Below are 144,179 nucleotides of genomic sequence, written 5' to 3'. Positions count from 1 at the left end.
GGAGACCCACCCTATTCAGGTGCTAGTGAAACCCCTTCCACTTCTTAAATGCAGACCAGGTCTATTCATTTTAGCTAAACCTCCCCCTCGCTTGTGACTGTCTAGATTCTATGCACATCCCCAGCTCCTGTCACTCCGAAACCAGACAGTGAATGCACAAACAGGCAGAGTACCACAGGATAGTTAAACATAAAAATGCCCACTTTCTAAAAGTGTCATTTTTAATCACACAATTTAAAAAACACCTTTTCCAAAAGATGTGTTATTAAATTCTGTGTCTAGAGATCCTAAACTCCAAATCTCTAGTTGTTCCCAATCGAAAGTTACACATGTAAAATGTTACAGTGCTGCTCCAAAGATAGCCTATGGGACAGCCAGCCTTTAAATAGTGAAAAAAGAAATACACATACCAGTAAATGTCCTCTCTTTTACAGACACTGCACCCTGCCTACTGGGCTACCATAAACCTATCATAAGGGCGACTAACATGTGAGAAAAGGGAAGGTTAAGGCCTGGCAAGCAGGTGCACTTGCAAGGTCAACATGGCAGTTAACAACTGAGCATGCAGACACTTCAGTGGTAGGTCTGAGACACATTTACAGGGCTACTCATGTGGGTGGCACAACCAGTGCTGCAAGCCCACTAGTAGTAATTGATTTACAGGCCCTGGCATACTCAGTGCGCTTCACTAGGGACTCACCAGTAAATCAAATATTCAAATCATGGAGAACCAATCATAATCACAATTTACACAGAGACTATATGAACTTTAAGCATTGATGAGCAGTGGTAAAATGCCCAGAGTCCTATAGTCAACAAAAACAGGTCAGGATAAATAGGAGGAAGAAGCAAAAAGTTTAGGAATAACCCTGCGAAAAGGGGCAATTTCAAATACCCAGTGACTCTGCACCGCTCACATGATGACAATGCTGAATATACAACCAAGTTGAGTGACAGCCTGTATTGTACACAACTAGGCCTTGGGATTGTCAAATACACATGTTACAGCCTGCCAAATTGGAAAATCCATTTTTGGCATGTGCCATATTTCATTTTATAACAATGTGAAGTGATGTCATTCCAGAATATATTCCATGATTTCTCATAACAGATTTATTTTCCACCTGTTCAGATTTCGAATTGTTGATCAGTGTAGTGGCCCCTCCATTCTATATCAAAAAAGCTCTACCCTACATGTCTAATCACTCTACTCTACCCCCTGCAGTAGAGTAAATCAAGTTTCCTTCCCTTGCTTACAACCCAGCAAATTCATTTGTTAGAAATATGTGGGAGTGGGCGAGGCCACAGAGTGAAGTGGGAGTAAGTGCATGATTTGATGTCAGGTTTGGTGTTTAGGATACACAATGACGAATGTGCCAAATACAATCTATGTAGCCCATTCCTTTTCCTGTAGTGCAGCCCATCCCCCACATCTACTTACGGGAGACGTAATAATATTAATACCAGCATTTCATACGTGAGATGTGTGATGTAGTATCTTATTTATTTTTTATTTGCCTCTTTGAGTCAGGGTAGAAAGAGAAATGCACTTGGAGAAGAGCAGGGCCATTGGAATTAAAATAGATAATTGGCAACTACAGCTGCTGACAGTTGCAAACTACCTGACGCGCTGGGTAACAATGAGCATGGCTTTATTATTTTAGCAGAGCACACAACTTGTACTCAATAGTGCATAATGCCATTCTCAGATGACAGGTAATTTATTTTTAAACTCAAAGTGTCTGTTTATAGTTACTTGAAAAGCCTTTAGAAAAAAAAAAAGAATCAAATCACAGCTTTTTAAATCCCGTGTTATTCTCCCTTTTAATACTGTTCTGCCACACAGTCAGTGCTTTTTATGCAAGGCATGTGTGGGTAAAACATAAAATTGGACTTGTGACAATCCAAATCATAATCACATTAAATTCAAATGATCCTAGGGACCAGCAGTACAATGCTATTGTGGCACCCAGTAATTCCAATCAATTGTTTGCACAGAACATTATTTACAACTTGTCTTTTTTGTTTTTCTCAATATAGCTGCTCCTGATGGTCCAGCCGGACCACCCAACAGGCAAGAGACTGCAGCCTTTTACAATGGCAGAGGCTAGAGTGTATCGAGCAAGACTACTGGTGGCCGGTGGTCCTGAAAGAGGAGAAGGAGGAAATAAACACCTCTAAGCCTGGTCCCAGTACAACCGGTCTCCTTCAGCCTCTAGCCTCTTGGCCATACCATCTCGAGCGCCGCTGCCAGCTTCCATCAACTACTGCCACCCCCTCCAACACTGGCAACAACATCAGGAAATTGCTGTGCATCATCCTGCAGCGGATGACTCCATCAAGATCCAACTCACCTCAATGAAGCAGAGTCTGGATCAGCTCCAGGCCGACATCCACAATGCCCAAATCTAGCACTTTTTAATTTTTTTTGTTTTGGTGGGAGGGACTTGATTGTTTGGTCTAGGTGAAGAGGGTGTGAAGGGAGTTGGGAGTGACCTCTTTGTACATTTGTCTTTTGGGCCAGTTTTTTTTCGGGAGAGAAGGGTGGATTTGTTGTGTGGGGGAGAGGGTGGGTTTTCTTTGTAAAAAAATAAAGGGAAAAACAATTTTATTTTATCTAAATATATGCCCGAAGTTGTTTGTTTTACTTTGCACTGCAGCTTTTACACATCCTGTTTATATGCTTGTAAGAGAGAGTGTAGCACTTAGTTATGGAGTTATACTTCTCTAACTATCTTGACCATTAGGGGGAATGCTGCCATGACAACCTATATTGTTCCAACAACCTAGATAAATAATAGTAGCAGTTAGTTACTTACTTAGTAAGTTAGCTCGTTCAGTTTAGTCCATACTAGTTGTCTTACCTGACTATAGCTGAAGCAATAACAGGGAAGGCATCACAGCTTCACAAGCGAGGTCCCACCTCCAGTTCCACCCAGGTGAGCTCCAATTGTAGGATTAATCTGAATGATTGATTATCCCTTGTCGTCAACTAAATGGAAATAAAAAGACTGAGTTGGTTATATTTTATCAAAGCTTCACAAAGAATTGACACCTGAGTACTAAATGATGACACAACAAGAATGTCTGATAGTGTTAAAATACAAAAACTAGCAGTGCTAGTAAGTTTTGGCTAATAGGGAGCTAGTAGTATTATTTGCAAAATCCTTGATTTATAAAAAATTGACTTAGAGTATGGAGTGGACAAGCTTAGGTTAGGTGTTTACGGTTACTCAACCCAAGGCCTGAATGATGATGCCAATGACTGATGTTCTTCATTCTACATCTAAAATATGGATTACTGTTCATGCGTGGGTGGGTAAGTGGGACCACTGTGGGCTATTGCTTAGAACTTAGAAGATCCTGCAGTAAGTTGGTGTTGCTTTCACCACATCCGCCCCACCAAGTGTGTGATCCACTAATGGTGTAAATGAAGCCATGCCTCATTAAATCACACAGCCTGGGAAAAAAACGGTTTGAGGTTTGATGAGTGGATGTGAAGGGGGATTTGGGGAAAGGTTTGACAAAGACAAACACTGCACAAGGCCACCATTCATCTGGGCAATGAGCAGCACATCATTAGTCATCAATCTGTTGTGGAAGGAAAGAAAGGAATTATTATGACAGAGTACAGATAAATGCATTGCAAATAGTTCTTCTGCCCCGGAGACCTAAGTTATTAGTTATTTAAATGTTCAGTCCTCTAGGTTGGGGAGTTAGAGTCAAGGAGAAGGGCGAAAGGAAGGTAAACTTCATGCAGAGTGTATCAAGGAGACTGAGAGGCAGAGCAAAAAAAACAAGAGGGAGACTCAGAGTTTCACTTTTGCCGCACGTCCAACACACTCTCATACACACACACACCCACACACACACCCGTACACACACACACACACACACACACAGCAGCATTTCACAAACGCACCTCTCTCTATTCCGCATAGCTTAGTACTATGACTCAGACTCTTGTTTACAATGAACTGAAGTCGATAATGTATTGCTTATAATTGTTGTTGATGATGGTAGCCCTGCAACTCCCTCCCTGAGTTCTTCCATCCTCCTCCTGAGTCCTGACTCTGAGTAACTCCATCTGAAATCAGTCATTATCATTACCCGAGCAAGATAGGCGTGTAGTACACTGCTATTGGAAAACAAGTAGAGAAACAGAATTGGCGTTTTTTGCATAGGTTTCTGTTTGTTAACTGAAGTGTCTGCTTCGGTCTCTGAGGAACTGGGGAAAGGAGAGGACTCTGACATTTAATCTGGTTAAGTGTGAAAGGGCTCCAGGAAATCAATAATCATCTCAAGAAACTTCCCATATTATAGTTCAACACACCCTCCCTAACTATCATCCTCCTCATCAATCATCACTCACAGTCAGACGATAATCTGATCACCTTTTGGTGCAATGGTTACCTCTTCCAATCCAAGCATAGTAGTAGGTACATGATCTTCCCTTTAATGTAAGCAACAGATTGAAATTGCTGTGAAACGGATGTGTGTTCATTAAAGAGAGTTAAGGAGCATCTGATTTTTCAAGCCCCGTGAAAATTGACAAATAAAAAATCACACAGACACAGGATGTCTTTGTATTAACCTGTTACCATGATTAAGTCCCTTTTTTATGACTTTGGAGCTTGAGGGTCCTTATATCTATCTTCTCACCGCCAGCAATGGTGACCTAAGGACGCCCCCCACTTGATCTGATGAAGACCCCACTGTAAGGACCCTATTTGCCTACATACAATCCCTGGGTCAAAACGTTGACAGCTTTATTTTGTGTTTACTTTCTTGGACAATAGTGATAGATTCACTGTGTCCCCTCCCTGTTATGGTTTTGCAAATAGGTTAGCCGTGGATAAGGCTGGATTGGCTTCTGACAATTTGGATGTATAGATTGTTCACCGCCCTCCCATTCTCACTTACCTTTACACTCACACATTATGGCACTTTTCCCTCCCTCCCCTCTGTGGCACCGCTTTATCATTGCATCTAACAAATGTGATGTTTTTGAACATGAGAATCCAATGTTCAAATATGAATAAATATTTTTAAAATGAACACTATTGTTTATAATTGATTTAACAGGTGTTGTTGTTGTTTATATGTCATTTCCAAGTTGGTGTCCACTAGGGCCATTTTTTCTTGTACCACAGATTGAAATTTGGCAGTCTTGTAAATCAAACAATTGTCTTGGGCAGCCATCATAGATGATGAAAGAAAGAGAAAGGATCATAGGAGTTGACCATGCAGGTTAATTAATTTTTGCTAAGTAAGTTTCTAAAGGCCAATCACCTCCAGGGAAAAAATTATCGTACACCACTCTGGCCCCAAAAATTGCAAATCAATCATCTCAGCCAATTTCCCACATTACAGTTCAACACACTTCCTCATTGTCTGTCACCAAATGCATCACCAATCATCATCATCACTTATACAATCTCTCACTCACTGTTGCAAGAATTGTAGTTACCTCTTCCAATCCAAGCAAGGTTGTGTAGGTATTAGGTATTCATCTTTGATGCAGGCAACACATTGGAATTTGGTATTGGCAACCAGTTTTGTAAATAACGATAGTCCGGGGCTTACCTTTTAGTGATTTAAAAAAGGGATAGGCATTCAAGGGGGGCAGGCTTTGTCCCCAATGTCATGAAGTAATTGTGGAGGTTTTTTCAATGCACACTGGTCCAACTGCGATCAAGTAATATATGTGACTAAAGAAATGGTAGGGCAGCATAAATCTACCAAAAAAAGAATGATGTTTAACTAGTTATTTTTTTGTGAAGATAGCAGTTCAAAGAGAAATAATTAAATAGTTCTATGGGCCACTGGCTGGATTATTCCAGAAAGTATAGTTTGTACTCAAACCCAGGTGGTTCACCCAGACGTTGATCAGCTAACACATTTGATTCAATTTCGGACCAATCACCCTCCTCCTCCTCCTGTGCTGCTGTTTCAGGAATGATCTAATTGTGTGGTGTAAATTGTTGTTTCCTTCTGATCATAGTCAATCTCTCCATGTTTTGAGGTGAGAGACTGGTCCTTCTCACTGTAACAACTGTACCAGCTGCACTAAACACACATTCAGCAAAACACTTATGAAAGAACAAGCCAGATGCTTTATTGCCAGCCTGCTGAGCTCTGCTTATTGGTGCATCTTCCCATGCAATACATCAATGGATTTTGATCCACATAGAACTCTTTTGGATTGTCCAGATTCTCCTGGAACATCTTGTGGATGGTCATTGGTGCTGCCACTTGCTCAAGCTGTTTGCCATCACATCTGCACTGGACTTGAGCCCTGCAATACAATGCAGATTTTGGGTCGTATGCTTCTGTTGCTGCCAGTGTTCTGGTTGATGGTGTGGTTGGCTGCTGTGAGATAAGACTGCCCCCTATGGAAGTTAAAGGTAGCACCCCAGAACTGCAAGGTGGAACTTGGAGTTTCAGCTGTTCTTCTTCAAAGTCTCATGCTTGCTTTACAATCCACCTATTGCATTTTAAAACATTGTCTTCAGGAAAAGGAATGCAAGTGGGCAGAACTGTTGTGTACTGTGTACCAAGTAGTGTAGCACAGATGTACTCTTTGGAAGCGATGATGTCATGTTGCAGCCTTGTATTACAAGCCAAGCGAAGGATTAAGGTCTCAATCAAAGCATGCTTCTCTATGTTTTCATTCACACCTGCAGAGTGAGCCTTTTACCTTGTCCTGTAGGAGATGCAACAACGGGATAGAATGGCCCTTCATACTTTTCTCCTTGCTAACTTTCCGTGTGAAAACCTCAAAAGGGAATGTCATCTGTGTCAGGCATTTGACTAGGCCCCATTTGTCCTCATCTGTGGTCATAGATTTCCCAACTGCATCCCCTCCTCTTAGATCGGCATAGCCATTGATCTGTTCGTACTGCTCAAACAGAAGTTGCAACATGTAAAAGGTTGAGTTCCAACTTGATGGCACCTCCTGTATCAGAGCTTTAAGTGGTGCTCAATTATTATGCTATATAATGTGCAGCTGCTTCTGGACTTTAAAGGAATAGTTCAAATCAGTGTAGATTATTCTCCAGGTGGTCAGGTTGTTGCTGACTATGTCTTCTTTTTTGAGGAAGTCTTGCACCACTAGGTTGATCCAATGGCCAAACACAGTAACCTGAAATAGCCTCCGTTTGACATTGCTTTGTCTATGTTACTTCCATTGTACATGGCAAGAAATCTAATTCTGAGACCTCTGGGTCACAGCCATTGATTCACCTTGCTGTTAAATTCCTCCAAGATGTTTACATCTGTATGTGATTTCTCCATGGCGAACCTGGCAACTGTTGCATGCCGCCGAACGCTTTTAAAACTTTCTTCAGTGCCAAAATCTGCACATGTCTTTTGGTTTACCCCAGCAAAAGAGATCCAGTGTGCAGTGATGCACATGTAATCAGTCACCTGGCAATTGATTCACATGTCTGTCGTAAGTTGGATGGAGTGAACAACACTTTGCCGCAAAGCTTGTCCAACCAACTGCAGCACATCGTGATCAAGTGCTGGAACAGCAACTCTGGAAAAATAGGTCTGACTTGGTACCTTCTATTTCGGGTAGATGGCTGCCACAAATCCTAAGAATCCCACTCCTTCCACAAAAGAAGGGAGGAGGTCCAAAGCTAACATATTTGCCAGCATCCCATTGTACAAATATGCAATTGGGTGGTTCTGCTCGTAGGGCCCCTCCTGCCTAAACATGCCCAAAATAGTAGCCTGAATTTTCTTCTTTTCTGGGGCCACTGACACAGGCATCTTTTGAGAAATACCATGATTGCCTCGTCGTCATCATCCTCCTCAGTCATTGTGATTTTTCAAATGCTAAGAAAAATGTATTACAAAAATTACTAAAAATTTCACTGCACTGTTTTATTTTCTTAAATAAATAAATTGTCATTTTCAATACTGATGCGTTTTCTTTGCTGTTTGATTTCGGTTTTGTTGCTGAGATTTCTGTTGGTGCAAAAAAGTAATTTTAATAATTTTGTTTAACTGTGTATGAAGTGGGGGGAACTTGGGCTAAAGTTAGACTTTGGTTGGGTATTTTAGCTAATTGGTTTAGATTAATTTAGTTTGATACTTACTTTATTTCCAAGTCGATTTTTCACAGTTTTCTGTAGGTGTTTGAATGTTTTCAGAATTATCTGTAGAGGAGACATGAATTAAATTTTTTTTAAAAATTATTTTGTCACTATAAATAGTGGTTTTAGAAGATTAGCAGTAGCAACAGATTATAAATGTTATTTTACTTACTTTCTGGAGTAGGTAATAATGTTTTCTTTACTGTAATTCTGTGTTGTGGCAGCAATCTGGCAGAGTTTTGCCTTCTTTATTTTTGGCTCGAGTGGTAAAATAATTCTTGATTTTCGTTTGTTTATATAGTGTTTAATTATTAGTTTTTTTAAATTACATTGGTTTATTTTAATAGTGTGTGCATTTCATTGGTTGTCATTTATTGCTTTAATTGTTTTGGTGGTTGCTTTCCATATATGGAAAACGTATAATTAAGATTCAGTTATTGCATATTTTTTTTTCTAGTGATTTAGTCTATTATATGTGAATTATATCATTTTAGATGTTAAATAATATGTGCATTTTATTTATGTATAATATTTATAGAGTGATTAATGGTGTGTTTTAATATATGTTCTGATAATATATTTAAATCTTTTTAAAACAGGTTGTAGTTGATTTTTTTGTATGTTGTGTATGTTTATTGATAAATATATATTATTTGGGTTAAGTTGCGTACATTTATGAATGTTTTTAACATGTCAGTATATTTTTTTGAAGATAGTATTGGTGTCTATATTGTTGTAATTGATATTATTGACATCTTGTATCTTTTTAAAAGATAGTCGATATTTTTTATAACGATATTTTTATGTTTGATAATACTGATATCGATGTAAGTGTATGGCGATATTTTAGTGTCGACATTAGTGTATTTTTTAAAATAGGAATAGGCTGTCGATATTAGTGTAATCAATATTTTTAACTCGATATTAACGTAGGTCGATATTGTGTCTTTCGATATTATGTCAGTGATTCGCCTATTTATTTTACTTATTTATTTATTTAAGAGTTTTGTATAGCGCTGGCCAGACCTAAAGGTATCGGAGTGCTTCACAACATTAGTGGCGAAGAAGTTACATGATAAAGCAATAATACAAGCATTGATTTGTGAAAAATCGAAAGTATCTGAGCGCTTTACAGAGTTAATAGCAAAAAATCAAACAATATAACAGTAGTTTATACAATGACTCGTGACGAGGTCTGTTCTCAGAGAGATCAACAGTATAACAGTAATATATACATTGAGTCGAGACGAAGTCCTTTCGGGGAAGGGGAGACCAAGGAACGAGTCAGGGGTGGGCGGGGTGGAAGACTTATTTATAAAGTGGCGGTGGGCTGCAGTGAGCAATATTCAGCGATGGGGAGGCAGCTATCCATTTGGGAGAGAACGGTTGAGGTAGAGGTCTTTGAGCTGCCTTTTGAATTTAAAAAGGAGGGGTTAGTTCTGATATGGACTGGGATGGAGCTCCAGATTCTGGGTGCATTTCCTGAGAAGGACCGAGATAGGGTTTTTTGTTTGTGTGTTTTTGGGGGAATGAGGAGTAGAGTGTTAGTATCCTAAGATTTCTTGACAGCCTGGCCTTCTTGAGTTTGGAGGCCAGGTATGCAGATTTCCCTGGTGCAGGGCTTTGTGAGTGAGGCAGGCAGTTCTGAAATTGGCATGCATTTCGATTGGGTGCCATTTCAGTTCTCTGTACACAGGTGAGATGTATTCAAATTTCTTCACTCCGGTGATCATTCTGGCTGCTGCATTAAGAGTTGATCTGAGGGGAGCTAGATGAGATTTTGCTGTTCCTGTGAGTGTTGCGTTGCCGTAGTCCAGTCGGGACAGCACTAGGGATTGGGTAGCTAGTTTGAGATCATTGGGTGCGATGTAGGGTTTTATTTTATTGAGTAGTTTTAGGTTTAGGAAGGTGCTCTTTGCGGTGTTCTTGATGTGTTGTCCATGTAAAATTTTGGGTCCAGAGTGATTACCAGTGATTTTACGGAGTAGCCAGGGTGAGATTGCAGTTAAGATCATGAACAGCTTTTAGCCATTCTGTGATTAGGGGGTTCTGTTCTTTGTTGGAAATGAGGAGGATTTCTGTTTTATCTTGGTTGAGTTTCAGTTGATTGAGGGATAACCAGTGTTGTACTTCTCTTAGAGTGTCATTTAGTCTCTGGATGTCATCAATGGTGGAGGTCTCTAGATATGTCTGTGTATCATCTGCATAGAGGTGGAAGGGGATGTTGGCTTTTTTGAGTAAGGTGTTGAGAGGTTACATGTAGATGTTGAAGAGTTGTGGGGAGAGAACTGATTCTTGGGGGACCCCTCTGCTGACGTGGAGTAGGTCAGACGTGAGGTTTTTTATTTTTATTCATTGGGTGCGGCTCTGCAGGAAGGACATGAACCACTGTAAGACCACCTCTTCTGCTCCGAATCGTTCTTGGAGAACCTTAGTGAGTAGTTGGTGGGCAACCGTGTCGAAGGCTGCTGATAGATCCAGGAGTATGAGTACACAGCACCGGTCCGTATTGAGTGATCTGTGGACATTATCTATTACATTCAGTATCGCTATCTCTGTGCTGCATCCTTTTCTGAAACCCGATTGGTGGGGGTCTAGGAGGTTGGTGTTTTCCAAATGTTGGGTGAGCTGCAGTAGAACACATCTTTCCAGGATTTTAGCTAGGAATGGGAGGTTGGAGATGGGTCTGAAGTTATTTAGTTTGTTTGTGTCAGAACCCGTTTGTTTAGTAGTGGCGTGACTTGTCTGATTTTGAGACAAACAGGCATGACTCCGGTTCTCAGGGAGCTATTAATGATCTTGGTCCAGAGCAGGGCTAGGGTAAGTTTGAGCTTTTTGGCCAGTTGGGCATGGATGGGGTCCGAGAAGTGTGCTGATGGTTTGGAGCTGGAGAGCATTTTGATGATCTATGTTTCAGAGATGGGGTTGAAGGATTTCCAGCTGTTCAGTGGGTGCTTGGATGTGGTATCTTCTGTCCTTGGGAACGAGCTTCTGTTGGGGGGACTTCTGTGATCATCCAGGGAGAGCTCAATGTTGGCGATTTTTTCATTAAAGAAATTGGCAAAGTTATTACAAAGGTCTTTGGAGGGCTGCATTGAGGATGCAGGGGGCTTGAAAGTTTGTTGTCTGATGAGATTGAAGAGTTCTTTGGGTCTATTTTTGGCATTGTCAAGGGCATCACAGAAGAAGGAGGTTTTAACTTTTTTGAGGTGTTTTTTATAATTCCTGCGTTCTGACCTGAGTCGATCAAGGAGGATTGTGGATGGGTTATTTTGCCAGTGTCTTCCTGCAGCTCTTAGCTGTCTTCTTTCAAAGTTTAAGTCAGTGTTGAACCAGGGTCTAGATGGAATGTTCCTGGCTCTTTTTTGTTTCTGGGGAGATATTTGGTCTAGAATGGAGGTCATTGTTGTGTTGTAGTGTTCGGTGAGTTCTTTTGAGGACAGGTCATCTGTGGAGGTGGGAAAGAGTGAACTTAACCTTTCCTCCAGGTCAGCAAGCGGAATCTGTATTAGATTCCTTGCCCAGTGGGGGTCGGGGGGTTCCTGAGTATCAGGCAGGTGAAGGGTTGTTTGGTTGATGTGGAATAGAATAATATGATGGCATGTCCAGTCAACAGGTAGAGTGTGGTCGATGGTGACTGCATCTACTTGAGCAATGATGGCATCTAGGATTGAGCCTCTGTTATGAGTTTGCTCTGTGCAGTGTTGGATGAGGTTGTTGTGTAGAAGTTCAGTCAGGGTTTGGATCAACGGGTTGTTTTCCTCTTTTCCAGTGTAGATTGAGGTCACCTAGTATAATGTTGTTGGAGTCTCGGAGTGAGCAGTGAGTTATCAAGTCGGTAAGGTGTTCTCCAAATGAGGTGGTGTAGCCAGGTGGGCGGTAGAGGAGATGGCAGTATAGTGATTTGTTATCCTTCGTCTTAATGGTGGCTGTTATGTATTCAAACATGTTGTATTTGAGGGAGTTAGTTTCCGTTATGGAGATGTTGTTCTTGGGTATGATAGCGATGCCCCCTCTTCACTGTGTTTTTCTGTCTTTAATGATGATTGAGAAGCCTGGGGTAACGAGCATGTCGAAGGTTGGGGAAGAGAACTCATTCAGTCATGTTTCAGTGATGAACGCGATGTCTATGTCATGTGTAAGGATGGTTTCTGCCAGTTCTGTTGCATGTTTGATGGCTGAGCTGCAATTTATAAGCATACAATTGATCATCCCCATGTTATTGAGTTTCTTTTCTATCAGGGCCATGGGGATATTGGTGAGGATGTCTGGGGGTCTTGATGTTCTAGGAGGGGAGCGGTCTCTTCCAAATCCAGTGATAACCTGGATCTTGGAGCTTGGGGTGACAATAGAGACTATGTGTTAAAAGAGATGTTAAGATCGATCGCCTCTTCCATGGACATTGCAGCTCTTGTTCTTTTGGGTCTCTGTCGCTGGTTCAGGAGGGGTGTTGTGTTCCAGCTGAGCCATTGAGCCTTAGGGGGAATGGAGTGTTTAGTGTAGGTGAATGTGGGTGTAGAGTGTGGGCGTTGCATAGAAGTTGGGGGAGCGGAGAGATTCTTTAGGATTTTGTTAAGGCCCAGAATTACCATTTCTAGCTGGCTTTCAAGCATCGCAAGTCTCTGAGTCGTCTTCGAGGAGGAGAGGGTGGGGGAGTCTGGGTTAGAGCTGTCCTGAGCAAGGTAGTTCCAAGGAGGGGAGAGCTTGTCATTGGGGGATTGACTTTTGGTGTTAGTTTAGTCTCTGTTGTCCCTGTGGGTAGCCATGGACAAGAGGTGTGAGTAAGCATGTAGTGATTCATGCGGCCGTCTAATGCACGCTGGTAAAGGGAAGGTGTTCTAAGTCCTTGACCGAGGGTCAGTTTCCCTAGTTGTCTGTTAAGAATAGTAATTTGGGGAGGTGTGGGGGAGGAGTGAGTCAGCGGGCGTTGGAGAGCCTCTTCTGAGATGTATCTTTGCTTAGTTATGAGGGGGAGGTGGGTATTATGCGCAAAAAGGGAGGGGTGGGGAGAGGAAAGGTCAGTGTTCGGGGGCAGATGTTGGTTTTTTTGGCATACGTCTTAGGATTATGATGTGAGATTTCCAGGGGGGTCCATCTAACCTATTAGTGTCAAAGCTTCCATGTCAAGAACAGTAGATGTAGTACCCAGGATAATATGCAGCATGGCTAAATACTTATAAGGTCCCAAAGGCAAGACAGGTTGCATTGCAAATGCTTGTTAGATAAATTGTCCTATCCACACGACAATGACAGCTTTGAATGCTGACCTTTTACTTAGCAGAGTACCACACCAAAGGTTTCTCAGTCTCTTTGAGACCAGGCTCATCCATTATGCATGAGGCTTCTTAGTTTTCCATCATAATCCTCTGTGCATGACATACATGAACAGGCCTTCAAACACTGCATAATTATTCTGTATAAGGGTCACCACATACAGTTCTGTTTCATCATCCTTGGACAACAGGCCCACTGTGCACAATTGCATTGTTTTGAAAACACTCATGGTTGTTTGCAAAACACATCCATTCTAAAAGAACCCCTGGAGTTTCCACTCTAGTATATAACACCCCTATTTCCCTTATACTTTAGAGGAGAATTCCTTCCACGCTGACACAGGGTCCTGCATGCTGAATCTTTGACATGCAGCAGTCTGACATCCCTTGCGGGGTGTCGTCCTCGAAGCAGAGATGGGGTCCTTTGTTTTCTCCCATCGGGTGAGGGGGTTGGCTACATAATAAGACATAACATCCATGCTTCACCTGCATATATAGGCTAGGTACATATAGGCAAATTAGGCAGGCTGTACATTGTAGGAATACGCAAATGCTTCTGTTTTATGTGAACTACATATGTTCATCCTTTTAGCTCAATGATAGAAATGTATCTACTGTTCACAATGTTTGTGCTTGCTATCCCTTTTGTTTACTTCTGTCTCCTGATTGGTGCAGCACATATGTTTTACACTAGACTGACGCTTGGTCAATAAAAACGTCCCCATCGTTCATTCTATGCATTTTCTGAGAAGAAGAAAGCAAGAGTGACTGAGCGAAAAGTACTGTACTGTTTTCCATGATCCCTGAGGGGTCAGGGTTGTCATGTTTAGTGGCTGCCAGAAACTACACCATTGTAGGATACAGGGGAGTGATCGTGTCACTGTAAAGCTAGCTGGTCTAATGGCTGACATATCCTGTGGGGGCTGTCTGGAATCAGTCTGTACACCAAGCCCTCGGTTTAGGTCATCCAAAACGCACAGGTCCTGGGGATTCCTTGGAAATACACGACACCAGTCCCAGTCCTTCTCACCCAGGCAAAGAGGGAAGCTGTCAGCAGGCAGGTCGGCACAGCAGAAAAGCAGTACTTCTAGAGAAGCAGTCCAGTAGGGTGGAAGAGCATCAGCAGAACATCAGCACTTCTTTCTGACAGAGTTTCCACAAGCCCAAAAGTCTACTGAGTTGGTGGATTAGAAGACAAATTCTCATATCCAGTTATGCGTTTGAAGTGGGTGTTAGAAATTGCTCTGGAGGTTTTGGATGTTGTTAGCAATTGGGTTTCTAGTCGGTAGTGGTATACACGCTGTCCAAGCAGGAATCACAATCCTAGTCAGGGTAAGTCAGATATGCACCATAAATTAACCTGTGCTCACCCTCTGGTAGCTTGACACAGAGCTGGCAGGATTAGCACAGAGCAGGCAGGCTAAACATTTCATGCACAGTGAAACACAGTGAAAACACCAGAAAAAGACTTCTCACCAGTTTCGAGGATAGATTATGGTTTTGTTAATGCAACAAGACCAAAACACCAAAAATCTAATAAGTAGAAGTCGAGATATTAATTTTTAATGATTAAAAGTAAAAAATAGCCTGAGAAGCAATAAGCCTCTATGGAGTAATCTGGTCAGGCAGAACCAGGGTAAAGTCAACAGTCCAGGCTGACCGCGATGGAACATGTGCCGGATACAGGAGCCACGCAAAGCCTGCTGAAAAGTACCTTGATCCTGGCCACAACAGCAAGATACTGGGTAAAGCCAAGCAATGTGTCAGTGTCGATCCAGTAGTCGAGGTAATGCTTCGATTTTCTCCATGCAACATTGGCGAGGCACCAGTTCCGAAGTTGAAGCACTGGTTTTGAGATGCGTTGGTTCTGTAGTTGATGTGCCTGCTTCCATAACTTGGCCTGAAGGCCAGCATGTAGCAGACTACATCCTGGGGAGTTTTCCTGGGAGCATGCTTGCACCCCATATTTTACCACACTGAGAGGTCCCCTTACAGGATGACCATGCGGAAACTCAAAGGAACTACATCCAACCCCCTTCTATGGTACCTGTGTAAGCAAAATGAAGGCCCCCTTTGCCTCAGCACCTCAGGCAGGCCCATGGTCATGCCTTTTTGAGGGTCTTGTTGAACCTCTCAACAAGCCAAATGGTTTGTGGATGGTAGGGGGTGGTGAACTTGTAAGTAACCCAACACTCTTTCCACACTGACTGCATCTGAGCAGACATAAAGTGGGGGCCCCTGTTAGACATCATTTCCTTGGGGAAACCCGCTTTGGTTAAAATCCCCATTAGGTCCTTAGCAACTACAGCGGCAGTTGCAGTCTTCAGAGGTATGGCCTCTAGGTATCTTGTGGCATGGTCCACCTGGACCAGGATAAACCTGTTGCCAGAAGCTGGCTGGGGACCCATAGGCCCTACAATGTTGATGTCCACTCTTTCAGAGGGAGTGCTAATGACAGGTAGGGAATTAAGGTGTGCTTTCAGCCTCTGCTCTGTCTTCTCACTGGCCTAGCAGGAAGTATCTGAGGAAATCTTTATCCAAGGTCTTGTCCTAGGCCAGATGTCCTGACAGGGAAGCCCTGCTACAGTAGGAAGGCCCTGTAACATTGGTGACTACCAGGGCTCTTGTTGCCTCATGCATAGGTACCTTAGGCTCACTTTACAGGGGGTAGTCCTCTCAGTAAATGTGGTGATTGCCACAGAGACATAATCTGCTGCCTGGGCTTCTACCTGTTGCCTCATACCTTCTAGGATTGGGCACTCTCTCTGTCCCTTGCAGGACTCCTCCCCGGTGGGTTCCCCCTCTACTTGCCATCAAGTTCAGGCAGGTCACTAAGCAGGCAACATCCTTCTCAGTGGGCTCAGCTGGAAGAAATTCAGGGGCTTGTTGCCCACATCACTTGCTCTTCCCTCTTTTGGGCAGCTATTTTTCCATGCTCCATAGCTTTTTTACACGCCTTCAAGGGCAGCCATGGACCTGGTGGTCACACATATCCACTCAGGCAATCCTAATATCACCATGTGTGACTTGAGCTCCACTTCTGTCGAGAAAGTGTGCTCAAGATCGTTCCCAAACAAACAGTCCACAGGCATAGCAGGGCTCACAGCAACTTTCAGAAGACCTGAGACCCTCCCACTCAAATGGAACAAGGGCCACTGAACAGTGACGCTCAAGGTTGACAGTCACCACAACCTCGTAGAATGCATTGGATATAACTTTCTCTAGGACCACCAGCTGACTACTTACTATAGTCATGCCCTCAGAACCGTGACACCTTGTCCATTGATGGTAACCCTATGCACTATACTTGCCACCCTTGGTCTGGTGTCTTACCTCCAGTGGGAAACTGTGCTCTTTTTGGGCACTTGGGATCCCCTTTGTAATGCCCATACTCAAAGCACCCATAGCATTTGGGATTCTTTAGTTGACTCTTGCCAGGTAAGTTCTTTTTCTGGTGGTCAGATTGGGAATGACACCCTTGTGAACTACTTTGGGGCCTCGAGAAAACTCCTTCTTTTTCTCCCCCTTTCCTTCTTCGGGTAGGAACCCTGACCACCCGTTTGGGAGTCCCCCCAATGCCATCTTGGACACTCTGAAGCTGACCCAGATGTGCGCCTCCTCAGCAAGCTTCCTAGGGTCAGTCAGCTTGCTATCAACCAGGTGTTGGCACAGCTCTGGAAAATACATATCTAGTAGGTGCTCCTTTAAGATTAATTTGATGACCGAGAATAGTCATCAACCTTGCTGCCCCTCACCAAACCCTTAAGTGCCGTGCTAGCACAATCAAAGAAGTCCACCCATGTTTGTGTCTACCCCTGTATATCTGTATATACCTCTCAATAGGGTCAGCCCAGAATTTACTAAACAAATATGGCCTTCATCAGGGTGTACTGTGTGTGATCTTCTACCTCTAGTGTCAGGAGTGTTTCCCTCCCCACCGTGGGGATATATCTCCACAAGCTACCCCCCCAGAACTCAGGATCCTAGTGCATCCTTAGAGCCACATCAGAGATGGAGAACGATTTGTCAATGTAATCCACCACAACAAAACTGGGTACCAAATTCTTTGGGATGCAAACTCTCCCTTCCCCAGCAGACACTGTAAGTACACTACCGCCACTACTGCTGGACTCCACATGCATTGCTCTAATGTCCAGCTCATGGGCCATCATTCTTTACTCCATAACCAGCCTTTTCTCCTCAAGAGCATGCTCCTTCTCCAACATGGCAAGCTTCTGCTCTTTCATAATTTCTGCAAGTTCTAGCTTTAGTTTTCTCTCCTCCCTCCTGTCCTCCTGCTCCTCTGGTGACAGATTCCTGGATGACACACTACTCCCTGCACATGGTTGGACTGGCAGTCCTGGAAGGATGTTCTCTCACTTCCCAACAGGTAGCATGTCAAGAGCCACTGCTGATATTGTTCTAACTTCTCCTCAAATCATTCTTCCTCATTAACTGTGTGGTTCTGGTGGGCTTCTGCCCTTCTTCTCACAGCTGTTTGGAGCACTGCTTTTTTTAGCACTCCCCTTTGTATACAACCTTTTCTCTTGGCACAACAGCAAGATACTGGGTAAAGCCAAGCAATGTGTCAGTGTCGATCCAGTAGTCGAGGTAATGCTTCGATTTTCTCCATGCAACATTGGCGAGGCACCAGTTCCGAAGTTGAAGCACTGGTTTTGAGATGCGTTGGTTCTGTAGTTGATGTGCCTGCTTCCATAACTTGGCCTGAAGGCCAGCATGTAGCAGACTACATCCTGGGGAGTTTTCCTGGGAGCATGCTTGCACCCCATATTTTACCACACTGAGAGGTCCCCTTACAGGATGACCATGCGGAAACTCAAAGGAACTACATCCAACCCCCTTCTATGGTACCTGTGTAAGCAAAATGAAGGCCCCCTTTGCCTCAGCACCTCAGGCAGGCCCATGGTCATGCCTTTTTGAGGGTCTTGTTGAACCTCTCAACAAGCCAAATGGTTTGTGGATGGTAGGGGGTGGTGAACTTGTAAGTAACCCAACACTCTTTCCACACTGACTGCATCTGAGCAGACATAAAGTGGGGGCCCCTGTTAGACATCATTACCTTGGGGAAACCCGCTCTGGTTAAAATCCCCATTAGGGCCTTAGCAACTACAGCGGCAGTTGCAGTCTTCAGAGGTATGGCCTCTAGGTATCTTGTGGCATGGTCCACCTGGACCAGGATAAACCTGTTGCCAGAAGCTGGCTGGGGACCCATAGGCCCTACAATGTTGATGACAGGTAGGGAATTAAGGTGTGCTTTCAGCCTCTGCTCTGTCTTCTCACTGGCCTAGCAGGAAGTATCTGAGGAAATCTTTATCCAAGGTCTTGTCCTGGGCCAGATGTCCTGACAGGGAAGCCAGCTACAGTAGGAAGGCCCTGTAACATTGGTGACTACCAGGGCTCTTGTTGCCTCATGCATAGGTGCCTTAGGCTCACTTTACAGGGGGTAGTCCTCCAAGTAAATGTGGTGATTGCCACAGAGACATAACCTGCTGCCTGGGCTTCTACCTGTTGCCTCATACCTTCTAGGATTGGGCACTCTCTCTGTCCCTTGCAGGACTCCTCCCCGGTGGGTTCCCCTCTACTTGCCATCAAGTTCAGGCAGGTCACTAAGCAGGCAACATCCTCAAGAGTTGTCCGATCTTCTTACACAGTCATCTACTTCCAAATCTAGAAACCTCTTCCTCTGAGACTTTAATCTCCACTTTAACAAAAATGATGACCCCTCGGTTACTCTCATCAATGACTTACTTGACATCATTGACTATAAACAACTCTGTAATTCTCCAACACACTCAAAAGGAGCCACCCTTGATGCCATTATCACTAGCAAGGATCTGGCTTCTGTTTCCCACATTATCCCCATTGATTGGTCTGACCACCACCTCATCCTCTTCACGATCAATAGCTCTGTGCCCATCTGTGAGACCGGCCTCGTGGTGTGGGCCCTCCCGACCAGCAAGTTACCCTACAACCACGCCGCACCTCGTGGACACGGCCTTCCGGCTCCCGTGGGCCAACATCCCGAGGGCCGACCAGATCCCCAACACGCATGCCCGGCCGAGGGAGAGAGGAACCCCCCAAGCCAGACCGAGAGGCGCCGACCCGGTCACACCTCTGGTCTCTTCCCCGAGGGAGGTTTCGATCGACCACCAGGCCCCCGGTGAGCGGGCGCCTTGCCTGCTGGGCGTCTGGAGTCCCTCCCAGACCCACCTGAACAGATCAAGGGGCCGAGCGACAGGAAACCCCATCACACCGCCCCCCAGGCACCATACCCCTCTCCGCGAGGACTCCGGACTTCAAAGAGGAGGGGGAGTATAACAAGGGGTGCTGACGGGACGGGGGCAGAGAAGACCTGGACTGACGAGAGCCTGCTGACTTGGTCGCGGCTCAATCGCTCCCCGAACAGAAGAACGCTACCCGAACTCTGAACCACCTGAGCCCTGCGGACGCTGTCGCGGCTCCCCGAACTCTGAACCATCTGAGCCCTGCTGACGCTGTCGCGGCTCCCCGAACTCTGAACCATCTGAGCCCTGCTGACGCTGTCGCGGCTCCCCGAACTCTGAACCATCTGAGCCCTGCTGACGCCGTCGCGGCTCCTCGAACTCTGAACCATCTGAGCCCTGCTGACGCCGTCGCGGCTCCCCGAACTACGAACCTCCGGTGCCTGCTGAGTGACTCGCGGCCCGCTCCTCCAAGAGAATCGGCAGAGATTGCCGAGAGAAGCAACATCCCCTCAGCTCGAGGATTGAGAGCTGTGCGCCGGATACCTCGCAGAGACACTGATTCAAAGACTGTCCCGCTACCCCTTTTCCCCTCTTCACGAGATTGCTGCCGCTTGTGGCATTAATTCTGCACCTGCCTGCCGGATCATAAAGATCCCTGACAACCACCGATAAAAGCATATTATCTTACCACAAATTACTGTGTGGTGTCCCTCTATCCGAAGAAGAGTGTAAGTGCAGCGTGTGCGATCCTAGGTACGAGACCCTTCCAGGAAGGGCCTCCCTGCTCTTGCTCGGCCTATCTCTGGGTAAGGTGGGCCTCCGGGTGGTCGGGAACGCATTCCGCAGCCTTCCCGGGGAACGCCTTCCAACATTTGGTGGCAGCGATGGGATCCGAGCCAACACCTAGAGATCGTGCAGTAGACGGCTTACGCACTACCAAGAAGAATGGAAGGAGAAACTTCCCTAGGTGCCGCAGGCACCAACCCGAGCACGGCATTCCAAAAGGACCAGTTAGAATCTTATACGCACCGAGAACTGAAACAATTTTGCAAAGACTTTGGAATCGCTACCACCGGACTAAGCACGAAAGAGGACTTCCAGGGGGCATTAAAAACCTGGGTCGAGGCGGAAACTCCCCGGACACAAACAGAAGGAGAGCCTCCCAACGAACCACGAAGCACCCTGGGGAGGAACGGCGCCCCCGAGGGGGGCCTATCCCCAGAGGAACTAGCGGACCGAGAAAGAGGTCGCAACCACGAACTAGAACTAGCAAAATTAAAAATCGAAGGAGAGCTAAAACTAGCTGAAAAAAAACTGGCGGTGGAACAATTACGCCTACAAGGAGAACTAGAGGAAAAGAAACGACAGAGAGAACACGAAGAGAAAAAACTCCAACTAGAGCACGAACGTAGCCTAAAAGAAATCGAGCTCAAGGCTAAGAAGGCGGAGGCCCGACCCTCGGAAACCCAACCCCTCTCCTCCACCGTGGAACCAAAGGTCCACATCCCCAAGGATGTGGTGAAAGAATATTATAAGAACGACGATATTCAGCAATGGTTCAAGGCCTACGAAGTCGCCATGACCTCCCACCGAGTCCCGCAGAAAGACTGGGGGGCTGGGCTGTGGGGCCGGTTCCTGAGCGAGGGGAGAGATACACTGCTGGACCTGCCCTCCACGGTGATGAACTCCTACAGTCACATGAAAGAGGCCCTAGTAGCCAGATATGGGCTCACCCCTGAAATGTACCGGCAACGATTTAGAGACTGCAAAAAGATACCCGGTACCACCTGGGTGGAGTACGTGAACTTTTACAGCCGGGCCTTGGACGGTTGGATCAAGGGCAGCAAGGTCTCCACCTTTGAGGAGCTATTCGACCTGATCGCTTGGGAACACTTGGCAGCTAATTGCTTCGTAGAGCTGCGCCAGCACCTCCTGGACAGCAAACTCACAGACCCTCGAAAACTGGCCGTCGAGGCTGACCGGTGGGTGAACACCCGGACCTCCCGGGGCCCCGTGGGAGACTACGGTTGCCACAGTCAGGGACCCCCCCGCCAGAGGGGCGGAGGGAATCAAGGCCGGCAAAGGGAGCTCCCGGGGAGATCCCCGCTCAGCCCTCCCAGAGGACAATCTCCGCCCTTTCCAGCTCCACCTCCGGCCAGCACCGGGCCACCAGGGAGGCCGGGGCCCCGAGTGAGGATCACCTGTTTCCGCTGCCAACAGACCGGACAGTATGCCAGCGACCCTCAATGTCCCCTGTACCAGCGGACCGCCACAACAACCCCGCCGGCTCGACAGATGGCCTCCATAGCCCTGGGGGAAGAGATGGGAGACTCCGAAGAATGGGAACCAGCCGCCATGGCCTTGGTCTCCCTAGGGGACCGGGAGATGGTCCCCGGAACGTCCCTGCCCGCCAACACGAAGAAGTACCGACAGCAGGTAACGTTCAACGGTCACCGCATCGAGGGCCTCCGGGACACGGGGGCGAGTGTCACGGCGGTTCATTGTCACCTGGTCTCCGAAGATCAGATCCTGCCTGGCGCATTTTGCCCCGTCATATCATCAGACAATTCTGAGAGCCTCTGCCAGATGGCCCTAGTCCCCTTCGAATGGGGGGGAGTCACCGGCAAGTTAAAGGTGGCAGTCCGAACCTCCCAGCCCGTGGACTGCCTCCTGGGCAACGACCTTGAGAATTCCCCGTGGGGACAAGTGGAACGAAGAGCCCACCTCGAGATGATGGGCCTACCCGAGTGGGTATGCGCCACCACGCGCTCAATGACTCTCCGGGCGCCTTCCTCCGAGGGGGGAGAGGCCATGCCGCTAAACACCACCACCATCCCCGAGATGCAGAATACACCACCAGAGGCCAACGACCCCCTTCTGGACGAACCGACCGCTCCCGACGAAGGGTCAGTGCCTTCCGACCCCGAAACCCTGACCAAACTCGAGGACTTGCCAGAACTGGCCCGGTGGCCCTGCGAAGGGGGCCCCTCCCATGAAGAGTTCTGCCGAGAACAATCCACCTGCCCGTCCCTCATTGGACCCCGACAACAGGCCGAGGCACAAGCAGCAGGCGACCGGACTGGCACCCACTGGGTATACTGGGAGGACGGCCTCCTGTACAGCGAACAGAAGTCGGCCGAGTTGGGATCGGCCCGGGTACTAGTGGTACCCCTACGCTTCCGAAGTCTCCTCCTGGGCCTGGCCCATGATGTACCCCTGGCCGGACACTTAGGCCAAGATAAGACCTACCAACGGCTCGTCACCCACTTCTATTGGCCCAAGATGCGAGCAAATGTGGAGGCCCACTGCAAGTCCTGCCCCACGTGCCAGGCCAGCGGAAAGATTGGGGGCAAGCGCAAGGCTCCGCTACAGCCCTTCCCTGTCGTCAGTACCCCTTTTGAGCGGGTAGGAATCGACATTGTGGGACCGCTGGATCCCAAGACCGCCCAGGGCCACCGGTTCATCCTCGTCCTGGTGGATCATGCCACCCGTTACCCCGAAGCCATCCCTCTCCGCACCGTGACGGCCCCCGTGGTAGGCCGAGCCTTGATAGGGATCTTCTCCCGCATGGGGTTCCCCCGCGAAGTCGTGAGTGACCGGGGTACGAACTTTATCTCCCGATATATGAAGTCCCTCTGGCAGCAGTGCGGAGTATCGTACAAATTCACCACCCCGTACCACCCCCAAGGAAACGGCCTTGTCGAGCGCTTTAACAAAACACTGAAAGGAATGATCATGGGCCTCGAGGAACCCCTACGTCGGAGGTGGGACGTCCTCCTCCCATGTCTCCTGTTCGCCTACCGGGAGGTTCCCCAAAAATCCCTGGGATTCAGCCCATTCGAACTACTATATGGACATCCCGTCCGAGGACCCCTGAGCCTGGTCAAGGAGGGGTGGGAAACAACCCCCCGGGGGACCCAACCGGATGTGTTCCGATACATCTTGGCGCTCCGCAACCAGACCCGGAAATTCAGAGAACTCGCAGAAGCGAACCTCGAGGCTAGTCAAGAAGAAATGAAGCGCTGGTATGACCAGAATGCCACGCTGGTTGAGTTTCAGCCGGGCCAACAAGTCTGGGTCATGGCCCCGGTGACACCCTGCGCTCTCCAAGATAAATGGACTGGGCCCTTCAAGGTGGTCGAGCGGAAGAGCCAGGTCACCTATCTCGTCGATGTGCAGTCCCCGCGGAACCCCCTCCGGGTTCTCCACGTGAACCGCCTCAAACCTCACTTTGTACGGACCGAATTGAGTTTACTCCTGGCCACCGACGATGGGGCCGAAGAAGACACCGAGCCCCTTCCAGACCCCCTGGGGGCGAAAGAGACCGATGGGTCTGTGGAGGGAGTGAGACTGTCAACCGCCCTCACAGCCCAACAGTCCGACGACTGCCGCCAGCTACTAGGGCAGTTCGCGGACCTCTTCTCCCTGACCCCTGGGGTCACCAACTGGTGTGTCCACGACGTGAACACCGGCGACAGCCCGCCAGTGAGACATCGGGCCTACCGGGTCCCTGATCGGGTCCGATCCTGCATCCAGACCGAGGTGGCGAAGATGCTAGACCTCGGGGTGATTGAACCCTCCGACAGCCCCTGGGCCAGCCCGGTAGTCCTGGTTCCGAAAGCGACTACCCCGGGTGTTGCCCCCGAGCTGAGGTTTTGCGTGGACTACCGAGGACTCAATGCGGTCACCCGAGCGGACGCTCACCCTATCCCCTGTGCCGACGAGCTCATTGACCGCCTTGGGGCCGCTCGCTACCTCAGCACCTTCGACCTGACTAGTGGATACTGGCAGATTGCCCTCACCGAGGGAGCCAAGGAGCGCTCCGCCTTTTCCACCCCGGATGGGCACTACCGCTTTAGGGTGATGCCGTTTGGAATGAAGAATGCCCCGGCCACCTTCCAGCGGCTGGTGAACAGGGTCCTGTCCGGACTAGAGGGGTTCAGCGCAGCATACCTCAACGACATCGCAGTCTTCAGCTCCCGATGGACCGAGCACCTCCAGCACCTCCGTCAAGTCCTGCTGGCTCTGCGCCGGGCCGGCCTCACCATCAAAGCCAGTAAATGTCAAATTGGACACGGCTCTGTAACATATCTGGGGCACCAGGTGGGAAGTGGGCAGGTCGCCCCTCTCCAGCCGAAGATCGACGCCATCTTGTCCTGGGAACCCCCCGCAACCCAAACGGAAGTCCGGGCCTTCCTGGGCCTCACCGGCTACTACCGAAGGTTTATTAAGAACTATGGCAGCATCGCAGGCCCCCTCACCGAACTAACCTCCAAAAAACACCCCAAGAAAGTACACTGGACTCCCTCCTGCCAGAAGGCGTTCGACACCCTAAAGGCCGCCATGTGCGCGGCCCCAGTGCTCAAAGCACCCGACTACGCCCAGGAGTTTGTGGTCCAGACGGACGCCTCGGAACACGGCATCGGGGCAGTCCTCTCCCAGTTCGACGACAAAGGCATAGATCGGCCCATAGCCTTCATCAGCCGAAGGTTGCTGCCCCGGGAACAGCGGTGGAGCACAATTGAAAGAGAGACCTTCGCAGTGGTCTGGGCCCTCAAAAAGCTACGGCCCTACCTGTTCGGAACACACTTCCGAGTGCAAACAGATCATCGACCCCTGCGGTGGTTGATGCAGATGCGAGGGGAAAACCCCAAGCTGCTACGCTGGTCCATCTCCCTTCAAGGGATGGATTTCACTGTGGAACATCGCCCCGGGACGGACCACGCCAACGCGGACGGCCTGTCCCGATTCTTCCGCTTCAGCGAGGAGAACCCCCAAGTGGATGGGTAGTTCTCCCCGCCTTTCAGCTGGGGGGGGCACGTGTGAGACCGGCCTCGTGGCGTGGACCCTCCCGACCAGCAAGTTACCCTACAACCACGCCGCACCTCGTGGACACAGCCTTCCGGCTCCCGTGGGCCAACATCCCGAGGGCCGACCAGATCCCCAACACGCATGCCCGGCCGAGGGAGAGAGGAACCCCCCAAGCCAGACCGAGAGGCGCCGACCCGGTCACACCTCTGGTCTCTTCCCCGAGGGAGGTTTCGATCGACCACCAGGCCCCCGGTGAGCGGGCGCCTCGCCTGCTGGGCGTCTGGAGTCCCTCCCAGACCCACCTGAACAGATCAAGGGGCCGAGCGACAGGAAACCCCATCACACCGCCCCCCAGGCACCAGACCCCTCTCCGCGAGGACTCCGGACTTCAAAGAGGAGGGGGAGTATAACAAGGGGTGCTGACGGGACGGGGGCAGAGAAGACCTGGACTGACGAGAGCCTGCTGACTTGGTCGCGGCTCGATCGCTCCCCGAACAGAAGAACGCTACCCGAACTCTGAACCACCTGAGCCCTGCGGACGCTGTCGCGGCTCCCCGAACTCTGAACCATCTGAGCCCTGCTGACGCTGTCACGGCTCCCTGAACACTGAACCATCTGAGCCCTGCTGACGCTGTCGCGGCTCCCCGAACTCTGAACCATCTGAGCCCTGCTGACGCGTCGCGGCTCCCCGAACTCTGAACCATCTGAGCCCTGCTGACGCCGTCGCGGCTCCCCGAACTACGAACCTCCGGTGCCTGCTGAGTGACTCGCGGCCCGCTCCTCCAAGAGAATCGGCAGAGATTGCCGAGAGAAGCAACATCCCCTCAGCTCGAGGATTGAGAGCTGTGCCCCGGATACCTTGCAGAGACACTGATTCAAAGACTGTCCAGCTACCCCTTTTCCCCTCTTCACGAGATTGCTGCCGCTTGTGGCATTAATTCTGCACCTGCCTGCCGGATCATAAAGATCCCTGACAACCACCGATAAAAGCATATTATCTTACCACGAATTACTGTGTGGTGTCCCTCTATCCGAAGAAGAGTGTAAGTGCAGCGTGTGCGATCCTAGGTACGAGACCCTTCCAGGAAGGGCCTCCCTGCTCTTGCTCGGCCTATCTCTGGGTAAGTTGGGCCTCCGGGTGGTCGGGAACGCATTCCGCAGCCTCCCCGGGGAACGCCTTCCAACACCATCCCTCCCTCCAACTTAATCAAACAAAAGAAGTTAACTAGAAATCTTCACACTATTCCTCCTGGTGAGCTAGAGACTAAAATAAAAGATCGTCTATGGCTTTCTGCTCTTTCTCAAAGTACCACCGGTCTTATAGAACATTACAACAATTCCATCAGTGAAGTCCTTGACCAAATTGCCCCAGCTAAATTAAAACTACAAAAAAATAAACCCTCCAGATCCTGGTTCAATACCGACCTTAATAATGAGAGACTGAACGTACTTGGGGACAACAGCCTTCCCCCTCGAATCTTGTCCTCCTCAGAACTGCAAGAGCTAATTACAAAAAACATATCTTTATTGAGAAAGCCACCTTCCTCCGTTCACAACTTGACTGAGCAAGAAACTGACCCAGGGAACTATTTAACATTGTCAAAATCCAAACCTCCTCAACGCCCCCTAAACTACCGGCTATGGTCGAGAGATGTGAAAATAATTGCTAGCTTCTTCTCTGATAAAATCACTAAAATTGATCAAACCTTCGTCTTTACCCCCCCTCTAGATAACCAACCTCCCCTCCATAACCTCCTCTCTGTGTCTCCATCGTCTCCCACTACTCCCCCTGATTCTGCCCAACCCCCCCCCGCTGTCACCCCCTCAGAACCTTACCACACCGTCCCCCAACTAAAAAACAAGGCTTCCTGGAACAACTTTAGCTCAGTTTCAGAACGAGATGTCCTAAACATCATAACCAAGCTTAAACCATCCTCACATACCAAAAATCCCCTCTCAGCCTATCTTGTACAGGAACTAAAACACACCATTGCCCCTTACTGGACCACTATTATCAACTCCTCCCTTGCCAATGGTTGTGTCCCTGCATCCCTCCAACTAGGCCAAATTACCCCCACCATCAAAAATGTCATGGCCGACCCTAATGACTTAAACAACCTACACCCTATCTCCAACCTTCCTTTCTTATCAAAGGCCTTGGAAAAATGTGCCCTGCTTCAATTGGACAAACACATGACTCGTTCAATCTCTTGGACGCTTTACATTAAGGCTTTAGAAAGGGCTGGAGCACCGAAACTGCAATGCTCAACATTATCGATGACATCCATTGCTCCCTAGACAAGGGTGAATCTTCCCTTCTCATTCTTCTAAACCTCTCTGCTGCCTTTGATGCCGTTAACCACGTAACTTTACTCAATATTTTCAAAGACCGTTTTGGCTTGGATGGTGCTGTGCTCAAGTGGTTCACCTCCTATTTCCAACATAGAACCCAACAAATTAAAGTCTGTGATTGCCTATTCTCTCTCCTACTCTATTCAACCTCTTCATGGAACCCCTCACCCTTATACTTAAACAAGCGGGAATTAGTTACCACCTCTATGCAGATGACACACAACTTTACTACAGGATCAAATCCCATGACGACGTCTTACATCTTAATGACACGTTGACTAAGATTCAATTGTGGTTCCATTACAACCACCTCAAACTAAACCCTAAAAAAACTGAAATCACTCCTAAAAACAACCCGCTCCCTATTAAACACTGGATCTCCGACATTAAAGCTCTCAACTGCTCTCTCACCATCTCTAACTCGGTCAAGTCCCTCGGCATCAGCGTCGATCAGAGCCTTAGTCTTACTCCCCACATAAAAAACTCGGCCAAAGGTGCTCTCTTCACACTGCACCATCTTAATAAAATTAAACCCTTTATCCCTGCAGATGACTTTAAATCAGTTGAACAATCATTGGTCTTGTCTAGAATTGATTACGGTAATGTCAAACTTGCTGGAACTCCCAAAGTCCACCTAGCCCCTATCAAATCTGTTCTTAACCTTGCTGCCAGGCTTATTACTGACTGCAAATGCTTTGATCACATCTCCCCTGTTCTCAAAAACCTTAAATGGCTTCCGATTGAAGGCAGATCTGTCGTACTTTGGTATTCGGAACCGCGTAGGGGACAGGGCCCTACCTCTGTCTATTTTGGTATTAGCGAACCGCAAATGGTAAATGCGGCACGTACGAGTGCTTTATGTGCCGTTCCAGCTACGAATGCACTGTGTACACGTATTCTGCTCAACTACGCGGGTTCCATTTTGGAAGCAGTGGCCATCTTGTCATTGCCCTCACATAGGCTATGATGGAGTTAATACGGGCCTCACAGTACAAGGGCTTTCCCTCTGACTTCTCTGTGACCTGGGCAGCTGGCTCTGCTGCCCCGGGTCAAACCGGTCTCACGAGCTCCCCTTCCTCCTTCCACCTGTGATTCGTATCAGGGCTTGACCCGTCATAAAACCCTTTCATTCTACACAATCCCCCGGCTCATCTCTTCCACACCTGCTTGTTCTTGCTTTATGACTTGTTTCTCAAAACAGGAGATGCTCATATTTATTGGGGGGTCTATTTACTTCAAACATGGGATCTGAACCTTCCTGTGTAAATCATTGTGGGCTGGCCGAACTGGAATGTGGGATGGTCATCATGACTCTGCTTTTTCGTTCGTAATGTATACCTTTATATGACCATATCGTAAACCAAGGAATGTATGCCTGGAGCATGATATTTTGTACTTAAGGAGAAGTCCGTTCCTATGATTTTCAGCAGTCTCCTGAGAACATACACGCTGTTGTACTTCTAGGATATCTGTCATTGGTCTGCAGCCAATAAACGATTCTTTGACTTCACCCAGAAGACTCTGTGTTTCTGTAGGTCCGGAACAGGGTGAAACCCCGAAGTCATAGGGTGTGTGCCCCTGCACCGCTGTGTCTAAAATACCCAGTACTTCAGTTTGGCGCCCAACTCGGGCCGATTTCAGCGGTACCAGTCCAAGCCAGAGGTTCGTGAGGAGCTTCGTGTGGAAATTCCGGAGGAAGGCCGCCACTTCATCGACCCCTGCATGTCGACGTGGTCCGAAAGTCTTTTCTGCGAGGTTCTCCGCGTCCCGACGGCTACGAAGGACTGCTGCCCTGATTAATCGACCTGTTTTGGACCCTTGACGAGTTTGAGAGAGCGAAACAATCGAGAGAGTCTTCTGGTGACGTCATCGATCAGCAATATTCAGTTAAGTATAAGTGGAGCGTCTCCCATTTGTTTTGGTATCCCTCGGGATCGTTTGATTTGATTTGGTAATTGGTGATTTGGTGTTTGCAAACCCCAAAGCCAGAGGACTCGTGTATTCACGAGAATATCGTAATCGATAATCCTCTGACGTTTGGATCTAGACTAGTGAGCGAAGATGCCTGGTTCTGGACTATTTGGTAGATTATTCTGTTTGGGTTGTGGAAAAGATTTCCAGCTGGAAGAATCATGTCCGGTTCCTCCGGTTGGAACTCCAACTTATGAGCTCTATGTGAAACATGGCGTAGGCCCCATTGCATATAACGAAGTGTGGATCCACTACACCAGGAAAGACGGTGTTTTAAAATGGCCCCAAAATGGTAGTTTTGATACCGATATTTTAGATAATCTGGAAATTAAATTGTTTAAAAAGAAAGCCCGGCCGGCGATGTTTGACTCTTTCCGCTTATGGCGAAAGGAAGCCAAACAGAAGGAAATTAAGCTAGCGAAAAAGAATAAGAGAGAGAGAGGTATGTCAGTAATGCAAGCAGCTGTACAATTTAAAGATAATGAAGAGGAGCAAATGAATGAGCAATTGCACAGGCAGCGTAAGTTAGGGATTGACAAATGTTACCCAGCTTTGCCACATTCTAAGCAGGATGAGTCAGAAGAAAAGGAGAAAGATCCCTTAATGTCGCATTTGTTGAGTTCGCCACCCCCGTATGCTCAAACTGCCACGGCGCCTCCCCAGCTTGTAAATATGCCACCTCCAGTGCATATACTGCAAGCCTTGCCGCAACCGCCAGTTGCTTTGCAACCAGTTCCTATTCCTGTAGCGCAGTCTTCCCAAGCGCCTCCAGTAGTGCTTCCAACTACCCCCGCACTTCCTGCGATTTTGCTTAATCCAGTAACTGCCTCCCCTAACACTCTTCCTTCTACCACTCCAGTACCTGTCTCTACATCCTCTTTTCTTCCCTCTGTTTTTCCCCCTGTTCTCGCCTCAGCTTCTCCTTCAGCGCGACAGCGTTTAGCTAATGTGGTTACTACATTAATGTCGCCTCTCTTTGGGTCATCTGGTGCAACTCCTGGTGTACAGCGTAAGCAGTTGCGCAGCCAATTGCCTAACCCCGATGAGAAAAAGGTAATAGATCACATGGCGCGTAGATGGATCGTTTTTCCTTCACTGTATGATGTGGGATCGGTTGTTAACACTTTCCATCAATGGGATGCCCCGAAACAGAGATATGTATTCGAGAAAATGTGCGAAATTCTCTGTGAAGAATTGGAGGATAGTGGTAGAAATCCGAACCCGCAGGAATTGTGTAGAGTGAGGTTCGATTTTGGAACTGGTATAATTGTGGACCGCGAAGTAGATAAAGCAGTTGCGGTTGTATTGTCCTTAAGGAATGACGATTGCCAACAGTCATTGTTTGAACACGAGGTCCTTGTGGGGAAAAAGGCAAAAGCGCGACAATACCCTATGAGAGAAGTTCCCCCGGTATGGAAAGAAGCAGTTGCAGCTGTCGGCAATAACCCCGCTGTGCCAGCGCATTTCCAACGTGTTTGGGTGCATGTTCCATGGAAGCGCTCTGAGGTGTTAGCACTTAAGCAGACATTGCCTGATCCCCGTAAAAACCCAGCAGGTTATTATAAAGAGTTGTCACAGACGGCAGGGTCATGCATTATGAATCTGGCCGACATAGACATGTTGTTTGGTAATGTTGTTCCACAGCCTCTATGGGGATCAATTCGTAATGTAGATCACAATGCAGAACTAGGGGATACCTGGGCTAACATTGTTGCTGCTGATGCTAGACAAACGGGTGGTGCGAAACCAGAACCTTTAGTAGCTGAATTGCCTGGTAGAATCATCACGTATATGAAGACAATAATGCCTGCGATGCGCGTAAATTGGGACAAGTTATCTGCATGCAAGCAGAAGAAAGATGAGACAGTGTCAGACTTCTTTACTAGGTTTGAGGAAACGTTTATTGACCACAGTGGGCAAGATATGAGTACTGAGGGTGGCCAACGGTTGTTTGTGGATAAGTTTGTGCAGAATTTACTCCCTGACCTGTGTAAAAAGTTGAAAGATTCAGAGAGTTCTTGGGCCGTTTCTTCTTCAGCGCAAATACTGGCTACTGCACAGTACTATGAAAACAGAGATAAAGACGAGAAAGATAGAACGGAGAAGAAAACGAAGGAACTAAAGACAAAGGTCCTTTTACAGCAGGCCTATCCACCACGTGGCGGCGGTAATAATTATAGACAACCCCAAGGTGTCTATCACCAACCCCAACAATTTCAGACTAATCAGCAAATGAATGGGTATTATCAGCCACGTGTCCCTGTAGGTCCCAACCAATGTTCATACTGCAAAGAGGAAGGTCATTTTAAATATAGTTGTCCTAAATTAATGCAACGGAACGGTAATATGTATGGCGCAAGAGGTAGAGGTGGTCAGCAAGCTCCTAGAGGCAGAGGGCGTGGAAGTGTTCCACAAAACGCGCGTCCTCTTCCGCCCCAAAGCGCCATTAATAGCTTTGATCAGCAAGCTAATGCGACTAGTAATACGGCTCAGTATTACAATAATGATTATTATGCAGAAGATGGTGATGCAGAGAATAATGATTACTAGGATAGCCATAGACAAAGAGAGGGAGTTGTTTCAGTGCCAGTGGATCAGAGTGGACCGTATGTTGAGGTGACTACAGCAAATGTAACGGAGCCTTTTCTGCTAGACACTGGTGCTGCAAAGAGTTCAATCATGCATTCCAAACTCCCTGGCGCACCTTTGTCTGGCGATATAAATGTTTCAGTAGGTTTTTCTGGCGCCCCAGTTAGGAACCCGATTTCCAGTCCCATGTCACTTTCTGTTGGACCTTACGAGCTGAAAGCGCCCCTGATCCTGACAACAGGTTGTGGTGAGAATTTGCTGGGATTAGATTTGTTGAAAAGATTGCACGCTACACTGTATTGTTCTCCTTCAGGAGTACAACTTACATTAGGCAAGCAAGTGGTTTCTCCAATGTATTTGTCTAAAAACACGATGCCACCTGAATTGTCATCCCTTCCGGATGCCCTTTGGGCTACTGGTCCCAATGATGTGGGCCTCTTGGAAATACCACCATATGTGGTGACTCTGAAGGCTAATGTCAGACTGCCACGTATTCCCCAGTACAAGATCTCTAATGAAGGCCAGAAAGCATTGTTAGACATTGTCAGCGACTTGATTAATAAGGGTGTGATTGAAGAAACAAGAGGCAACGTTTGCAATAGTCCGATTTTACCTGTCTTAAAACGAACGGACCCTTCACAGCCACCTGTTTACAGATTTGTGATTGATCTTAGAGAGGTTAATAAGATTGTTGTGCCTCAGTTTCCGGTTGTCCCTGATATAACTGCCTTGTTAACGATGATTCCAGCCTCTGCTGCATGGTTTTCAGTGATCGATTTAAAGAATGCTTTCTTTAGTATCCCAATTGCAGAAGAGAGCAGAGACATTTTTGGTTTTAGTCTGGGAGGCCGAAGCTTCCGCTTCAAACGCGCTCCCCAAGGCTACTGCGAGAGTCCATCCATATACAGTCAAGCTTTGAAAGCGCAGCTTGATGCACTTGTTTTACCTAGTGGCGCTATCCTGATCCAGTACGTGGACGATTTACTGATCGCTGCGGATACTGAAAAGATCTGTAAAGAAGCCACATTGTCACTGTTGCGCCATTTATCCGCTTACCATCACAAAGTGTCTCTCTCTAAGCTGCAATATTGTCGACAAGAAGTGACCTACTTAGGTCATCTCTTATCGAAGGAGGGAAGGAGACTGACCCCAGAAAGAATTCAAGCCATTGCACAGTTGAGTGTGCCAAAGACACAGAGAGAAGTGCGTGCTTTCTTAGGAATCACCTCATACTGTAGGCATTGGATCCCTAGTTTTTCTTTGTTGGCAAAACCTTTATTAGCATTAACATGCAAAGACACACCGAATCCTATCCCATGGTCTGAAGAGTGCCAGAAAAGTTTTGTGGAATTGCGCAATGCGTTGTGTTCAGCACCTGTGTTGGGCACCCCTGACTATAGCAAGCCTTTTACATTGTATGTTCACGAGAAAGATGGATGTGCGTTGTCAGTGTTAACACAGCCTTTTGGCGACAGACCGCGCCCATGCGCGTATTTTTCATCCACCTTGGACCCTGTAGTGAGGGCATTGCCAAGCTGTCTGAGAGCGACAGCTGCTGCAGCGATGTCTATCCGACAATCTGCTGGTCTGGTAATGGACAACACATTGATTGTCATGGTTCCACACGCTGTAGACACATTATTAAATAGAACCAAGACACAACACTTGACTAGTGCGCGATTATCAGGGTATGAACTCACACTGTTAGCGAATCACATACACATAAAAAGATGCAATATGCTGAATCCAGCCACATTATTGCCGATTCCAGCAGACTCAGATGAGATTGAGCAACATGACTGTCTGTTCAGGACAGAAGAAGAGACGAAAGGGAGAGTAGATCTCAAAGATACTCCCCTGACTGAATGTGATGGCACTTTATGGGTAGATGGGTCATGTTTCAAGCTCCCTAATGGTGACACGACTGCTGCATATGCTATCACGACTTTACATACGGTCGTGGAAACTGCACGAGTGCCACATAATTCGGCCCAAGCAGCAGAATTGATCGCCCTCACGAGAACATGTGTGTTGTCTGAAGGAATGAGAGTGAACATATACACAGATAGCCAGTACGCCTTTGGCGTGGCTCATAATTTTGGGCGTTTGTGGAAAGAGCGTGGGTTCCTGACGTCGCATGGAGCTAAAATTCAGAATGGCAAGTTGGTGAATGATCTCCTTGAGTCACTGACCCTACCTTTGCAAGTTGCGATCATGAAATGCAGTGCGCATAGGAAAGTCACAGATGATGTTGGACGTGGGAATGCGTTTGCTGATGAGACCGCGAGAGAAACAGCACAGAATGTGAAGACTAGAATGTATGTTGCAGGCCCCGCAAGATGGGTTAATGATGTGGGAATGTGTGAGAACACAATAGAGAGTGTGAAGTCGCTTCAGGCTGAAGCTACAGAAGAAGAGTTAAGCAAGTGGAGAGAGAGTATGGGTAAGATGGATGAGAACGGTTGTTGGATTGACCTGACAGAACATAGGCGATGGTTGTTGCCTGATGCATACGTGCTTCCAGTGGTTACTATGGCACATGGAATGGCGCATATCAGTACGAAAGGTATTTGTAAGTTGTTGGCTCCAGTATGGCAGAATGTTGGGATTCCCAAGTGTGCAGAGAATGTGGTCAAGAATTGCATAGTATGCTTGAAGTACAACCCTGGTAGGGGAACCCCAACTCCGGCCGGTCACTTTGCACCCCCATCATGTCCATTCGAAGTTTTGCAGCTGGACTTTATTCACATGGAAAGATGCAACAACCTGAAATATGTACTAGTGGTTGTTTGTGCTTTCTCAAAATGGGTAGAGGCTTATCCTCTGAAAGATAACACTGCCCTATCCACAGCCAAAGCCCTTGTGAAGGAGTTTTTCCCCAGGTTTGGAATGCCGAGAATGGTGTGGTGTGATAATGGAAGTGAGTTTGTGGGTAAAGTGATGAAGAATGTATGTGAAGGTTTAGGCATAAGGCAGAAATTCCACGCTGCAAATCACCCCCAATCAGCTGGACTAGTTGAACGCTACAATGGAGCCTTAAAGCTCAAGTTGGCCAAAATCCAGGCGAGCACTGGTCTTAAATGGCCTGACGCTCTGCCTCTAGCACTCTTGTCCACCAGAATGACGATACACTCACGAGTGGGACTTAGTCCTTATGAAGTAGTCTTTGGCCGCCCGGCCAACGTATGGGGTGTGCCAAGGCCTACGAAGTTCAGTGAAATAGAGCATCCAGTACTGCTCGATTACCTGTATGATTTGACTGTTAAACTGCGTGTTTTGCACCAACAGGTACATGATACTCTTCCCCAAGCCTCTGAACCTCCTGGACACCCCATCAACCCTGGCTCGTGGGTCCTGGTCCGGAATTTCCAGCGTAAGGGCAACGACGAACCTCGCTGGATCGGCCCCCATCTTGTTCTTCTTTCGACAAGATCAGCAGTGCGAGTGAAAGGGAAGAAGCACTGGATTCATGGTACTCACTGCAAGGTAGTTCCCTTGCCTCTGCCATATGACCAGTGGGTCAACGAGGGTATCGCCGACTCAGAGACAGACATTGTACCTCGCTTTGTACCATTCAGTGACGCCCGCTTAAGAGACACAGCTTCAGTCCAAGAGAGTGACAATATTCTGCAGGAAGCTGTGCCGCCATCAAATCGACTGGACACCACTGAGCCTGAACTTTTGTTTCAAGACCAAACAGCACCTGGCCGTCTCCGCTATAACTTGAGACCTAGGCCCATGGACAAATAAAGATTTCCTCATTTTTTCCCTTTTGACATTTTTTGCTCTCCCATCTGAAGGACTTTCTTGATTTTTGTTTTTCGAACCACCATCCGGGTTCTGCCGCAGGGTCGCGGTGCCAAGACTTTGGGGTACAGGCCGAAGACGCAAGGTCAACGGTTCTGGTTAGTCTAGGGCGTTTCCCTGGACTGACAGGCGTACTCCTTAGCAGAAGAAACTCATCCACCGCGAGCGGCCCGAGTAGAGGATGGAGTTTTGTAGGATGGAGAGACCGATTGAGGAAATGAACTCTCAAACAAAGATGTGTAGAATTGTAAAAAGTAAATGTTTTGTCTTTTTGTGCTTTGTTACACTGTGTAGTATCATGATGTTTATTGTAGGATGTGTGTTTTCCTTTGCTCCAAAACCCATTGCACCCACTCAACAGCCTATATCTCTTTCTACTGCCTCCTCTCACTCTTTTCACCCTTTGCCTGAGCACGAACAGACCCGACGATCAGAGTTCGTAAATAACTCGTTTATCCAACTCTTGCACCAGCACCAACTGGTAATGAATACGACCAATTGCTGGGTCTGTGGGTTAATGCCCCATACCACTAACAAGGGTATTCCCTACCTGGTGCTACCGTACAGTTACAATGGATCGTCATGGGCATTCCAAACCATGTTTCTCTACGCCCTAGATACATACTCCCCTCGCCCACCGCGTTCCATCAGACCCATCACCAATAATAAGGCTTTGATGAAAGGAGTTGCCGATATGAGTAGGGATATTAATGCATACTCGTCCATTCCCAAAGAAGAGCTGAGACCTTATGTAGGATGGAACGCGACGGGGTATAGTATTAGTCTGGGTGAAAGACAGCGAAAAATCTCATCTCCAATCTGGGTCGTACCCCACCTGGGTCGGTTCTGCTTACAGGGTAATGGTCAGAACCCTAGGGCTCAACTGGGAAGAAGTGACTGTACTGAAACGTACACTTTCCCGTCACAGTTTTCCCCTGCGTTTTTGGCTGCTAAGGGCACATATTTCATCTGTCATGACCGAGCATATACATGGTTGCCCCCTGATTTCTCGGGCACATGTTATATTGCGAACTTGCTACCGCCGACATTTACTGCCGCCTCTGACTATCACAAGACCAGAGTTGTGAGAGGCGTGATTAGTAAGGAGGACACTGCCGGTCAGGAAGCAGGAGACTTTTTCCTGGGTTTCCTGCCGTTTTGGGGACCTATGGTCAATAGTAGGAACCTGAGACAGCTGACTCGTGTGGTTGAATCCACCGTCAATGTAACGGCTGGTGCCCTTAGTAATTTGACAGCTGAGCTCCAAGCGGATCGCCTTATGACTTTGCAGAACCGCATGGTCCTAGACGTTATTCTTGCAGACCGCGGTGGGGTATGCAAGGTCATCCAATCCAGTTGCTGCATTTTCATACCAGATAATGCTCCAACAGTGTATCAAGCCATCTCCAAACTCCATAAAATATCTGAAGCCATACACGTGGATAAGGGAGATTGGTCACTGATGGGATGGTTCTGGGAATTGATATCTGCCTGGGGTTGGAAAGTTCTGATGGTCATTGGAATGATCTTAGCCATTCTTTTCCTGTTCTGTCTATGCATACAGTGTGCTCCTGCGATATGTGGCCTCTGTGCTACCTTATGTGTAAGGAAACCTGTATCGAGGGACGAGCTAAGTAATAGGATGATGCTACAGCAACATCTCCATGACTTCGTGAACATTGACCTAGACTCGGATTAAGATGAGTATAGTGATTGCCTATGTAAGGGCAAAAGGAGGGTCTGTCGTACTTTGGTATTCGGAACCGCGTAGGGGACAGGGCCCTACCTCTGTCTATTTTGGTATTAGCGAACCGCAAATGGTAAATGCGGCACGTACGAGTGCTTTATGTGCCGTTCCAGCTACGAATGCACTGTGTACACGTATTCTGCTCAACTACGCGGGTTCCATTTTGGAAGCAGTGGCCATCTTGTCATTGCCCTCACATAGGCTATGATGGAGTTAATACGGGCCTCACAGTACACGGGCTTTCCCTCTGACTTCTCTGTGACCTGGGCAGCTGGCTCTGCTGCCCCGGGTCAAACCGGTCTCACGAGCTCCCCTTCCTCCTTCCACCTGTGATTCGTATCAGGGCTTGACCCGTCATAAAACCCTTTCATTCTACACAATCCCCCGGCTCATCTCTTCCACACCTGCTTGTTCTTGCTTTATGACTTGTTTCTCAAAACAGGAGATGCTCATATTTATTGGGGGGTCTATTTACTTCAAACATGGGATCTGAACCTTCCTGTGTAAATCATTGTGGGCTGGCCGAACTGGAATGTGGGATGGTCATCATGACTCTGCTTTTTCGTTTGTAATGTATACCTTTATATGACCATTTCGTAAACCAAGGAATGTATGCCTGGAGCATGATATTTTGTACTTAAGGAGAAGTCCGTTCCTATGATTTTCAGCAGTCTCCTGAGAACATACACGCTGTTGTACTTCTAGGATATCTGTCATTGGTCTGCAGCCAATAAACGATTCTTTGACTTCACCCAGAAGACTCTGTGTTTCTGTAGGTCCGGAACAGGGTGAAACCCCGAAGTCATAGGGTGTGTGCCCCTGCACCGCTGGGTCTAAAATACCCAGTACTTCAGATCTACCTACAAGAACGCATGCCTCACACACAAAGCCCTCCACCAAAATACCCCATCTTACCTCTCTGACAAACTCCACAAAGCGAGCTAAAACAATGAGGAGCACTAACGCACTTGTACTTGTTCCTCCTTTGTTAAAAAAGAAATCAACACAGTCTCGCTCTTTCTCTGGAAACGCGCTTACCGTCTGGAATGCCCTTCCCAAAGATCTACATTGCAACCCCTCCTACCCCTGCTTCAAAAGACCTCAAGATGCTCCTTCTCAATAAATATTGGGGTTCCTAATATATAGTTCACTAATTACTAATTTCTTCCTCCTTACATTGTCACTATTGGTTCCCTTTCCCACTCTATTCTCTCTTCCCGACCCCCCCTCTCCCCCTTTTGTCCCTCACTCTCTTGCCCATCCCCCATCTCCCTTACTTTACATTCTCTGCTGTTCTCCAATTCTTCCTGCTTCAATCTGTTACTATTCTTACTGCTTCCTAGCTTCCTTACCCTTTCCCAAATCAATCAAAGTGGCTTGCCTCATTACTTCAATGTCCTAAAATCAAATGTAACTCTGTTATTACCAAATTTTGTAAAGCGCTCTGATACTCTTGGGTCTAGCCAGCACTATATAAAACCTTTAAATAAATAAATACATTTGAGCTTGAAGAAAAAAACGAGGTACATTGCAACCTTTTCTATGCATATTGATCTGTTTCGCTACAAGTGATTGCGTTTTGGTGTAGCCTCTGCTGCAGAACTTACCAAGATGTCATTCAACGTACTGCACAGCATGTAGTAAATGCATTTAACTATGGAAATGACCTATTCGTTTTAGGAGCCACACAGAAAGAGCATGACAGAGCTCTTATGTATGTTGTGTGCTGAACGATGCAGGTTTAACTCTAAATGCTGAGCAATGTGAATTCCACAAGAAAAGCTTAAAATTCTTTGGTCAGTATTTTCTCGATGAGGTATGAAACCTGATCCAGCTTAAGTGTCTACTGCCAGTCCCCCACAAGAAATTTCTATGTTGTGATCATTTCTATTAATGGCCAGTTACTATTCTAGATACACACAAAACAGTCAGTGCATCGCCACGCGAACTGACGAAAAAGAATGTGTCTTTTCATGCTCACATGAATGTGAGAAGAGCTTCCAAAAAATCAAACAAGCTATTGAGAATGCCACTTTGATCCCAAACTTCATACAAAGGTTGCAGTTGACTCTAAGCCTGGTGATTTAGGCGCAATCATGGCTCAGCATAGTGGACAGCCAAATGCCTGGAGACATATTGTGGCATACACCAGTAAAAGCCTGTCACAAATAGAACAGGCTTACTCGCAACCTGAGAAAGAAAGGGCTTATGAATATTTCCAAGTGTTTTTGTACGGAAAGCCCTTCACAGATGTGACTGTTCATCAAGCACTGTTGATGATATTTGGCAATCTCAAAGTAAAAATTCCTCCTCAAATTGAATATTGGGGTTTGAGGTTACAAGAATACTACTGTGCAATTCTCCATAGTTCAGGGAAAGATCAGAATTCTGCTGATTATTTTTTAAGAATGCCATTGCAGGGTCCTGCTACCTCATCTAAGACAATGGAAGCCTATATCAATTTTATTGTGAAATCAAGCACACCAGATTCCATGTCTTTGGAACAAATTGTCACTGCCATGAGCCAATATAGTGACATGTTAGAGTTAAAAGACATTATTGAACATCACTCGGGGGACCAGCACTCTAGACCTCTTACTAATGACAGTGAGTACTTGAAGTTCCAAAATGTAAAAGATGATCTTTCAGTGACTCAAGAAGGCCTCATTCCACGAGGTACATGAATTGTGATTCCCGGGAGTCCACGTCAACAAGTGATTGATGTTGCCCATGAGGGACATCAAAGAATAGTTGCCAGAAATAGTTGGTACCAAGAAAGCTCCCCATGACCGAGTTTGGTTTCCATATCTCGACGAAAGGGTCATAAAAGAATTAAAGTCCTGTCACATATGCAACTGGCTTTCATCTCAAGTCATTCAGCACCCTTTGAATATGTCAGATTTACCACATCATGTGTGGGAGAGAATTTGCTATTGATTTCTTTGGTCCTCTTGAGAATAGACATTATCTTCTAGTCATTGTAGAAAAGGTTATTCAAAGGTTAGGTGGCATCTTTGCGACATTGGGTATACTTGCAATAGTGAAGTCTGACAATTTCCCACCTTTTAATAGTCGAGAATTCAAAGACTTTCTAAGTCATCTCAATATAAAGCATCTAAAAAGTACTCCTCTTTGTCCCCAGGCCAATTCCCTGGTAAAATGGTTCATGATTACTCTAAAGAAAGGTGTTCAGCATGCTGCATTGGAGAAGCTGAACTTTAAAAGTGTTTTAAAACTACTCTTCAAGCTTACTGTTCGACTCTTCACTCAAAGACAGAGGAGAGCCCTGCAACTCTCATTTTTGGAAGAGCCCTGAAAACCAAGCTGCCCCAATGGACCAACCTCAAATCCAAGAATGAGGGTGACGATCAAACTATGGTCTTCAGTTGCAAACATAAGACAGAAAATATGTGCTGACAGATGACATCATGTAGAAGAGGTCATCTTTACAAGACGAGATTGAGTGCTTGTCAGACAACAGAGAAAACAAATATCTGATGCTCCTTTTGAGGCTGAACTTTTATCTTCGCTAATTCCAAAGTCCCTTGTGAGAGACATGTGGTCTATCACTCCCCAAACATTGATGTCAATGTAGAGCCTAGTTCCAGACAGACTGTTGATGACTGTGTCTGCTAATAATTCTACCTAACCTGTGCAAATCCCTGACACTTTGACTGCCGGACCTGGTTTCCATTGACCTGATCAGGAAGCGTGATTCAGGCACCACAACAATTAATTCCCTGTATATCTATGATCATCTGTATTTGTTCATGTATTTATTTGTGTATTTATTCATCTATTCAGTTATTTCTTTATTCTAAAAAGTTATAAATAGTATATATAGTTTTATTTAACAAAGTGGGAGATGTAGTGTCTTGTAAATAAAAGAATGCTGGAACTCGATTGGTTCCCTTTTTATACCGTAGGTCTGTGATGTACGAGTTGGAGGGATGAGTTGAAAACAGGCTTAGAATTTTGAGTTCTGACTTACACACAAGAAAAAAACATGTACAACTACTCTCCGTGTGTGGCATCTTATTGGCGAGATAAATCTAGAGATCCACCTACCAACTTTTACCTCAGAACCCAAGAGCATCATCTGCGACATCTGTCAAGCCTTTTCCCTAAGCCCTACACTGTTCAACATCTACATGGGCCCCTTGGCCAATAGCAGTAGAACCAATGGAATGAACATCACACCCTACTCAGACGACATCCAGCTCATCCTCTTACTATCAGAAGACCCCTCCACCACAGAGGTCAACTTTCACAGGTGCATGACGGGGATCGCCAACTGGATGAATAACAACTGCCTAAAACTCAAAACAAGCAAAACAGAAGTGCTGATCTTCGGGAATAACACCTCCTTAATGACTCCTGGTAGCCTACCAAACTAAACCCAGCATGCACTCCAACAGAACAGGCTTGCAACCTTAGCATCATCCTGGACAGCAATCTCACCATGAAAAACCATATCAACGCAGTCTTTTCTGCCTGCTTCCGTACCCTTGCCTGCTCTGTGAGGTCTTCAAATGGCTCCCCGTCAACATCAGGTGAACCGTAACTCAATCCCTAGTCACTAGCCGGCTGGACTACGGCAACGCACTCTATGTAGTAATCACTACACACCTTGTCAAGAGACTACAGGCCATACAGAATTCAGTGGCCAGGCTCCTAGACCCACACCACCCCGCCTCAAGGAGCTCCACTGGCCACCCCATTCAGGAGAGATGTCAATTTAAAATGCTGATCCACACATACAAGGCCCTTCACAATCGAGGACCAGCATACATCAACCACAGCCTGAATTTTTACCAATTTCCAGACACATGCACTCTGCTTCCCTCACCCTCGCACACCCCCTGCATCTGCCGAAGCAACAGTGGAGTAATCCCAGGAGGAAAACTCTGCTCGACTCACAGAGTTTGGGGAATTCGGGCTCTCTGCACTCCGCGTAGGAACGTAGAATTCCTGATTTCCATAATTCAGGAGCAAAGGCGATTTTTTTTTCCATTTGCGCGCTTGAGTTTTATTTTGGCGCTCGGCCGCAAGCACCAAGACTCTCAAGCCACTTGCAAGCGCGTGAGACTTCTCACACTGCTAGCGAGAACCCACAAGTCTTCGCGCAAACTTGCACGGCTTCTAGCCATGACAGCACCAATCTAGCATTCTTAGAGTTGATCACGACGTGAATGGACCGGTCAAGCAGCTCTCACTGCTTTGTCCCTCTTCAAGTCACATTTTATTAGGATTTGGAGCTAGAAGGATCACTCTCCTTCATATATATGCAATTGTATTTCAAATCTTTGTTTTTGTGATGTCACAAGTAAGTTGAAAAACTGGTGTATAAAGGTGTTTGTTTGTCTGGGGGAATACACCTGGATTTATTTGTACTTTTATTCGATTTTTTAAATGTGTTGTGGTGGGTGGCCTGCATTTTTAATAGGGGCCTAGTTATTTTTTCCATGAAATGTATCTTCTTTTATAAAAGGAAACTATTGCACAGTTCAGTACATTTTCTTCTCCATGTTCTTTAATAACTTTGAAATATTGATTGATTTAATTCACTGTGTGGCTTAGTCTGCCAATAGGCCTTCCAGCCAGGAGGCCCTGTACTATTCCTGGGTGCATTAAACAACTGTTTCTGTGGTATCCGTAGAATTGAAACATCATTTAGGTCATGGATGGCATTGGATTAAAATACAAAATGTGTTTTTTTTGGTATTTCACGTTTTTTTTCCTGCAAACAGTGTTTAGTTGGGGTAATGAGTTTGGAGGATGGGTGTTGTGAACAGTTTTAGCCCTGTTAATTTTCGTTTTTGGCATTGCTGTATTAATGCTGTGTTCTCTGTGTTACCATACCTTTTGTGTCTGGCCAGTGTGTGTGTGTATGTTTGTTTGGCATACGCCACCATTTGTCTTTGTTGTTCATTATGCCGTGTCTGAACTGGGGTGGCTAAGTGAGCTAAAGAACAATGATGGATTCAACCCAGATCTGTGACTGGGGGTGAGTGTTTGAAAATTTTCAACGCTCCGTCTATCATCTCCTTGTGTTTGCATTATGTCATGGGGTCAGGGGCCATTTTGTATAGTCAGTATCCACCCTAGGGCTGCAGTGTGCCTTTGCCATAGTCCTTCATATCTTCTCTTTGTTCCACATGCCTCCTTGCTTGCTGTTTGACCATGTGACTGGTAGCCATTTTGCGTAGGCATCCAGTGTGTGTTTGCCATAGGCCTGCATGTCTTCTCTGTTTGTGACCATGCCCCCTTGCTGGTTGTTGTTGTCTGACCATGTGGCTGGCAGCCATTTTGTGCAGCCAGACAGTGTGCTGACCCCATAGGCTTGAATGACTTCTTTGTTTGAGGCCATGCCTCCGTGCTGGTTGTTGTTGTTCTTCTGACCATGTGGCTGGCACCCATTTTGTGTACCCGCCACTGTGCTTTTGCGATAGGCCTGCATGTCGTCTCTTTGTTCCCCATGACTCCGTGCTTGCTGTTTGACCATGCGGCTGGTGGCCATTTTGCGTAGGCATGCAGTGTGCTTTTGCCATAGGCTTGCATGTGTTGTTCTTATATCATTATGTAGCGGCCATGCCTCCTTGCTAGATGGTTCACCGTGTGGTCACTGGTCAGTCGGTGGCCATTTTGTGTAGGTAGCCAACGTGCCACAACTTTTGCCATATACCTGCAACTCTTCATCTCTTTGTTCCCATTCCCAATGCCTTCTTTGCTGTGTGTTGTTGCTGTTGATGATCATGTGGGAATGGCAGGCAGCAATTTTGTGTGTCCAACCAATGTGGCCCTTTGCCAAATGTTTGCATGGATGGTTGAGCACTGAGATAGCAGTTTAATAAATGAAATGAAAGAGGATAATGACACTTATTTATATTTTTAATTTTAATTTTTTTCAATTTGAGTTTTATTTTTTTATTTTATTTTTAGATCATTTTTGTCACCATTTTTTTAACATCATGCATCAATGAATCAACCCCATGTCTGTTATAGGTGCTCAACAGCAATTATTCTATAAGGAATCAGATTTTCCATTGTCATTTGTCAGCTGCACCACCCTGATTGCCATATCCCAAGTAAAGCATTGCACATAAAGCCAGTAGTTACAGCTGTATTGCTGTTGTTTTTGCTCATTATAATCCTTCCTGAGTGTACACCATGAAAGTTTATGATGGTGTAGTTCTCCATTTTACGAATGAACACTGTATACTATTGTTAATTATTTATAACAACTTATGCAACCACACTAAATGAAATTGTTGTTGGTTTGTAATACTACTTGAACAGCAACAATGCCACGTTTCACTGATGTTTTTCTTGCTTGTTTGCTTTTAGGATTACAAGAGAAGAGACATCACCCACCGTACTGCCAGACAAGAGGCCTGTACATGACGTTACGTGACACGTGACTGACTACGCAACACAGTCATCTCTTCAGCTTGTTGTGAGGCTAAGTGCCACTGCCAACTGACAGCTTCAAGATGGCCCCAAAAAAAGATGCTGCCAAGAAAGTGTTGTGTAGGGAGCAAAAGAAGCAGATTTATACCATTAGTGTGCCAACCGCAACATTTTTCAGGAAAGTTGTGGCCTCTGGCGAGGAAGCTGAGAGCAGCACTCCTGCATCAACAGCACCACTTCCCCATCCTAAACCCAGGACCATGTCTATCAGTGAGGCAGCCAGTGCAATCATGGTGATGCCATGAGTAGTGATGTTGAATTGGATTTATCCCTTTCGCAAACTAGTACACAATCATTTCAGGAAACACAGCAAAATGGACAGCAGCCGCAGCCAGCAATGGATGTGTCTGACTTTGGAGCAGAACAGGATGTTGAGCTTCCTTCAGGCGAGCCAGGCATACACGGTTGGTTCCTTGACGTATTGAGCTTCCTTCAGAGCAAGAAGCTGAACATCCTCCTTTAGAATCATTGGCTCCCACATCTCCAGCAAGGAGAAGGAAGTGTACTACAGCACCATCTTCTCCAAGCACCCCTATTGATGATGATGATAGGGACATGAGGTGGGTTCCAACAGAAACCAGGAGATAGCAGGAGAGGCAATGGAAAAGAAAAGTTCCAGAAAGACTTAGACTTATGGAAGGGGATGAAGAAGAGGATGACGATGACGAGTTTTTCTGACATTGCTATTAAACCATTAAAACAAACAAATGATGGACGGAATGCTGACAATGCAGACATTCTCCCCCAGTCAAGAGATCTGGGTTAAATCCATCGTTCTTTTGCCCACTACGCCACCCCAGTTTAGACATGGCCATATGCAAATCAGTCTTGACCCTGTGCCTCATGGGAACAGTCCAGCCCGAACTGCCAAGCCATGTCTTCCCTGGACCGGAATCAAGCATCCTAGGACCGGTTTCTGGCTATCAGCCGTCATCAGCCAGGATAGCTTGACTCCAGTGGCATAGTGAGCACAGGTCCCACGTCTGGGAATACCCATCCCACTGAGGGCGAAAAGCGTTACAACAAACAAATGATGGACGGAATGCTGACAATGCAGACATTCTCCCCCAGTCAAGAGATCTGGGTTAAATCCATTGTTCTTTTGCCCACTACGCCACCCCAGTTTAGACATGGCCATATGCAAATCAGTCTTGACCCTGTGCCTCATGGGAACAGTCCAGCCCGAACTGCCAAGCCATGTCTTCCCTGGACAGGAATCAAGCATCCTAGGACCGGTTTCTGGCTATCAGCCGTCATCAGCCAGGATAGCTTGACTCCAGTGGCATAGTGAGCACGGGTCCCACGTCTGGGAATACCCATCCCACTTAGGGCGAAAAGCGTTACAACAAACAAATGATGGACGGAATGCTGACAATGCAGACATTCTCCCCCAGTCAAGAGATCTGAGTTAAATCCATCGTTCTTTTGCCCACTACGCCACCCCAGTTTAGACATGGCCATATGCAAATCAGTCTTGACCCTGTGCCTCATGGGAACAGTCCAGCCCGAACTGCCAAGCCATGTCTTCCCTGGACCGGAATCAAGCATCCTAGGACCGGTTTCTGGCTATCAGCCGTCATCAGCCAGGATAGCTTGACTCCAGTGGCATAGTGAGCACAGGTCCCACGTCTGGGAATACCCATCCCACTGAGGGCGAAAAGCGTTACAACAAACAAATGATGGACGGAATGCTGACAATGCAGACATTCTCCCCCAGTCAAGAGATCTGGGTTAAATCCATTGTTCTTTTGCCCACTACGCCACCCCAGTTTAGACATGGCCATATGCAAATCAGTCTTGACCCTGTGCCTCATGGGAACAGTCCAGCCCGAACTGCCAAGCCATGTCTTCCCTGGACCGGAATCAAGCATCCTAGGACCGGTTTCTGGCTATCAGCCGTCATCAGCCAGGATAGCTTGACTCCAGTGGCATAGTGAGCACGGGTCCCACGTCTGGGAATACCCATCCCACTTAGGGCGAAAAGCGTTACAACAAACAAATGATGGACGGAATGCTGACAATGCAGACATTCTCCCCCAGTCAAGAGATCTGAGTTAAATCCATCGTTCTTTTGCCCACTACGCCACCCCAGTTTAGACATGGCCATATGCAAATCAGTCTTGACCCTGTGCCTCATGGGAACAGTCCAGCCCGAACTGCCAAGCCATGTCTTCCCTGGACCGGAATCAAGCATCCTAGGACCGGTTTCTGGCTATCAGCCGTCATCAGCCAGGATAGCTTGACTCCAGTGGCATAGTGAGCACGGGTCCCACGTCTGGGAATACCCATCCCACTGAGGGCGAAAAGCGTTACAACAAACAAATGATGGACGGAATGCTGACAATGCAGACATTCTCCCCCAGTCAAGAGATCTGGGTTAAATCCATTGTTCTTTTGCCCACTACGCCACCCCAGTTTAGACATGGCCATATGCAAATCAGTCTTGACACTGTGCCTCATGGGAACAGTCCAGCCCGAACTGCCAAGCCATGTCTTCCCTGGACCGGAATCAAGCATCCTAGGACCGGTTTCTGGCTATCAGCCGTCATCAGCCAGGATAGCTTGACTCCAGTGGCATAGTGAGCACGGGTCCCACGTCTGGGAATACCCATCCCACTTAGGGCGAAAAGCGTTACAACAAACAAATGATGGACGGAATGCTGACAATGCAGACATTCTCCCCCAGTCAAGAGATCTGAGTTAAATCCATCGTTCTTTTGCCCACTACGCCACCCCAGTTTAGACATGGCCATATGCAAATCAGTCTTGACCCTGTGCCTCATGGGAACAGTCCAGCCCGAACTGCCAAGCCATGTCTTCCCTGGACCGGAATCAAGCATCCTAGGACCGGTTTCTGGCTATCAGCCGTCATCAGCCAGGATAGCTTGACTCCAGTGGCATAGTGAGCACGGGTCCCAAGTCTGGGAATACCCATCCCACTTAGGGCGAAAAGCGTTACAACAAACAAATGATGGACGGAATGCTGACAATGCAGACATTCTCCCCCAGTCAAGAGATCTGGGTTAAATCCATCGTTCTTTTGCCCACTACGCCACCCCAGTTTAGACATGGCCATATGCAAATCAGTCTTGACCCTGTGCCTCATGGGAACAGTCCAGCCCGAACTGCCAAGCCATGTCTTCCCTGGACAGGAATCAAGCATCCTAGGACCGGTTTCTGGCTATCAGCCGTCATCAGCCAGGATAGCTTGACTCCAGTGGCATAGTGAGCACGGGTCCCACGTCTGGGAATACCCATCCCACTGAGGGCGAAAAGCGTTACAACAAACAAATGATGGACGGAATGCTGACAATGCAGACATTCTCCCCCAGTCAAGAGATCTGGGTTAAATCCATCGTTCTTTTGCCCACTACGCCACCCCAGTTTAGACATGGCCATATGCAAATCAGTCTTGACCCTGTGCCTCATGGGAACAGTCCAGCCCGAACTGCCAAGCCATGTCTTCCCTGGACCGGAATCAAGCATCCTAGGACCGGTTTCTGGCTATCAGCCGTCATCAGCCAGGATAGCTTGACTCCAGTGGCATAGTGAGCACGGGTCCCACGTCTGGGAATACCCATCCCACTTAGGGCGAAAAGCGTTACAACAAACAAATGATGGACGGAATGCTGACAATGCAGACATTCTCCCCCAGTCAAGAGATCTGAGTTAAATCCATCGTTCTTTTGCCCACTACGCCACCCCAGTTTAGACATGGCCATATGCAAATCAGTCTTGACCCTGTGCCTCATGGAAACAGTCCAGCCTGAACTGCCAAGCCATGTCTTACCTGGACCGGAATCAAGCATCCTAGGACCGTTTTCTGGCTATCAGCCGTCATCAGCCAGGATAGCTTGACTCCAGTGGCATAGTGAGCACGGGTCCCACGTCTGGGAATACCCATCCCACTTAGGGCGAAAAGCGTTACAACAAACAAATGATGGACGGAATGCTGACAATGCAGACATTCTCCCCCAGTCAAGAGATCTGGGTTAAATCCATCGTTCTTTTGCCCACTACGCCACCCCAGTTTAGACATGGCCATATGCAAATCAGTCTTGACCCTGTGCCTCATGGGAACAGTCCAGCCCGAACTGCCAAGCCATGTCTTCCCTGGACCGGAATCAAGGATCCTAGGACCGGTTTCTGGCTATCAGCCGTCATCAGCCAGGATAGCTTGACTCCAGTGGCATAGTGAGCACGGGTCCCACGTCTGGGAATACCCATCCCACTTAGGGCGAAAAGCGTTACAACAAACAAATGATGGACGGAATGCTGACAATGCAGACATTCTCCCCCAGTCAAGAGATCTGGGTTAAATCCATCGTTCTTTTGCCCACTACGCCACCCCAGTTTAGACATGGCCATATGCAAATCAGTCTTGACCCTGTGCCTCATGGGAACAGTCCAGCCCGAACTGCCAAGCCATGTCTTCCCTGGACCGGAATCAAGCATCCTAGGACTGGTTTCTGGCTATCAGCCGTCATCAGCCAGGATAGCTTGACTCCAGTGGCATAGTGAGCACGGGTCCCACGTCTGGGAATACCCATCCCACTTAGGGCGAAAAGCGTTACAACAAACAAATGATGGACGGAATGCTGACAATGCAGACATTCTCCTCCAGTCAAGAGATCTGGGTTAAATCCATCGTTCTTTTGCCCACTACGCCACCCCAGTTTAGACATGGCCATATGCAAATCAGTCTTGACCCTGTGCCTCATGGTAACAGTCCAGCCCGAACTGCCAAGCCATGTCTTCCCTGGACCGGAATCAAGCATCCTAGGACCGGTTTCTGGCTATCAGCCGTCATCAGCCAGGATAGCTTGACTCCAGTGGCATAGTGAGCACGGGTCCCACGTCTGGGAATACCCATCCCACTTAGGGCAAAAAGCGTTACAACAAACAAATGATGGACGGAATGCTGACAATGCAGACATTCTCCCCCAGTCAAGAGATCTGGGTTAAATCCATCGTTCTTTTGCCCACTATGCCACCCCAGTTTAGACATGGCCATATGCAAATCAGTCTTGACCCTGTGCCTCATGGGAACAGTCCAGCCCGAACTGCCAAGCCATGTCTTCCCTGGACCGGAATCAAGCATCCTAGGACCGGTTTCTGGCTATCAGCCGTCATCAGCCAGGATAGCTTGACTCCAGTGGCATAGTGAGCACGGGTCCCACGTCTGGGAATACCCATCCCACTTAGGGCGAAAAGCGATACAACAAACAAATGATGGACTGAATGCTGACAATGCAGACATTCTCCCCCAGTCAAGAGATCTGGGTTAAATCCATCGTTCTTTTGCCCACTACGCCACCCCAGTTTAGACATGGCCATATGCAAATCAGTCTTGACCCTGTGCCTCATGGGAACAGTCCAGCCCGAACTGCCAAGCCATGTCTTCCCTGGACCGGAATCAAGCATCCTAGGACCGGTTTCTGGCTATCAGCCGTCATCAGCCAGGATAGCTTGACTCCAGTGGCATAGTGAGCACGGGTCCCACGTCTGGGAATACCCATCCCACTTAGGGCTAAAAGCGTTACAACAAACAAATGATGGACGGAATGCTGACAATGCAGACATTCTCCCCCAGTCAAGAGATCTGGGTTAAATTCCTCGTTCTTTTGCCCACTACGCCACCCCAGTTTAGACATGGCCATATGCAAATCAGTCTTGACCCTGAGCCTCATGGGAACAGTCCAGCCCGAACTGCCAAGCCATGTCTTCCCTGGACCGGAATCAAGCATCCTAGGACCGGTTTCTGGCTATCTGCCGTCATCAGCCAGGATAGCTTGACTCCAGTGGCATAGTGAGCACGGGTCCCACGTCTGGGAATACCCATCCCACTTAGGGCGAAAAGCGTTACAACAAACAAATGATGGACGGAATGCTGACAATGCAGACATTCTCCCCCAGTCAAGAGATCTGGGTTAAATCCATCGTTCTTTTGCCCACTACACCACCCCAGTTTAGACATGGCCATATGCAAATCAGTCTTGACCCTGTGCCTCATGGGAACAGTCCAGCCCGAACTGCCAAGCCATGTCTTCCTTGGACCGGAATCAAGCATCCTAGGACCGGTTTCTGGCTATCAGCCGTCATCAGCCAGGATAGCTTGACTCCAGTGGCATAGTGAGCACGGGTCCCACGTCTGGGAATACCCATCCCACTTAGGGCGAAAAGCGTTACAACAAACAAATGATGGACAGAATGCTGACAATGCAGACATTCTCCCCCAGTCAAGAGATCTGGGTTAAATCCATCGTTCTTTTGCCCACTACGCCACCGCAGATTAGACATGGCCATATGCAAATCAGTCTTGACCCTGTGCCTCATGGAAACAGTCCAGCCCGAACTGCCAAACCATGTCTTCCCTGGACCGGAATCAAGCATCCTAGGACCGGTTTCTGGCTATCAGCCGTCATCAGCCAGGATAGCTTGACTCCAGTGGCATAGTGAGCACGGGTCCCACGTCTGGGAATACCCATCCCACTTAGGGCGAAAAGCGTTACAACAAACAAATGATGGACGGCATGCTGACAATGCAGACATTCTCCCCCAGTCAAGAGATCTGGGTTAAATCCATCGTTCTTTTGCCCACTACGCCACCCCAGTTTAGACATGGCCATATGCAAATCAGTCTTGACCCTGTGCCTCATGGGAACAGTCCAGCCCGAACTGCCAAGCCATGTCTTCCCGGGACCGGAATCAAGCATCCTAGGACCGGTTCCTGGCTATCAGCCGTCATCAGCCAGGATAGCTTGACTCCAGTGGCATAGTGAGCACGGGTCCCAGGTCTGGGAATACCCATCCCACTTAGGGCGAAAAGCGTTACAACAAACAAATGATGGACGGAATGCTGACAATGCAGACATTCTCCCCCAGTCAAGAGATCTGGGTTAAATCCATCGTTCTTTTGCCCACTACGCCACCCCAGTTTAGACATGGCCATATGCAAATCAGTCTTGACCCTGTGCCTCATGGGAACAGTCCAGCCCGAACTGCCAAGCCATGTATTCCCTGGACCGGAATCAAGCATCCTAGGACCGGTTTCTGGCTATCAGCCGTCATCAGCCAGGATAGCTTGACTCCAGTGGCATAGTGAGCACGGGTCCCACGTCTGGGAATACCCATCCCACTTAGGGCGAAAAGCGTTACAACAAACAAATGATGGACGGAATGCTGACAATGCAGACATTTTCCCCCAGTCAAGAGATCTGGGTTAAATCCATCGTTCTTTTGCCCACTACGCCACCCCAGTTTAGACATGGTCATATGGAAATCAGTCTTGACCCTGTGCCTCATGGGAACAGTCCAGCCCGAACTGCCAAGCCATGTCTTCCCTGGACCGGAATCAAGCATCCTAGGACCGGTTTCTGGCTATCAGCCGTCATCAGCCAGGATAGCTTGACTCCAGTGGCATAGTGAGCACGGGTCCCACGTCTGGGAATACCCATCCCACTTAGGGCGAAAAGCGTTACAACAAACAAATGATGGACGGAATGCTGACAATGCAGACATTCTCCCCCAGTCAAGAGATCTGGGTTAAATCCATCGTTCTTTTGCCCACTACGCCACCCCAGTTTAGACATGGCCATATGCAAATCAGTCTTGACCCTGTGCCTCATGGGAACAGTCCAGCCCGAACTGCCAAGCCATGTCTTCCCTGGAGCGGAATCAAGCATCCTAGGACCGGTTTCTGGCTATCAGCCGTCATCAGCCAGGATAGCTTGACTCCAGTGGCATAGTGAGCACGGGTCCCACGTCTGGGAATACCCATCCCACTTAGGGCGAAAAGCGTTACAACAAACAAATGATGGACGGAATGCTGACAATGCAGACATTCTCCCCCAGTCAAGAGATCTGGTTTAAATCCATCGTTCTTTTGCCCACTACGCCACCCCAGTTTAGACATGGCCATATGCAAATCAGTCTTGACCCTGTGCCTCATGGGAACAGTCCAGCCCGAACTGCCAAGCCATGTCTTCCCTGGACCGGAATCAAGCATCCTAGGACCGGTTTCTGGCTATCAGCCGTCATCAGCCAGGATAGCTTGACTCCAGTGGCATAGTGAGCACGGGTCCCACGTCTGGGAATACCCATCCCACTTAGGGCGAAAAGCGTTACAACAAACAAATGATGGACGGAATGCTGACAATGCAGACATTCTCCCCCAGTCAAGAGATCTGAGTTAAATCCATCGTTCTTTTGCCCACTACGCCACCCCAGTTTAGACATGGCCATATGCAAATCAGTCTTGACCCTGTGCCTCATGGGAACAGTCCAGCCCGAACTGCCAAGCCATGTCTTCCCTGGACCGGAATCAAGCATCCTAGGACCGTTTTCTGGCTATCAGCCGTCATCAGCCAGGATAGCTTGACTCCAGTGGCATAGTGAGCACGGGTCCCATGTCTTGGAATACCCATCCCACTTAGGGCGAAAAGCGTTACAACAAACAAATGATGGACGGAATGCTGACAATGCAGACATTCTCCCCCAGTCAAGAGATCTGGCTTAAATCCATCGTTCTTTTGCCCACTACGCCACCCCAGTTTAGACATGGCCATATGCAAATCAGTCTTGACCCTGTGCCTCATGGGAACAGTCCAGCCCGAACTGCCAAGCCATGTCTTCCCTGGACCGGAATCAGGCATCCTAGGACCGTTTTCTGGCTATCAGCCGTCATCAGCCAGGATAGCTTGACTCCAGTGGCATAGTGAGCACGGGTCCCACGTCTGGGAATACCCATCCCACTTAGGGCGAAAAGCGTTACAACAAACAAATGATGGACGGAATGCTGACAATGCAGACATTCTCCCCCAGTCAAGAGATCTGGGTTAAATCCATCGTTCTTTTGCCCACTACGCCACCCCAGTTTAGACATGGCCATATGCAAATCAGTCTTGACCCTGTGCCTCATGGGAACAGTCCAGCCCGAACTGCCAAGCCATGTCTTCCCTGGACCGGAATCAAGCTTCCTAGGACCGGTTTCTGGCTATCAGCCGTCATCAGCCAGGATAGCTTGACTCCAGTGGCATAGTGAGCACGGGTCCCACGTCTGGGAATACCCATCCCACTTAGGGCGAAAAGCGTTACAACAAACAAATGATGGACGGAATGCTGACTATGCAGACATTCTCCCCCAGTCAAGAGATCTGGGTTAAATCCATCGTTCTTTTGCCCACTACGCCACCCCAGTTTAGACATGGCCATATGCAAATCAGTCTTGACCCTGTGCCTCATGGGAACAGTCCAGCCCGAACTGCCAAGCCATGTCTTACCTGGACCGGAATCAAGCATCCTAGGACCGGTTTCTGGCTATCAGCCGTCATCAGCCAGGATAGCTTGACTCCAGTGGCATAGTGAGCACGGGTCCCACGTCTGGGAATACCCATCCCACTTAGGGCGAAAAGCGTTACAACAAACAAATGATGGACGGAATGCTGACAATGCAGACATTCTCCCCCAGTCAAGAGATCAGGGTTAAATCCATCGTTCTTTTGCCCACAACGCCACCCCAGTTTAGACATGGCCATATGCAAATCAGTCTTGACCCTGTGCCTCATGGGAACAGTCCAGCCCGAACTGCCAAGCCATGTCTTCCCTGGACCGGAATCAAGCATCCTAGGACCGGTTTCTGGCTATCAGCCGTCATCAGCCAGGATAGCTTGACTCCAGTGGCATAGTGAGCACGGGTCCCACGTCTGGGAATACCCATCCCACTTAGGGCGAAAAGCGTTACAACAAACAAATGATGGACGGAATGCTGACAATGCAGACATTCTCCCCCAGTCAAGAGATCTGGGTTAATTCCATCGTTCTTTTGCCCACTACGCCACCCCAGTTTAGACATGGCCATATGCAAATCAGTCTTCACCCTGTGCCTCATGGGAACAGTCCAGCCCGAACTGCCAAGCCATGTCTTACCTGGACCGGAATCAAGCATCCTAGGACCGTTTTCTGGCTATCAGCCGTCATCAGCCAGGATAGCTTGACTCCAGTGGCATAGTGAGCACGGGTCCCACGTCTGGGAATACCCATCCCACTTAGGGCGAAAAGCGTTACAACAAACAAATGATGGACGGAATGCTGACAATGCAGACATTCTCCCCCAGTCAAGAGATCAGGGTTAAATCCATCGTTCTTTTGCCCACAACGCCACCCCAGTTTAGACATGGCCATATGCAAATCAGTCTTGACCCTGTGCCTCATGGGAACAGTCCAGCCCGAACTGCCAAGCCATGTCTTCCCTGGACCGGAATCAAGCATCCTAGGACCGGTTTCTGGCTATCAGCCGTCATCAGCCAGGATAGCTTGACTCCAGTGGCATAGTGAGCACGGGTCCCACGTCTGGGAATACCCATCCCACTTAGGGCGAAAAGCGTTACAACAAACAAATGATGGACGGAATGCTGACAATGCAGACATTCTCCCCCAGTCAAGAGATCTGGGTTAATTCCATCGTTCTTTTGCCCACTACGCCACCCCAGTTTAGACATGGCCATATGCAAATCAGTCTTCACCCTGTGCCTCATGGGAACAGTCCAGCCCGAACTGCCAAGCCATGTCTTACCTGGACCGGAATCAAGCATCCTAGGACCGTTTTCTGGCTATCAGCCGTCATCAGCCAGGATAGCTTGACTCCAGTGGCATAGTGAGCACGGGTCCCACGTCTGGGAATACCCATCCCACTTAGGGCGAAAAGCGTTACAACAAACAAATGATGGACGGAATGCTGACAATGCAGACATTCTCCCCCAGTCAAGAGATCTGGGTTAAATCCATCGTTCTTTTGCCCACTACGCCACCCCAGTTTAGACATGGCCATATGCAAATCAGTCTTGACCCTGTGCCTCATGGGAACAGTCCAGCCCGAACTGCCAAGCCATGTCTTCCCTGGACCGGAATCAAGCATCCTAGGACTGGTTTCTGGCTATCAGCCGTCATCAGCCAGGATAGCTTGACTCCAGTGGCATAGTGAGCACGGGTCCCACGTCTGGGAATACCCATCCCACTTAGGGCGAAAAGCGTTACAACAAACAAATGATGGACGGAATGCTGACAATGCAGACATTCTCCTCCAGTCAAGAGATCTGGGTTAAATCCATCGTTCTTTTGCCCACTACGCCACCCCAGTTTAGACATGGCCATATGCAAATCAGTCTTGACCCTATGCCTCATGGGAACAGTCCAGCCCGAACTGCCAAGCCATGTCTTCCCTGGACCGGAATCAAGCATCCTAGGACCGGTTTCTGGCTATCAGCCGTCATCAGCCAGGATAGCTTGACTCCAGTGGCATAGTGAGCACGGGTCCCACGTCTGGGAATACCCATCCCACTTAGGGCGAAAAGCGTTACAACAAACAAATGATGGACGGAATGCTGACAATGCAGACATTCTCCCCCAGTCAAGAGATCTGAGTTAAATCCATCGTTCTTTTGCCCACTACGCCACCCCAGTTTAGACATGGCCATATGCAAATCAGTCTTGACCCTGTGCCTCATGGGATCAGTCCAGCCCGAACTGCCAAGCCATGTCTTCCCTGGACCGGAATCAAGCATCCTAGGACCTGTTTCTGGCTATCAGCCGTCATCAGCCAGGATAGCTTGACTCCAGTGGCATAGTGAGCACGGGTCCCACGTCTGGGAATACCCATCCCACTTAGGGCGAAAAGCGTTACAACAAACAAATGATGGACGGAATGCTGAAAATGCAGACATTCTCCCCCAGTCAAGAGATCTGGGTTAAATCCATCGTTCTTTTGCCCACTACGCCACCCCAGTTTAGACATGGCCATATGCAAATCAGTCTTGACCCTGTGCCTCATGGAAACAGTCCAGCCTGAACTGCCAAGCCATGTCTTACCTGGACCGGAATCAAGCATCCTAGGACCGTTTTCTGGCTATCAGCCGTCATCAGCCAGGATAGCTTGACTCCAGTGGCATAGTGAGCACGGGTCCCACGTCTGGGAATACCCATCCCACTTAGGGCGAAAAGCGTTACAACAAACAAATGATGGACGGAATGCTGACAATGCAGACATTCTCCCCCAGTCAAGAGATCTGGGTTAAATCCATCGTTCTTTTGCCCACTACGCCACCCCAGTTTAGACATGGCCATATGCAAATCAGTCTTGACCCTGTGCCTCATGGGAACAGTCCAGCCCGAACTGCCAAGCCATGTCTTCCCTGGACCGGAATCAAGCATCCTAGGACCGGTTTCTGGCTATCAGCCGTCATCAGCCAGGATAGCTTGACTCCAGTGGCATAGTGAGCACGGGTCCCACGTCTGGGAATACCCATCCCACTTAGGGCGAAAAGCGTTACAACAAACAAATGATGGACGGAATGCTGACAATGCAGACATTCTCCCCCAGTCAAGAGATCAGGGTTAAATCCATCGTTCTTTTGCCCACTACGCCACCCCAGTTTAGACATGGCCATATGCAAATCAGTCTTGACCCTGTGCCTCATGGGAACAGTCCAGCCCGAACTGCCAAGCCATGTCTTCCCTGGACCGGAATCAAGCATCCTAGGACCGGTTTCTGGCTATCAGCCGTCATCAGCCAGGATAGCTTGACTCCAGTGGCATAGTGAGCACGGGTCCCACGTCTGGGAATACCCATCCCACTTAGGGCGAAAAGCGTTACAACAAACAAATGATGGACGGAATGTTGACAATGCAGACATTCTCCCCCAGTCAAGAGATCTGGGTTAAATCCATCGTTCTTTTGCCCACTACGCCACCCCAGTTTAGACATGGCCATATGCAAATCAGTCTTGACCCTGTGCCTCATGGGAACAGTCCAGCCCGAACTGCCAAGCCATGTCTTACCTGGACCGGAATCAAGCATCCTAGGACCGTTTTCTGGCTATCAGCCGTCATCAGCCAGGATAGCTTGACTCCAGTGGCATAGTGAGCACGGGTCCCACGTCTGGGAATACCCATCCCACTTAGGGCGAAAAGCGTTACAACAAACAAATGATGGACGGAATGCTGACAATGCAGACATTCTCCCCCAGTCAAGAGATCTGGGTTAAATCCATCGTTCTTTTGCCCACTACGCCACCCCAGTTTAGACATGGCCATATGCAAATCAGTCTTGACCCTGTGCCTCATGGGAACAGTCCAGCCCGAACTGCCAAGCCATGTCTTCCCTGGACCGGAATCAAGCATCCTAGGACTGGTTTCTGGCTATCAGCCGTCATCAGCCAGGATAGCTTGACTCCAGTGGCATAGTGAGCACGGGTCCCACGTCTGGGAATACCCATCCCACTTAGGGCGAAAAGCGTTACAACAAACAAATGATGGACGGAATGCTGACAATGCAGACATTCTCCTCCAGTCAAGAGATCTGGGTTAAATCCATCGTTCTTTTGCCCACTACGCCACCCCAGTTTAGACATGGCCATATGCAAATCAGTCTTGACCCTGTGCCTCATGGGAACCGTCCAGCCCGAACTGCCAAGCCATGTCTTCCCTGGACCGGAATCAAACATCCTAGGACCGGTTTCTGGCTATCAGCCGTCATCAGCCAGGATAGCTTGACTCCAGTGGCATAGTGAGCACGGGTCCCACGTCTGGGAATACCCATCCCACTTAGGGCGAAAAGCGATACAACAAACAAATGATGGACGGAATGCTGACAATGCAGACATTCTCCCCCAGTCAAGAGATCTGGGTTAAATCCATCGTTCTTTTGCCCACTACGCCACCCCAGTTTAGACATGGCCATATGCAAATCAGTCTTGACCCTGTGCCTCATGGGAACAGTCCAGCCCGAACTGCCAAGCCATGTCTTCCCTGGACCGGAATCAAGCATCCTAGGACCGTTTTCTGGCTATCAGCCGTCATCAGCCAGGATAGCTTGACTCCAGTGGCATAGTGAGCACGGGTCCCACGTCTGGGAATACCCATCCCACTTAGGGCAAAAAGCGTTACAACAAACAAATGATGGACGGAATGCTGACAATGCAGACATTCTCCCCCAGTCAAGAGATCTGGGTTAAATCCATCGTTCTTTTGCCCACTATGCCACCCCAGTTTAGACATGGCCATATGCAAATCAGTCTTGACCCTGTGCCTCATGGGAACAGTCCAGCCCGAACTGCCAAGCCATGTCTTCCCTGGACCGGAATCAAGCATCCTAGGACCGGTTTCTGGCTATCAGCCGTCATCAGCCAGGATAGCTTGACTCCAGTGGCATAGTGAGCACGGGTCCCACGTCTGGGAATACCCATCCCACTTAGGGCGAAAAGCGATACAACAAACAAATGATGGACGGAATGCTGACAATGCAGACATTCTCCCCCAGTCAAGAGATCTGGGTTAAATCCATCGTTCTTTTGCCCACTACGCCACCCCAGTTTAGACATGGCCATATGCAAATCAGTCTTGACCCTGTGCCTCATGGGAACAGTCCAGCCCGAACTGCCAAGCCATGTCTTCCCTGGACCGGAATCAAGCATCCTAGGACCGGTTTCTGGCTATCAGCCGTCATCAGCCTGGATAGCTTGACTCCAGTGGCATAGTGAGCACGGGTCCCACGTCTGGGAATACCCATCCCACTTAGGGCTAAAAGCGTTACAACAAACAAATGATGGACGGAATGCTGACAATGCAGACATTCTCCCCCAGTCAAGAGATCTGGGTTAAATTCCTCGTTCTTTTGCCCACTACGCCACCCCAGTTTAGACATGGCCATATGCAAATCAGTCTTGACCCTGAGCCTCATGGGAACAGTCCAGCCCGAACTGCCAAGCCATGTCTTCCCTGGACCGGAATCAAGCATCCTAGGACCGGTTTCTGGCTATCAGCCGTCATCAGCCAGGATAGCTTGACTCCAGTGGCATAGTGAGCACGAGTCCCACGTCTGGGAATACCCATCCCACTTAGGGCGAAAAGCGTTACAACAAACAAATGATGGACGGAATGCTGACAATGCAGACATTCTCCCCCAGTCAAGAGATCTGGGTTAAATCCATCGTTCTTTTGCCCACTACACCACCCCAGTTTAGACATGGCCATATGCAAATCAGTCTTGACCCTGTGCCTCATGGGAACAGTCCAGCCCGAACTGCCAAGCCATGTCTTCCTTGGACCGGAATCAAGCATCCTAGGACCGGTTTCTGGCTATCAGCCGTCATCAGCCAGGATAGCTTGACTCCAGTGGCATAGTGAGCACGGGTCCCACGTCTGGGAATACCCATCCCACTTAGGGCGAAAAGCGTTACAACAAACAAATGATGGACAGAATGCTGACAATGCAGACATTCTCCCCCAGTCAAGAGATCTGGGTTAAATCCATCGTTCTTTTGCCCACTACGCCACCGCAGTTTAGACATGGCCATATGCAAATCAGTCTTGACCCTGTGCCTCATGGGAACAGTCCAGCCCGAACTGCCAAACCATGTCTTCCCTGGACCGGAATCAAGCATCCTAGGACCGGTTTCTGGCTATCAGCCGTCATCAGCCAGGATAGCTTGACTCCAGTGACATAGTGAGCACGGGTCCCACGTCTGGGAATACCCATCCCACTTAGGGCGAAAAGCGTTACAACAAACAAATGATGGACGGAATGCTGACAATGCAGACATTCTCCCCCAGTCAAGAGATCTGGGTTAAATCCATCGTTCTTTTGCCCACTACGCCACCCCAGTTTAGACATGGCCATATGCAAATCAGTCTTGACCCTGTGCCTCATGGGAACAGTCCAGCCCGAACTGCCAAACCATGTCTTCCCGGGACCGGAATCAAGCATCCTAGGACCGGTTTCTGGCTATCAGCCGTCATCAGCCAGGATAGCTTGACTCCAGTGGCATAGTGAGCACGGGTCCCACGTCTGGGAATACCCATCCCACTTAGGGCGAAAAGCGTTACAACAAACAAATGATGGACGGAATGCTGACAATGCAGACATTCTCCCCCAGTCAAGAGATCTGGGTTAAATCCATCGTTCTTTTGCCCACTACGCCACCCCAGTTTAGACATGGCCATATGCAAATCAGTCTTGACCCTGTGCCTCATGGGAACAGTCCAGCCCGAACTGCCAAGCCATGTATTCCCTGGACCGGAATCAAGCATCCTAGGACCGGTTTCTGGCTATCAGCCGTCATCAGCCAGGATAGCTTGACTCCAGTGGGATAGTGAGCACGGGTCCCACGTCTGGGAATACCCATCCCACTTAGGGCGAAAAGCGTTACAACAAACAAATGATGGACGGAATGCTGACAATGCAGACATTTTCCCCCAGTCAAGAGATCTGGGTTAAATCCATCGTTCTTTTGCCCACTACGCCACCCCAGTTTAGACATGGCCATATGGAAATCAGTCTTGACCCTGTGCCTCATGGGAACAGTCCAGCCCGAACTGCCAAGCCATGTCTTCCCTGGACCGGAATCAAGCATCCTAGGACCGGTTTCTGGCTATCAGCCGTCATCAGCCAGGATAGCTTGACTCCAGTGGCATAGTGAGCACGGGTCCCACGTCTGGGAATACCCATCCCACTTAGGGCGAAAAGCGTTACAACAAACAAATGATGGACGGAATGCTGACAATGCAGACATTCTCCCCCAGTCAAGAGATCTGGGTTAAATCCATCGTTCTTTTGCCCACTACGCCACCCCAGTTTAGACATGGCCATATGCAAATCAGTCTTGACCCTGTGCCTCATGGGAACAGTCCAGCCCGAACTGCCAAGCCATGTCTTCCCTGGACCGGAATCAAGCATCCTAGGACCGGTTTCTGGCTATCAGCCGTCATCAGCCAGGATAGCTTGACTCCAGTGGCATAGTGAGCACGGGTCCCACGTCTGGGAATACCCATCCCACTTAGGGCGAAAAGCGTTACAACAAACAAATGATGGACGGAATGCTGACAATGCAGACATTCTCCCCCAGTCAAGAGATCTGGTTTAAATCCATCGTTCTTTTGCCCACTACTCCACCCCAGTTTAGACATGGCCATATGCAAATCAGTCTTGACCCTGTGCCTCATGGGAACAGTCCAGCCCGAACTGCCAAGCCATGTCTTCCCTGGACCGGAATCAAGCATCCTAGGACCGGTTTCTGGCTATCAGCCGTCATCAGCCAGGATAGCTTGACTCCAGTGGCATAGTGAGCACGGGTCCCACGTCTGGGAATACCCATCCCACTTAGGGCGAAAAGCGTTACAACAAACAAATGATGGACGGAATGCTGACAATGCAGACATTCTCCCCCAGTCAAGAGATCTGAGTTAAATCCATCGTTCTTTTGCCCACTACGCCACCCCAGTTTAGACATGGCCATATGCAAACCAGTCTTGACCCTGTGCCTCATGGGAACAGTCCAGCCCGAACTGCCAAGCCATGTCTTCCCTGGACCGGAATCAAGCATCCTAGGACCGTTTTCTGGCTATCAGCCGTCATCAGCCAGGATAGCTTGACTCCAGTGGAAAGTGAGCACGGGTCCCACGTCTGGGAATACCCATCCCACTTAGGGCGAAAAGCGTTACAACAAACAAATGATGGACGGAATGCTGACAATGCAGACATTCTCCCCCAGTCAAGAGATCTGGGTTAAATCCATCGTTCTTTTGCCCACTACGCCACCCCAGTTTAGACATGGCCATATGCAAATCAGTCTTGACCCTGTGCCTCATGGGAACAGTCCAGCCCGAACTGCCAAGCCATGTCTTCCCTGGACAGGAATCAAGCATCCTAGGACCGGTTTCTGGCTATCAGCCGTCATCAGCCAGGATAGCTTGACTCCAGTGGCATAGTGAGCACGGGTCCCACGTCTGGGAATACCCATCCCACTGAGGGCGAAAAGCGTTACAACAAACAAATGATGGACGGAATGCTGACAATGCAGACATTCTCCCCCAGTCAAGAGATCTGGGTTAAATCCATCGTTCTTTTGCCCACTACGCCACCCCAGTTTAGACATGGCCATATGCAAATCAGTCTTGACCCTGTGCCTCATGGGAACAGTCCAGCCCGAACTGCCAAGCCATGTCTTCCCTGGACCGGAATCAAGCATCCTAGGACCGGTTTCTGGCTATCAGCCGTCATCAGCCAGGATAGCTTGACTCCAGTGGCATAGTGAGCACGGATCCCACGTCTGGGAATACCCATCCCACTTAGGGCGAAAAGCGTTACAACAAACAAATGATGGACGGAATGCTGACAATGCAGACATTCTCACCCAGTCAAGAGATCTGAGTTAAATCCATCGTTCTTTTGCCCACTACGCCACCCCAGTTTAGACATGGCCATATGCAAATCAGTCTTGACCCTGTGCCTCATGGGATCAGTCCAGCCCGAACTGCCAAGCCATGTCTTCCCTGGACCGGAATCAAGCATCCTAGGACCGGTTTCTGGCTATCAGCCGTCATCAGCCAGGATAGCTTGACTCCAGTGGCATAGTGAGCACGGGTCCCACGTCTGGGAATACCCATCCCACTTAGGGCGAAAAGCGTTACAACAAACAAATGATGGACGGAATGCTGACAATGCAGACATTCTCCCCCAGTCAAGAGATCTGGGTTAAATCCATCGTTCTTTTGCCCACTACGCCACCCCAGTTTAGACATGGCCATATGCAAATCAGTCTTGACCCTGTGCATCATGGGAACAGTCCAGCCCAAACTGCCAAGCCATGTCTTCCCTGGACCGGAATCAAGCATCCTAGGACCGGTTTCTGGCTATCAGCCGTCATCAGCCAGGATAGCTTGACTCCAGTGGCATAGTGAGCACGGGTCCCACGTCTGGGAGTACCCATCCCACTTAGGGCGAAAAGAGTTACAACAAACAAATGATGGACGGAATGCTTACAATGCAGACATTCTCCCCCAGTCAAGAGATCTGGGTTAAATCCATCGTTCTTTTGCCCACTACGCCACCCCAGTTTAGACATGGCCATATGCAAATCAGTCTTGACCCTGTGCCTCATGGGAACAGTCCAGCCCGAACTGCCAAGCCATGTCTTACCTGGACCGGAATCAAGCATCCTAGGACCGGTTTCTGGCTATCAGCCGTCATCAGCCAGGATAGCTTGACTCCAGTGGCATAGTGAGCACGGGTCCCACGTCTGGGAATACCCATCCCACTTAGGGCGAAAAGCGTTACAACAAACAAATGATGGACGGAATGCTGACAATGCAGACATTCTCCCCCAGTCAAGAGATCAGGGTTAAATCCATCGTTCTTTTGCCCACTACGCCACCCCAGTTTAGACATGGCCATATGCAAATCAGTCTTGACCCTGTGCCTCATGGGAACAGTCCAGCCCGAACTGCCAAGCCATGTCTTCCCTGGACCGGAATCAAGCATCCTAGGACCGGTTTCTGGCTATCAGCCGTCATCAGCCAGGATAGCTTGACTCCAGTGGCATAGTGAGCACGGGTCCCACGTCTGGGAATACCCATCCCACTTAGGGCGAAAAGCGTTACAACAAACAAATGATGGACGGAATGTTGACAATGCAGACATTCTCCCCCAGTCAAGAGATCTGGGTTAAATCCATCGTTCTTTTGCCCACTACGCCACCCCAGTTTAGACATGGCCATATGCAAATCAGTCTTGACCCTGTGCCTCATGGGAACAGTCCAGCCCGAACTGCCAAGCCATGTCTTACCTGGACCGGAATCAAGCATCCTAGGACCGTTTTCTGGCTATCAGCCGTCATCAGCCAGGATAGCTTGACTCCAGTGGCATAGTGAGCACGGGTCCCACGTCTGGGAATACCCATCCCACTTAGGGCGAAAAGCGTTACAACAAACAAATGATGGACGGAATGCTGACAATGCAGACATTCTCCCCCAGTCAAGAGATCTGGGTTAAATCCATCGTTCTTTTGCCCACTACGCCACCCCAGTTTAGACATGGCCATATGCAAATCAGTCTTGACCCTGTGCCTCATGGGAACAGTCCAGCCCGAACTGCCAAGCCATGTCTTCCCTGGACCGGAATCAAGCATCCTAGGACTGGTTTCTGGCTATCAGCCGTCATCAGCCAGGATAGCTTGACTCCAGTGGCATAGTGAGCACGGGTCCCACGTCTGGGAATACCCATCCCACTTAGGGCGAAAAGCGTTACAACAAACAAATGATGGACGGAATGCTGACAATGCAGACATTCTCCTCCAGTCAAGAGATCTGGGTTAAATCCATCGTTCTTTTGCCCACTACGCCACCCCAGTTTAGACATGGCCATATGCAAATCAGTCTTGACCCTGTGCCTCATGGGAACAGTCCAGCCCGAACTGCCAAGCCATGTCTTCCCTGGACCGGAATCAAGCATCCTAGGACCGGTTTCTGGCTATCAGCCGTCATCAGCCAGGATAGCTTGACTCCAGTGGCATAGTGAGCACGGGTCCCACGTCTGGGAATACCCATCCCACTTAGGGCGAAAAGCGATACAACAAACAAATGATGGACGGAATGCTGACAATGCAGACATTCTCCCCCAGTCAAGAGATCTGGGTTAAATCCATCGTTCTTTTGCCCACTACGCCACCCCAGTTTAGACATGGCCATATGCAAATCAGTCTTGACCCTGTGCCTCATGGGAACAGTCCAGCCCGAACTGCCAAGCCATGTCTTCCCTGGACCGGAATCAAGCATCCTAGGACCGGTTTCTGGCTATCGGCCGTCATCAGCCAGGATAGCTTGACTCCAGTGGCATAGTGAGCACGGGTCCCACGTCTGGGAATACCCATCCCACTTAGGGCTAAAAGCGTTACAACAAACAAATGATGGACGGAATGCTGACAATGCAGACATTCTCCCCCAGTCAAGAGATCTGGGTTAAATCCATCGTTCTTTTGCCCACTACGCCACCCCAGTTTAGACATGGCCATATGCAAATCAGTCTTGACCCTGAGCCTCATGGGAACAGTCCAGCCCGAACTGCCAACCCATGTCTTCCCTGGACCGGAATCAAGCATCCTAGGACCGGTTTCTGGCTATCAGCCGTCATCAGCCAGGATAGCTTGACTCCAGTGGCATAGTGAGCACGGGTCCCACGTCTGGGAATACCCATCCCACTTAGGGCGAAAAGCGTTACAACAAACAAATGATGGACGGAATGCTGACAATGCAGACATTCTCCCCCAGTCAAGAGATCTGGGTTAAATCCATCGTTCTTTTGCCCACTACACCACCCCAGTTAAGACATGGCCATATGCAAATCAGTCTTGACCCTGTGCCTCATGGGAACAGTCCAGCCCGAACTGCCAAGCCATGTCTTCCTTGGACCGGAATCAAGCATCCTAGGACCGGTTTCTGGCTATCAGCCGTCATCAGCCAGGATAGCTTGACTCCAGTGGCATAGTGAGCACGGGTCCCACGTCTGGGAATACCCATCCCAGTTAGGGCGAAAAGCGTTACAACAAACAAATGATGGACAGAATGCTGACAATGCAGACATTCTCCCCCAGTCAAGAGATCTGGGTTAAATCCATCGTTCTTTTGCCCACTACGCCACCGCAGTTTAGACATGGCCATATGCAAATCAGTCTTGACCCTGTGCCTCATGGGAACAGTCCAGCCCGAACTGCCAAGCCATGTCTTCCCTGGACCGGAATCAAGCATCCTAGGACCGGTTTCTGGCTATCAGCCGTCATCAGCCAGGATAGCTTGACTCCAGTGGCATAGTGAGCACGGGTCCCACGTCTGGGAATACCCATCCCACTTAGGGTGAAAAGCGTTACAACAAACAAATGATGGACGGAATGCTGACAATGCAGACATTCTCCCCCAGTCAAGAGATCTGGGTTAAATCCATTGTTCTTTTGCCCACTACGCCACCCCAGTGTAGACATGGCCATATGCAAATCAGTCTTGACCCTGTGCCTCATGGGAACAGTCCAGCCCGAACTGCCAAGCCATGTCTTCCCTGGACCGGAATCAAGCATCCTAGGACCGGTTTCTGGCAATCAGCCGTCATCAGCCAGGATAGCTTGACTCCAGTGGCATAGTGAGCACGGGTCCCACGTCTGGGAATACCCATCCCACTTAGGGCGAAAAGCGTTACAACAAACAAATGATGGACGGAATGCTGACAATGCAGACATTCTCCCCCAGTCAAGAGATCTGGGTTAAATCCATCGTTCTTTTGCCCACTACGCCACCCCAGTTTAGACATGGCCATATGCAAATCAGTCTTGACCCTGTGCCTCATGGGAACAGTCCAGCCCGAACTGCCAAGCCATGTCTTACCTGGACCGGAATCAAGCATCCTAGGACCGTTTTCTGGCTATCAGCCGTCATCAGCCAGGATAGCTTGACTCCAGTGGCATAGTGAGCACGGGTCCCACGTCTGGGAATACCCATCCCACTTAGGGCGAAAAGCGTTACAACAAACAAATGATGGACGGAATGCTGACAATGCAGACATTCTCCCCCAGTCAAGAGATCTGGGTTAAATCCATCGTTCTTTTGCCCACTACGCCACCCCAGTTTAGACATGGCCATATGCAAATCAGTCTTGACCCTGTGCCTCATGGGAACAGTCCAGCCCGAACTGCCAAGCCATGTCTTCCCTGGACCGGAATCAAGCATCCTAGGACTGGTTTCTGGCTATCAGCCGTCATCAGCCAGGATAGCTTGACTCCAGTGGCATAGTGAGCACGGGTCCCACGTCTGGGAATACCCATCCCACTTAGGGCGAAAAGCGTTACAACAAACAAATGATGGACGGAATGCTGACAATGCAGACATTCTCCTCCAGTCAAGAGATCTGGGTTAAATCCATCGTTCTTTTGCCCACTACGCCACCCCAGTTTAGACATGGCCATATGCAAATCAGTCTTGACCCTGTGCCTCATGGGAACAGTCCAGCCCGAACTGCCAAGCCATGTCTTCCCTGGACCGGAATCAAGCATCCTAGGACCGGTTTCTGGCTATCAGCCGTCATCAGCCAGGATAGCTTGACTCCAGTGGCATAGTGAGCACGGGTCCCACGTCTGGGAATACCCATCCCACTTAGGGCGAAAAGCGATACAACAAACAAATGATGGACGGAATGCTGACAATGCAGACATTCTCCCCCAGTCAAGAGATCTGGGTTAAATCCATCGTTCTTTTGCCCACTACGCCACCCCAGTTTAGACATGGCCATATGCAAATCAGTCTTGACCCTGTGCCTCATGGGAACAGTCCAGCCCGAACCGCCAAGCCATGTCTTCCCTGGACCGGAATCAAGCATCCTAGGACCGGTTTCTGGCTATCGGCCGTCATCAGCCAGGATAGCTTGACTCCAGTGGCATAGTGAGCACGGGTCCCACGTCTGGGAATACCCATCCCACTTAGGGCTAAAAGCGTTACAACAAACAAATGATGGACGGAATGCTGACAATGCAGACATTCTCCCCCAGTCAAGAGATCTGGGTTAAATCCATCGTTCTTTTGCCCACTACGCCACCCCAGTTTAGACATGGCCATATGCAAATCAGTCTTGACCCTGAGCCTCATGGGAACAGTCCAGCCCGAACTGCCAAGCCATGTCTTCCCTGGACCGGAATCAAGCATCCTAGGACCGGTTTCTGGCTATCAGCCGTCATCAGCCAGGATAGCTTGACTCCAGTGGCATAGTGAGCACGGGTCCCACGTCTGGGAATACCCATCCCACTTAGGGCGAAAAGCGTTACAACAAACAAATGATGGACGGAATGCTGACAATGCAGACATTCTCCCCCAGTCAAGAGATCTGGGTTAAATCCATCGTTCTTTTGCCCACTACACCACCCCAGTTAAGACATGGCCATATGCAAATCAGTCTTGACCCTGTGCCTCATGGGAACAGTCCAGCCCGAACTGCCAAGCCATGTCTTCCTTGGACCGGAATCAAGCATCCTAGGACCGGTTTCTGGCTATCAGCCGTCATCAGCCAGGATAGCTTGACTCCAGTGGCATAGTGAGCACGGGTCCCACGTCTGGGAATACCCATCCCACTTAGGGCGAAAAGCGTTACAACAAACAAATGATGGACAGAATGCTGACAATGCAGACATTCTCCCCCAGTCAAGAGATCTGGGTTAAATCCATCGTTCTTTTGCCCACTACGCCACCGCAGTTTAGACATGGCCATATGCAAATCAGTCTTGACCCTGTGCCTCATGGGAACAGTCCAGCCCGAACTGCCAAGCCATGTCTTCCCTGGACCGGAATTAAGCATCCTAGGACCGGTTTCTGGCTATCAGCCGTCATCAGCCAGGATAGCTTGACTCCAGTGGCATAGTGAGCACGGGTCCCACGTCTGGGAATACCCATCCCACTTAGGGTGAAAAGCGTTACAACAAACAAATGATGGACGGAATGCTGACAATGCAGACATTCTCCCCCAGTCAAGAGATCTGGGTTAAATCCATTGTTCTTTTGCCCACTACGCCACCCCAGTGTAGACATGGCCATATGCAAATCAGTCTTGACCCTGTGCCTCATGGGAACAGTCCAGCCCGAACTGCCAAGCCATGTCTTCCCTGGACCGGAATCAAGCATCCTAGGACCGGTTTCTGGCAATCAGCCGTCATCAGCCAGGATAGCTTGACTCCAGTGGCATAGTGAGCACGGGTCCCACGTCTGGGAATACCCATCCCACTTAGGGCGAAAAGCGTTACAACAAACAAATGATGGACGGAATGCTGACAATGCAGACATTCTCCACCAGTCAAGAGATCTGGGTTAAATCCATCGTTCTTTTGCCCACTACGCCACCCCAGTTTAGACATGGCCATATGCAAATCAGTCTTGACCCTGTGCCTCATGGGAACAGTCCAGCCCGAACTGCCAAGCCATGTATTCCCTGGACCGGAATCAAGCATCCTAGGACCGGTTTCTGGCTATCAGCCGTCATCAGCCAGGATAGCTTGACTCCAGTGGCATAGTGAGCACGGGTCCCACGTCTGGGAATACCCATCCCACTTAGGGCGAAAAGCGTTACGACAAACAAATGATGGACGGAATGCTGACAATGCAGACATTTTCCCCCAGTCAAGAGATCTGGGTTAAATCCATCGTTCTTTTGCCCACTACGCCACCCCAGTTTAGACATGGCCATATGCAAATCAGTCTTGACCCTGTGCCTCATGGGAACAGTCCAGCCCGAACTGCCAAGCCATGTCTTCCCTGGACCGGAATCAAGCATCCTAGGACCGGTTTCTGGCTATCAGCCGTCATCAGCCAGGATAGCTTGACTCCAGTGGCATAGTGAGCACGGGTCCCACGTCTGGGAATACCCATCCCACTTAGGGCGAAAAGCGTTACAACAAACAAATGATGGACGGAATGCTGACAATGCAGACATTCTCCCCCAGTCAAGAGATCTGGGTTAAATCCATCGTTCTTTTGCCCACTACGCCACCCCAGTTTAGACATGGCCATATGCAAATCAGTCTTGACCCTGTGCCTCATGGGAACAGTCCAGCCCGAACTGCCAAGCCATGTCTTCCCTGGACCGGAATCAAGCATCCTAGGACCGGTTTCTGGCTATCAGCCGTCATCAGCCAGGATAGCTTGACTCCAGTGGCATAGTGAGCACGGGTCCCACGTCTGAGAATACCCATCCCACTTAGGGCGAAAAGCGTTACAACAAACAAATGATGGACGGAATGCTGACAATGCAGACATTCTCCCCCAGTCAAGAGATCTGGTTTAAATCCATCGTTCTTTTGCCCACTGCACCACCCCAGCTTAGACATGGCCATATGCAAATCAGTCTTGACCCTGTGCCTCATGGGATCAGTCCAGCCCGAACTGCCAAGCCATGTCTTCCCTGGACCGGAATCAAGCATCCTAGGACCGGTTTCTGGCTATCAGCCGTCATCAGCCAGGATAGCTTGACTCCAGTGGCATAGTGAGCACGGGTCCCACGTCTGGGAATACCCATCCCACTTAGGGCGAAAAGCGTTACAACAAACAAATGATGGACGGAATGCTGATAATGCAGACATTCTCCCCCAGTCAAGAGATCTGGGTTAAATCCATCGTTCTTTTGCCCACTACGCCACCCCAGTTTAGACATGGCCATATGCAAATCAGTCTTGACCCTGTGCCTCATGGGAACAGTCCAGCCCGAACTGCCAGGCCATGTCTTCCCTGGACCGGAATCAAGCATCCTAGGACCGGTTTCTGGCTATCAGCCGTCATCAGCCAGGATAGCTTGACTCCAGTGGCATAGTGAGCACGGGTCCCACGTCTGGGAATACCCATCCCACTTAGGGCGAAAAGCGTTACAACAAACAAATGATGGACGGAATGCTGACAATGCAGACATTCTCCCCCAGTCAAGAGATCTGGGTTAAATCCATCGTTCTTTTGCCCACTACGCCACCCCAGTTTAGACATGGCCATATGCAAATCAGTCTTGACCCTGTGCCTCATGGGAACAGTCCAGCCCGAACTGCCAAGCCATGTCTTCCCTGGACCGGAATCAAGCATCCTAGGACCGGTTTCTGGCTATCAGCCGTCATCAGCCAGGATAGCTTGACTCCAGTGGCATAGTGAGCACGGGTCCCACGTCTGGGAATACCCATCCCACTTAGGGCGAAAAGCGTTACAACAAACAAATGATGGACGGAATGCTGACAATGCAGACATTCTCCCCCAGTCAAGAGATCTGGGTTAAATCCATCGTTCTTTTGCCCACTACGCCACCCCAGTTTAGACATGGCCATATGCAAATCAGTCTTGACCCTGTGCCTCATGGGAACAGTCCAGCCCGAACTGCTAAGCCATGTCTTCCCTGGACCGGAATCAAGCATCCTAGGACCGGTTTCTGGCTATCAGCCGTCATCAGCCAGGATAGCTTGACTCCAGTGGCGTAGTGAGCACGGGTCCCACGTCTGGGAATACCCATCCCACTATTAAACCAGCTCCGAGGGATGTGGCACAGGTAGCACCGTCACCAGCTCCCACATTTTCAAGCCCCAGCTGAGACCTGCACCAACCCCTACCTCAGGAGAAGCAGAGACGCAATTGACAACATGCCCATCTACCTCCAGTTTGTCTTCAGGCGTTGGCCCGGTAAAAAAGTACTACTCCCCAGTTTGGGACTTTTTTCTGTTCGAAAAGAGGGGGAACACATTGCAGTATGCACCATTTGCCACACAAATGTTCGTCAAAGTAAGCCTGGTACACATTTATGGTACTGGAGGACAGATGACCCATATGAAAAAACACCACACTATCAAGTGGGAGGAGCACCTTAAAAAATTGCTGATCGTGTTGTGGTGGTGGAGACAACTGGGGAATACCAGGTACAAGTCCAATAACGGTGAAAGGTAATGATGAGAAAGAAGAGGGTACCATCTTCAAACAAAGCAGCCCTGTCCCCAGCAGTGCACCAGCAGAATCACCCACCTCAGTGACTTCACACTGGCAGAAGATGACTCAGAGTGAGATGATGGAGACACAACGGCATACAATGACTGCCCCACCACCACCACGCACATTGGGCATGTTTAGGAAGTAGGGGCCCTACGAGTGAAGCCACCCAACCGCATGTTTGTACAATGGGAAGCTGGAAAAAATGTTACCACTGGACCTCCTGCCTTTTTTAGGTCGAGCCTATAGCGGCAGCACGCATGTGCTGCTCGCTTTGCGATGCATTCAGTATTCAGTAAGACGTGGGAGCTCCACCCACTCTCCGTCCATCTTTTTTATTGGCTCAGGTGCTAATGCTGCCTTCCGATTGCTTTTAGGCTTGTTAGTCCCTCCTCATGATGGTCATGTCATCATTTCTATCCTTCCATGGTTACTGGCCCCTTTACTCCGGACACTCTTTTCTTCCCGTCCCTCTTTCCCCTCCTGCAGTCCATGACATCTCATCCCCCCCTTCCCCGCTCCTGTTCCTGCCTTCTCGCCCACCCGCACTCCCGTTTCTAATGCAATAGCTCTCGCGAAAAATGCGAGTCCTACTGCATTGCAAATATATTTTTTGCTTTATCTCACTTCATATGTCAGCAGGGCACCCGTTTCTCTGACGCTGCGCTTCATGTTTTGAAGAGCACAGTGCTAACAATGCTTGTTTGTTGAAGCGCTGCGCTTAATGCGTTTCCGTGTTTAGAAATGCAAGTCTCCCAAGCCGCTCCTCAAAACAATCATAAAAGGGGGCAACAAATGCTTGTTGGAAGACTTGCTTCTGTCACAGGGACCCCTTCTAGAATTTATATAAGCATATTCTCCAAATTATACACTTTGGTCTCTAGGCTATGTGTTATAAATCAGACAAATACCATAGGATGTCTGTCACTTCTGATTACAGTTCCTGAATAGTATAACCTTTCTGGCATGCTTTATACCGGGGTGAAATTCACCACTGAAGTGATGCTATTTTGAGGGCTTAGCTTTGGTTGCAGCGAGCATGACAAACTGGGGTCTGATGAAGCTGGGGATGGATGGCCCGAGCCTTCGTGCGCTCGCTCTGCTGCCTCACCAGGGAACCAAAGTCCTGCTGAGAATAGGCCACCTTGGATGTGAAGGCCAGGGGGGCGCCTCCTTGCGCCGAGAGACCCTACTGAGAGAGAGACCACCTTGGAGGTGGGGGTGAGGGGGGCGCCGAGAGATGTGTGGGCCTGGTCAGAATGCAGAGACCTCTATCTGCTAGCAGGTGTGGGCAAGCACAATACACAACTAAAGACTGCTGGGCCTTGCAGGGCCTACTTATACACTGTAGTCTATTTTGGTGACAGTTATACTGATTGTACAAACACCTGTCTTTCAGCAAGATGGCTTCGTGTGTTTAGCGCCCGCTGCTGACATTTTGGTTCACGTCGTGCTGGCTGAGCTGGAACCTGTCAAGGTCAGCTAAGAGTTTAATTTTTCTGTGGTCAGAAAATGAATAAAATTAAATCGGGTTGTGGTAACATTGATAATTTCTAGAGATTGGATTCCGAAGAAATACAGAATTGCGAGCTAAATATAAACGTGTATCATTATTTATATTCTTATTAATATTATTGTCATTATTTTTATTTGTTGTTGCAATAGTAATAATAATAATGGCACTGGAAAATCTATGTCACAGTAAAGCTTTGTAATTAATACACATATAAACTAGGAGTGGGCGGAATTTGCGAAAGTGATTTTCGCAAATTATCGCGAAAATGTTAAAAATCTCCGCAAACACGCGGAAATATCGCGAAGATGCAGAAGTTTTTTTCCCGCCTGTTCGCGGTATTTTCTGCGTGGTCGCGGCTCGCCAACTTACCCATGCGGTTGCTCGGGGGCGCGGCCATCTTGTTTTCACTCTTCTCGCGGTGCATGATCGCGAGAAGAAAGACGTGATCGCGCGACCAATGACATTACTGCAGGCGCGAACTGTCGTGAGACAGCGCAAATGGCTACCAACAATCCAACATCTCGTGGAGAATGCGACCGGATCGGGAAAACTTGTCGGCGAACGCGGGGATTCAGGTAAGGCGATCGCGCGCGCGAGAATGTATTATTTTACAGCGCGAGCACGAAACAAATTATCGCTAAGCTGCGGAATGCGGAAATTTTGACATTTTCGCGCTCTCCGCGGAACGCGAAAATGTCAAATTATCGCAATTTCCGCGAGCGGAACGGAAATTTAGCCCAGGCCTATTATAAACCCAGAGTATTACGTACAATTTGCCAGTTCTGTATTTGCTTTTATTTATTTTATGATGTAAATTATTTAGTTAAAAGAACAGACTGCATCAAATTGTTTAGGTAGGCATTCCTTCATCTATGTAAATTGTAAATCTTTTTGAACTTAGATGTACCAAATACGTTAATTTCAGAAGCTATCTGTAAAATACTCACACTAGACAGGTGGGACCGCAGTTTGATGGATAGCCTTGGGAGCAGTGAGAGGGCCGCACGGCACAGTGAACGGGATCCAAGACCCCCTTCCCCTCACACCTCCCTGGGCCCCGGAAGTACATGTCTACCAGAGCCGTTTCCGTGGGAGCAGACTGCGAGTTACGTGTTCATTAAAACAGCCTTTACACGCCGGTGAGAACATGAGAACAGCTTAGAGTTACATATGTCCATGTAGGAGTGGCCTAGGCGTTTACATGTGTTTGTGAGGTCATGCTAGAGGTTAATACATGCCTGTAAGAGCAGTCCATGCTTCATATATTTGTAAGAGAGCAGCTATGGTTTTCATACATGTTTATGAGAGCAGCTTAGTGAAAATGAATACTCACAGGAGCACATACACATCTATGATAAAAGGCTAGGGCTCCAGACGTGTGTATGAATGCAGCCTAGAGGTCATCAAGTCTCTATAAATGAAGAATGTTCATGTATGTCTATGAGAGCAGCATAGGTGTTCCTACAGGTTTACACCAGTAGCCTGTGTGTTTCTCTGTACCCATGAAAGAAACCTTAAGGTGTCCATGAGAGGACCCTAGGTTAGGGGTTCATACACGTCTCTGACAGAAGCTTGGTGCACCATACATGTCAGTGAGAGTAGAATAAAATTAATGTACTACTAGCTCAGGAGTGTATTCATATGTGTTTGAATAGCCTAGAGGTTCCTACGTGTCTCAGGAGAAGTCATTGGTTTGTACATGTCTATAGGGGCTGTAGTATCTGTATGTGCACTCAGAGAGTTCATGCATGACTATGAGTACATTCAAGGAGATCATGCTGTCTCTACACGCGGCCTGAGGGTCTGTACATATCTGTACGCGCAGGGGGAGGGTCCATGCCATGTATGAGCTGAGAGTCCAGCCTAGGAGTGTACACGTGTCTGTACCTGCAGCCTAAGGGTCTGTTCGTATCTGTACGTGCACTAGGAGAGTTCATGCATGACTATGAGTGAGTACATACTCTGTCTCCACGTGCGGCCCAAAGGTCTGTATGTGCACATGCACTCGAAGAGTCATGCAAGACTATGACTGCAGTCTAGGAGTCCTCACTAAGATGCTACAATGTCTGCTGCAGCTACACATGAACACAGTAGGTCAACAGATGCGCACAGAACCTTTTATACAATATATTTATCACACACCAACGCATTTCTACGTGCTTGTTCTCTTTTTATGTCTCTCTGGCGGGTGCTCAAATTCCCGGGTAAATGTGTACGCGGTCAAAACAATATAAAATACACAGACATAGCCTGGCCCAACTTGACAACATGTAGATTGGGTGTTCAGTGAAGCACAGGCTTTCAGCCTAAATGTTTTAAATGCAATAGAAAAAGAAAAACATATGATAGTTGTAAGTGCTTTTTTCCCTCTGGCTTCCACATTCCTGTTTATTCAGATATAACACTGCCATGGATGACATTTCCATGAGTCATGCTGTGCAAATCATTTTTAGGTACTCCTGCCTGTCTCAGCACTTGGAAGTTTTATGCACACTTACAAGGGAAAGATTGTCTTTTACATAAATTAACACAATGCTTTCTGCTGGTTTTCCTCAGCGTTGTTTCTGGGCCCCACTGATCTACTGTTCTTGGCAAGGGCAGGGAGGGTGCTCCTTGCAGAAAACAACAACAGGTGTGTCAAAAGCAAACCACATCACAGAGCCAGTGTCTGACGGCCTTTTTTTATACCTATAAGAGAAGGGGGTCTTCGCTTCGGTGCTGCATAGATTACAGAGCCCGTAATTGCGTGACGATTAAGAACAGATAACCTCTGCCTCTGTTTCAATCCTTACTAGAACAAGTAAAACAGGCCACTGTTATAACCAAGCTTGATTTATGAGGTGCTTACCATCTGGTCAGAGTGTGGGAGGGAGACGAATGGAAAACTGCCTTCCGCATTAAGTTTAGGCTGTATGAATATTTGGTTGTGCCTTTTGGGCTATGTACTGCCCCTGCCGCTTTCCAGTTTTTATTGACGATGTACTAAGGGAGACATTTGATCTTAACAGTATCGTCTACATAGACTATATTCTGATATATTCTTCATCTATAGATGAACATATTGGACGTGTTAAGAGCGTAACAACACGCTTTAGAGATAACAGCCTTTACGTGAAAGTAGATAAGTGTGAATTTCACATTCCTGAAGTCACCTTTTTAGATTTTGTGTTATCAGATAAAGGGGTGAGCATGGATCCTCAAAAAGTAGCAGCCATCGCCCAATGGCCATCTCCCTGTTCCGTAAAGGAGGTACAGAGCTTTCTGGGCTTCGCCAATTTTTATAGGTGGTTTATAAAGGGGTTTGCCTCTCTGACAGCTCCTATTACTAAGCTATTGAAAAAAGGAATGACTTTCACATGGATACTGATGAGTACAGGCCCCAGCTAGGCCCGCAAAATACAAGGTTTCGCTCTCCTTGTAACGAAAGCTAGAAGGAAGTTGGCACGGAAGCTGCAAATACAAAGACAAAGTTTATTAACCCTTAAGGGTGGTGCTACAACCTACACAACACTTCTTCAGTATTGCATAGAGTAGCACAAAGAACTTGCGTACACGGTCCCCTTTTATACACAACAGAGGGGCTCATAAGTGGGTGGATACAACATAGAGCAAAATTCATTACCATTTATGGGCATTTTCGATACAGGATCAATATGTGGGCGGAGTTAACAATTTCCTAAGCCCGCGAAAACATGGTCAAACAAGGACTAACTGATAACAGATGTGGTCAAGTCTGGACATGCGCCAGACGGACTAAGGAGCTATTTATAGACTGTTACTGGGCAGATTTCAGAGCAACTAACGAAAAGATAGGACTCTTCTCGTGCAAAGCACGTGGAGACATGACAATACGAAATGGAGTCCGGACATTAGTCAACATAAGACAGGAAACATGTTTTAAATAGAGAGAAGTCATGTCTTTAGTGAATGCTTAATCATATCGCCGTTTTAGTTTTCAACAGACGACCCTTTCAGCATTTACTGAAGACATTCGGCTTATTAGGATAATCATCATATATGTCAATTTTCATCATCTCTTCCACCTCTTTGGTTAAATGTTTCTGATAGGTAACATTGGCAATAGCTTTCTTATCAGGTATACAAAATGACACACATAGAGAACAGAGTAAAGGGCCACACTGAACGCAGATGCAGCAGGAAAACAGAAGTGCTACAATAATACAGAGACCAGTTAAAACCTTCCATCCCCATGTAGTGATCAATGCCCAAAACCATCCAGAAAAGGTCCAAGTGCCATTTTCTGTATGAATCTCAGCTGCGATTTTATGCAATCTATTAATAGCGTTGTAAACTGATGGCGTATGGTCAGGAATGAACACAGAGCAACTACTTCCGATAATTTTACATGCTCCACCTCTGTCAGCTAACATTACATCTAATACCATACGATTTTTTAATGCAACAATTCTAGTAATTTGTAATTCTTCCGTAAGATTTCCAAGAGCAGCAGCGGTTTGATTCGTCACAGCCTCTACAACTCTTGTTAATCTTCGAACCTTCCTACTATTTAGGGCAGCTCCAACAAAGAAAAACAATCCTAAGTTAAAATCAATATACTGCTGTAAGCTAGTATCAGTTTGATCAACATCATCAATGGATAGAGTACGTTTATACCTATTTACAGTCACATTATTCAACAACTTCAAATCTTTATGATAGGATGCAGGTGCCAAGAATACAGGAGGTAATAAGAACGCTACATAACATACTCCGGACCACCCGGCTGGTAAACGATAATAACCCTTATTCCCACATACAAAGTATGTATTATGGGAGGCCAAGAAAGTACTATTATTTAATCCGTCGATGTTTAAAACAATAATACAGTCGCTAACACCAACAGGAATATAACCCACACTCTGAACACACAGATCCGCTTGAGCTTGTGCCACTTGAATCACAAAGTGTTCATTCCCAGCAGTGTCTCTAGTGTTCGTGAAGATGTAGGGGATCGATTCATTGTCTGGTCGATATTCTTCCCACTCCCATATTGTCCCATTCGTTTGTGGATAGCCTTCTTTATCCTGATGACATTCCCTATTAAGTCTGAAAAGAAATCGTCCCACTGTAGGTTTCCGTGTGGCAAAAAGCAAAGTGTACCATGCTCTACAGGAGCCATTATGAGAGAAAGGAAGAGGTATGAACGGCGTTCCTCCTTTCTTCTGATGAGCTGGCATCATACCACATATCCAACAGTTCGTAGCATTTGTAGCAACATGGGTATGATGCAACATCTGGATGAAAGTGTTATTCAAATAAGACTGACGATGCTTCAATTCTTGATACGGAAGGGTATAAAAGTAGTGCTCCTCAGGCACTGGAGTGGTCAAAACAAGCAACTCATGGGCAGGAGTCACATCCTCAACAAACCATGTGGTTATACCAACAATAGCCACAATGATAATAAAGCTTGTCGCACAAAGAATCTTTTTCTTCTCCATCTTGTAATAAGAAGTCAATATCTTCCTGAAACTAAAAGGTTGTCAGAACTCTTCCCCTTAGGCAGCCGTTGATTTCTTCACCAGCGGGCCAAGACGGGTGTCACTACACTAATGCAGGGCTGATCCCCTCCCCTTGCCTCATTGGCTCTCCGTTTCACTAACCTAAGGGCCGTTCTGACAACGTCTTTGGATACAAAAAAATCACTTCCTCGGTCTGAGGTGATATCTTCTTCCTCCAGGAATCGCTTGGTCCGGGAAGAGCTCCTCAGTGTCGTCCGGTTCCACAGCACGGCCTTTCTCCGCAGTCAGGATTTCTCGATGGTCGGTCAACACGGCAGGCTCCACCAATCCAGGCGGCACTTTACGACAGTGCAAAGAGTGGATCCAGTTCTTCTGATTGGAAACTCGCACAGCTGTCCTCGTTGCGAGCAAGACTTGCTCAGGACCAACCCATCTCGGCTCCAGACTGTTCGTCCTTTCGAACACCTTAATCATAACCTGATCGCCAGGTCGGAGATTATGACCTTCACCTGTGGACCGATCAGGGAGCGCCTCTCGAACCTGTTGATGAATAGAAACCAAATTATCCGTTAACTGTGCCAGATAATCATTCATCATTACACAAGGTACATCATACACTGACTTCGGTTTTGGTGGACCCCAAATATTCTTTGGGCGTCCGAACACGATCTCGTAAGGTGTGAGACCGGTCCGAGAATGCGGTATCGATCTAATTGACAATAATGCCAGCGGTAAAGCATCTGGCCAAGTCAAAGAAGTTGAAGCTTGGATCTTAGCGATCTTAAGCTTCAGAGTACCGTTATATTTCTCAACCAATCCCGCAGACTGAGGGTGAAACACTGCATGGAACTTCTGAGTAATGCCTAGCCCTTTCAGGACATACTTGATAACGTCTGCTATAAAATGAGGTCCGTTATCACTCCACAACAATCTACAAACACCATATCGAGGGAAGAACTCCTTCAATAGCATCTTGGCTGTAGTCATTGCAGTATTGTCTTTCGTAGGGTATGCCTCAACCCATTTACTGAAGGTACAAACCACTACTAGAACATACTTCAGATTGTTACAGCGCTCAAGCTGAATGTAATCCATATGCAAAACCTCAAAGGGTGCAGTAGGTGTTGCAAATCCTCCTGCTGGAGTTCGTGTACCCTTTCCTGGGTTGTACCTCAGGCAAATCATGCAGGTCTGCACTACCCTCTTTGCCGTACTAGCGATCTCCGGATGCTCCCAAACTCGTGTGAGTAATTTGACAATTGCGGAAGCTCCGACATGCGCTAGTCCATGTGCCATCTGAACCATAGGTTGTACGAAGGCAGTGGGTAACTTCCATTTATCCATCTGCTTACTTCTCCAACACCCTTCGTCATCTAATTCTCCATCATTGGACCACTGCTCCCGTTCCTTATCGGAAGCGGTCCTCTGTATCTCCAGCACTTCTCTCCTAGCATCGTGCCATCTTTCTGCCTGTGACTTTACAACATACATTGCAGTAGAGCCAGGCTGCATCGCCGTCTCTCGTGCCACCCGGTCTACAAAAGCATTCCCTTCTCCAACTTTATCAACCACCTTTTTGTGGGCACTACATTTAACTATAGAAATCTTCTTTGGATATGTTAATGCAGTCAAAAGGTTATGAACTAACTCCCCGTACATTATCTGTGCTCCATGTGACGTTAGAAACCCTCTCTCCTTCCAGAGTAGGCCAAAATCGTGCGCTACTCCGAAGGCATAGCGGCTATCTGTATAAACATTCACACACAATCCTGCACTGAGCTCACATGCTCGTGTTAATGCTATCAGTTCCGCTGCCTGAGCTGATTTCTGCAGTATGCGTGCTGTCTCCACTATTGTTTGTAATGTGGTAATTGCATACTCTGCTGAAGTCGTACCATCTGGTAGCTTCAGGCATGATCCGTCCACCCATAGTTCTCCATCTACATCTGTAAAGGGCGTATCCTGGAGATCAATACGACCCTTTGTCTGTTCCTCAGTCACAAGAATACAATCATGTGCTTTCCGTGCTTCAGACTGAGTTTCCGAGAACGGCAACAATGTGGCTGGATTTAACGTTGCACATCTCTTTAACGTAATATGAGGAGCCAAAAGCGTCAACTCATATCCCGTTAAACGAGCACTGGTCAAATGCTGCGTCTTTGTCTGATTAAGCAGGGCATCAACAGCATGGGGAACTAATACCAACAGTTTGTGAGATAACACAATTCCCTCACTTTGGCGTAATGACACAGCTGTCGCCGCAACCGAGCGAAAACAACCAGGCAATGCTCGGGCAACAGGATCAAGTACAGCCGAAAAATATGCACAAGGGCGCTGCTTGTCACCGTGCATCTGCACTAAAACTGATAATGCACATCCATCTTTCTCATGCACGTACAGTGAAAAGGGCTTCGTATAATCAGGGGTACCTAACACTAGGCCTGGGCCAAAATTCCGTTCCGTTCGCGGAAATTGCGATATTTTGGCATTCTCGCGTTCCGCGGAAAGCACAAAAATGTCAAAATTTCCGCATTCCGCAGCTTAGCGATAATGTTTTTCTTGCTCGCGCTGTAAAACAATACATTCTCGCGCGCGCGCGATCGCCTTACCTGAATCCCTGCGTTCTCCGACAAGTTTTCTTGACCCGGTCGCGTTCTCCACGAGATGTTGGATTTTGGTAGCCATTTTGCGCTGTCTCGCGAGAGTTCGCGGCCGCATTCAAGTCATTTTTCACGCGATCACGTCATTTGTCGCGCGATCACGTCTTTCTTCTCGCGATCATGCACCGCGCGAGTATGAGAAGATTGAGATCTCGAACATGTCATTCTACATCGCGAGCCAGAGAATGAGGACGCGGGCACATGAAATCGAACGCGAACAGGAGAAAGAGACCGCGAACACGTCATATCCAACGCGACAGGGACAAAGAAGAGAACGCGATCATATCGTTTTCGACACGCCGGCGGAAGTAATGTGAAGCTGGAGAACTCAACAACGTAAAATTTACAATTTGGAGAGGAATATCGGCTCTAGCAGCATGAAACCATCTGCAAATACTGATTTTGGATGAAAAGAACTCCTTACATTCACATTTGGCTTTCCTTTTTTGTGCAAGGAGTCATTTTTTTTTACAAGGTGGAGAGAGGGAGGAAGTGACACAGATTCTCCAACTTCCTGTTCCTGTCCAGCAGGCTCCTCCCAGTGCTTTGTCCATCTCCTGCTCATTCTGCCTTTGGATTTGGAGCTGGAAAGATCACTCTTTTTGTCTGCTGCATCATTGCAATTGGATTTCAGGATTTTTGGAATAGGATATTTTACAAGTAAGTGGTTGTTGTGTTTGATTGTGGGCATTGCAGTTGTTGTGTAACTACAATTTATTTTTGATAATTAATTATCATCATTCCTTTTTTTGTTTTAAATTTATTTTAATTTTGTGGGTTGTAGTAGTAGGCCCGAGCTAGCCATGGGCATGGCCTCATGGGTGTGTGTATGCATGATGAAGCAACTGTTCCTTTTGTTTTTTGAATATATTTCATTTTCAATCACATTTAGGGCATGGATGGCATTTGATTGAGTTGGGGAAGTGTGTTTTTTGGGGTGGCCTTGCTGATGTTGTTGGGCCTGGACATGTGGCTGGTGGCCATTTTGAGGCCTAGGCCTGCAAGCTTGCCTGGCCTTGTCTGCCAGCAGGCCTGCTTTCATCCACTGCTACCAGAGCAGGTAGCCACAGCTTTAGTAATCTACTGTTTTCTGTGTGCTCTGTTGAATTTAGACATCATTTAGGGCATGGATGGCATTGGATTGAGTTGGGGAAGAGTGTATTTTGGGGTGGCCTTGCTGATGTTGTTGGGGCTCGCCATGTGGCTGGTGGCCATTTTGAGGCCTAGGCCTGCAAGCTTGCCTGGCCTTGTCTGCCAACAGGCCTGCTTTCATCCACTGCTACCAGAGCAGGTAGCCACAGCTTTAGTAATCTACTGTTTTCTGTGTGCTCTGTTGAATTTAGACATCATTTAGGGCATGGATGGCATTGGATTGAGTTGGGGGAAGTGTGTTTTTTGGGGTGGCCTTGCTGATGTTGTTGGGGCTCGCCATGTGGCTGGTGGCCATTTTGAGGCCTAGGCCTGCAAGCTTGCCTGGCCTTGTCTGCCAACAGGCCTGCTTTCATCCACTGCTACCAGAGCAGGTAGCCACAGCTTTAGTAATCTACTGTTTTCTGTGTGCTCTGTTGAATTTAGACATCATTTTGGGCATGGATGGCATTGGATTGAGTTGGGGAAGTGTGTTTTTTGGGGTGGCCTTGCTGATGTTGTTGGGGCTCGCCATGTGGCTGGTGGCCATTTTGAGGCCTAGGCCTGCAAGCTTGCCTGGCCTTGTCTGCCAACAGGCCTGCTTTCATCCACTGCTACCAGAGCAGGTAGCCACAGCTTTAGTAATCTACTGTTTTCTGTGTGCTCTGTTGAATTTAGACATCATTTAGGGCATGGATGGCATTGGATTGAGTTGGGGAAGTGTGTTTTTTGGGGTGGCCTTGCTGATGTTGTTGGGGCTCGCCATGTGGCTGGTGGCCATTTTGAGGCCTAGGCCTGCAAGCTTGCCTGGCCTTGTCTGCCAACAGGCCTGCTTTCATCCACTGCTACCAGAGCAGGTAGCCACAGCTTTAGTAATCTACTGTTTTCTGTGTGCTCTGTTGAATTTAGACATCATTTAGGGCATGGATGGCATTGGATTGAGTTGGGGAAGTGTTTTTTGGGGTGGCCTTGCTGATGTTGTTGGGGCTCGCCATGTGGCTGGTGGCCATTTTGAGGCCTAGGCCTGCAAGCTTGCCTGGCCTTGTCTGCCAACGGGCCTGCTTTCATCCACTGCTACCAGAGCAGGTAGCCACAGCTTTAGTAATCTACTGTTTTCTGTGTGTTCTGTTGAATTTAGACATCATTTTGGGCATGGATGGCATTGGATTGAGTTGGGGAAGTGTGTTTTTTGGGGTGGCCTTGCTGATGTTGTTGGGGCTCGCCATGTGGCTGGTGGCCATTTTGAGGCCTAGGCCTGCAAGCTTGCCTGGCCTTGTCTGCCAACAGGCCTGCTTTCATCCACTGCTACCAGAGCAGGTAGCCACAGCTTTAGTAATCTACTGTTTTCTGTGTGTTCTGTTGAATTTAGACATCATTTTGGGCATGGATGGCATTGGATTGAGTTGGGGAAGTGTGTTTTTTGGGGTGGCCTTGCTGATGTTGTTGGGGCTCGCCATGTGGCTGGTGGCCATTTTGAGGCCTAGGCCTGCAAGCTTGCCTGGCCTTGTCTGCCAACAGGCCTGCTTTCATCCACTGCTACCAGAGCAGGTAGCCACAGCTTTAGTAATCTACTGTTTTCTGTGTGTTCTGTTGAATTTAGACATCATTTTGGGCATGGATGGCATTGGATTGAGTTGGGGAAGTGTGTTTTTTGGGGTGGCCTTGCTGATGTTGTTGGGGCTCGCCATGTGGCTGGTGGCCATTTTGAGGCCTAGGCCTGCAAGCTTGCCTGGCCTTGTCTGCCAACAGGCCTGCTTTCATCCACTGCTACCAGAGCAGGTAGCCACAGCTTTAGTAATCTACTGTTTTCTGTGTGTTCTGTTTAATTTAGACATCATTTTGGGCATGGATGGCATTGGATTGAGTTGGGGAAGTGTGTTTTTTGGGGTGGCCTTGCTGATGTTGTTGGGCTCGCCATGTGGCTGGTGGCCATTTTGAGGCCTAGGCCTGCAAGCTTGCCTGGCCTTGTCTGCCAACAGGCCTGCTTTCATCCACTGCTACCAGAGCAGGTAGCCACAGCTTTAGTAATCTACTGTTTTCTGTGTGCTCTGTTGAATTTAGACATCATTTAGGGCATGGATGGCATTGGATTGAGTTGGGGAAGTGTGTTTTTTGGGGTGGCCTTGCTGATGTTTTTGGGGCTCGCCATGTGGCTGGTGGACATTTTGAGGCCTAGGCCTGCAAGCTTGCCTGGCCTTGTCTGCCAGCAGGCCTGCTTTCATCCACTGCTACCAGAGCAGGTAGCCACAGCTTTATTGATCAAGTGTTTTCTATGTGATCTGTTGAATTTTTAGACATCACCTTCCTGAGAGTGTAGTGTGGCTGTACACAGTACTAGTAGTATAACATAGCTCTAGTTAAAAAAAAATCATAAATGGCTAGACTATCTTTTGTTTGCACTAGTACAGTACTAAGTAACTGAACCACAAAAACAAATGAACCATTTCACTGATGTTCTTCTCCTGTCTTCTTTGCTTTTAGGTGCACAAAAGACAGAGTAGGAGGTGTCATCGGCATCACCTGGCTACCCGTTGTACTGCCAGCCAGCCAGAAGTCCTGCTGCGCATCACGCCCACGTGTGACCAGAACTTGTTGTGCATCTGCCTCCTGCCTGACGTCGGAATAAGATGGCCCCAAAGAAAGGTACCAGGTCCAGTACCAAGAAAGTTGCTGGTGAGAAGAAGGAACAGAAAAAGGAAGTGCCATTAACCACGACTGGTGGTGTGCCGGCCAAGGTTTTTTTTGGCACCAAAGCGTTGTCCGGGAACCAAGCTGGGAGCAGCACAGCGGTCCAGCAACCCCACCAACCTAGGCCCAAGGGCTTTACTGTCGCAGAGGTAGCCAGTCTACTAACGGGCAGCGATGTTGAAGAAATGTCATTACCGCAAAGTAGTACACAATCAAGTTCAACGCAGGCGCAAACTCAGCAGATCAGTGTGCAGCCGCCGCAACAAGAACAGCAGCAGCAGCCGCCGCAACCAGAACAGCAGCAGCAGCCGCCGCAACCAGAACAGCAGCAGCAGCCGCCGCAACCAGAACAGCAGCAGCAGCCGCCGCAACCAGAACAGCAGCAGCAGCCGCCGCAACCAGAACAGCAGCAGCAGCCGCCGCAACCAGAACAGCAGCAGCAGCCGGCGCAACCAGAACAGCAGCAGCAGCCGCCGCAACCAGAACAGCAGCAGCAGCCGCCGCAACCAGAACAGCAGCAGCAGCCGCCGCAACCAGAACAGCAGCAGCAGCCGCCGCAACCAGAACAGCAGCAGCAGCCGCCGCAACCAGAACAGCAGCAGCCGCCACAACAGCCCACCATAGTAGTTGTTGCTCCTGACGTAGGGGCATTTCAGGAAATCGAGCTTCCTGCAGACAAAGCGGAGCGAAGTCAAACCACTGTTTCAGAACATCTATTGTCTTCCAGACCACCAGCAAGGAAAAGGAGGCTTAGTCCATCATCTTCTTCTTCAAGCCCCGCTTCTGATGATCGTGATGACACTTGGGTCCCACCAGCTCGGTCTGAGAGTGAAGTACGCCACAAGACATTGCTTCTGAAAAGGAAGGTCCCAGAAAAACTTAGAGTTATGGAGGTAGATGTAGAAGAGGGAGGTGATGATGTTGATGAAGACGAGCCAGTCATCACGCACATTACTCCCGCCCCAAAGGGATTGGAGACCGACATTCTAACCCTATCCAGAAAGGCTGCTACTGAGCGGGATGTAGCACGGATCTCACCAACACAGGTTACACCACCACTACCTCCAGCTGCCATATTTTCCAAGGCCCGGCAGGGACCTACATCCAGCTCAACCACCTCAGTAGGAAGTGGTAGTAAAAGTCACAGTGTAGGTGGACAGGGTCACATATTTTCAAGGACCCCCTCAAGTTCATCTGGTGTTGAAAGTGGCACATCCAGCAGTGCCAGAAAGTTCTCCTCCCCAGTTTGGGACTTCTTTTCTGTTAGCGCCAAGGAGGAGAACATTGCTATATGCGCAATTTGTCGGCAAGGTGTTCGGCGTGGTAAGCTTGGTACAAACTATGGTACCGGAGGACAAGCAAGTCATCTCAGACTACACCACACTATTGTGTGGGAGGATCACCTACTTAAGTTAAAAGAAAGTAGGAAAACTAAACCCTTTGAAGTTGGTCAGGAATCAGGGAGCGATATTATTGTGGTGGCAGGTGAAGAACAGGGAGGCATTTCTAGCCCTGTCTCCAGTAGTGCAGTCACTGCAGTGGTAACTCCCACATCCTCCTCAGTAACATCAGAGTGGCACCGCAGTAAGAGCCATACTCAGAGTGTGGGTGAGACACCAAGGCGACCGGCGAGTACCTCAATGAGACAATCTGTGTCGTTGAGCCTTAGTGGGTTAATGGCACCACTAAGGAAAGTAAGCCAGCCTACCATTGACAGCATGTTTAGGTTGGAGGGGCAGTTCCAATGCAACCACCCAACGGCACGATTGTACAATGCGAAGCTGGCTAAAATGTTAGCGCTGGACCTTCTTCCTTTTTCATTTGTGGAAGGGGTGGGTTTCCTTGAATTTGTGTCTGCCATCTGCCCGAAATGGAAAGTTCCAAGCCGGTCCTATTTCGCAAGAATTGCTGTCCCGGCACTACATCATGATGTGCTGGAATTGGTTGGACAAGCTTTGCAGAAGAGTGCTGTGCACAATATCCACCTGACAACAGACATGTGGACCAGTTGCCAAGCCACAGATTACATGTGTATCACTGCACACTGGATCTCTTTTGTGGGGGTTAAAGATCAACTATCTGCACGAGGTGTTGTTGACACAGCTGCGATTTTTGAAGGTACTCGGAAACATGCAACTGTAGCCATGTTCGCCATGGAGAAATCTCATACGGCTGAAAACATTTTAGAAGAGTTTCGCACCAAGGTTTTGGAATGGCTGCAGCCCAGAGGGCTTGGTATTGGTTTTGTTGCCACAGACAATGGCAGTAATGTACTTAAGGCCATGGAACTTGGTTCCTATTTCAGGGTTCCGTGTTTGGCACACTGCATAAACATTATAGTGCAAGACTTTCTGAAAAAAGAACCCATAGTAAGCAATTTACTGTCCATCTGCCGAAGAATATGCACTCATTTCAGCCATTCTTTTAAAGCTCGGAAGCAGCTGAGGATCCTCCAACGTGAGCGTAGGGTGCCAGTCAAGGCACTCATCCAGGAGGTGGAAACACGTTGGAACTCAACGTATTACATGCTTGATCGTCTGTACGAACAGCACAGGTCACTCAATGATTATGTCTGGTACAGAAGCAGTGATGCTAGTGTTAAAGGCATGACCCTTCAGAGGGAGCAATGGACCCTAATTCAATGCCTGACTGAGATGCTGTCTCCTTTTGAGGTCTTCACACGTGAAGTCAGCAAGGAGGACTGTACAATGGGCCAAGCTATCCCATTGTTGCAAATGCTAGAGCATGAGCTGAATAATGTGTCTGAATCCTACAAAGGTGTAGAGGACAGAAGGCAAGCCCATGACTTGGTGGAGAGCTTATCCAGGCGCTTATCAGAAAATGTAAGGATACAAAATAAAATTTTGTCACAAGACCATTACATTTGTGCCACAATTCTGGATCCACGTGCAAAATTAGGACTATTCCGTTCTTTTTCCGACACTGATGTTGCCCGCTACAAAAGTTGTATAGCTGAAGCAGCCATCAAGTTTGAAAACGAAGGGCTGCTAATTAAAAGCCCGCCACATCAACCCACAACAAGTACTGATACTGAAGCAGGCCATGCAGAATCAAGTGCAACTTCGTCGGCTGAGGGCAGTGCGGTTGGCTCACAATCGCAACACTCACCATCACCATCGACTACAAAAACAATAACTGGATCATTCTGCCGAGTACAATCATTATCAGATTGGTATGTAAAGATGGGCCTTAAGCACAGTGCTGATGCACAGAAAAAACAGCACAAAAGCTTACCAGCAGCAACCCTGAACATTGAGCGGATGGTCCAGGCCTATCTGGACGACCCAACAGAGGTGTACGTTGATCAAAACCCAGTGCAGTATTGGCATAGGAAAAGGTCTGAATGGCCACAGCTCAGCAGGCTGGCGATAAGCTATCTGGCTTGCCCTGTCGCAAGTGTCTCTTCCGAACGTGTTTTCAGTGCTGCAGGTTCCATTGTAACCTTGAGAAGGACCAGTCTATCTCCCAAAAACGTGGAGAGGTTAACAATGATCAAAATGAATCAGCACTTCATACCACCGAATTACACAATGCATGAATCAACAGAGGAAGATGAGGACAGCGGCTCAGGTGACGGAAGTATTGTGTCAGATTGCCTACTACTGGAAGATCCCCCAGAGTTTGAGGACGAGCTATACTTCCCTGACAATTAGGCTCGCACTTACTGTCTACCTCCCTTTTTTCCCCCTTTGTTTGTGTCTGTTGTTCCGGTTATAAACTTGTGAATCGCAACCAATGCATTATCACCGTCTTCTAATCTTCTAATTTAAGATACAAGTTTCAGGTGTCTGCCATTTGACACTACAGTCCTCAGAATCCAGCTCCTCCGCTCGATCATACTGCATCTCCTGGTCAATTCCATTTCCCTCATGAATGATGATTGGATGATGGTAACAACAAATTCAAACTTTCCTCGTCCTTCCAAAACAAGTGGACCATGAATCTGATGACTTCTATAGCTATCCTCCTTCAGAGCCGAGAGAGACTGGCCATTAACTGAAAATAAGATGCAACAGGTAATGATTGATGCCATACATTGTCCGCAGAAAAGCAGACTGAGTGATGTAGATTTTGTTGTGTGTGTTGCGCATGAATGAATTGATGTAATTGTGCACTGCCACTAATCAACATTCTACAGAACACACTAATTTTCCTCTTCTGGCAAACAAGAAATGTGTACTTCTCTCCTGCATCTTGGTGATACATTGCTTTTAATTCAATACAGGAAGCGGACTCACTCAATCTGCGCAATGCAAATGACTGTGACTTAACAGCACCGTCCATCATGATGATGGCGAAAGAGACGGCCTGCAGCGTTACCGAGATGAGATGCAACAGGTAATGATTGATGCCATGCATTGGCCGCAGAATAGCAGACTGAATGATGTAGATTTTGTGGTGTGTTGCGCATGAATTGATGTAATTGTGCACTGCCACTAATCAACTTTCTACAGAACACACTAGTAATTACTAATTTTCCTCTTCTGGCAAACAAGAAATGTGTACTTCTCTCCTGCATCTTGGTGATACATTGCTTTTAATTCAATACAGGAAGGGGACTCACTCAATCTGCGCAATGCAAATGACTGTGACTTAACAGCACCGTCCATCATGATGATGGCGAAAGAGACGGCCTGCAGCGTTACCGAGATGAGATGCAACAGGTAATGATTGATGCCATGCATTGGCCGCAGAATAGCAGACTGAATGATGTAGATTTTGTGGTGTGTTGCGCATGAATTGATGTAATTGTGCACTGCCACTAATCAACTTTCTACAGAACACACTAGTAATTACTAATTTTCCTCTTCTGGCAAACAAGAAATGTGTACTTCTCTCCTGCATCTTGGTGATACATTGCTTTTAATTCAATACAGGAAGGGGACTCACTCAATCTGCGCAATGCAAATGACTGTGACTTAACAGCACCGTCCATCATGATGATGGCGAAAGAGACGGCCTGCAGCGTTACCGAGATGAGATGCAACAGGTAATGATTGATGCCATGCATTGGCCGCAGAATAGCAGACTGAATGATGTAGATTTTGTGGTGTGTTGCGCATGAATTGATGTAATTGTGCACTGCCACTAATCAACTTTCTACAGAACACACTAGTAATTACTAATTTTCCTCTTCTGGCAAACAAGAAATGTGTACTTCTCCTGCATCTTGGTGATACATTGCTTTTAATTCAATACAGGAAGGGGACTCACTCAATCTGCGCAATGCAAATGACTGTGACTTAACAGCACCGTCCGTCATGATGATGGCGAAAGAGACGGCCCGTTAACTTAAGATGAGAAGTAACAGGTAATAAATGATGATAATTAATGGCATGCATTGGACACCTGACTCTGAGCTATTGGTCTTTGTGTTTGCGTTGTTTGTTGTGCACAAAGTGATGTCAAAGTGTACTAGTGTTAATCTATCTTTCTGTACACAATAAAGAATGACTCAAGTCAGTAATATTTATATTTCTACTCTTGTTGTGTTATAAAAATTACACTTGTACTGCAGGCCGATCTTCAGTCAGTAGAAGTATCAGAGCTGATGATGAAGTCAGGAGGATGTTTCATGAGTGGCATAAAACGGAAAAGCCTAAAGGTAAACACGTGAACCACAACCACAGCACACCCAAATGTCTGTGTAGAAGTTGAATAGAGTGTAGCGGTGGGATGACTGCAGTGCATTGATTTTACTAACTTTAACTGTAAAATGCTATGTCTGGAATGGATAATGTGCTTTGCGTTTGTCCAACTCTTTGAGAGAAAAAAAAAAAGGACTCTAAAGTGTTAACGTAGGATGTGCTAATGGTAAGCACTGTGGGCCTGATCTCTCCTGTTACTGTTGAAGGTCTATGCTGGAAACAGACTACAGTAGAGATGATGCATATGCATACATGCCACCTCGGAAAGTGTTCTTGTTGCACTACACCATCACTTGTGCATTTGTTTTCACTTTCTTTCTGAATATCCCCTTTGGTTTTCAATCTAAAATTACAGGCCGGGCCTTGTCCAAAACTTTGTAAAACATTACAATGCATATTAATTACCTTACCAATCAATCACCTTTTTATTCCAGCCGGGCAGTGGCGAGTGGTGAGGCGACACACCCAAGATTGATGGACGAGAGGAGCAAGAGGAATGCCGAGATGCAAAAAACCAGTCCACATTTTTGACCAGGATAAGACAGTAACAGTATCCACTTTTCACTTCTTTTAAATAATTTGATTAATATCTTGTATACATTCTTTACAACAGTGTGTTCTTGGAGTTGTTATTATCAATCATCATTACGTTTGCTCTGTGTTTACGATTCTTCACTACCAATATTTAAAATTTCTATTTGCTATCTGTTAAAGTATTAAGGCAGGAACAGAACAAGAAATAGAAGTGTATGTAATCCGGGTCTCATCATGCATGCATTTCCTTTTTTATACCTTAACATATGGAATGGATATGGTATGGTAGTCTTCAATGATTGTCGTTTGTTTGTCTATGTATGCATACTGTTTTTCTATGTCAAACCTTTCCCAAAATCCCCCTTCCCATCCAATCAACGGACCCTAACCCTCTTCCCCCGGGCTGTGTGACTTATTGTCGAGGTGTAACTAAATTACATGTACACCAATACTTAATCACACACTTGCTGGGGCGGATGTGGTGAAAGCAACACTACTTCAATTTCAATGCAGAGCGATGATCTTCTTCTGCTTGCCCACCCATGAGTAGGATATTTCACAGGTTATTTTATTTAACAAAGGAACATATACCTCAGCATGAATTGCCGGCATTGATTGGATTTGTTTGTTGTCAATCCTCATATACAGCACTAACTGTTAGACTGTAGGCATAGCCAAGTCGACAAAGCTATAGTTTGTAACTCTGTCTAGTAGGCTATCCTCATAATAACCAGCATTCAGTTTTTTTGTCAAATATTTGAGCATATAATTGTTGCTCGGTAAATTCTGTGATGTACTTCATTCAACTACTCCTCTAACAGTCTCTCAAAGGCGATTGACTATCTCCTTTTCTTTTTTTGGAAATGCTGCCACCCTGCCAGTGTATACTACTACTACTATACTACCACCACCACCCCAATCATGGCATGTATGAAAAAGGAAACCATCTTCACCATGCAGCCAGTGCTGTGCCACAGTTGGACATAAACATCAAGCACCGGTAAGAGAAGTTTGGGGGAGGCAGAATCAATAATGGACATGTTGTCAATGATGTCAGTTTCAAACACCACTCCAAAGAATGCATAGTAGGACCAGTCAATGAGTGAGGTGTGTCGCATCTATCTGTTTGTGTCTTATACAGTCAGCAAATTATTGAAATCAAACACACGCTATGGGCGGCCATGCACCAGCAAAGAAACAGTGTGATGTAAAACAGTTACCCCACCTACAAAACATTAACAACATTGCATGTAACATAGAAAAATATATTTAATTGACCCTAACAAATAAACTAAACCCACAAAAGCTAACCCACCCACCTCCCTAACCCCAACGACTGTCCATAGAAATAGAGAACGCCCAAACGAGTGAAGAACGAACAGGAATTAAAAAAGGGGCAGTGACAGGGACTAACTGGTGGGGCGGGACTGGAGGAGGACACGAATCTGGTCCTCTAAATGGGCGACGCGGCGTCTAAGGCCGCGGCAGTTGCAGCCACAGTGGGGGGGGGGCACCGGAGATGGCACGGTGGCGGCGGGCAGCCGCCAGACGGTGGCGCCGTACCGCTGGAGGGCGGTGGCTGGGGCCCGGGGCACTGGAGGAGGCTTGAATTGCTGCTGCACTCTCCTCCTCCTCCTCGGCTAGGACCACCAGCCGCCGGTATTCCTGCTGGATTGCCTCCAGCTTCCGGCGCCGTGCCTTGGCGGCCAACTCCTTCCGGTTGATTTTCGGAGTAGCTGTGTATCAAAAAGAAAAAAACAAGACAATTGTAAAATATAGTCTTAATAAAACAGTAGGACAAGGTAATTATTTATACACATAGTGGCATGTTAGAGTAGCACTATAAAATAAAGCACAGTAGTACATAACATTTTAAATGTCGCCCGTCCTTCTTCCTTCCACCTGTCTTACACTTTTTAGTTGAACAGTGCACCAGGTGCTCTTCTCCATAAAACTTTCAAAGCGGAGTTGAAATCAGATAGATGAGGCCATTGGTTACTCAATACTCTGGCTCCTAGTCCTATACCAATTAAAGGGAATTCTAGTCTTCTAGTTCACTCTTCAAACGTCCCCAAGAACTCATACTTACTTACGACATCGGATAGCGGGCGGACTTTGTCCGCCCGCCATCCGACTGCTAAAAAGGGTGGGGATCCCGTGGGGACAATTAATTAGGATGATGCGCCCGGCACAGTGGCGGGTGCACCCTGTTATTTTAAATTTAAATTCTGGTTGGCTTTGCTGAAAGCAATGCTAAAATGTTGTGCTGCTTTTCCAAGCACAACATGACGGGCCTCGCACGGAGCCTGTCACGTTTTGCTTTGAAAGTCGGGGGGGTACCATAGCATCGGTAGGTACCCTCCATGGGGGCCCCCAAGCATACTCTGCAATGTGTGCATGCCTTTCCGTGGCGGACGGTAATGCCGCCACGCAAAGGCATTCCAAAATGCAGATTATATGGCTGCCGGTGTGGTGAGAGAGACACCACCGCCATATTGAACCCTTTTCCACCTAGACATGTCTGAATATTTTCTACAGGGATGGCGGGAGGTTTGCCCCTGCTGTGACGGCAGTGAATTCCAGCCAGCCCGGCGGGGGCAATACGCCCACCATCCTAATGGGGCCCTAATTCACAACTTTACAGTATACATATACATACAGTACACCTTTGCAGTGAGTGTGCTGTCAAGTTCAACAATAGTTAAAGATTATGAATCTAACTTACCACCGCCTGCCACTGGTGCTGCCACTCCCCCTCCGTTGCTATCTGCAACTGCCGCATCCTCGCCCTCTGCGTCGCCTTCGCTGGCCCCAGCAATGGTGGTCGGTAGTGCGCCTAGTAAACATTACACATTTATTAGGCAACATATACACCTCCCCCCTATTGATCAGTAGCAAGGTTGAAAAATGAGTTAATACTAACATAAATCACTAGTACAAATCAGGTAGTAGTAGAGTAGACACTAAGTTATATGATCATTGTAGCATTTGCTTGATTAGCCCTAGCCATGCACATGTGACGTTACCTTTACCTTGCAGCTTCTTAAGACACCTTTGAGCCCACATGACCTGCCTCACACTGCTACTGTCTAGTCTACGCGCTGCGTACAGGCGGTCAACAAACATTAACAGGCCACTTTTTTAGGAAGAACTGGTGTACTACTGTTACTGTTAGTCCATATTGCTTATCCATAGATGCTACACTTTTTGGCACGGCTGAGAAATGCTTGCAAGTTGCAATATACTAACGCACACCATTTCCTTTTTTCGCATTACAGACGCAAGATTCGCTTCTACGAACCAGAGCTTCTGAACGATGCACCAACTACCAGTACTAGGTTCTTCTGAGGTGAGGGGTCCCTTCACTCACATCTTCATTTATAAATGTATATAAACTAAATTGCTATGGGATGGTGGTGCTGCCTTCCACCACTTCAGTTATCATGATTTAATTCCCAACTGTATAAGTGTAACAATGTATATTGTTTTAATGTTATTGATTTGCCGGTTGGTGCTGCTAAGAAAACAGTGTACAGACCTTCTCAAATTGAAATAAAAATTTTAAACTTACATAGACTTTGTGGTATTTGGTGTGGAGTGGACTAACTTACACGATTGAGCAAATTAAAGTAAGGGTGTGCATGTGAATTGCTTCCACGACAGAGGTTGGGTGTGTTAATGTTCTGGGTTGTCTACTTGTTGGTTATCTTGGGGGGAGGGTTCCGAGACCTAATAGGTATGACAAGACAGTACTATAGTCAAGCAGTGGAATTGTGGTGGGTGCGGAATTTCTGATTGAGGTGTGCAAGGAAGGTCCAACCTACCATCACCAACATCCTATTTTCTGGTGCAAATGTATGTGCAAGATCCCTACAACAGTTGTATGTCCTATAGGGTATCATATCAAAATATTAAGAAATCTGGTAGGGCTGTTGCTGTGAATTTTCAAAGCCTAAACATCAACAAGAGTAAAAAGTAGTACAAGACAACGACCCAACGGATTGTACGAGCTACTGGTGAATATGAGTTTTATATTACAACCTTTCACAAAGAGTGGCACTGGGCAAGACTAGCTACTACAGTACAGACAGACAGACTGATAGTATGTAGTAGTACTCAGTCATCATAGCGGAGGCAGGGATAAGCTTTTTGAAACCGTACAGATCGAAGGATAATTGGTGGTAAAAAAAATAGCATTTGGAAACACACTATAGTTCGGGAGAAATGGGGCAGTAAAAGTTATGGAATAAGAAATATTATTAAAAATAAGAAGACTTACTGGGGCCAGCAGAGGAGCCCTCAGCGGTGTCCTCCTCGTGGTGTTCCTGTCCCGCCGACTGCCCAGTCCCTGCCCGTCTGCCCCTGGGTGCTGATGAACAGGAAAGATATAAGAAAGACAAACATTGATGGATGGTGTCAACTTAAGCAAATACAATATTTTTCAACAACGGTCAAAAAACACTTATGTAAACAATTGCAATAACTACATTGACCGATCTCATCTGGTCAACATGTAATATCGGGGGATTCGCAGTTCGACTACTTAAGTTACTATTTATCAACAGTAATCCATTCTTCCATTCTGATTCCAGAAAACTAAGTTACAAGTAAGCCTAAGTATTAGTACAACGTACCACCCAACCTAGCCCACCTATTCCAGGCATGCCAATTGTACATTAAGTATGCATTTCGACTGTATTCCTCAACAATGTGTATGATCCAATCATGGAGGACACATGAACATGACTACATTTTTTGTATATACACAATTTTGGTTTGATTGATGCTGATCTGCTACTGCTAAGTAACTGCAAAGCCTACCTCCACTCATTGAACAAACTAGAAAGGTTCTAAAGACTGGCGTACTAGCAGCACATCACGTAACTGAGTGAGGGGGGCATCACGCATACCACTAACCAATTAGAAGCTCATACAAAGTACCTAAACCTATGTATCAATCCGCCCCTATCTATTAGTGACAGGACAAAGTAAGGAGTGGACGTGAGTCACTGTAGCATTACGTAACTTAATTTCTCTAAAATAAACTCGTAAAGAATCACGCTAAGCAAGCGCAAACGCAAAGCTGCAAACAAGTAAGATTAGTAGTAGCGCAGAAGAGCACCTGTGTCATAATCACAGAAGACTTTTAAACGTTATTAACCTGGAATGTATTGCAAGCAGCAACATTCTATCTGGTTGGAAGGAAAAAAAGATATTCGCAATATATAACATAGAGCAGAAGAACAGACACAAAGTTGTAATAATTAAATAGGTACTCACCAAGCCCCGGTACCTCCACTCCTAGCAGGTCCAGCAGGTCCTGCTCACGGTCCAGGATGTCGGACCACCGGTGCGTCAGCTGTGCCTGGGTGCGCCGGACCACAGAGATGCGCGACACTGCCCGGCGCACCTTCCCCCACCGCTGCCGACGCTCCCGGAGGCCGTACCCGGACCCAGGCCTGCCACCTGCTGCCAGGGTTGAGGGGAGGTGGCGCTGCACAAAGAAAATTAGTGCAGCCAACTCCGCCTCCCCAAATAAGGCCCATGCATGCACCCCTTGTGGGCGCCGCCTTCCGCAAGGAAGGCGGTCGCGGCTCTGGCTGCGCCGGCGAACAGCCCTGCCCTTGGACATGGTTCTGGGGACGGGGCGGGAAAGAAAAGGTAAAATAAATAAAGGAGTAAAGGAAATAAATAGCAGGCAATACAAAGAGAAAAAGTAGCTAAAAAACAAAAAAAAAGGTACACAAAAACCAAAAATATAGAGGCAGGAAAATAGTTAGAGAAATAATAAGTAATAAAGATCCAAAAAAAGTGGCTATAAACAAAGGATTGAAAAGATTTAGGGAGGATTGAAAATCAGGCCCCAGAACCATGCAATAGAGTGGAAAACAAGATGGCCGCGCCCGTTGCGACCACGTGCGCAAGTTCGCGCGATATTTTCTCCCTGAGCAAGCAAAAAGCAACGCGATCAAGTAAAAGCGATCGCGAACAGGAAATATCGACCGCGAACATGCATTGCGCGACCCGGAACAGGAAGTAAACAACGCCAGAGGGCGGGACAAGTGAAAACAAGATGGCCGCGCCCGTGAGCGACCGCATGGGTAAGTTGGCGACCCGCGAACACGCAAAAAATACCGCGAACAGGCGGCAAAAAAAACTGCCGCATCTTCGCGATATTTCCGGCGTGTTTGCGGAGATTTTCTGCATTCTCGCGATAATTTGCGGAGGTTAATTCCGCAAATTCCGCCCACCCCTACCTAACACTGGTGCTGAACAAAGGGCTTTGCTGAAAAGCAATTTCACACTCATTTGACCAGGGAAGAGGAATCGGTGTGTCTTTTGTCAAAAGGGCTAACAACGGTTTAGCTATGTGTGAAAACCCCAATATCCATTGCCTACAGAAAGAAGCAAGGCCCAAAAATGCACGCACATCCTTCTGTGTGGAAGGTACTGGCGTGTCCAAAATTGCTTGAATACGATCTGGTGTGAGTGCACGCCCCTCCTTAGACAAAAGGTGACCCAAATAAGTCACCTTTGGTCCACAGAATTGCAATTTCTTCCTCGACAGTTTGTAATTGTGCGATGCCAAAAAGGAAAGCAAGGATAACGTACACTTCTCACACAGCTCAGGAGTGTCGGCCGCCAACAAGATGTCATCGACATATTGTATAAGGGCGACACCCTCAGGCAGAACAAAGGAATCCAATTGCCTTTTCAATGCTTGACTGTAAATACTAGGGCTTTCGGTATAACCCTGAGGGACTCTACAAAATCTATAAGACCTATTATTCAAAGTAAAGCCGAAAAGGTATCGGCTATCAGGATGAATAGGAATCGAAAAGAAAGCATTTTTCAAATCAATAACTGAAAACGTGGTCGCCGTTGGCGGGACCAAAGTGAGTAACGTTGTGATATCAGAAACCACTGGATACTGAGGTATCACTATCTTATTCACTTCCCTTAAGTCAATGATAAAACGATAAACCCTGGTATCGGTATCTTTCTTCAAAATGGGTAAAATAGGGCTGTTGCAGACATTGTAGGGAACTTCCTCCACTACTCCCACCTTAATCAAATCCTGCACAATCTGTATGAGTGCCTCCTCCCCCTCCTGGGAAATACGATACTGAGGGAGGCGTGGTAACACAGCACCCTCCTAGACACTAATGTGGACAGGCGGAATCACCATCTGTCCCACATCAGTATCCGAAGTAGCCCACAGAGTACGAGGGAGGGAAGCTAAGACAGTATCCTCTGCAACCACACACATCCGTTCTGTCATGGGGTGATTATCGTTTAAGATCACACGTACTCCAGTAGGGGAGCAGCGGATCGTTGCTCTGAAGTGCTTGAGCATATCAAGACCCATAATGTTGTCAGGCGTGTTCGGGGCAAGCAAAAACGGACAGGGTGCAGAAAAGTGGTCAACATGGAATGCAAGGGGTCGGGAAAGAGGGCTTCGAGAGAGTGTACCATCAAACCCTACCGATGTAACCATTAAGCCAGATGGGGGAGCCCGCGGAACCAATTGTTTGGACAGCGCACTACGAGTAGCTCCTGTATCAACTAGGAACCGATCAGTAGAACCCAAATCATTTGCTGAAACATAAGGACCCTTCTGATCAACCGGCACTTCAACTGATTCCAACCCCCATCCAATGCAATCCTACGCATGCTGTGAATCATGTTACCCAGAACGGTCGTTCCCAGACAGTTGATACTGATTTTGCCGATCAAACACATTAGGTCTATCGCGTTGCTGCACGTTAGGCTCAAATCGAGCACGATCATTAGAGTGCCCTCTAAAATTCGAAAAGCCCCCTCTACCTCTCGGCGGTCCCTGACCACGTCCCTGACGAGATGCATATAATACCGGACAATCTCTGGCCCAATGACCCGACTGTTTACAATACGCACATTGATTTCTATTAACATCTGACCGACCCGAAGGGGGACCATAGAATCCTCCTCTACCTCTTTCGACACCCCGGCGAGGCGGACCATACACTTGTGCTAGCATCACCTTAGTTTTCAAATCTTTCGATTTCTTCTCCTCATTCCCCTTCGCTTCTTGTTCCTGACGCTCATAATACTGATGAGTAGATATGAAAGTATGCTGTTCCTAGAATGAGCTACTAGTGAGTAAAGAGATGTACGTGTCCCCGAAGTCAGGAGGAGAGTCCTCCTTCAGGAAAAAGACCCTCACACATCCGGCAAACTAGCTGTCATATGTCGTCAGCATGTGGCCCAGATGTTAAGTGTCATCATCGGGTCTGCTCCGAATCGGGGCGACGCTGCAATCCCCGATCGGCGACCCCAGTGGCGCCTTTTGGTGGAGATCTTTATTCCATAGTTGCCGGTGGGTGAATGCAGGTGAGGGCCTTGACGTGAGGAAGTGTGTGGTGAAAGGAGTGTATTAAAAATAAGTAGTGGGGAACCTAAATAACGTTTATTAAATGACGGGGGTCCCACTCTTATCCTAAAAACAATAAAGTGCGTAATATTACAGTTAAAATGACTGTTTTACGCTGTGGTCATAAATGGTCAACATGTTTCTTGCTTTAGTAAAGTAACCGCAATTCTTCAGGACCAGGTGATTCACACACTTATTGGTAGTGGTAGTGGCTACTGTGGCACTTACCACACGTACAGCACCCTAATAAGTGGTGACTAGTGGAGGTGAGGTACAACGCCTGAAAGAGAAAAATACAGGGACACAGACATACATGTAAATAACAATCGCAATGTGACAAATATTGTAGATCTTATCTTTTAAAAAACTACAACCATCAGTTGTCATGCAATTTCAATATTGCCAGGTGTTCAGCTATAAGGTGGTACTAAGTGAGAACACCCTTAAGTAGTGGACTAAAACAAGAGTATTAATTAAAAATGACCAGCCCACACTGTGATTAGTGCTATGGCAGAAACTACAGAGTGCCCGATGCGGGGGGTACACAGTGGCATCAGGACAGAAGTACCAGTTAATTGGGATCAAACCACTCACCCTTAACTGCAGGGTTACGAGATCCAACGAGCTGGCGCTGGAGGCAGACACCGGATAGTACAGTGTCCTATTGGTACAAAAAGCGGCGACCAGAGCGGAAAAGGCAGAAAGTACAGCCGCGAAATGATTAGGGTGAGAGCTGTTCCTTTTGTAGCTCAATGGACAATCGTATAACGTGAGAATCCGCACAAGGTGAGGACCCAGGCACTAGGACCTGTACGAGAATACTTACAGAAGTCCGAAGAACAGGACGCCTTCCCACCTACCCTTGATCCACGCCGACTCGGGGAACGTATCTCGGATCCAGCAGAGGGATTATCAAGCGTTATCCAGCCAATCGGATCCGCGCACCAATTGGTTCGTCAGAAAGGTACTGGGAGAAAGACTAGTATGCGGAGTCTACTTCCGGTAAAAGTAGGAGAGTGAATGTTGGCGTGTTGCAGGACGTGCCACGTCACTTTCAGGAAGTGATGACAGGGAGTCACGTGCAACAACAACAGTGCTACGTGAGAAGCCCTTATTGGTTGTAAGAGTTAAGGGTTGTCGTGGTAACCTTATGATGTTAGGGGCGTGTCAGTCCGATATGGTTGGAAAGTACGGTACTGCGCGATTCGAGGGACATAGCAAATGCGCGTCGCGAACACGTGGTGCAATGTAAACGTTGCGTCGCCACATCGTATGTTAGGGAAGTGACATGATGGTATCGCGGGATACCTATAGACACACAGGCTGTTATACTGTGGTGTCTAAGTGTCACAATCTCAACCAAATGTGGACTCAATCAGGTTCAGAACATCTACTGGAGACAGATAGATGGTGGTATGTTCTGTCAAGTCAAATATTAATAAGGCTACTCCACGGGATGTCTTCATTCAATCCTTCAGTATGGGAAGATAATCTCATCACCCTCCTCTGTTCCAGTGTGAATAATTTTGTTTTGGTGACATTCTTAGGGGATTGGAGAACTACCCACTTGAAAGAATCTGGAGAGTGATTACTTTCACAAAAGTGCTTAGTCATCCTAGTATTCATTTTTTTGCAACGGAAATTACTCCGATGCTCAATGATTCTCGTCTTCACTGGTCTCGTCGTCATCCCTATGTAGGGGAGATTACATGGGCAGGTTATCAGGTAAACGCAGTAGGCAGTGTTACAATTAGTGTGCGTTCTGCATTCCCACGTGGTCCCATTGGGAAATACGATGTCCTTGGTTATTTTAGTTTGTGGACAAACCACACAGGAACCGCAAGGGTAATGGCCCCTGACAGGTGGAAGGTTCCATAAAGTGGACTGAGTGGTGTTCACTGGTAGTTTAGGTCTAGTATGTATCAGTCTCTCCTTCAAATTGGTGGTGCGCTTGAAAGCAAAACGGGGGTTAGGTATTGTAAGTTCCCCGGTGTGGAGGATACCCCAATGTTTGTTAATGATTTTCTTGAGTTGTGATGAGTTGGGAGTGTAGGTAATCACACAGGTGAGGCAGTCATCAGTTTTTTTCTCTCTTGGTTCAAGTAACCCTTCCCTGTTGTTGTTACGGGCACGTTTGTAGGATCTCTTAATGTCCCGGCTCTGATAGCCCCTCTGGAGAAGATTGTTCGTAAGGGTTTTGGACTCCTTTTTAAAGTCAGTGACAGAGCTGCAATTCCTCCTGATACGGAGGAATTGACAAAAGGGTAAATTTTGTTTGAGTGCCCCAGGGTGATAGCTATTAAAATGTAGTAGACTATTTCTGTCAGTGGGTTTGCGATGTAGTGTGGTACTCATTTGTTGATCGTCTAGTATGATCAAGAGGTCCAGAAAAGGAAGCTGGTGGTCAGAGATGGTACTCGTAAATTTTAAATATGGATTCAAAGTATTAATCCATTGGCAAAATTCATTGCAGTGTACCTGATCACCCTTCCAGAGAATCAAAATGTCGTCAATAAACCTCTTCCACAATAGGATGTTCGCTCTATAAGGGTTTGATTCATTGTGGATGGCTCGTTCCTCAAATGCTGCCATGTAGAGGCAGGCCACACTCGGGGCAAAGGTACTCCCCATCGACGTGCCCTGTGTCTGATGGAATAATTGGCCTTCAAACTCAAATAAATTTCTGTTAGAGCTAGAGTGGCACATTCAATAATGAAAGGGCGGGGGGTGGGTGATATCCATTCTAGACTACTCAGTGCATCCTCTATAACATCCAGGGTAGCCCTCTGGGGGATATTGGTATAGAGGGCCTCAACATCAAGGGTAATGAGGAAGTCAACCTCTCCCTGATGTTGGGTGTCCTCTAAAAGCCTGAGTACATCAGTGGTGTCATAATACTGAGCCATAGTCAGGAGGGATGCCGGAGACGAGGTGGACCAAGAACTTTCACTCGCCTTCAATCAAGCTGCTATTCCCGGTAATAAATTGGCCACATCTTTATCAACAAAAAGATGTCGACCCGTATCATCCGTAAGTGACTGACCACTGAAATCATGAAATGTTTCCTCAAAGCGCGTAAAGAAGTCTGAAACTGATTCATCAACCTTCTGTTTACACGAGGCTAACATATTCCAGTCAATCTTTTTAGGGGGAATAATCGTTTTCAACTTGGTCAAGATAGCAGCGGGGAGATCTAAAATAATCTGGGGTGGTTTTTGCGCGGGTTTTCTCTCCCTATCCTCATCCTCAATCTCAGACCACTTGGCCTTGAAAGCGGCTTGATCATCCACCTTCCGCACAGATCGCCACATATCCGGTGGTAAAATGAGCCCAAAGAACAAATCTATATCCGCTAAAGTCATAGTACAAGAATTCAAGGCCCCTTCGACCTCTTCGTAAAAGGCCGCTGGATTCTTGCGGGGGTCAGGCAATGCATTCTTTAATGCCATAACATCAGCCCTATGCCAGGGAGTATAAACCCAATTATACACAAAATATCCCCTAGCATCGGGGGAAGATATATCTGAACTGTTTCCTGCTCCTTTAGGAGGAACATACAAAGGTGCCGCCTCTCGCATCGGTTTAGCATGCACTAGTTCGCTCTTATCTGAATGGGAAGTAGATGATTGGCCGCCGCCGATATGTGAATCCGATTGCTCCTTCTCCCCTGCCTGTAGGCGCGCTCTCTCTTTAAGTTGAACCGCCGCGTCCCGCAATGCAAACAGCCGTCGGACCGCATCGGGTACCTTAGAGGGAGAAAAAACACCGTTACGTAATGCTTTAGCATCTGATACTACAGCATCAGGCTCAAAAACATCAGAATATTTCCGAAAGGCAGTAATCACTTCATCAGAAAAGGTTGCAGCAAAATACAGCTTCTCTCTATCCTGCCAACTTTCCAAAGATTCCAACAATTCAGCAAGGGATAGCTTGCCTTTAAGCACGCGCAGAGAAATTTTCCGAAGCTTACCCGTCCCATACGCTCAATTGATAACATGGACCGCGTGTCTACCTTATCCGAAACCGATCCAGAATCCTGTGACCTCGGGGCAGACGTGCCAACATAAGGGGGCGGAGAGCGATCTAATAAATAAAAATCATCTTCAAAATTAGTAAGGACAGGATAAAGTGGCTGGCGGACAGCATATTGACCCGAGACTTGCAAACTACGCTCTTTCTCTTGTCTCTCCACCATTTCTCTTTCCTCCCGACGCTTCGCTTCCTGTGCTCTCACATGATCATTTTTCCGTTGCTCTTTATCAAACAGCGCTTTCTCACGTTTCTCTCGCTCACACACTTCCTTCACCCATAACCGTACACATTCAAACATGTCTTGGCGAGCACGCCGTTTACACATACACTGTTCCACATACTCAATCTTACGCATATCAAACGATCCATACAAAGGCCATCGTAACTCAGGATCCTTTTTGGTGTATTTCCTCCACACTGTGCTGTACATTATAGAGGAAAGACCGTGCTTCACATACATATCCCTATTAGGAGTCCCCTCTGGGGGGGCTGGAGCAGATTCCTCGAGATTTAACCGGTTTCCAAAACAGCAGCACCACTTACGGAGTGCGCTAAAAGCAGGCATGCTCAAAAATAATGCAAAATATGCAGTATTATCAAAAAAATGGTACTTAAACTTTGCGCCGTTCAGATTTAAGCAACTCCGGAGAAATATCTCCACATTACCTGCCTATATGTGTTGCAACGCATATATTTTCACAATAATCAATACAAGATATGACCGGTCATCACAAATCAAACTCAAATAGCCAACCCAGGCTTCAAAACTCGGAGCAAGTACCGTACAACGGTTCTTACCAATCAAGAGTGTCCAGATTCCAACTGCCAAGTTCCAAAATTCGCCCAAACGGCTGTCGCGGCAGACCGACAGAAGAGGTCTCAGTCGAGGACCGGCGCCACCCAGATGGTCAGTTCGGAAGGGAAGGAAGAAAACCTCGGGATGCCAGGGCTAAAACCGCCGCTGGCAGTGATCACATCCCCGGCCAAATTCCTCACCTTCGTCACGACCAGTCCTTCGAGCATCCGAGTCGCCGATGAGCCCCACGTGACGGGCGCCAATTGATGAGTACAGGACCCAGCTAGGCCCGCAAAATACAAGGGTTCGCTCTCCTGTAACGAAAGCTAGAAGGAAGTTGGCACGGAAGCTGCAAATACAAAGACAAAGTTAATTAACCCTTAAGGGTGGTCCTACAACCTACACAACACTTCTTCAGTATTGCATAGAGTAGCACAAAGTACTTGCGTACACGGTCCCCTTTTATACACAACAGAGGGGCTCATAAGTGGGTGGATACAACATAGAGCAAAATTCATTACCATTTATGGGCATTTTCGATACAGGATCAATATGTGGGCGGATTTAACAATTTCCTAAGCCCGCGAAAACATGGTCAAACAAGGACTAACTGATAACAGATGTGGTCAAGTCTGGACATGCGCCAGACGGACAAAGGAGCTATTTATAGACTGTTACTGGGCAGATTTCAGAGCAACTAACGAAAAGATAGGACTCTTCTCGTGCAAAGCACGTGGAGACATGACAATACAAAATGGAGTCCGGACATTAGTCAACATAAGACAGGAAACATGTTTTAAATAGAGAGAAGTCATGTCTTTAGTGAATGCTTAATCATATCGCCGTTTTAGTTTTCAACAGATACCAGCCACTGAAGAAGCCTTTTCCTGCCTAAAAGTGTCTTTTGTCACTGCCCCCATACTACAGCATCCTGATACATCCCAACTTTTCATAGTAGAAGCAGACATGTCCCAAGTGGTCATAGGAGGAGTGTTGTCCCAGTCAAATAAACAAACAAGTCATCTACACCCAGTAGCCTTCTATTCCCTTAAGCTTACCCCTATTGAAACAAATTATTCAGTAGGAGACAAGGAATTATTGGCCATCAAACGGGCATTCAAAGAATGGTGCCAGTACTTACTCGGGCCTTACATACAGTCACGGTTATCACAGATCACATAAACCTACAGTTCATGAAGGCAGCTAGGGCTTTATCCATGAGGCAATTGCGATGGACTCATTATTTCAGCAATTTTTACTGTGTTATACAATTCCAGGCGAGCACCAAACACGGCAAAGCAGATGCCCTATCCTATTTTGGATATGATCTGTCTGAGGATCAGGGTGTACAAGACCCACCTCCTTCATTTTGAGTCCCGATCATATTCTCGGAGGTACCTTTTCAGTGGGGTTGTTCTTAAAAACTGTGCTTCATACACATGACATGGTCAATGACTTAGAAACTAAGCAAAAGGGTATCAGAACCAACAATCTGGTATATGTTCAAGGGGGCTTAGTTCTCCCTACTAGAGATTTACAGGTACAAGTGCTGGACTGGTGCCATACACATGTGCTATCAGGACACCCAGGTCACAAGAAAACCCTTGCTCTACTCAAACGTAATTTCTGGTGGCCATCCATGAATCAAGATACCCAGACGTACATTCAGCACTGTCACGTCTGCGCACAGATCAAGAGCTCCCACCAGGTCCCTGCAGGACTCTTAACCCCTATGCCCACTCCTCCTACAGCATGGCTTTCCATTTCTATGGACTTTATCGTAGAACTGCCCCCCACCAAACAAGAGCATACTGTTATACTGGTGGTTGTTCACATGCTAACCAAAATATTCCATTTTATACCTCTAAAAAACTTGCCTGATGCTAAACTTGTTCGGAGAGTGGTCTTAGGGCGGGTGTGCTGTTGGGCTTCCCAGTCAGCGCCGCCTGTGGCCGGGCTCATAGCCCCACTGCCGTCGTCAATGAATGCCCTGCCCACCGACTCATGTTAGCTGGGGAAGGCAGCGTCGGAACAGTATAAAGGGAGGGGTCGGCAAGGGAAATGCGCTTCGCATTCCATCGCGGACCCCGCCAGGTCTTGCATGCTTCTCCTGCTTACCTGCCTTCCTCCTGCTCCCTCCGAGTTGGGTTGAAGTCCAGCTTGCTCTTCGGTCATCTTGCCGTGCTTTCCCTTCTGGGTCGTCGGTTGCTCTCTCGGGGCTCCAAGTGTTTTTTGAGTCTTCGGCTGGCAACAGTGTTTCCTTTGGTTCTCTCTTGCGGCTAAGTTAACTCTTCGTTGCCCTGCAGTCTGGCTCTGTAAAAAAGAAGGAGAAAGACTTCTAAAGAATCCTTGTTTCGTAGTTTGGGAAGTTTGTTCTTTCTTTACTCGTTTCACTCCCATACTTATCTAATGATTGTGAACAGACACCCAAGAATGAGGTATGAGGCAATTCTATCTGCACCTATTACTTAGTTCAGTCAAGAGTTTTTTGGCTTGTTTAGGGTGCTAAGGATCTGAGATTCAATACCTCTAAATCTCCGAGGGAGTCATGAACAAAAACACTATGATCCAGCACACCATTGGAATTGTATACAATACGATTTTATAAATTCAAACAACATTAATCCAATCAGTATGTTTCGTTTCAAAATCCTTTATTCAATTTTCTTCTTTTAAAATCTGCGTAGCCAACGCGTTTCGTCCTTACGGACTTCTTCAGGGCGAACATTTATTTCATAGAAGTCTTCTTTATATGTTCCCTCAAGACTGAAGTCAAGATACGTTTGCTCCTTTATGGTCCATGCGCTGGAAGGATTGCTCCTGAAACTGGGAATTTTGAAATATTGAGGTTTACAAGGGACATGTCACATTGAGAATACCACAAAAGGATACTTAATACGATCACAAACAAATTTGGTTCATAAAGGAGCAAACGTATCTTGACTTCAGTGTTGAGGGAGCATATAAAGTAGACTTCTATGAAATAAACTTTTTGCCCTGAAGAAGTCCGTAAGGACGAAACGCGTTGGCTACGCAGATTTTAAAAGAAGAAAATGGAATAAAGGATTTTGAAACGATACCTGCTGATTGGATTAATGTTGTTTGAATTTATAAAATTGTATTGTATACAATTCCTATGGTGTGCTGGATCATAGTGTTTTTATCTAATGGTTGTGTTCCTTGTTTGTTGAGGGTTGTGTATTCCGTTCCCGTCTCTTCTCTATAAAAGGAAGTATATAAAGAGACAGTATCAGAAACCCACTTTTGGTTCACATTAAATCCTTAATCAGACCCTACACTTTTTGCCTTATTTTTAACCCTGGGTATAGGACTACGCTTTGCTCACGGAGCATGCTGCGTAGTTTGCATACGCAAAATGCACATAGCACAGTGCAAAACCTGTGCTACAGCACGTAGCATAGCAACAATATCAACAATACACACAAATTCTTTGATAAAACAATTTTACATGCTAAAAAGAATATAACCAATTCACAAAAGTGATCTGTGAATGAAAATACTAGGCAATGAGAGAGGTGATGATTTTGGGGTCCCCCCTAACCTAGGGGGAGGACCAAGCAGATGTCTTGAACACAAAGAGCATATCATGCTGGTGAACAATTCAGTGGTGTTCCCTTCCTCCTAGGACCACCCCAAGCACAGTTATGGGCAAAAATACAATCCCAACCAAAGGCCCTGCAAAGCATTATGGGACGAGATTAGCAGTGGGCAGTGAATATTATAGTGTCCAATATCAAAATAATTCTACAAAGAGCTGCAGTTCAACTAGTCGTTACTAGATGTCCCTCACGAGTCAAATGCAAAAGCATTGAAATTATTATTACTTCAAGCTGCAGTTCCACTAGTCATTACTAGATGTCCCTCACGAGTCAAATGCAAAAGCATTGAAACCCTTTCATGAAACCTTTGCATTTGACTCGTGAGGGGCATCTAGTAACAACTAGTGGAACTGCAGCTTGATGTAATAACAATTTCAATGCTTTCGCATTTGACTCGTGAGGGACATCTAGTAACAACTAGTTGAACTGCAACTCTTTGTAGAATTCTTTTGATATTGGATACTATAATATTCACTGCCCACTGCTAATCTCGACCCATAATGCTTTGCAGGGCCTTTGGTTGGGATTGTATTTTTGCCAATAACTGTGCTTGGGGTGGTCCTAAGAGGATGGGACCACCACCGAATCATTCAAGAAGATGTGCTTTTTGTTTTCAAGGCATCTGCTTGGTTCTCTCCCTAGGTTAGGGAGGATCCCAAAATCATCACCTCTCTCACTGCTTGCTAATTATCATTTTCAATTTTGTGAAATGACTATATGCATTTTAGCATATGAAGACATTGATACTTATTTTATTATAACTTGCACTGTGCAAGATGCCGTTTGCAACTATTGCTCAGAGCAGACAAGCACACAGTGCTAACAGCTATGCAAAACTGCGCGTAGTTCAAAGTGTACTTAGCGTAACTAAGTGTGGTGTTGCTATGCAAACTACACCCAGGGTTACTAATTTGTATCTTTATCTTTCTACTGATAAGGGAAATTATTTTTTGGGTTTTTCCCATGTTCAGGCAGAATAGATACCTTTTGTCCCTATGGGTCTATTGATCTCCAAAGGCTTTTTCCTGATTAGGTTGGTATGTTTTATATTTCTTCTTTTGTTTGTGACTAAAACTTCTGCTGTCCAAATATTCTTTTAGTGAATGTTTCTGTTCTAGATACCTTGTGTATCTTACGCTCCATTTGCAAATATTTTCTGCGTAGGAAGAACACCATATTGGCAGGTACAATATCATAGTGTGAGATACATACAGCTAGTTGTTATTAAAAGAGAACATACTTACCTTTGTCTCTTTACCCATTAGGCATCTTGGTGATACCCTACGGACAATCCAGTGAATTCTACCCCTTCCTCCTTGCCTTGTTTTGGCTCCCCTTTTCCCCACCTTCCCTCCTTTGCTTTTACCCTGTTGGGCGAAGGAGGTGGGTGAGGGAAGTTGAGACCTAGCATCGATTCATACATTTCGCCCCTGCAGAAAATCCAGGTGAGCCCCACAAATTATGTGCATCAAAGTGTGCATCCCCGGTGTTTCCTTATGTACATATAAGGTGAGAGGCCATCAATTCAGCCTACACTATTTTGGCTATATGTCCATACTAGTTCTTATTAACCTTGATGTGATGAGAAGTATACAATGGCCCAAGACTGATATAGCATCAGGTGTTATATCTATGTTATTAGCCAAATTACCTGACACTTTCACAGTTCTTAAAAAGATATTGTCAGATGACATCTGCGACAAATGGCAGACATGGCAATGATTCTGCATGAATTGAGAAAGATGGCAAACTCCATTGTCTAGAGATGGTGACCTCATTGCATAAAATTATGACCTACATTGCCTAAGATGACGATGGACCTACTTAACATGGAGTTAGACGAGTCAGACCTTAGGGTTTTTAAGTCAAGGATTGCACTGCCTAAGAAGAAAACTAATAAACAGGTTAGCATCAAAATATTACATCAGGGCATAGCATATCCAACCTGGTCCTTTGATTGCTCCCAATTGGGGCACAAGCAAGAGTTCTAATACCAGCATAAACAAGGTCAGAAAAGTGGAGGAGGAAGGCAAAATGTTGGGGAGGGAACCACCTTAAGACTGTCAGGTCTAGCACCTAGACTACATATAACACTGGTTAGGCCATAGAGATAGTTGTTAAAGCACAACTTTGAATGTTGATTGACTGATTGATTTATAAATGTATAGAGCGCAGCAGTCACCCGAGGGCATTAAGGCAACAGAATTCCAATTCATACGTTCCCGGACAGTACAGGAGCCTAACAAGAGTCTCACTATCGAAACAAGTTATATCTAAATCTAACTCTTACTAACTGCTATTAACTTGAACTCTAAGGTCAATGCTGGGAGAGGTCAAATAGTTTCAAGGATGTAAGAAAAGTCTTTGATGTGATTCTGCAGAAGGAATTTCCAGAAGCAGAAAAGATCTAGGAAGATGTTCCCAATATCTGCCTTGAAGATAATCTCAACTGGAGAACCAGTGGCGCAGGTGACGAGCTGAGCTAAAGCAGAGTAACACACCTAAAGACCAGTGCCCAAGCGGAGGCTTCCTCTCATCATCAACATCAACAGAGAGGAGAGCCAAGAACCTGATCAGGCCCAAGGTGTGGTTATCATTGCTTTTGGTGTTAGACCTGGCATCCTTGGCATGTTTTCCCCTGCCTTTTTGCCTTCTGACCTCCTGTGTTGCTGACTTCATTTTTACTGGCTCTAGGATTCTGAGTACTTTACCACTGCCAACCAGTGCTAAAGTGCATGCACTCTGTTGTCTAAACATGGTTACATTGGCTTACTCACAATTGATTGCTCCCAGTTAGGGCGCAAGCAAGGGGATTTGGTCTGTACCAACAGACATCCACTGGTGGGAACTTCACTGGGGTGAGCAGTGTGGCCTTAGGGGGAAGTAGTCCTTAGGAGCAGAGGGTGGAACATGTCCTGGTGTCCCTTAGCTGGGAGTTGGACTCCAAGGATAAACTTGTGATCCCTGAGGGTGGAAGTTGTCACTTCCCTCAGGTCACAGTTAATAATGGGATACCTCTAATGGCCCTAGAGGATACCTGTGCCTGTCAGACCATGGTGGTGGAAAGACTGGTCTTACCAGAGCAGTAAATTGGACATGTGTGTAGGCAGGGTAACTCAAGCCCATGAGAAGAACTTTTTCTGCCCTTTGGCTCTGGAGTTCCTGGAGGTGATCCAAAGGACAGTCATATTTAATTCCCAGATGCCCATTGGATGCATTCTGGGAAATTAATTATCACCAGTGTTAGAGCAGCGTGGAGGGATGGCCATCCAGGGTGCCCTTAAAGCTCAGGTTGCTGGGGTACTGCTCTCAAAAAGAGGAAACGGAGACCCAGATAGAGGGGCAGGAGGGAGTGACAGTCCACTGTGAGAGGACAAATTGAGCTGGAGTTACCAGGTCTGAGAGCAGAAGACCCAGGGACTGACTCTTGTGATATCATTTCTGGCCTGTAGGTGCTAGAGTTGTGACTTTCCCCTGGTCTAGAATGACCGATGACCATGAGTGGCGTTTTGTGTTTTTAAGTGATATTTTCACTAAAAACATTAAAATCACATAACTCCAGTTCTACTGACTGAATTCTTGTTGCTCTTGTGTCATTTTATATAATAAAATGTACTCTATTTTTTCTAAACTGGTTTGTGATTTTTTAAAGTGTTATGCTTTCCCTTTATTACTTTCCCTTTATTACTTTCTATGTGCTGCATAAATACTTTAAGAACAGATTAATTTAGTGACATTTGTGGCTCACCATGGAAAGGATCGTGGTTGCTGCCTAAGTGGGTCTTCTGCCCCTCTCAACCACTAACCCCACTTTCTTACATTTCTGCTGTGTTTTCACTTTATTACGGTTTGAGAGCTATATACATACTTTAAACATTGCTGCTGAGTTAAGCTTGATTGATTTATGCCACGCTTCCAGATCACAGCTATATTTAGTGATTTTTAGGGTTCACACTGACAAGCATGGTGTTTATAACTTGAGTGGGGCTTTCAAACTCTAGACTAATTACCCAATTTCCTACTGTTAGAAATTGGGCAGTTGGATGTCTAGGGTGTGAACCATGGTCAAGAAGGAACCACCATGCTAGTCAGGGTAGAGGCAGGCAAACCCTAAATTACTGTTGTGCTCACCCTCAGGTAGCTTGACACAGAGCGTCAGTCTTAACTTTAGAGGCTTGTGTGTAAAATTTTTGTGTAACACTTGAAACAGTAAATCAGTGAAAACACCACACAAAAAGATTCAACACCAAGTTAGGAAAGCAATTATGATTTTAATAAATGAAACAAAAGCATAATGACAAAAATCCACTTAGTAGAACTGGACATATTGAATTTGAAATAGCACCATTGGGGATATCTGGCCACACCGTACCGGGACAAAGTCACAAGTTCAGGTTAATTGCGATGGAGCGTGGGCCACCAAAGGGATCCAGTTTGACCCACTGAGCAAAGTACCTTAAGTTCTGTTTGCAGAGCATTGTAGGGATCCGTGTCAAAGATGTATCACACAGCAGAGGCGATGTGCCGGTTTTGAGATGCGACGAGGCTGGGGTGCGAGGTCCTGAGGCGATGATGTTGAGGATCCTGTTGACAGGGTTTGCAATGCGAAGTCCAGTGTCCAGGATGTGAGAAGCAGCAGAGGCGTTGATTCTGATGAAAAGGTGAAAATGTGATGCCGACTTTGGTGTTGTTGGCGAGGCTGCTGTCAATGAGGGATGCGACGAGCTTGCAACCGAAAAAACATCACGCAGCAGCAGTTTCAAAGGTAGTACGTTCGTCCCAGATACTGGAGAGTGCAGAGATTTGAGTCTTTTGAGATTGGTCCAATCAACACAACAGCAGCACTGCACAGTCGAGGAGACGCATTGGTTCTGCTCTGGAATGAGCTGCTAAGCAGAGAAGAGGAGGTGGTTCTACTGAAAAGCAACTTAAGCCTATTTTCAAGGGTCCAGGACTGAGGTGGGAGTAGAACCACTTGGTAGGGCAGGTGCAGGGGTTGGAAGCTCAGTATGTCCTGAGGCTTCAGCTAAGGAGGCCAGCCAACTAGCCCTAGGAGGCACCTTGCCTTCTGGGGTCAAGTAATGCAGGTCCAGTAATTCTCACCCAGGCAGGAGGTCAGCGGGTCAGCACAGTAAAGCAGGAGTCCATCAAAGCAGCAGTCCAGCAGAGTGGCAATCATTCAGCAGCACAGCTGTCCTTCTTCCTGGCAGGAAGGTCCACAGGTCCAGAAGTGTACTGTCTTGTTGGTGTCTGAGGCCCGGACTAGTAACCAGTGGTGCGCTTGAAGTGGGGGAGACGTTAAAGTGCACAGAGGCCCTTCCTTCCTGTCCTGGCTCCAGACTCACTACACGGATGTATGCAGCCCTTTGTGTGGGGACCGGTCATAGCCTATGCAGGTGTAAAAGAGACTTGGTCCAGCTCCTCCCTCTCATCCTGCCAAGATGGCCCATTAAGTCACACCTAAGCTCTGATTGTGTGTGACTGTCTGGCCAAATGCACAAAGCCCAGCGCCACCTACCCCAGATATGTGATCAGAGACAGGCAGAAGGCACCAACAGCCTCATGCATCAACCAAAAATCCAGTCGGTAAAATACCGATTCGGTAATAGCTCCCGGTATTAAGGAAAAAATACCCAATCCCAATGCATCAACCCAAAAGCAGAAATCGCTATTTAAGGAATCCTTAAATAGCGATTCTTTAAATAGGGATTCCTTAAATACCGATTCCTTAAATAGCGATTGCATTTAAGGAATCCCAAAGTGAGATTCCTTAAATGCAATGCATCAAAGTTAAAAAATTAGCGATTTCGCTAATAGGGCGAGCAAATTACCATGAAGATGAACTGCATGGTAATTTGCAAAAACTTTGAAAAATGCACTTTTGTGCATTTTTCAAAGTTTCATGTTGCGCACACACATGCCCTTAGAGCATGTGTGTGTGCAACATATGTGCACATATCATTTTCAGGGGTGCAACAGGGTGTCCTTTTGACACCCTGGCACCCTTGAAAGTGCTCACGCTATTAGCGATTCGGTAATACCGAATCGCTAATACAGACTGGCTTTACATTCATTCCTATGGGCCTCCAAGCCCATAGGAATGAATGGGTAGGTATTCCTTATTACCGATTCGGTATTACCGATTCGGTAATAAGGAATATTAAGGAATCGCTATCTGAATAGCGATTCCTACATGCATAGCCTTTTGCTATTCCTTATTAGCGATTCCTTATTTTTCGCTAATAAGGAATCGCAAATGGCATTGTTGATGCATAGGCCCCCAAATGACTAAAGTAAGAAAATGCCAACTTTCCAAGGGCTTGCTGACTTGTCTCCAGGTTTGAAGTCTCAGGGCTATTACAGACTTCCCATATCATCCCATTAGGAAGTTAGTCTTTTAAAATATAATAAGGTAATCCCAATGTTACGTTATGGGAGATATAGACTTTGCAGCAGTGAAAAACAAATTGAAGAATTTTTCACTACCAAGACATGTAAAACATATACGTTTATGGCCTGCCATTTATATACATTGCACAGTGCCTTATGGGTTGTCCGGGGCCTACCTTAGAGGTGACTTTCATATGTAGAAAGGAAACACTTGGGCCTGGCAAAAGGTTTATTTTGCCAAGTCGACATGGCATTCTAAACTGCACATATAGACTCTGCAATCGAAGACCCAAGACATGGTTAGAGGGGCTACTTAAGTGAGTGGCACAATCAGTGCTGCAAGCCCACTAGCAGAACTTAATTTACAGGCCCTGGGCACATGTAGTGCACTTTAATAGGGACCTATAATCAAATTAAATGTGCAAATTGAGTATGAGCTCAGGTTTAGGGGAGGGAGCACAAGCACTTTAGCATTGGTTAGCAGTGGTAATGTTGGTAGAGTTCTAATACCAGCATAAACGAGGTCAGAAAAGTGGCGGAGGAAGGCAAAATGTTGGGGGGAAAAGCCATCTTAAGACTGTCAGGTCTAACACCTAGACTACATATAACACTGTGTAGGACAAAGAGATAGTTGTTACAATACAAATTTGAGTGGGACAGAATTCCAGTGTGTACGTTCTGGGACAGTACAGGTGCCTAGCAAGAGTCTCACTATGCCAAAAAGTTATATGTAACTCTTATTAAGTGCTATTAACTTGAACTCTAAGGTCAGTGCTGGGAGAAGTCAAATAGTCCCAAGGATGTACGGAAAGTCTTTGATGTGATGCTGCATAAGGAATTTCCAGAAGCGCCGAAAACAGAAAAGCTCTAGGAATATGTTTCGAATATCTGCCTTGAAGATAATATCAACTGGAGAACCAGAAGCACAGGTGAAGAGCTGAGCCAAAGCAGACGAACACACCTGAATGCCAGTGCCTAAGCAGAAGCTTCCTCTTATCCTCAGCATCAACAGGGATGAAAGCCAAGAACCTGATCATACTCAAAGTGTGGTTTTGATAGATCTTGGTGTTAGACCTGACATAATTGCCGTGGTTTCCCCTAACTTTTTGCCTTTTGACCCCCTGTTATGTGGCTTCATTTTTACTAGCTTTAGGATTCTGAGCACTTTGCCACTGCTAACCAGTGCTAAAGTGCATGCGCTCTGTACTGTAGTAAAGTGCACTACATGTACCCAGGGTCTACGAACTAAATTCTAAAACGATTAAATTCATTTCCACTACTGAAAGGCCTATCTCTTCCATAGGTTAGCAGTGGGATTACCTTGCTGCATTTTATAAGTTTAATTTCCAATTGGTAAAAGATAGAAATTTGGAGCTTAGTGTCTCTGGACTCACAATTTAAAATCACCACTTGAGTGAAGTTGGATTTGAATTGTTAGACTGAAAACACCATGTTTAGAAAGTTTTTATGAAAGAAAGGGGTTGGGCCCTTAACAACAACTAGAATGGGCCTCTTAACAATATAAGCTAAACAGAAAATATACCTGCCTAATTATTATACTGACTCAACAAAGAAGGACCAATAATTTAATTTTCATTAGCCCTTGTGATTCATTCACATGCTCTTCGTAAATCACTTCAATTATTTGTGATACTTTTTTCAAAACATGTCATCGGAGGCCCAAACTTTTTTTGAATATGAACATACACATACATTTTGTCAAACAAATTTTATGAAACAAAATAACAAAATCATATTATAACATAGCAAGAAATTTTTTCAACAAACTTAATCAGTAAAATGAAATAGATCATTCTCTGACCAGTCCTTCGTTTCAAAATAGCAATACACGTCTGAAGTAAAAATTAAAACATTGTAACAGTCCTCCCCTGCTGGTATATACTAGTGGGGGACGCTACTTGTGAATGTGGTAATTAGGGGAATAGGTAGTCTGCCAGTATTTCCACTATCAAGTTGATTTCTTTCAGATATTCTTCCACCAGAGGCTAGGCCAACACGTTTCGTACCACCTTGGCAATAAAGGGTTCTCCTCAGGACCAGGACTGGGTGAAATCATAATATTTCAGGTTGATTTTTTGGCGCGGGTGCTAATTCTGAACGATTTCCTTGAAAACCAACTGTCGCTTTTCAGTTGTGCATGCCACCTGTGTTCAACTTCAATAAACTGTGCCCAAGCTGTTCTGCTCCACAGCCCCCGCTCCCTGCACCACGCTTGGATGGCTTCACAACTTGAGTGAGGCTCAGACGCAGCCTAGGGAGCAGGGGTGTGACATTCATATCCTGAAGGTCCTTCACCAGAATGATGGGCCTTCCTAAGGTAGATTGGGAGGGAGAAGCTGACACTTGCACCTGAAATGGGCTGTGCCTGTCCCCACACAAAGGGCTGCATACCCTTCTGCAGTGAGTCTGGAGCAAGGACAGGAAAGGCAGGGACCTTGTGTACTTTAAAGGCCTCTTTGAAGACTCCCCCACTCCAAAGGAACAACTGGGTATAAGTACTGGCCCCTGACAACACCAACTCAATACACTTCTGGATATAAGAACATTTTGCTACTAAGAAGGACTGTTGTGCTGCCACTCTGCTGAGCTGCCTTGCTATGTTGGCCTTGCCTGGGAGTGAGAAGGACTGTACGTGCATCCCTACATCATTCAAGAACTTAAGTGACTCCAAGGGCCTGCTGTCTTGCCTCCTGTTTTTAATTCCCAGGGCCATCACAAACTTCCCATAACCCTGCTTCAGCTGCTGGTCTCAGACAACTGTGAGTCCTGCCCTGCAAAGAGTTCCAATCTAGTCCTGGGCCTTTAAAGTGGGTTCTGCAGCTGTTTTTCCACAACAATCAACGAAGTGACGACTTTCCGCTGATTGGAACTGATGTAGTGCCCTTGCACGCTGACACAGCGCTGCTGCAAGGACATCCCTGCGCAGCTCAATGACGACTCGGGTACTGACTATGAGGCTTGAGGACGAGGCAGCATCTGCATTGTCAGTGGTCAATGAAGACGCAGGACCCAACTGTGAGGCTCGAGGATAACGCATCTGTCCGACTGTGTTGATCGGAACCGGCACATCGAGTCTTTGACGTCATCACGTGCTCCACCCGAAGTATTTCTTCTGTGGACCCTTCATGGGTTCTGTATCTAGCCGGCCCGCCATCACAGTTGGCCTGAACTTTGGATTTAACCCGGTCCAGCTTGACCTCAAGTAACCCCTAAGCAGTATTTGCTTTTAAGTACAATATTGCAGTTTATTCTTTAAAAATTCACATCTCTTGTTGTACTTATGTGATTTTAATCATTTTGGTCTTGTTTCACAAAAAGATTTTTTTTTTTTCTAAACTATTTTTCTAAACTAGTGTGAAGTCTTTTTGTGGTGTTCTCACTGTGTTACTGTAATTCAAGTAATGCACAAATACTTTACACACTGCTCTGTGTGAAGCTACCAGAGGGTGAGCACAGGTTAATTTAGGTTGTGTATCTGACTCACCCTGACTAGGTTTGTGGTCCCTACTCAGACAAGGTGCAAGCCTCTGCCACCTAGAGACCTAAATTCTAACACTTTGGATTATTTAATCCTGCATTATACCCTCCAATCCCAGGATCCTTGAATCCCATACAGAATCCTGCAGTAGATTGTGCCGGTGTTATGAGGGCAGCACAGGGTAACACACATGTGCAGCCACAATTCTGGGTATTGTGACTGCTGTTACTCCACCATGGATGACATTCTTAGGGGCAATGCCCTAAGGGAAAGTTGGAAGAGGCAACAAATAATGCCAAGGACCAGAGGTGGGTGGGAGTGGTAGCAAGCACCTGTGTGAAGCCAGGTGAGATCTCCCCCCAAAAGCTTTTCAAAGTCCAAGGTGTGTCTAGATGACAAGAAAAACTGTGTCTAATCCATATGTGCTTGTATATTAGTCATTACACAACTCCTTTATATTCGTTCATGTGCCTCACAAAGTTTCAGTTCTCCATCCCAATCTTACACAAGCCATAGATACAAAATCACTTGCTATCACAAGAACATTGTCACATAATACTCATCACACAACACAGAATCTGAAAAGCCTGTGTCCTAAACCTCTGCCCCATTAACCTATGCATTTTCACTCTGCTCAACCAAACATTTATTATCACCTCACTTTGCACAAAGTTAAAATTCCTTTATCACAAAGTTCTGTTTAACTTCAACATGATCTGAAGTTTTTGAGAAGCACATCAAAGGTTAGACAACAGCTATCACACACCTGTACACAATTGTTCACAGCCTCACCATCCTCTACAAACTAAGCCTAACAATCAATACCTTCCCTTCACGCACCTCACACATGATTGCCTTCAGACCCAGCAAAACTATAGTCCTTCATTCACTATTTGCCACCCAATACATATAAGCAGAAAGCTTTTCTAAATATTTTATAGATAAGATTTTCAACCACACTGCCTCATCCGTCATCTCCAACATTCAAAGTCATAATCTAGGCTATTTCAGCCCTCCAGAGGCTCAGAACACCACTATCATAAGACACTACCTCCAAAACCTCTCAACCTTTTTCAACCTTACCTTCTTCCTCACAGTTACTATTCTCAACATATGGAGAAAAAAAACAATGCCACTCTTCTGGACAGTAACAATACACAGGTGTATAGCCCGTTAACCCAGATGAGACTGGGCGTTATATGCAACAAAAAACACTGTCTCAACTGGAGGGTATTTTTGAGGGGAAAACAATTTAGCGAGGTGAGGTAAATCACGAGAACGGAGGACAGGGAGGGAGACCACAGCATGAGCCAAGGATTGGGAAAAAGGTTTATATACAATTCTGCAAGTAGTTAAAAAGCACTGCAGTACATCTACTTGTACAATGACCATAACACACAAGGTGAAAACTGAACGTGCTGGTGAATTGTGAACGACGCAGTTACACAGAAGTGAGAGAAACAGCATGAACAGCGCAATAGAGAAGAAATACAAAGGTCAACAAACAATGTAAATATATACAATTAGGTACAAAAAATTATTTGGATGGTTTAGTTGACCACAGGAGGGCCTAAGTTCTAGGCTGTGTAGTCGACGGCGTTTCAACCTGGGTAATTTCAGGTCATCATCAGGACAGAGGTCATAGGTTAAAGGGTAATGCTTCTGGTAGAAATAAGGCGTTGCGTAAAAAATAGAATAACTGACTGGACGCTGTATGATTCAAGGATTCGGAATCCAGGGGGGAGAAGGACGCAAACTGGCCGTCCGGCCAGAGCGTGAGGATGGAGTGAAGGATCCGTAGGGGGGCCAGTACAGAGCGCGAAGGCAGTATTTATGTTGTATGGTACCAGATGAATCACACAGGGAGAGGAACCGGTGTTAGGCACGAGGGCGGAATTAAATTGTAAAGTCCCAGACACGTAATAGCGGAGAGTAGATCAATCCAAGTTGAGGAGCGAAACCTCTGGGCAGTGGGCTGAATCGTCCGATGCGGACAGATCACTTTACATTACCAGTCAATAGCATTCTCCCAAATATACTCATTAGAAGCACACAAAACATTTCAAGAACCTCCTTAACAAATGTTTATACCAGTGTGACTGAATTATCACTGTTAGGTTGGGATTGGGTTGGGAATGGGTTTCTGATTTAAATCAGGCCTTCAATTCATCCTATATAAATATGTACGTATTTTTTGACAGTTAGTTATTGTTATTGTTAATTTTGGCTTGTTGAGCCCTTAATACCTGCAGGTGTCTAAGCGCTTCAAGAAGATCCACGGAAGTTCCAGGGGAGTGAAGTATCACAGAGGGGATTGTTTTGCCCAGGCCTCTGAGGTTCTGGACTTTTTAAAAGTCCAGAGGTGTCAGGGAAACAACACCCAAAGACCTCTGAGTTCCTCCTGTCTCGGTGCACAAATAAACAGAGACACGGGCTTCTCGATGGTGGCGTCAAAGACCAAGGTTTATTTACTGCAGGGACACAGAAGTCATAGGAACCACACAGAGGCAGAATCTACGAGACTGTTCGATTCGCATTAAGTGGGTTATTCTTTAAATACACGCAAAATGTCTTTAGGCAACATTACACGAATATTTCTCATGCCTAACCCGGTATCCCAAACAAACAGTAAATAGGCATCAAACAATAATTTGTCGTGGGTTTTCGGTATTCAATCAGATCCCCTTGTCAGTTTTCCATTCTTTACCCGATCCTCCCCATCATAAAAATCGTAACCTCCCCATTGTAAAAGCCCAGAAGGAGAGGAGCAGTGCCAGGTGCAAAGGATTGAAAAGTAGGATAAGAGATGTTTATGGATCATAAACGGGCATGGCTACCGTCTTCGGCCTTTCAGTAAGGACAATGGACACGAGAACCAGTATAGCAGGACTGGCCTCAGGCAAGGGAGGCAGCTTGATTCTGCCTAGTCATGCAGCGTCAGCCTTTCTCGGGGCTCAAGCTACGTGTCCTTAACAAGGTGACTCTGCCGGGGTCATCGTCCGTTCATTGACTATGTGAGGGCAAGAAACAAAATGGATGCTGTAACTAAAATGGATGCCATGACTTTACAACAGAATGCCCTATTTCTCAGTGAATTCATGCCAGTTGCGTAGCGAAAACACTGTCATGCATATAATGGATCATTTGCGGTTCATTGGTACCGAAATCGTGTCAGTACTACGATACCGAATTCACGGGTTCGGATCGCTACAGAACCTCAGACCGTCCTTTTGCCCTTACATAGGCAATAACTTACTCTATGTCAGAGTCCATTTCTATGTTCATCAGGTCACTGATATGTTGTTGGAGCATTACTCTATCTCGTGGCGTATCTTTAAAAACAGGTGGTCTTCTTATGCATGTTGAAATGCAGAGACTACATAAGGCAGGACCACACTGAACAATGAGACAGCACGAAAATAATAATACCAACGTAACACCAATGACTATCAGAACCTTCCATCCCCACGCAGATAATATGCTCCAGAACCATCCCATTAATGACCAGTTATCTTCCTCTACGTGAATAGAGTCAGAGATTTTGTGTAACTTAGAGATGGCCTTGTATACCGTTGGCGCGTTATCTGGGATAAAAACACAACAACTCGATTGGATCATCTTACATACTCCACCTCGATCTGCAAGTAACACATCAAGAACCATACGGTTCTGTAACGTCATGAGGCGATCCGCTTGAAGCTCAGCTGTCAGGTTACTAAGGGCACCTGCAGTTTCGGTGATAGTGGATTCAACTACCCGTGTTAGTTGACGTAAGTTTCTACTGTTAACCATAGGCCCCCAGAACGGAAGGAAACCTTTGAAGAAGTCTCCTGCCTCTTGGCCAGCAGTATCCTCTTTACTGAAAACACCTCTCACAACTCTAGTTTTGTGATAGTCCGGTGCAGCAGTGTATGTCGGAGGTAGCAGTTGAGCGATATAACATGAGCCTGAGAAGTCAGCAGGCAGCCATGTGTATGCTCTGTCTTGACAAACAAAATAGGTACCCTTAGCAGCTAAGAATGCAGGGGAGGACTGTGACGGGAAAACATATGTTTCGATACAGTCACTCTTCCCTAGTCGAGCTTTCGGATTCCTCCCGTTTCCTTGCAAACAGACCTGACCTTGGTGGGGTACGACCCAGATCGGAGTCGAGCTTTTACGTTTGTTCTCACCCAGAGTAATGCCATATTCCGTAACATTCCAACCCATGTAAACTCGCAATTCATCCTTGGGAATGAACGGAGTATTATTGACATCTCTAACCATGTCAGTGATTCCTTTTACCAAGGCTCTATAAGCAGAGTTATACCGAGTGGAACGCGGAGGTCGTGGAGGATAGGTCTCTAGGGCATAGGCGAACATGGTCTGAAATGCCCAAAATGATCCATTATAACTAAAAGGCAGAACCAGATAAGGGATGCCCTTGTCCATGGTATGTGGTATCAAGCCACACACCCAGCAGTTTGTTGTGTTAACTACTAGTTGATGTTGGTGCAAGAGCTGAATGAAAGTGTTATTTATAAACTCAGAGCGTCGAGCTTGATCGTGGGCAGGAAAAGGGTGAAAAGAATGAAGAGAAACAACAGTTGGAGAAACAGGAACATGAGGAGATACTGTAGATGTAACAGGTGTAAAGATCAGCTGAATACCAAAAATAATTCCGCCTACCAAAGTTACTAAAACAATTAGAAGTGTCAGAGCACATTGCATTAGAAAACATTTGCTATATAATATGTCATACAGCTTTGTCTTGTGCACATTTATGACATTAACCCGTGGTAGTTCAGGAAGCTCCATCTTCTACAACCGTTCGCAACGGATGGTTTGTACCTGTTAAAAACTTGCCTCTGTTTACCCTGGGAGTTCCCAAAATAGACAGAAGAAACCGACCTTGTGTCTGGTTCCCTGCAAATTAAAACAAGGCACACGTTACGACCCTACGGTAACCCAGATGGCAAGGTGAGAAAAACAAATAAAAACAAAAAAGATAAAAATTCTGAGCAAACTTCCTGACTGAATGGTATGCAGTAAGATCAAAACAGTTTTCAAACAGAAAGGTAATTATGCAATGTCATTAGTTCATAACACGAGAACGTAGATTATATCTGTACTTTCCGGGTCTTGTCTGATCTTGAAATAGCTGGTCTACAGGTGTGGAAATGTTCGACTCCTCAGGTGACAAATGTTCACTTTGTACAATACTCGGTCCAGGATTCAAAAGAGCGGTTCCTGCTGAGGTGTCAAAGTTCTGTGTTTCAGTTCGTGGGTGGTCCGTTATATACTCTGCATCACTGAAAGGGATGTGCCTAGGAACAGGTTCTGTCTCGGATACACCAAATCCCTGTCTAACCCAGTTGTCATAGGGGAGTGGGAGAGGGACACGCTTCGTATGGCTAGCGTGCACCCAGTTTTTCCTTCCAGCCAGACGTACAGCAGTTCTCGTTGTGAGGAGTACCTGGAACGGACCCACAAATCTTGGCTGGAGGTTTTGAGTTCGTTCGAAATTCCGAACTACAACTTGGTCGCCTGGTTTCAACGTGTGGCCTGGACTCTCTGGCAGTTTAGGCAAGGATTCGAATACCTGTTGATGAATAAGACTTAATTTAGCAGTCAGATCATAAAGATAATCAATTAACATTGGGTATTCAATCTGTTTGAATTCCTTTGGCCTAGGGACTCCCCAAACATTAGCAGGACGGCCGAACACAATCTCATATGGGCTAAGCCCTACTCGAGAGTGTACAGTTGCTCTGGTGGACAATAGAGCTAAAGGCAGTGCATCTGGCCAAGATAGACCAGTGGAAGCTTGAATTTTAGCAAGTTTCAGTTTCAGGGTACCATTATACCCTTCAACCAAACCCGCTGACTGTGGGTGATTCGCACTGTGAAATTTCTGGGTAATACCCAGACCCGTACACACACTCTTCATAACTTTCCCTACAAACTCACTTCCATTGTCCGACCATACAATCCGTGGCATACCATACCTGGGGAAGTATTCTTTAAGGAGGATTTTGGCAGTGGACATAGCAGTGTTATCCTTTAACGGATATGCCTCAATCCATCTTGAGAAGGCACAGACTACCACTAGGACATATTTAAGATTGTTACACCTGTCCATGTGGATAAAATCCAACTGAATCACTTCAAAGGGACAAGAAGGGGGAGCAAAATGACCAGTTGGGGTTGGGGTTCCCTTGCCAGGATTATGCATCAGGCATATCATGCAGTTTTTCACCACTCTTTCCGCACACTTTGTAATTCCATCGTTCTTCCATACTGGAGCTAACATCTTACATATCCCTTTCGAGCTGATGTGCGCCGCTCCATGCGCCATCGTGACTACCGCAAGCACATACGCATCAGGTAACATCCAACGCTGTTGTTCAGACAAATCAACCCAACATCCACTCGAATCCTTTTTACCCGTTTTCTCTTTCCATTCATTCTTCTCATTTTCAGTTGCTTCATTCTGGATTGCTTTCATACTTTCAATCGTATTCTCACACATTCCTGATTCAGCAATCCATCTTGCAGACGTTGCAACGTACATTCGGCTCGTCATGTTCTTGGCCGTTTCTTTAGCGACCTCATCAGCGAACGCATTCCCACGGCCAACATCATCCGTAATTTTCCGGTGCGCACTGCACTTCACGATCGCAACTTCATTCGGTAGGGTCAGGGATTCCAATAGATCGCTGACTAACTGTCCATGTTGGATCTTAGTCCCATGGGACGTGAGAAAACCTCTTTCTTTCCAGAGACGTCCAAAGCTATGTGCTACGCCGAAGGCGTATTGGCTATCAGTAAACACATTCACTCTCTTTCCCTCAGCTAAAACACACGCTCTTGTTAATGCAATTAATTCTGCAGCTTGGGCAGAATTCTGACTCACTCTTGCAGTCTCAACAATTGTACTCAAAGTCGTAACTGCATACGCGGCCGTCACATCACCATTCTGTAATTTAAAACACGACCCATCGACATATAAAGTGCCGTCTGGGTCTAGTAACGGAGTGTCTTTCAAATCAATCCTACCTTTTGTCTCTTCCTCAGTTTTAAAACAGCAATCATGGGGTTCTGAATCACTCGACTCTTGAGTAGTCGGCAACAGCGTTGCTGGATTCAGTATGTTACATCGCTTGATCTGAATGTGACTTGCCAAAAGCGTCAGCTCATAGCCTGATAGTCTAGCACTGGTGAGGTGCTGAGTTTTCGTTCGATTCATGAGTGTATCCACAGCATGTGGAACCATGACTACTAACATGTTGTTCATGACTAGTCCAGCAGACTGTCGAATAGACACTGCAGCTGCTGCTGTAGCTCTCAAACAACTTGGCAATGCTCTGGCTACCGGATCTAATGTAAATGAGAAATATGCACAAGGTCGCTGTTTGTCACCATATTGTTGCGTTAAAACACTCAACGCACAACCTTCTCTCTCATGAACATATAAAGTAAACGGCTTACTGTAGTCAGGAGTACCCAACACAGGAGCTGAACACAGCGCATCACGTAAGTCGGAGAAGCTCTGTTGACATTCATCCGACAAGGGCTCGGAACACCTTTTCCAGTCAGGGCCACCAATGGTTTTGCCATGAGAGAAAAATTTGGGATCCATTGCCTGCAGTATGACGTAATACCCAAAAACGCACGTACTTCTTTCTGTGTGCTTGGTACAGTCATCTGCGAAATTGCTTTGATTCTCTCTGGGGTCAACCTTCTTCCCTCCTTTGACAAGAGATGACCTAAGTAGGTCACTTCTTGGCAACAATATTGCAGTTTAGAAGGTGATACCTTGTGATGTAAGTCTGACAAATGGCGTAATAGAGAAATTGTAGCTGCTTTGCAAGTTTCCTTGTCATCAGCAGCCAGTAAAAGATCATCTACGTATTGGATCAGGGCAACACCAGGAGGAAGTATAAGAGCATCTAATTGACTTTTTAATGCTTGGCTATAAATTGAAGGGCTTTCACAATAACCTTGTGGAGCGCGTTTGAATCTGAAACTGCGACCTCCTAAGGAGAAACCAAAAATGTCTCTACTTTCCTCGGCTATCGGAATGCTGAAAAATGCATTTTTCAAATCGATCACTGTAAACCATGAAGCCGAGGCTGGAATCAACGTCAATAATGCAGTGATATCTGGTACCACAGGAAACTGCGGAATCACTATTTTGTTAACTTCTCTGAGGTCAATCACAAATCTGTAGATTGGAGGTTTTGAAGGGTCAGTACGTTTCAAAATCGGTAGAACAGGACTATTGCAGACATTTCCTCTAGTTTCCTCTATCACATCTTTCTGTATCAAGTCTTTCACAATCAGCAAGAGTGCACGTTCCCCTTCATTCGAAATCCGATATCGTGGGATTCGTGGAAATTTAACATTTGCTTTCAGACTTACCACATAAGGGGGAATTTCCAAGAGGCCTACATCGTTAGGACCAGTTGCCCAAAAAGTATCAGGGAGAGAACGCAGCTCCGGTGGGAGCTTATCCATCGACATGTACATTGGAGAGATGACTCTTTTGCCTAATGTGAGCTGTACTCCCGAAGGAGAACAGTACAGTGTCGCATGCAGGCGTTTCAACAGATCTAAACCAAGCAGATTCTTATTACAACCGGTTGTTAGAATGAGGGGTGCTTCTAGTTCGCATGGCCCAACAGAAATTGACAAAGGACTAGAAACAGGATTGTGAACAGGGGCGCCTGAGAAACCTACTGAAGTGTTTGTTAAGCCAGACAAAGGTGCGCCAGGGAGTTTCGCATGTATAATTGAACTTTTCGCCGCACCAGTATCCAACAGAAACGGTTCGACCACGCCTGATGTAACTACTGCGACATAAGGTCCACTCTGATCAACTGGAACTGACACTACTCCCTCTCTTTGCCTGTGGCTGTCCTAGTACTCGCTTCTCTGAATCTCTTCAATATCATCATGATAATCTTCAACATGATACTGTGGAGATCTACCTGGTTGCGCAGATTGTACATTTCGCTGATCGAAATAATTCGATTGGCGATCAGCCTGTGGTGTCATTGTACCACGTCCTCTACCTCTAGGAGTTTGCATAAACCCAGCATTTCCTCTCTGAGCTGGGACACCACTAGTCTGTGCGTGCAGTACCGGACACTCATTCTTATAGTGACCCTCCTTTTTACAATAGGCACACTGATTCCATGCTAACTGTTGTCGGGAGAAACCATAATTAAATCTTTGGGGCGTCCCTTGCTGGAATTGTGACTGTTTCTGAAACTGGGGTCGCTGCTGTGAATCTGACTGAACTGAGCGAGGCGGATACGCCTGTTGCAAAAGAACTTTAGTCTTTAAATCTTTCGTTTTCTTTTCTGACTTTTCCTTCTCTTCTTTCTCTCTATTCTCGTAATACTGGGCAGTTGCAAGTATCTGTGCTGTCGTAGACACTGCCCATGCACTTTCAGAATCCTTTAACTTGTTACTAAGCTCAGGCAGTAAATTAAACACGAACTTGTCGACAAACAACCTTTGGCCTCCCTCAGTACTCATATCTTGCCCACTGTGATCTATGAAGGTCTCTTCAAATCTAGTGAAGAAGTCAGAGACGCTTTCATCCTTCTTTTGTTTGCATGCCGATAGTTTATCCCAATTAACTCGTAACGCTGGCATCAGCATTTTCATCAGATTAATTATTCTGCCAGGCAGGGCAGCAATCAGAGGTTCAGGTTTAGCACCGCCAACTTGTTGCGCGTCTGCTGCTACAATGGCTGGCCAATCACCTCCTAAGGCGACTGGGTGGTTCTCTTGCCGAATCTTGGCCCATATAGGCTGTGGCACTACATTACCAAATAGCATTTCAATGTCTGCCAAATTCATGACACATGCTTGAACTGTCTGCGTTAACTCTTTGTAATAACCAGCAGGATTTTTACGCGGGTCCGGCAACGCTTGTTTTACTGCTAATACTTCAGCCCGTTTCCAAGGGATGTGTATCCACACTCTCTGGAATTGTGCCGGAGCCGCTGCAATACCATTAGCTCCATCAGCTTGAACTGCTTCGCGCCATATCGGTGGAACTTCCCTCATCGGATATTGACCTCCTCTTTTCCTAGTGGTAATCGGTGAACCATCAGGGTCCCTTGTCGCTCGAAGAGGGGAATCATCCCTACAAGCTAAGATCAGTTCTATCGCTCCTCTTACTTCTGAACCTATCACCATTCCTGCGGCAAATTTTTGCTGAATATTTATCAGATCAGAGGGGACGGAATCTAAGTCATCATCTTCCCATTCTTCACGCACAAGAGAACACATCACGTCAAAGACATAATGTTGAGTTGGTTCATTCCATTGCATAAAGGTATCTAATACTCTTCGTGCATCATACTTCACAGCTTTCGACATCCACCTAAGAGCCGTCGAATCTAACATTTCTCGTTCCTGAGGACCAGGAAGCTGGCTACGTCTCTGTATAGAGTCAGAAACGGGGGTCCCAATTAAAGACCTGTAGAGAGGAGTTAAGATATTAGTTACAGAGTCGGTTATTTTCCGACAAACGGAAAGCGGAGTCAGAGTATTCACAGGGTTCGGGAACAGGGCAGCTGGAGCAGATGAAATAGTAAGGGTGGGAGTAGCAGGTAAAGCAGTTTGCGAAACGACAGGTAAAGGCGGAGCAGGAGTCCCAGGAAGAGGGGGTGCCGAAGGAACATTAACTACGGGAGTGACAGGTGCTGGAATCAAAGGAAGTGGAGCAACTATTCCAGGCTGACCAGCAGCTGGCTGTACAACAGGTAGTAACTGTGGTACTGTAATACCATGTGCATACGGTGGAGGTGAATTCAACAGGTAAGACAACAGAGGATCCTTTTCATGATCCTCTATCGGCTTAGTAGGACAAGATGGCAATACAGGGTAACATTTGTCAATTGCCAAATTATATTTTCTATTCGCCATCTCCATTGCTTTCTCAGTCTCGTTGACATGCAGCTGCCTAGCAGACTCCATTAAAGTCAACCCTTTCTCTTTCTGTTCTTTCTTCGTCTTCCTAATTTCTCTCTGTTTGGCTTCTTTGCGCCATATGCGGAAAGAATCAAACATTGCCGGCCGGGCTTTTCTCTTAAACAACTTCATTTCTAGATTATCTAGTATTTCGGTTTCAAAGCTACCATGCGGTGGCCAACTAAGGACACCATCCTTTCTGGTGTAACGGACCCATACTTCGTTATACGTAATAGGACCCACACCATGTTTACAATAGAGCTCATATGTAGGAGTTCCAATCGGAGGAACTGAGCACGAATCCTCCAACTGGGAATCCCCGTTGCAACGTAACCAGGATAGGAAACAATTATTACTGGCAGTCATGACAAACAAAGACAAATTCCAACCAAAATGCGCAAAGAACTTAGGCCTACCAAAATGAACTATTACCAAAACAAAGATTATCTAAACAAGAGCAACCAATGATAATCTACGAATTAAACCAGAGCAACAAAGAACAACCAAACTGAGCATAACCCACTTAATACTTAACTGAAATATGGAAGACGTCACCAAGGAGAACCCGTCTACGTCTCGCCGTACTAAGGTCTGCACCTCGGGTCCAAGACAGGGCGACAGTCAAGGCAGCGGTCCTCTGTAGCCGTCTGGGAACGGGAACCCTCGTGGAAGAGATTGTCGGGCCACTTTTACGACATGCAGGGATCGATGAAGCGGGGTACCTCCCTCCGGAATCTTCACACGAAACTTCTCGAACTTTTCAGGCTTTGGACCGGTACCGAATGACGTCGCCCCACGTTGGACGCCAATTTGAGGTTCTGGACTTTTTAAAAGTCCAGAGGTGTCAGGGAAACAACACCCAAAGACCTCTGAGTTCCTCCTGTCTCGGTGCACAAATAAACAGAGACACGGGCTTCTCGATGGTGGCGTCAAAGACCAAGGTTTATTTACTGCAGGGACACAGAAGTCATAGGAACCACACAGAGGCAGAATCTACGAGACTGTTCGATTCGCATTAAGTGGGTTATTCTTTAAATACACGCAAAATGTCTTTAGGCAACATTACACGAATATTTCTCATGCCTAACCCGGTATCCCAAACAAACAGTAAATAGGCATCAAACAATAATTTGTCGTGGGTTTTCGGTATTCAATCAGATCCCCTTGTCAGTTTTCCATTCTTTACCCGATCCTCCCCATCATAAAAATCGTAACCTCCCCATTGTAAAAGCCCAGAAGGAGAGGAGCAGTGCCAGGTGCAAAGGATTGAAAAGTAGGATAAGAGATGTTTATGGATCATAAACGGGCATGGCTACCGTCTTCGGCCTTTCAGTAAGGACAATGGACACGAGAACCAGTATAGCAGGACTGGCCTCAGGCAAGGGAGGCAGCTTGATTCTGCCTAGTCATGCAGCGTCAGCCTTTCTCGGGGCTCAAGCTACGTGTCCTTAACAAGGTGACTCTGCCGGGGTCATCGTCCGTTCATTGACTATGTGAGGGCAAGAAACAAAATGGATGCCGTAACTAAAATGGATGCCATGACTTTACAACAGAATGCCCTATTTCTCAGTGAATTCATGCCAGTTGCGTAGCGAAAACACTGTCATGCATATAATGGATCATTTGCGGTTCATTGGTACCGAAATCGTGTCAGTACTACGATACCGAATTCACGGGTTCGGATCGCTACAGAACCTCACCTCTGTAAATATTAAGGTCTTAAGTTTCTTCCTAAAAGGAAGGAGGCATCTTTCGGAGCAAAGCTGACCAGGTAGCCTGTTCCAGAGTTGTGGCATAAGAACCGAGAAGGCCCGGCCGCCTTTAGTGGCATATTTGAAGAGCGGGCATTTTAGAAGGCCCTCCGTGGAAGACCTTCGTGAGCGGCATGGGGCATATTTCTCCAGGCGCTCCTTGATGTAGTTGGGTGCCTGTCCAAATAGAGCCTTGTGTGTAATACAGAGGCCTTTGAATTTGGCCCTCTGCATGATGGGCAACCAGTGCAGTTGTTGCATTAATGACAATGCCCGATTGCGCCTAGGTAGCTTGAAGATTAGCCTGGCGGCATCATTCATCACCACCTGGAGTTTGCACAGCAATGAGTCCGGTAGCCCGATGTAGAGCGAGTTCCCATAGTCAAGCCGGGACAGAATCAGGGCAGCCACCAATGTCCTCATTGTTGAGAGGGAGAGAATGGGGGAAGAGTCTCCTCAGCTGCCTAAGTAAGCACACAAAGGTACCGAACACGGTGGAGACTTGGTTGGCCAGGGAAAGTTTGGCATCTATTTTGATTCCCAAACTTTTTACCACCGGAGCTGGGGTTGGGGTAACACCCATCTCGTGCGGCCAGTAATGGGAGTTCCACGGGTTGCTGTCATTGGTGACGGCCAGCACCTGCGTTTTGTCCGGATTGATCTTAAGAGAATTGGCCGTCATCCAGTTTACCACGTATTGTAGTATGTCTTTCACCCGGGTGTGAGCCTGTGCGGTGTTATCTATTTGTAAAATGATTTGCGTGTCGTCCGCATAGTTGAATACCTGGCAGTCCATCAGAGCAAGATCCTTGATCAAGGGTCTGAGGTAAATGTTAAACAGGAGAGTGGACAAAGCCGACCCCTGCGGAACTCCGCAGGGGATGGACCCCCTCCCTGACAACCAGTCGCCCATCTGAATTTTATGGGTTCGGTCTGTCAGGAAAGAAGTGATCCATTGGAGGATAGATCCTCCTATACCAATGTCTTTTATTCTTTCCAGGAATTGGGAATGGTTGATCGTGTTGAACGCTGCCGACAGGTCAAGGAGAATTAGGACACATGGTTTCTTGTTTTCTGCTGTGAGTCTGATTTCAGTATGAATGAATAGATAGATGAATGTGGTGTATATGTGGTCGTGTCAATCTTTATTTATGTAAATGAAAAATATCTATTAAGGTATCAACAAAAAGTTTTTTGTATTTTTTCTATCAATTTCTGTGTCTGTCTCTAATCAAGCCCGGACTCGGTGGAGAGGGTAGGTCATAATGAACTACGTGAGGAGGAGAAATTCCTATAACTGAGAAATTCATTCTCATGTAAAGTCCACCGAGTACTGTTGATGCCAGGACAATGACTGAATAGGGTAGCTCCTGACACAAAACAGGTATTGTGTTTAAACATAACACTGAGGTTGTAATTAACCCAAACTTGATTAGTTTGTCAAATGTAGATAGTTTTTTTTTTCCCCGAAAGGTCCTGACGAATCGCGAGTATATTTGCTCAAGGCGAGAAACATGTTGACCGACTTTTTATAACCACATGACACCTCAAAACGAGACATTATACTCAGATAAGTGCCATGTCTTCACGTTTTTAAATTAGGGTAGGAGGCCATCAGAATAAAATTAATTTTCATCAGGCACTCCTGACCTTATTTTAACCACACTATTACACATGTACATTAACGAGGCCCACACCCGCACTTCACCATACAGCAGTTGGATAAAAGATCTCCGCTAAAGTGCCCCTCTACATCTTTTGTAATCATTGTACTAGGGGCCCCTGTTCCTACTGGACCTCCCATTCCTGTGTGAATGGAAAAGGCCTCTCTTGTCCCTCCTTTTGTATTCTAGTTCTTGCTATTCAGTGGTGTTAGTTATTGGCACTGCCTCAGATAAACAGATCCTTGTAAATCTGGGGAGCGTCAAAAGCGGTAGAACGCCTACAGCAACACCCATTGCATGCCCCTTTCACACAGGTACCGGCGTGGGAGGGTGCTATATTTACAAAGCGGCGTTAAGCCACACAAAGTGGCCTAACACTGCTTTGTAAATACGGAGGAGGGCATTGCGCCACCGGAAAGTCAGAAAAGTGAAGCTTCAGTGGTGCAATCCCCTTGTAAATATGCCCCTTTGGTCTGTCGACAACAGTTGCAGGCGCTGTACTTACAGATTTCCGCCTAGAAGAGTCGTAAATCTGATACTTTTCTCAATACCAGCAAATTAAGGGGCACTGGGTAAAGCATAGAAGGAGTATGAGGTTTTGTGGTATGGCACGAACGAAAAAAAACACAGATGTGACAGAAGCAGACAAAAGAATACCAGGCAAACGTCTATGAAAGAGGTAACGCTTTTCCTTATAATTATAATTTATTTTTGGAGAGATTTCTTGATTTATGCATTTAAATTGCCACATACCTTGGGTTTGTATACTTTATTTTGTACATGGAAGTGTATTGCATTACCCATCGGCATAAAGTGCAAGCATATCATTTGTTATTTTTTTTTAAAGTACAAAACGCTTGAATTAGAAAAGGTCAATTACAATAGCTACTCTGTATCACTAATCATCTTTATCTCTCGTGGGATTCTTTGGGACTTAATTTGCTAATTAGCGTAAACAAAACGAAAACCCTGCCTAACAAGCAATTACGAAGTTATCGGAGGCGCAGCTGTTCACGTCTCTTCCCATTTGGGAACAAATGTGGTGTTGCTAATGCAGGTCGGGTGCCTTGTCTGGCCGGGGCCCAGCAAACAGTGAAGCCTTTTGATTTCCAGCTATTTGGTTCTGGTCAGTCATTGTAAATGCCAATGTAAAAGGATACGTCAGAGCACAACACGCTGGTTTCAGTGCAATACTTTTATTCTGTCACCAAGTGTGCTATGATTGATTGCACATTATGACGTTTCCCATTTATTTTTTAACTAGATTGGTAAAGGCGACTTTCTTATTAATGTAAAAAAAAATACGAAAATAAAAAAGCACATTTCCACGAGATGAGTTGGTGGCAGCAACACTTTTACTTAATTATATTCCTCACAAAATCACCCTGATATTTAAGAGCCTTTTCTTGCGTGAAGTAGTTCACTTAAAGTCTTAGAGCCTCATTTAGACTATTAGGGGTGTAGTGGGGGGGGGGGGGGGGCGTACGGGGCAGTGTCAGCTAAAAACCCCAGCTATTTATGAAGTAAAAACTCAATTACAAGTTCTTTTTTATTTCTGTTTCATTTTACACATCTAATAAATAATAAAGACCGGTTTTGTTTAATCAGATGCGATAAAAAACTGAATGTATGAGTTTGCACAGAAAATGGGGCATACCATGTGGAGGCTGTTGTCTGCCACACCAAATTCGACAAGTACCGATTTTACCTGCAGAAAGTTGTGAGTAAAAAAAAAAAATCTAACTGTCGGTAAAATCTGACAAATGTATTATTCCCACTCCTTCACAAACACTAGTTTGCACAGGAGCACTCATAAGCAAGGCCAAAATATGGCGCAGAATTCACCCGCTGGATTTCATCCACAATAATTTCCCTAAGAGGACGGAACATCAGGCAGTGGATCAACCGCATTTTGAGTTTCCCTCCAGAAATTAGAGGATTTCCAGTTCCCTCTAAAGTCTGAGTAAGGCCCTGTTGACTGGATAGCCATTATTTCTGCAAGTTAGCATACTCTACAGTACAGAAAGAGAACAAGCATTGGCAAAGCCAATAGGCACACCTCGGTAGGACCAATTGTCTTTGTCAATTTTTTTTAGCCATTGTTTAGAGCAGTGCGGCTTCTGGCCAGCATGCCTGAAAGTAAAAGTATAGTGCTGTGGCATGGTCAACACTGGCCGGGTCAGACTGCTTTTTTTGGGGAAGGGGCGGGGAGTAGGAAGGACATGGGGAGGTTTGGGCGGATGAAAGAAGTAATGACAGAGGTCGAGGGTGGGAAAGTTGGTGGAAGCATGAACAATGAGTGAGGAAAGCAGAATCAACACTAGACGGGGGCTGTGGGTGTAAGCATTGTTAATGGAGGAGAGTGGGGGTGAGTGTGCAAGTGCAAATAAAGATGCAGGGGGCAGGGTATAAACAACGACATGGAGCTAGGGGTTCGGTCCAAGCAATGATATAGGAGAGGCATGGGTGGAGGACAGGAGACGGACTGCAAACACATGCACTCTGATGGAGTGCCACAACGGAAATTGAAAAATAACATCCCCAGAGTGAGCGATCAGTGGAAGCACAGTGGCTGCGGAACGGAAGCTGTACTTGGTCCATGCTTCAACGAAGGGACAGACACACAAACATCTTGCAAGACATAGTGCTTATGCTTTTTCAGGCAAGAACTAAGTGTAAACCATGAGACAGCCTGTAACACTTATCAATAAGCATCAATAACTCACAGAGTGCAAGTGAGCTTTCTCTGCCAAATATGGAATCCAGTGGTTACATTTCTTCATAACACTAATTCTACCAAGACTAGCAAGTTATTTCTAACTTTATACAAGAAAACTTGTTAACGTTGTTCGGAACTTTTGCGTATGTTTGATGATTCTTCACAAAACATGTCAATCAATGTAACTATATACCTCTAAAGTCCCTTATAGAAAATAATAGGTGGGTGAAGGGTCTCAAAATGTGATTTTATCATTTAATTTCTGTAGGAAAGTTTAGATCAGAACTACAGAAAAATGATTTTAGATAGAATGCCATCACATTTGCCATGCACATATTAGCCCATGATTTCTGTGTGCTTCTTCATTTGGTGCAACTCCTTTGGGTGCAGGTCATGTCCAGGGTACTTTCCGCACTTCCACATGCTGAGCCTAACATGCTCCGGAGACCAAGGTAATGTGGTCATATCATGCATGCACAGTGATCTGGAAACGGGTAATGCCCATGTCCTATAGACTGGCAGAGCAAGCACTGTTATGAGTTGGCCAGAAAAAACACAGGGCTTCAGTCAGCACTTTATGTGTCTCCCAGCCAGCTCCTTAAATTATAAGCAATTCATACAGAAGTGTCAATTTTTATTGCACAAATCATGGCATAGGAAGCCACAGCTTCAGGTGACCCAATCACAGGAGCATTGTATTGATCCTCTATGTCACACACATTTGCTGTGTATGTAAAATGTCTCTGTCTTGCCTCAGCGGGAACCTCAGTCACTTGGCCAGTCTAGTTCTGCCATGGGATAAAGTCCTTACCTGCAGCAATGTTACTTTTCTCCTCTCTTCTATATTCTTGCCCATGCCATGCCACTACTAGAAAAAAGTAAACATTCTTCATATAGTTACCTCGAGTTGATTCTGCTATTTCACTAAACTAGAGGGCCTGCATTGAATGGTCCAACAATTGCAGTAAGCAAAATCTGCTGTAATTGTTGCAGATGGCCAATTTATCAACGTGTGTGATAGCAGTGCACACTGCAGTGCAGTTCCCAAATATTTGTGGCCTTCTTTGTTTTTGAATGCCATTGAAAATCCACTCTTGTGTCTGGGATCTATCATATAAAATGTATTTATTTAATAATTGTTTAATGTTGGTGGCGCACAGGGGTGGACTGGTGTACGCAACACAAAAAAACGACCTATGCTGCACGCGGGTGTCCCCACAAACATGATGAGATACAGGAAAGTGGTGGTCCTCACATGGTCTATCGACATGAAGTGGTTGATTCTTGCCAAAAACGCATTATGTATTCTAGCGGTTTCAAATGCACAGCTTTCGTTCATTGTGATGATGGAAGTACTTGCTGTATAAACATTATAATAAAGTTGAATGCAAGAAAATAATTATTTAATGTATTTTTATTATTATATAGGAAGAAGAAGACTAATCAGGGCCAAAAGGTAAAGTTAACAGAACATATCTAATATATAGTGCTACTGAGAGTCAAGTGGCAGTGTGAAGCCCACTGGAAAGGAGGACAATAGAATGAGGTAAAATTTGAATTTGATTTGACTGGGGCCATCTTGTACCTAGACATAAACAAACGTGACACTGAAAGAGTAATTTCTTTATTAAAATTGTTATATGAAGAATTTGTTGTAATAGGCAGAGGATGGTATTCCAGACTTGGGATGGACTCCCAGAGAACAATTGATTCGTGCAAGAAACTAAATTAGTAGTTGGGGTGGATGGGAGTCCACCACAACTAAGAAAGTTACAAACTTGTTAGTTCAAGTGAAAGGCCTCAGTAATTTAAAGCCAAGCTCAACTCCTGGTAGCTGTGACACAGAATAGACAGGCTTAACTGAAACAAAATGTTTATTACATTTAGTAGTACCAAAACAGAAAAAGTCAAAATGCAAAACAGTAAGCAGGTCACTCCAATTTAGAAAACTAGGGCAAAATGTGATTTGATAATGGCACCTAAGTAGCACAAATCCAATAGGAGAAACTGGAAATATAACTTCTAAAAGAATTAGAGAAACATAGTGCCAAAAAGTACTAAGCTTCAGTGATAGTCTACGGTCTACCTAGACTAGCACATAGGTGCGATTTCAGACCCACCCTGATGAAGCACCAGTCGGATACACTGACCAGGTTCACTGCGGTTGCTGATTTTACTTTCGAACTTGGTATACAAGCTTGGGACCACGAGTCCCAGGATTCTTTGGGGAAGGAGGAGGTCCTCATAAGCTCTCGCACCTGCATTTTGTTTTGGCACTATAAAGCACATTGACTTCTCCCGCCGCACAGTTCACAATCACAGAAGTGGCAGCTGGGTGCAACGAGTCGCAGGATCCTTTGGGGACAGGAGGAGCCCTTTGTAGCCATGGCCATAGCCACGGGGAGCCCACAGGGGCCAGGCCAGCCTAAATTTATTTGGGGCCCCCCTAGAAATATTCAGCCTTGTGCTATGTAGAGTTTTCACATTTGAACTTTCTACAGATAGGCCTCTATATAATTAGGCATGCTAGGGCATGCCATGAGTAGACCTAGGGCTCGGTGGGGAGAGAATTATGGGGCGGCATACCCAGGGTCTATCAGCTCAGACGCCGAAAATGAAAGTGAAGGCTTAAATTGCTGAACCTGTGCTCACCTGTGCTCATTAGGTATCGCCTACGTATCGCGCATGCACTGCATATGAAAAGACCTTTAGCAATCGCTTCAGCTTTGCTGCCAAAAACGTGCACGCATTGCATTGCTTTGAATGCAACGCTTGCACGTTTGGCGATTCCCTTGCGGGAGCGAGCTTTCAAACCATGTGTTAATTACAAACATATGGTTCCTGCTCGTTCCCGCAAGGGAAACAGGTGCAGGCCCCCTCCTCTCTCCCCTCCCCCTGCTGCCTCCTCCTCTCCTAATATTTTTTTTCCCCCCTGCAGCGGGAGGCGCGCGCTTGTTGTCCTAGTCTCACACTGCCCACCCCTTCACACTCCACAGTCCTTCTCCTTTTCACTACCCCCCCCCCCACGGCCTCTCACACTCACTACTGAATTCTCCCCATCTAACAGTTTGAGCCCCTCACTTCAGGACACTTGCCGAGTCTCTGCTCCTCACTGTCCAAGTCCCCACCCCGCCGCCTTCCTCGTACTCTCTCTATACATAATCGTCCTCAGCTGCTCACAGGTAGCCGCTGCCCCTCCCTCCATGAAGTGCCGTCAGACCACTTACCGTGGGCCGCTTCCACTTCATGCCCTGCACCTTGGAGGAGCCGGGTCCCAGCTCCTTGAATCCCAAAGAGGAGGCAATGGCCGGAAATGAGATGTCCTTAAGAGCTAGCCCGACTGCAGGCACTCGGCGCGCCGCGCCTCAAAGTCCTGCCTCAAGTACTTGATCGCCTGCTCGTTGGTGCCCAGGCCACCGGCCAGAGCCCACTCCTTGGCCAGTGCGGCCGCTATCCCGGTCATGGTGTGATCTTAAGCGGACAGAGGAGGCGTCGTGAAGGGGCTGCGAGGGAGGGCAGTGCGGATAGCAGGCTGAGGGATGCCAGGAGGGGCTGGGATGGCAGAGGCAGGAGAAAGCAGGAACCCTGGCCCGCCAGCAGCATCAATAGTAGACGGGTGTGGCTCCGCTTAAAGGCACTGGGCCGCCCTAGAACACAATCCACCCCTGCCCATCCCACCCCAACTCCGCAGCGCAAGCTCTTTACCAGCACCAACCCACCCCCGCTGCCGGCTCTGCCCTGCCCTAGCTGGGGGCTGCCCTGAGCTTGATATGGCATCACTGGTCAGGCCAAAGGCATGAAAACCGGAGGCACCCCTAGTCAGAACTTTGTGAGATGAAAAACGAGAGGGTTTCACAAAGGGGCGGGGCCTATGTAATTAAGGGTGTGGCTTAAAACACGCAAATTAAAAATCTGTGCTTAGTATAGACTGCTGCCCGACTGGTAATTTGCGACTTTGGTCACTTTTTTTTTTTTTTTCAGATTTATATTGCGCGAACTCGACCGGAAGGTATTGGAGCGCTTTACATGAGCACCGGTTACTTACAAAAGGACACATTCAATTTTTTGGGGTAAGCACGGGGAGACTAAGTGATTTTCCCAGAATCACAGGATGTGGAGTCGACCCCTGGTTTCCCAGCTCCAAAGTCGGCAGTCTAGCCTAGGACCACATCCTCATTGCATCCAGATATGTAATACAAGTAAAATTACACCTACAACAATCCAGGATTATTGGCTTTGCCAATGGTTGTTAGTTGTAGAAGATAAATAAGCAACAAGTATGGCTTTGTTGTATGGAATATTGAAAATGATTCCGTTCTGAAATGATCAGACTAAAAGAACTACAACGAGTCTCTTTGAAGTTACATGGAAGGCAGTGAAGGCTGGCACTGCTGTAGAGTTAAGAGTATTTGTTTTAGCCATGAGGGTGAGAACAAAAATTAAGAGCTCTATAGCGACCCGACTCAATACATGCTTTTTAGCACCGGTAGGACACGGCCCACTTAAGGCCCGGGCCCTAATTGTCAGACTATGCAGACAGAATGCACTTCTCTTCAGGGAGAGTCCTCTGTGTTTAGATCTGTTTTGTACGTTGCCTAGCTGGTTTCAGGACTTGTGCCCTGGTGACATGGGATGTGATCTTGAGGAGGATGTCCGTCAATTCAGTGGCATTACCAGGGCTTTAACTGGGCCGGGTCTCAAGGGGTCTGAGCAACTGCAGTTTTTTAAAGGGGGCCTCGAAACTGGTCTCTATCAGGCCCTGGTTTGAGCCCTGGCACAGGCGGTCCTTTTTTTTCCGGACTGCAGTGACAGCAGTTTGCTGTCACTGCAGTCCTGAAAAAAGTGCCAGGGTGCAAAACAGCCCGATAGAGACCCGTTTCGAGACAGCAGGCACATTGATGTGCGCTGCCCACACTGCTCCCTTCTCGCTAGTGGAGAAGGTATGGTATGATGTCATCATTCAGAAACTCTGTCCATCACCACCCCCTTTTTCCCAAATCGATTTTATCCACACTCAGTGTGGGAGGGTATGCTCAGACGTGAGTCCCTTGCTCATTGCACCATCAGGATTCAGGCAAGCCGGGCCGACGAAGGCTGTGATGCCAGAAACCGGTCCCCGGAAGCTTGTTTCCTTCCCAGTATAAGAATTGGCTTGGTAGTTTGGTTTGCCCTGTTCCCATCATGCACTGGGACAGGTACAGACTAATTTGCATGTAGCCAGGTTCTGAGCTGGGATGGTGCAGTGAGCTAAAAAACGGTGATGGATTAATACCATGATCTCTTGACTTGGTAAGAGTATTCTGCATCATTCAGAAACTCTGTCCATCACCACCCCCTTTTTCCCAAATCGATTTTATCCACACTCAGTGTGGGAGGGTATGCTCAGACGTGAGTCCCTTGCTCATTGCACCATCAGGATTCAGGCAAGCCGGGCCGACGAAGGCTGTGATGCCAGAAACTGGTCCCCGGAAGCTTGTTTCCTTCCCAGTATAAGAATTGGCTTGGTAGTTTGGTTTGCCCTGTTCCCATCATGCACTGGGACAGGTACAGACTAATTTGCATGTAGCCAGGTTCTGAGCTGGGATGGTGCAGTGAGCTAAAAAACGGTGATGGATTAATACCATGATCTCTTGACTTGGTAAGAGTATTCTGCATCATTCAGAAACTCTGTCCATCACCACCCCCTTTTTCCCAAATCGATTTTATCCACACTCAGTGTGGGAGGGTATGCTCAGACGTGAGTCCCTTGCTCATTGCACCATCAGGATTCAGGCAAGCCGGGCCGACGAAGGCTGTGATGCCAGAAACCGGTCCCCGGAAGCTTGTTTCCTTCCCAGTATAAGAATTGGCTTGGTAGTTTGGTTTGCCCTGTTCCCATCATGCACTGGGACAGGTACAGACTAATTTGCATGTAGCCAGGTTCTGAGCTGGGATGGTGCAGTGAGCTAAAAAATGGTGATGGATTAATACCATGATCTCTTGACTTGGTAAGAGTATTCTGCATCATTCAGAAACTCTGTCCATCACCACCCCCTTTTTCCCAAATCGATTTTATCCACACTCAGTGTGGGAGGGTATGCTCAGACGTGAGTCCCTTGCTCATTGCACCATCAGGATTCAGGCAAGCCGGGCCGACGAAGGCTGTGATGCCAGAAACCGGTCCCCGGAAGCTTGTTTCCTTCCCAGTATAAGAATTGGCTTGGTAGTTTGGTTTGCCCTTTTCCATCATGCACTGGGACAGGTACAGACTAATTTGCATGTAGCCAGGTTCTGAGCTGGGATGGTGCAGTGAGCTAAACAACGGTGATGGATTAATGCCATGATCTCTTGACTTGGTAAGAGTATTCTGCATCATTCAGAAACTCTGTCCATCACCACCCCCTTTTTCCCAAATCGATTTTATCCACACTCAGTGTGGGAGGGTATGCTCAGACGTGAGTCCCTTGCTCATTGCACCATCAGGATTCAGGCAAGCCGGGCCGACGAAGGCTGTGATGCCAGAAACCGGTCCCCGGAAGCTTGTTTCCTTCCCAGTATAAGAATTGGCTTGGTAGTTTGGTTTGCCCTGTTCCCATCATGCACTGGGACAGGTACAGACTAATTTGCATGTAGCCAGGTTCTGAGCTGGGATGGTGCAGTGAGCTAAAAAACGGTGATGGATTAATACCATGATCTCTTGACTTGGTAAGAGTATTCTGCATCATTCAGAAACTCTGTCCATCACCACCCCCTTTTTCCCAAATCGATTTTATCCACACTCAGTGTGGGAGGGTATGCTCAGACGTGAGTCCCTTGCTCATTGCACCATCAGGATTCAGGCAAGCCGGGCCGACGAAGGCTGTGATGCCAGAAACCGGTCCCCGGAAGCTTGTTTCCTTCCCAGTATAAGAATTGGCTTGGTAGTTTGGTTTGCCCTGTTCCCATCATTCACTGGGACAGGTACAGACTAATTTGCATGTAGCCAGGTTCTGAGCTGGGATGGTGCAGTGAGCTAAAAAACGGTGATGGATTAATACCATGATCTCTTGACTTGGTAAGAGTATTCTGCATCATTCAGAAACTCTGTCCATCACCACCCCCTTTTTCCCAAATCGATGGTATGATGTCATGCCAGGTAAGCGTTGTGGGGAAGGGGAAATCCTTCAAAGAGTCAATTTCTTTCTGGATTTCCCTTCTCTTTCTGAAACGCAAGAGCAGCAACATTGTGGGTCACCAGGGCTTTAATTGGCAGCTTTTTCAATATTATACGTAACATGGCATAGTTGCAGCTTATTTACCTTATGCATTTAATAACCATTGACAAAGCCAATAGTCCTGACTTGTTGTAGGTATGATGTTACTTGTTGTTGTATCACATATCTGGATGCAATGACAGAAACAGCAAAATACAAGTGGGGCGGCACACTATGCTAAACGCAGATTTGTAGCGTAAGTGTTTTGAAGCCACGCCCCTAATTACACTGGCCACACCCTACTGGAGCAGGTAATTAAAAAATGTTGTATACCCTCCCCATTTTGCATGTTTATGCTAATTAAATTAATTACTTAATTATAATCGAACTAATGGATTGAAGTGAAAATTATTAATCAACCTTATTAATGACTGAAATATATGTGGGATTGCTTTGCATGACTATATTAAATCGTAAACTAAATTATGTACGCATACTAATGATGGACAATTAGAATATTGCATGATATATGTTGCTTTTGTGATGTATTTGTGATTTGTGCTTTATTTTGTGAGTATAAACCGCTTGAGTGTTGCTTATTGCTAGATAAATACACACACATATGGGTATTAGCAAGGGGATAACATTTATTTAGTCATTTCTATGTATTAATTACGTTTTGTGTTTCTTTTGCTTAAGTTGACCATTTGGGTCTGCCACAAAATGGCTGCCTCTGGTATCTAACCCGACCGTCGACGCTACACGAGGTTTGGGTGAAGTGCGCCTGCGCTAACGCCAGCTACA

This window comes from Triturus cristatus, chromosome 4_1 (assembly GCF_964204655.1).
Source record: "Triturus cristatus chromosome 4_1, aTriCri1.1, whole genome shotgun sequence".
NCBI lineage: Eukaryota > Metazoa > Chordata > Amphibia > Caudata > Salamandridae > Triturus > Triturus cristatus.
This window is presented reverse-complemented; position numbering follows the sequence as displayed.